A 144179-nucleotide genomic window follows, 5' to 3' on the forward strand; every position below is an offset into this window, starting at 1 on the left:
GTCTTACTAGAAGCAGGCATACAGCCCCTCTTCATGCCACCAGAGAAGTTGAAACTATGCACAAACGCCAAGAGTTCAATAACCGTTGATCCCTTCCCACGAAACACACCCCACGCACAACGAAGTGTGGGGAAAAACGACAGCGAAGGCAATCCTTGACAACATCAAACGTAACGAAACGCAAGTCCTCTTCGTTGACGAGGCCAGATATTCGAATCGAGGCGCCTACGCGGTCTCTGTGGTGGACGCCCATGGCTCACTCGTCAACGCAGCTACGGTAGTTACCAACTTCACTCACGAAGCAGAAGAAATGGCCATCGCTGTGGCCCTTCGAAGCTGCAAAGGAGCGTCAGTCATTTACTCGGACTCAAGAACAGCTATTAGAACCACCTCGTCGGCCCTCGTCTCTAGAAAAGCAGCTACCGTTATCAACAACATCTTCTACCAAGAAACGGGAGCAGACAACCTCAAGTCCGCACACATCACATGGTTCCCGGCCCACATTGGCAACATTTCCGGACATCCTGACTGTAATCAGAACGAGCGGGCACACCAACTGGCGCGAGAGCTCACATTCCGCGTCTGCGGTCCGCCCTCTCGCTTCAACCCAGCCTGGAGGGACCTAGACAACAAAGACCCACTCGTATCATACCACGAAATCACTTCACATGATAGGTTATCACGAAGAATATTTTCCTCCTCCTCACCCAAAGCTCAAAAAAGCACAGGCAGTCACTTACAGACAGTTGCAGACTAGGACATACATCACACCAACAACAGTAAGCAGGATCAATCCTGACCTTCCTACTGAATGCCCACACTGCGGCCGCAAATACAACTTCGAACACATGCTCTGGCTATGCCCTGCCAACGCGATCCCGGACTTTCCCGACCAGTCTTCCTGCGACTTCAGCGCTCAGAAGCACAGAGCTCATCGCTCAGCTCAAGGCTGTCCAGAGGGCCCGGGCCCTCACCGAAGGACTCTGTCTACCGGCCTCGTCCTGGGTGGAGCCGCCGGATTGATTTCCCCTCAGGACCTAAATAAAGTTCTAACTCACTCACTCGAACGTCTGTGTCAACGGGCCGAGGTAGACATAACTTGATCTGTCAAAAAAAAGAACGTTATGAAAAAATTCGGCACGGACACTTAAGACTGCTTGCCTGTGGGAATATGAAAGCATTAGAGTCACATTGGAGACGTGTTGTTTTTTATCTTACACAGTGGCTGCGCTATCACATGCCCAACGACGCACACTCTAGGCCACACGTTAGCCAGAAGGCTGCGACATGACCTGCGCGAAGACTACCAAACCGTGAAGCCGGCGTGAAGTCGGGCAAGCGTGTTCGGCTCTTACCCGGGAGGCCTGGGTTCGTTTGCCACCCGGAAAGAAATTTACCTAATATTCTAGTCACGACATTAATTCTCTATCTTCATAGGAACCTCCCTGAGAAATTTGACGTCATTCGAGTATTTCTAAAGGTGTTTTACGCATTCATGTCGGATGTTTTCGGTACCACCATTCGGTCGCGCCACCGGCTATAAGGCTAGATTTTCGCGTAATAGAGCACATAATGCTTTCGCACGAAAAGTGAGCCACAGACAATGCTTATCATAGGATGGTGGGAAAAAAAGTGATTCACATACCGCACATGCAATTGAGCGGCGCCAGAAGCCGCATTGCAGAATTTCTTGTTTGTCGGGAATTTCTGGAAATGAAATGTGCGTAATAATTTGGTAGATATCATCTTACAACAGAGTACAGTGGCAGTGCTTAATTGAGCTGACGTTGGAGACACTGTCTCCCAATTGGTTCTTTGATTGTATGCTATGATGGGTGCCATATTGTAGGCTTTCTGATTAAGTTTCTCAATAAGCGTAGGTTTTCTCATTAAGGCCGTTTTGTTTGCCTAATGAAAAGAATACGTGCATTCCTGCACTTCTTTCCTATCAGCATGCGGCCGGCGAGACCAGGAGACGAGCCCACCACCTAATGAGCAGCAGGAGGACACCACAGCCAATAAGCTACCGTAGTTGGTGCCGTGCGAGAATAAATGCGAAAGAGAAGGAGCAGGCCACGGCCTTCTGGCATGAGAGCAGAGGGCCTTAGCAAACATAATCAGCATCTTTCCAGAACACACATGCTTGGATTTTGGAAATCTCCACTCGTTTGAGAGTTCCATAATTACTGACAAAGCCGTGCACATGGCATTGCAGCAGGGGCATACGCATCATTCCATTGACGTGGTAAGCTTTGCAAATAACTCGCGAAGGCAGGCACGTACCCACGTTTTGTTTTTAGGGGTACGGGGGGACCAACCCAAAGTAACTTTACCGCGCAAATAAGGAGAGGAGCCACCTTTACTAGTGTAAATATGAAGAATAGCCGCCATTCTCCAAAAAGCGCGTAAACCCACAAAAGAGAAATGAAATAAGCTGTACCTCACAGGTATACGCCTGTGAGATAGTGATATCATTTCCTTGACAAATAACGAACCACATCAAATGGACTGGGTTGTTGCCTACGTGACGATATCGTCTAATTATTGAGTACGTCGCAGCCGTCAGTGATAGAACACTCGCAAGGCAAGAGAGTCGGGAACATTCTTACGAAGCGAACGTTGCACTTAGTTATCGGTGACGCCGGAATTGCGTAATGCATGCGAGTGGCTGAGGGTGCAAGTCCGAAAAAAGTTTAGCAGAAAAACTTCCTCTCGGGTGCCATTTTTCCTTAAGAAACCATAATTCCCAAACTGAGATGTCGATGTGTGAAGCTGTCATTTCTCAACTAACACTTAAATAAAGCAGCCTCCTCTTGATATTTTGGAAGCCGTACGCGGGCCATCAAGTGTGCAGCTCAATTACAATTACCAAGATGGAATTTGTACACCGATGGAAAAACATTCATCATGCGATGACGTAGGATAGAATTTAATTGAATGGAAGAACGAAACACTTCATCAAATTCTGCTGCTTCAATCAAAAGCAGGGATGACAAAAGGCAGCCATAGTAATTAGGTGCACTTGAACTAAGTACACGAGAATACGTACTCAATAACAAATACAACTGCAAACGTGCATGCTCATGCGACAACGTATAGAAAATGTCTTCAGAAACGAGCAGTGCACGCATGACAAATCAATTTAAAAATGCACTGAAGAGCAGAATTCATTCCATTGAAGAACATAATTCTCCTGGTGGATATAGAGGCCCTAAATTAGGCAAGAATTGAGCGGCTTATTTCACGCTTAGTTTTTAGTTTCCGGTTTATGGTTTATAGTATCTTTTTCTAGGTTTTATTTATTGCTTAGAGTGCCTGAAGTTTGAGAATGTAGGGTTAGTGAGCCATATTACATCCTACCCTTATTGACTCTTTATGAAAAGTGTCGAAAGTGTAAACGATATAACCTAAATGTTCTCAGATGTTATCAGATAGACGGGATCCTTATTATTACACGATTTGTCTCACCAGCTGACCTGATGATCTTTCGCGTATGGAAGTTTATTACGGCCGGCTCTTGATGGTATTCTGTTGTGCTGGTCGGGCTTGAAGTATTACTTACCACTATATGTTTTGCATAAACAAGAAATATAAATTTTAGTATGCGTACAAAACTCGAAGGTTCTTGAGGGAGAAGACATAATAATGCTAGCGTACGCGAAGCAGTCCAACAAAAGGAAATACAAACGCCCCATTCACTATGGCCAAACTTGAGCCATATCTTTAAACCACAACCTTACTCTGAGTAAGAAGAAACAGGGGGCCGAACTCGGAGACGTAGAGATAATATTTTTGTTACTGTTCTGATACATCCTTTGAGAGGATTCAAACGTTCATTTCTCCACGCACCTTCACTAGGTGGAACAGCCTTTGTCTTCAATGAATAATGCATAAATATAGCTTCTCTTATTAACCTTAGAACAGCTTTTCCGACGCAAATAGGTCTTTTCTTGCTTGCCTCACTTGATCTGGAAGATTAAGCTACAAACCAGGCTACTTGTAAACAACCTGTGCATAATCCAAAGCGAGTAGTTTCCGTAATAAAATTAAAAGGCGATCAATTGGCAGATGCAGCGGAAATGTTGCTAGCACTAAAGCTTCGCAAGTATTCTCCAAAAAGTCTACATTGAAGCTATTCGTAAGCACAAGACGTTGGGGCTCCGCCTCTGAGGGTTCTTTAAGCTGCATGTTTAGCAGCGTCCTGTTCCCGATTGCGCCACTTCACTTCAGCTTTTGCTCGTATTTATTAGACGTCTGCATGGCGCTTGGCCCCCTTCGCCTTGCTTTCTGCCTGACGCTTTACCGGCTTCGGTTCAGCCCCGCAGGTTAACTACCACTGACCTTTCTCTTCTGTCTCGGCAGCATGCATGTCCAAGAAAAATGCACTACAACCGCTGTTCGCACTAATTGGCTTCGAGGGACTGATAATCATTAGCCACGCTTGTACTTACTTTTTCTCCGTGCCTTCCAAACGCAAACTGCTCCTTTAACACGATTTACCACCACTTGGCGTATCTATCATGAAGATTGCAGACTGGTTTCTCGTATACTGAGAGAGAATAAAATGCTCCCTATGAAGTTCTGTTCAATCCGACTGAGTAACTGCACGACAGCCTGCTGTGAGGCCACGACGGCTCTTATGTACCAACATCCCGAGAGAGAGAGTGAGAGACAGGGAGAGCGAAAGAGCCAATAAAATTCAGTTTGCTCGCGCAGACACGAAAGATTGAGCGCAATTATGAATATATTTTGCAGTACTGCGTCAAATGTGACCGTTGATCGCGAACTTTTTTCTATAGGAATTAATGCTGATATAGCTTCGTTATGATGGTGGAGTTTTAATTCACAAAGGAAAATAACCTTTGCAGGCATGAGGTGCATCACTGGCTTGCCGAGGTCCAGCAACGGGTAGCAAAATGAGCTCTTTGAGTTGAGCGCAGCTGTTATCTCTGAACAGGTTTGACGCACTTGAATTAGGCTGATACACCTCCAAAGATAATAATCCCACAATCAAGCTGCACGAATAACCATTCACTGAAGCCGGTGGTCGTACACCCACTATTAAACGTGCGCTTAGCAGGACCTGTTCCATATGGAGCTCAACAGTGCTCGATTGCGATCGAATGGGCAGTTATTACACTAGCAATAAATACACTGAGTACTGTCACGCAGCGGCCGTGGGTCCTCAGATCGCGTCCGTGCTGTAAACTAAATGTTTCATCTGGCGCATTTATCACGTGCCATACGACCAACGACCCACACGCGTTGCATAGCGACACCCACCAACAAGTCGCCATGCCCATTTTCAGTGCGGCAACGCTGTATAAGCAGCACAAAACATAAATGCACAGTTTGGAGCACGCGACGGGCTCTACAGGCTCCCGAGTCTCTCGCTCAGAATGCCCGCTAAACAGCAGGGTTGCCTGACAGTAGCCCAGGTTTTTCAGCGTTATGTTTAGTGCTTTGATATATTTCGCTGGTTTGAAGCATTTCCGTGGCGCAGAAAAGGCACTTACTTCATGTAAATGCATAACTAGAGCCTTTGTAAGCATGACTCACTCGTGCTAGGGATTCATCAGCCACCAACTTATTATGGCATCCTTATAGCTGATGTGTCACATTAGGCTGTTGAACTTCGTAGGTAAATCTTGCAATGCGTGTCCCTCAATCCAAATTTCTGACTCCTACGCATCTGGACACGAGGTATACGAAACGAAGAGATGACCTCAATTTATTCCAAAGTCATAGGAGCCTATGTGTGTGAAGAGCAAATTGCACCTTATTCAGGCGAAGAGTAGAACAAACGGCTTCCCCATATATAGAAAGTTTGGCCACGAATAAGCTGTCTCCACTTTTCCTAGTCGAATCGTGAATATCAATTTTGCCGTCAATGCGCCTATTTTCCCATGACGCGCAATACGCATTAAGTTCTTTACAGGTGCTTATACAATAGGTTCGCAATGGCAGTAGTCTCTTACGTCGTTTCTTCCTTGGAAAAAGCTCTTGGTAAACACCTGGAGATAATAAATACCTTCAAGACATGATACGCCTGTACATGTGCATAGATATGCTGCTGAGAGACATAATGTATATATCTATTGCTTATGCGATGATGGGGAGGCGGGTGCTGATACCTATGGACTTCGAGAAGTGCACTCGTGTTGCTCACCGTTCGACCAAACCAACCAATCTTTTCGATTTCCTTTCGCTTATGACGAGCCCGCGGAAGACGAAAGTAAGTTTTGACGAGAAAAAAGTTGTGCGCTCCTAGTAACCACCGGAATCATGAAATCTCTTGAAACGATGTTCATGTGCTCCTTCTCATTTTTTTGTTATTCACAAGTTCATAAAAAAAGTCGAGGACACCTAGGCACTTCTTGTGAGTTGGGAGTGGCAAAACAATAATGTCCTATGGAACGACGCTGTGCTGTCCTTCAAGTTATGAACTCCTCACGGTCAAGCTAGCGCGTTCACAGGCCGGGTGCGCTTTGATTTGCCTTACCGAGACCCATTTATAACGCAGGCTATAGCTTAAGGGTACAGCTCACCGCGTTGGCGGGCTAGTTGGCGCAAATTGTAATTACTTTCTTTAGCGCAATACAACGGACACAAGATAGACGAAAGCACAAGCGGCTTGTCCTGTCGTCTCTCTCGAGTCCGTTGTTTTGTGCTACACAAAGTAATTAAGCGCGATGGTAACTTGGCATGCCAGACATTCCCTCTCACCTCGCGTAACAGTTGGCACGATAGAATGGCAGCAGTAGATCCATCTCCCTTGCTCTGTTCCGTGGAGATACACTCGTGATGTGGTGTTGCGGCCGATGGAAATTTACCAGCCCTTTGGCTGCTACAGACGACAGACGCCGGCCTTTAGGCTCAATGGCCCATTTGATGCCTTCGTGTCAACGAACGAATTTCAGAGAATAAGAAATAAAGAGCTCTTCGTTTAAACATCTTTTGGAAGCTTAATTCGTGAAATTGAAATAAGGGAACCCTTCTAAGTGCATGGGGGGGTGGGGGAGGGGACAAAGTTTTTCGCGTATGCTGACGTTGCAGACGACAGCGCGCGCCCAAGTAACACGGATCCACACTCCTCAGGTCAGTTACCTTTATGGTCATATTATGTATGCAGCTTATACACAAGATATGTTGGAGAAGCTTGATAAAGCTCTAAGAAATAACGAAATGCAGCAGTTTCATCAGATACGTGAAGCTCCCATTGAGATAGCTATATCTCCGACAAATCTTAAAAATAGTGTTTTTATCCGCTGTTTCAACTTGCAAACATTCGCTTACTAACAAAATTAACATCTTGTAACGCACGTACAGCCAAATATCAAACCGTCTCACTCAATGACCCCGCGCAGTGACTGCCAGAATGAAGTCATGACGAAGAGTGGCAGCATCTTATCGCTTCATTGTCGCTTCTCGCTTCATTGCGAATATAGCGGCGAGACCACGGCGCACACGAAGCCACCTGCCTTCAGCGTGCCTGGGCTTTGTACCCTTCGCAGATATCTTTCAACTTTTTATTCTATTTCTACTCTGTCGTCAATGAGTAAAGTGGTTGTGAAGATATTTTGTAAGCTCCTAAATAATTACCTAAAATATTTAATTTGATGCAATCCTCTCAATTTGGTTTTCCCACTCGCAGTTCGACTAAGTTAGCTTGAATATCTCTAACCTACTACATTCGTCACTCTATTGATACGGGTAACTTCGTTGGTTCGGTATTCTTGGACTTCACTAAAGCTTTTGACACAATTAATCATAACATACTTTTAACTAAGCTAGAAGCCCTGGGAATTACCGGTCCAGTACTAAAACTCCTAAAAAGTTACCTATATGATAGAGAACAAACAGTTTTTTTGGAGGTGCTTATTCAGGTACCAAAGCAATTAACCAAGGTGTACCACAAGGCTCCATACTAGGTCCCTTATTATTCCCTATTTATATTAATGATTTAGCCACTTGCCTTAAGTCGGCCCATTGCGTACTATACGCAGACAACACAACTATCTCGTTGCGTAACAATTCTTTGACAACCTTAATCCTTAAGCTAAACAATGAGCTTGACCATATTGCTGTTTGGTGTTCCTCCAATCAATTACTTATGAATCCTTTAAAAACTCAATTCATGATTTTTCATTCTAGCCAAAGAATACTAACCGGCTTAATTGAGATAACTCTAGATGGTCATCACGTTCAGGTCTCCGACTGTGTGTTATTTTTGGGCATCAAATTAGATTCTAACCTGAAGTTTTCTCAACACACTGCCTTCATTAAGCAAAAGTGTACCTTCGGTATTAGAGAATTAATCAAATCAAGACCATTCTTCTCTAAAGACGCATTATTAGCATTACACTTTGCCTTCATTCACAGTCACATTAATTATGACATTGTTTCCTGGGGCAGCACATATAACTGTCATATCTCATCTATTAATCACTTACAAACGAAGCAATTCGCATTGTCACTAACAGGGGGTATTTCACAAGTGCTACTCCTCTACTTCGTGAAAATAACATCCTTCTTGTAATGAACTTGTTCAAATATCATCTAATAATTATGTTTTATAAATTATTTACTAAACAGCTTTCATACCAATTCATTTATATTATTTTTCTATATTGTATTTTCGAGATTGTGTTCCTTTGTTTAAGTTAGTTTGCTCTTCTTTATTACATCTCCACATTGTTATTATTAACCGAGGGTCCCGTTGAAGTCTTTGACTTTGGGGCCCTCGTCTGTATGTTGTATCTTGCCAATGCATTGTACTTAAAGAAGAATAAACTGAAACTGAAACTTAAGGCCCGGGTGGCCTCGCTCTGCTGCGCCATACTCAGCTGTGACCGGAGTAGAACTACGGCTATACGAGCTGGTATACTCCCCAGGTAAATGGCAATGAATTCACAAGCGGCTGTTTCTCCCCCGGTGCCTGCTAGGTCATGCCTCTGAGAAAAATAAATCATGGCTGCTGGAATGTAAACTTTTTTTGTGCTCGAGGGGGAGACGGTATCCCGCTTGGCGTCTGCTATGGACGAGCGCGCAATTTCAGGGCAGACGCCAGTGGAAACGAGTAAGATTGTCGTTTGCTTCTGCATTCCGTTTTGTTCTAACAGCTGCCATTTTCTGCCTCTTTCTTATTGTGATGGCCGTTTATTTCCTGTGCATGCTTCTGCATGCATTTTCAAGGGCCAGCAGCGGCATCCCTGCTTCTTAAAATGTTACCTCATCCCGCCCAAGATACGGGAGCATGCAAGCCATATAGCAAGCGTATATTGCTTTTCCGGAGGAGATAAGCAGGCGGAGAAATATGCTCTATTTCGACTTTTATAACTAACATTTGCGCAGCAAGACACACGATACACAAGATAATGTTGCGGGGCTGAGCATCTGGAATCTATATTACAATATATACCTCGTATAGGTGCTAAGTACAAAACAGAGCTTCTTACAAGCTCCTGAACAGCAAAACTTACGTTCTTTTGCTTTGCATGTGATAATCCTGCAAAATCAATTTGTTTGTCGCAACAGTTATTTGTGGTAACTTGCGCAAACGAAACATATTGCGAAACCACTTAAAGCGATGAAGACAGCACAATTTGCACGCCCTGATCCATGCAGATGAGTCACTGATTCAGAAGCAGTACGTGCGGTGGGTGTAGCTGGGATAAGATATGCGAAGACACCTAAGCACTTTTGTCAGTTGGGAATAGGGAAGCATTATTGTCTAATTGAATCTCGCTGAGCGATCATTTTACTTAAGATCGCCTCGCGGGCAAGCGACCGCGTTGGGAAGCTTGCACCAGGTTTTGGCGCGTTTCGATTTGGCCTCACAGACGCGCAGTTGGGACGCATGGTAGAGCTTGCTCTACCATGCGAAAGCGTAGATAACACAGGCATCCGAGGGCGAGCGTAAGGGTGATGTCGCGTCGCGGTCATACCGTCTCCCTCCCGCAGCACCTGGCGCGCTACAATGGCAGCAGGTGTTCCCTTTTGCTGGCTCGACTCCGTCATGGCGCGCTCGTCACGTGGCATCGCAGTCATTGTGAATTTAGGTGCAATTTTTTCGCTTGTCCAGACGACATACGCCGGCGCTGTCGCTCAATAGGACATTTGATGATTTCGCATCAATAGAGACAATATCATATATTCTTGAGCAAAACACATTTTCGGCGACAACATTGATGGCAGTTTCCGCAACACAGGGGGGCTCTTGTGCAAGCGCCCACAAAGTGGACTGTCCATTTTGGCCGCTGCTGATTGGATACAGCTCTACGAGCGAGGTGGAGACGAGTGGTCTCAACCATTCAGCAGCTGCCGAAATGGACAGTCCACAAGGTGGAATCCTACACAATACCTCCCCAGGGCTTTTAATTCGTGTAGATCAACTCTACTTAAGTTTGGTTGCAGCATTTATGATCAAGGTTCGGTGCAAGTATTTAAGAAGCTGCCCCTTAATTGTAACTGCTCCCAAATTCAAGGTAATTGCACGAGTCATGGTGGAGGTCGTCGCCAAATACAGCTCCAGGCTCGCGGATTCCTGGTCTAATGAGAAAGTGTGTTTGCAGAAGCTCAGTGAACCTTTCTTAATTCGATGCACCTGGAGTAGTACATTGTTCCAATGGCTCTCGACATTATTTTCTTTTGGCTGCTTTGATGCGCCCATCCAAGCCTGAAGCCTACGACCTGCGTATTAGCAGTCCGGTTTTCCACATCTGCTCCACGCCATCACTGTACATTGCGTTAAGAAACAGGAAGAGACTGGTGTGGATCAGAGAGCAAGCAGGGACAACGAATATTCTATTTGACATTAAGAGGCAAAACATGCTGCTGGCAAGGCCGTGTAATTCATACGTCACATAAGTGGGGGACAAGCGGAGTGCAGAGTGGGTGCCAAGGAAAGGGAAGCACCGCCGAGGACGGCAGGACATTAGGTGTCGTGAGTAAATTAGGAACTTTGCGGGCGCAAGGCTGTAATCGGCCAGCTTAAGACAGGCGTAGTAGGAGATCGCTGTGAGAGACAACCACTGGGAGAGACCTTCGAGAGACACAAAAATAGTATGATGATGATGATGATATTAAAGTAACAATTTAGTAATGCTCTTTTCTCAACTGATGTCTCAAAATAGGCGTTGTCAACATAGTAGAGATAAATAATTTTCAACCATGAAGTTATCAGTCACTTGCAAATGAGACACCAATGGATCAGACTTTTCAACCTTTCATTCATTGCCTGCCTCCTTGGTTCTGCAGAATGCCTATTAAATGAAGGTTACCTTCATTTAACTTCACGAGCACGAGCTAGTTTCACGAGCATTCCTATTCAAGAAGAATTTGTGCTGCACAATGTAAAACGCTTAGAGACACTTAAGTATCCTTACGTAATTTGAAGGCGAACGCATGTGGACTTGTCTAAGTTACCGGCCATAGTAAACTTGCACCTGAATGCACCTTATTCCATCCTAACACAATCTATCTATAGTCCAATTTATTTACCGTTAACCCACCTTGCGGCCCGTTATACCAACCTCAAGTCCACTTCAATCCACCTTAATCTACCTTGCTCTAATAAGTACCAACCTTAATCCACTTTATACACCCTCATTTACTTTATTCCACCTTCATAGACTTTATTCCACCTAAATGCACTTTAATTCACGTTCATTCACTTTACTTCACCGTAGGATTTCGGAGTGTGAGCCACCGCAACTTCAGCGCCGGGAACGTGACGTCATCACTTGGTCACGTTGGCGTTGGTACCATCGGATCATAACGCCAGACGCCTAATTTTTCGCTGCATGGGACGTAGAGCACTTTCTTCTTAATAAATCTTTGCGGAAATCCCTGGGCGCGTGGCTTGCCAAGCGCCTACGTAAGGGTCTTCGTACGCACTGCGCGACAGCGACTGGCAGTGAAGGTCTACTTGAGTGCTCAGTTTGAGCGTGAAACACCGCGAACATTTCATATCAGAATTAAATATGCCATGAAGAGAAATATAGAAGCTTGTTCTTGACGACACGCAGGAAATTTGGCTTCGAAACATAAGATGCAATCGCCGCCTTAGCAGACGACGCGAAGAAAACAGTGCTTGTAGTTCTTGTTGCGCCTGAGCAGTGCTGCTTCAATCGGTTTCTGCACCTCGCGAGGCTCCAGGCGGTTTGCGCTGTCTAACCAAAACCGACCGACAATTATAGCGCACTCTAGTCGTACAACTTCGTACGCGAAACACGCATTCAAGCGTCTGCATTAAAGAAAGAAAATATTAGCTTTAGTGCGCAGCATTCTTTTCCGTGTACCACAGCAATTTTCGTAGCAAAAATGTGTCTGTAACACAAAAAGTGTTACACCTTTCTCATAGGAATACATAGGGCGCCTTAGAAAAGACATGGGGTTGGGTTGTCGCAACTTTATTTTAAGAGTGCATCAACATACATTTGTGGCTGATATGAGGGTGGGCCAACGCACATTTGCGTGTGACCCGGGGGTAGGCCAACCTAAATTGGCTGTGATATAGGCGTGGGCCAATTTGAATTCGTTTGTGATAGGGGGTGGGTGAACCTGGATTTGTGGGCGGGCCAACATATGTTTGGATGTGGGCCAACTTGATTTTGACAAAGCACCAATCTAAATTTGCAGGTGATATGGGGATGGGCTAATCTAATTTTGGGACAAAGAGTAAATTATAGGGTTTTACGTGCCAAAACAACTTTTTTTATGAGGCACAGAGTAGCGGAGGACTCCGAAAATTTCTGCCACCTGGGCACCTTTAACGAGTGCCTAAATCTAAGTACATAGGTTTTTTCATATTTCGCCTCCATCTAAATGCGGCCACCATGGCCGAGATTTGATCCCGCCACCTCGTGCTCAGCAGCCCACCACCATACCCACTGAACAACCACGGCGGGTAATTTTGGTATAGAAAAGGGGGTGGGCCAACATGAATTTCGGGGTGATATGGGGTGGGTCAGTGTGAATTTGGTGGTGGGCCAACTTGAATATAATGCTGTGCCTACCGAAATTTGGCGATCGGTCAAGTTGAAATTTGGGGTCGTTAAACCTTTCACATATAGGGGTGGGCCAACTTGAAGTTGGGAGTGGTCAACCTGATTTTGGGTGATATAGGGTTGGGCAGCCTAAACTTGGAGGTGGGCAAGCTAGAATTTGGGGGTGGGCCAACTTGAAATTAAGGCTGCGGCTACCTGAATTTAAGGATCGGTCAAGTTGAAATTTGAGGTCGTTAAACCTTTTAAATATAGGGGTGGGCCATCTTGAATCTGGGAGTGGTGAACCTAATTTTGGGGGTGACATGGGGTGGGCCAGCCTAAACTTGGAGGTGGGCAAGCTTGAATTTGCGAGTGGGACAACCTAAATTTGGGGACGATATGGGTTGGGCCAAACTACACTTTGTAGTGGTCAAACTTGAATTTGGTGTGCGTCAACCTAAGTTTGCGGGTGCAATGGGGGTCTAGCATAAGTTTGCGGATTTTATAGTTGTGGGTTAACCTACATTTCGGAGTGATAGAGGTGCGGTCAACCTGCTTATGGGGTGATTGGGAGTAGGCCATTCTGAATTTGGGGATGGGCCAACTTGAAAGTTGGGGTATTTCGGATGATTCAGATCAAATTACGGGGAGGGCCAAGCTTAAATTTCGGGTGGGTCAATCTAAATTTGGGGGTAGGCCAAATTAAATTTTACGGCGTCAACCAGAATTAGGAGGTGCGCCAAACTTAAAATTTATGCTGGGCCAACAGGGAAAGAAAAGCACAAACAAGACTAAACAGAGGGAAGAACAGTGGGAGTCGAGCCAAAGAATACTACGCATTAGCATACAATTGTCTGAATTTCTGTAGCTTTTTATATCTCAAGACAACAACGAGCATTCGCCGAGATAATATAACGGAGTCGAATTTCCGTGAGCGGGTAACCTAGCACTGACGCGTGTCGACTACGGAGGTCGTGTCGATAGGTAGCTGAAGTGCCTTTAGACACCACTGACAAATGTACCGCTTACGCAAGGCACTTCGCTTCGTATTATAGTCACTTCAATTACGTTATCGACTATTCGCCACTTGGCGAATGCCTAAAAACGTTTCTGACCCCGCAGGGGCGTCTGCGTAAGCAGGCGTTTGGTGTGTTGCGACACCACGTACCCGAGCACACGAGGGTTGGACCCTCCCGCGTGTAGCCGTGCGCGGCTTAGCCGTGTCTGGGGAAAAGGGGATCCTGGGGGTTGAGCCGATGCTGGGTGTCTGGACCTTTAAGGCCCCCCGGCGGAGGCAACACACCTCTTCGGCCTCGGCTTCACATAGACGGCACCTCCAGGCTGACCCACCTGGAGGACATCGGCAGTCGCCTTTTCCTGTCTCTCCCTCCTTGAATCTTCGTCTTCATCTCTCACTTTTTGACCTTTCCTGTCTCCTTCTCTCTTCTTTTTACTTCCTTTCTCCTGGCGGCAAGGCTTAACCCTGTGTGGCTATCCAACCTTGGGTACACCATATTCGGTTATAGTGACGGCGTACGACTGGCGTCGTGCAGACTTGTACGCAAGCTCTGCCGCGTCCCCTCGTTGGGCTCCGTGGTGGGTGGTCGGCGCTGTTGCCGAATTTTTAAATATTTTCATGGAAACTTCTTTCCCCAAACTTCCTGATCGCCCTCAGAAACGAGGGCGCACCGAAGATGTCTTCAAGTTTTTTGGACGCGAAACCCAGAACTTTCCCCACTTCCATGTTATTCATTCCGAAAAGCCGAACAAAGCAGTGCGAAACATCTCACCATTCCTTGTTTCAAAATCCCTAACTGATATTTTTGGTCCAGGTTACAAGGCGTCGAGGATGGCAAGCGGCGACCTCCTCTTGGAGCTCCGTGATGTAAAACAATATGAGAAACTACCGCAACTAGTGTCATTTGGAGAAACCCCCATAACAGTAACCCCGCACCGTACAATGAACACCACCCGTGGTGTTGTGTCAGATGATGATTTGCTTGAGCTGACTGAAGAGGAACTACTGGAGGGCTTCAGCGAACAAAATGTGATCAATGTCAGAAGAATTAAGATGAGGCATGATGGAAAAGAGATTCAGACGAAGCACCTAATAATTACTTTTGGATCAAGTATCTTGCCCGATTCAATCGAGGCCGGGTACATCAAGCTCCGTGTCAGGCCGTACGTGCCAAACCCACTCCGATGTTTCAAATGCCAGCGCTTCGGCCACAGCTCGCAGAGCTGCCGAGGCCGCCAGACATGTGCAAAATGCAGTGCCCACGAACACACATCTGAAGCTTGTGAGAATGCTCTCCACTGTGTAAACTGTGATGGGGAGCACGCCGCGTACTCGCGGGCGTGCCCATCCTGGAAAAAAGAAACGGAAATTGTAACAGTTAAAGTAAAGGAAAATATAAGTTTCAAGGAGGCACGCAGGCGGGTATCGTACCTGCCCAAGAAAACCTTTGCCGATGTGGCGCGTCAGGGGGCAGCGTCACAACGGCCTCCGGCGGCTGTCCGACCCACAGGCAGTGAGTCGGCAGTTACGCCATCTGCCCCCGCGGCGGTTGCAGCTAGCACTGCTCCGTCGACCCAGAATGAGGGACCATCGACCCCGAAGGTGGCCACCGCCGAGGCTGTCCCAACCTCCCCGGCCCCTTCCAGCGCTGGCAACAGCCGGCGCAGCCAAATCCCGCAGGGTGCCCCATCGACCTCTGGGCTGGTGGGCGCAGGGGTCTTGCCCTCCAAGGCAGGACTCTCTCTTGTAACTTCTCGCTCGCAAGAGCACGTGTCCGGCGCCTCACAAGAGGCAATGGACACAACACCTATCCTCAAGGCGCACCAAGCGCCTAAGGAGCGGCGAGGCTCCCTCGAACGCTTCAAAAAGGGCAGAACTCCAGTTACAGGGCCTCGAAAGAGCTCTGTAACCTAAGACATCACCACCGTTTCCGTAAACACAGCACCAATTTTTTCTTTAATATGGATACACAAATCATTCAATGGAATGTCAGAGGTCTTCGTAGGAATCTCGATGATCTACAAGAACTCATCTACCAACACAATCCAAAAGTGCTGTGTTTACAGGAAACACACCTAAAACCAAAACACACAAATTTTCTTCGACAACACGTTACTTTTCGCAAAGACCGCGATGATGCTCTCGCATCATCGGGTGGCGTTGCCATTGTAATTCAATAAAGCATAGCGTGTCAACGTTTGCAGCTACGAACGGCCCTCGAAGCCGTGGCGGTTCGAGTTGTCCTGCTAAACAAACTCATCACTATTTGCTCACTTTACATACCCCCACATTACAAACTAAAGAAACCTGAATTTCAGTCCTTCATAGATGAATTGCCAGAACCTTATGCTGTTCTTGGCAATTTCAATGCGCACAGCTCCCTGTGGGGCGAGTCTCGTACAGACGCGCGAGGTCGTCTCGTTGAACAGTTCCTTTTCTCTTCAGGTGCGTGCCTTCTAAATAAGAAAGAACCCACATATTACTCTCTTGCAAACAGAACCTTTTCGTCAATAGATCTTAGTATAGTTTCCGCGTCTATACTGCCCGAACTCGAATGGGAAGTTATGAGCAATCCTTACGGGAGCGATCACTTCCCCGTACTGCTAAGAACATCCAAAGAAAATGAATTTCCTCCAGAAGCTCCTAGGTGGAAGATAGATACAGCCGACTGGGAGAAATTTCGAAATCTATCTAGCATCTCATGGGCTGATATGTCTTCTCTAGAAATTGATGCCGCTGTGGAGTATTTTACAGCGTTCATAATAGATGCCGCATATAAATGCATATCTGAAGGAAGTGGTTTGGCATGCAGACGGCGTGTCCCGTGGTGGAACGACGAATGTAGGATTGCTCGTCAGAAACAGAACAAAGCGTGGGGGTTGCTACGCGATTCCCCCACTGCAGAGAATCTTATTAAATTTAAGAAAGTAAAATCTCAAGGCAGGAGAACCCGCAGGCAGGCCAGAAGAGAAAGCTGGCAGAAGTATTTATCGAGTATTAACTCGTTTAGAGATGAGGCCAAAGCCTGGAACAGGGTGAATAGGATTAGAGGGCGCCAAACATATTCACTCCCCCTGGTAAATACACAGGGCGATACACTGAAAGACCAGGCAGACTCACTTGGGGAGTATTTTGAGAGCGTGTCAAGTCTAACAAATTATTCGCAATCCTTTCTAAAATACAAACAAATAGAAGAATGTAAGCCACTCATAGGAAAATGTCGAAAGAATGAACCATACAACTGTCCATTTAGTATTGCCGAGTTCAGAGCTGCCTTGAGATCATGCAAGAGCTCCGCACCGGGTTCTGACAGAATTATGTATGAAATGATCAAAAACCTACACAATGACACCGAAGTTACACTACTCACAATTTTCAACACTATTTGGGCTGCGGAATACTTTCCAACTGCATGGAAAGAAGCAATTGTGGTCCCTGTTTTGAAGCAGGGGAAAGACCCATCCATGGCAGCAAGCTATCGCCCAATAGCTCTTACAAGCTGCCTGTGTAAGGTTTTTGAAAAAATGATTAATCGCAGACTCATACACTTCCTTGAACTCAATAATATACTTGATCCCTATCAGTGTGGCTTCAGAGAAGGCCGGTCGACAACAGATCACCTTGTACGCATTGAAGGATATATTCGGGACGCATTTGTACATAAGCAGTTTTTCATGTCAATATTCCTTGACATGGAGAAGGCATATGACACAACATGGCGCTACGGCATCTTGCGAGACTTGTCGGAAATGGGCATCTGTGGCAATATGCTGAAAATAATTGACAGCTATTTGTTGAATCGAATCTTCCGAGTGAAAATCGGCACCATATTGTCGCGACCTTTCACACAAGAAACAGGTGTACCACAGGGAGGCGTGCTGAGTTGTACGCTCTTCATCGTGAAGATGAACTCGCTTCGTGCTTCGCTACCACCTGCCATTCTTTATTCTGTCTACGTTGACGACATTCAAATCGGCTTCAAATCCTGTAACCTCTCAGTATGCGAGAGACAGGTGCAACAGGGCTTGAACAAGATTTCCAAGTGGGCAGACAAAAACGGATTTAAAATCAACCCCCACAAAAGCTCTTGCGTTCTTTTTACAAGAAAGAGAGGCCTGTTTCCGGATCCTTCCTTAGAACTGTGTGGACACCAAATACCTGTCAACAAAGAGCACAAATTTCTGGGTATTATACTTGATTACAGACTCACTTTCATTCCACACATTAAATATCTGAAAGAAAAATGTCTAAAAACAATGAACTTAATAAAACTTCTATCCCAGACTACATGGGGTAGTGACAGGAAGTGTTTGATGAACCTATACAAGAGCCTAATTCGGTCTCGATTGGATTATGGTGCTGTAGTATATAACTCTGCCGCCCCGAGCGCGCTAAAGATGCTAGACCCTGTTCACCATCTAGGTATCCGCTTAGCCACGGACGCTTTCAGAACAAGCCCGATTCAAAGCTTATATGCCGAATCGAATGAATGGTCTCTCCACCTACAGAGATCATACATTAGCTTTACATATTTCCTTAAAGTACGCTCCAATCCTGAACATCCATGTTTTCATACCGTTACCGATATGACGTGCGCTACACTTTTCAGCAATCGCCCCTCCATAAGACAGCCTTTCTCGCTGCGTGTGAAGGAGATTAGCGATGAAATGCGTGTCCCACTCCTCGAGCATCGCTTAAAGCACCTAACCAAGCTCTTACCTCCTTGGGAGTGGCAGGTGATACAATGTGACATATCCTTTATAAATATTACAAAGCACGCTCCTGAGGCCGAAATTAGAATGCATTTCCTAGAACTCCAGCACAAGCATTCCTGTGCAGAGTTCTACACAGACGCTTCGAAGTCAAATGCCGGGGTATCCTATGCAGCCGTCGGCCCATCCTTCTCGGAATCCGATGTACTGCATCCGGAAACAAGCATCTTTACGGCCGAGGCCTACGCATTACTCTCTGCTGTGAAGCATACAAGAAGATCAAAACTTCCAAAAGCAGCGATCTATACAGACTCTCTAAGCGTCGTGAAGGCCCTAATGTCACTCTACAAACATAAAAATCCCGTATTCAATGAACTGTATTCGGTATTGTGTAAAGCGTACTCATCTAACCAGAACATCATATTATGCTGGGTCCCTGGCCATAGGGGAATCGAAGGTAACGTTCTCGCGGACGAGATGGCCACGTCAATCACATCGCAAGCTGTTAACCCTACCGCTGATGTGCCTGTCACAGATCTGAGGCCTTTCTTACGAAATAAACTGCGACATCACTGGCAGTGCACGTGGGACGCGCAAACAAATAACAAACTGCACGTTATAAAGCCCCAGTTAGGTTTTTGGCCCTCCCCAACAAAATCTCGGCGAACAGATGTCCTATTCTGTCGCCTCAGAATAGGACACACATTTGGCACCCATAGTTACCTGCTTACTGAAAGTGAACCTCCAACCTGTGGCAGATGCGGTGAGAGGCTTACCGTCCTCCACGTGCTCCTGGAGTGTCGGGAAGCCGAAACGGAGAGAAAGAAGCATTTTCCGCTTGCTTACCATTATAACATCCCTCTACACCCGGCTATGTTTCTCGGCAAGGAACCGCTTTTTGACACCAAGGCAATCCTCAACTATTTAAATGATGTCGTACTACACGTTATATGCCCATTAAATTCGTAGAGCATCCTCGCTCCAGAGGATGCCACTGCGATAACAGTTTTGCATAGCACATGCCTCCAGGCCCTTGTTCTTCAAGAGCTCTAAGGAGGCAATAGTGCTCTCGCATATCTTATAACCATATATATTTTTACACACTGTATCATTCTTTTTAAATGCACCCTAAATGTTCATAGTACACGTCATAAGACATCGCCATAATCTTAATGTACAGATTTTGCGCACTTTAGCGCGAACATTTTTAAGGCCCCTCTACAGCCGCGTCACACCAACTTCATCGAACTCATGATTTCATTGCAAACTCATTACCATGGACATGGCGCTCTTTGGCCATAACTGGCCCTTGCGCCATTAATAGAATAGAATAGCTTTATTTCCATCTACTTGATGGAGGAGGCTGCAAGTAAAAGCTGCTACAGTAAGCAGCTTGACGAGGCCCGCAGCCCCCTCTACAGAATATTCAGCAACAGCATACATGCAAGCACATATGCATCATACATACATATATACACATACACATATACATATGTATACATACATATACACATACTCATATATACTCTCATGAACCCACATACTCGCATTTACACATGCACACCCATATCCATACAGAGCCACTGGTGACAAAACCAAAAATACTTAGAGTAGCTTGTGTGGTTCTCGTGGCGAATACAAATGAGACAAGAATACGCCGCTGAACATTATATACACACATATATATACACATACACATGCATTCATATACCCGTATATGCATACACACTCGTATGCACACCTACACACACACACATATACAGAAGCATATATACACACTTTATATACATACTAGCCGAGAGGATGTACACTGAACCAGTAATTTAAAAATCATGCATATACAAGTCTCTCAGTTGTTGGGCCGTTATTTGGGTGATATCAACGCCTAGATTATTATATTTATTTAGAAGCTTTGGCATTGTGTGTGACAGCTTTTCCCTTAAGTAATTTGTTCTGGGTGTGACCACCCGCCATATCTCTTTATGACGGGTAACATAAAATTTGTCATTAAGTTCAAGGTTAGAAAGTTCTCGTAGAAAGGAGCAGTTCAGTTTTGCTTCCCGCCTAAATGCAGTTGTTAACTTGTACTGGTATAACTTTAACACAGAAATTATGTTGGCTTCCTGAAATAAGTTTATAGTATGGGAGTTGTAGGGGACATTGAAGAGTAGCCGAACAAACTTCTTTTGCAAGACAAGTAGTTTATGCAAATTAACAAAGGTAGTTGTACCCCATACCAATAAGCAATAATAGAGGTACGAATAAAAAAGTGAGTTATAAATGAGAAGTTTAACTTTAAACGGCAATAGTGATTTACATTTCCACGTCATGCCAATGACCCTAGATAACTGGATTGTGACTGCGTCAATGTGTTCGTCCCAGAGCATATTACTCGAAAACGTTACGCCGAGAGTTCTCATACTAGTAACCATTTCTATCGTTTTTTCTCCGTACATAATGTTAATATTTGAATTCACTGGCTTATTTTTAGGCCTAAAGAGCACAGCTTTGGTTTTGTTTGTATTTATTTCTAATTGGTTCATTATTGACCAGTCCCTCAGCTTAGAGAGCATGAGGTTCGTTTCATATTCTATATCTGTGCAGTTTGTTCCTGAAACAAATATACTGGCGTCATCAGCATACAGGACATATTTCGCGTTTAGGTAAATATTAGTTACATCATTGATATAGGCGTTAAAAAGAAGGGGCCCCAAGACACTTCCCTGCGGAACTCCTTTTGAAATAGGCTTCATACTTGAACAATGCATATCTATCTGAACAAATTGCTGTCTGCTTGCTAGGTAAGATTTAATTAGTGCTAAAGAATGACCTCGAATGCCATAGCTATGAAGTTTTTCAATCAATGTTAAATGGTGAATATTATCAAATGCTTTGCTAAAATCCACATAGACGCCAAGCACGAGCCTTCTTTCTTCGAACTGGGATAAGATGAATTCCTTTTGTTCCAACAGTGCATATTCGGTGGACTTAAGCTTTCTGAAGCCGAATTGGGCAGGTGATATTATATTGTTCTTCTCGAAAAAATTATTAAATTGGCGATGTAAGATTTTTTCCAGGCCCTTAGAAAAGATGGGCAATATGGATATAGGCCTATAGTTTTGGATATCATTTCTGTCTCCCTTTTTAAATAAAACACTCACTTTAGCGATTTGCATTCTTTTCGGAAAAGTTGCACTGGATAGACATAAATTAATAATATATGTAAGGTACGGTGTGACAATATCTAACACGTACTTTATCGGTCTAATTTGCATGCCTTCATAATCACACGAGGAACTATTTCGCAGTGACGTGAAAGCAGAGAAAACTTCATGTTCAGAGACAGGCTCAAGAAATAATGAGAAGGGGCTAGCTACAGGCTTCAACTTAAGCAATGTCCTAGATGAACTGTTTTGATTATTGCTAACAAAGTGATCATTAAACATAGTGGCGAGAGGGATGCCAGATATCTCATTGCCATTTATGCTCAGTTTTTCTATACGAGAATGCGATTTATTACGATTAAGGACAGTATTTAACCTTTTCCATAAGAAGTCAGGTTTTGGTGCAGAGCACTCAAATTCAGACTGAATGTGTCGCACTCTACTTAGTTTTATTTCTTTGTTCAGTTTATTTCGATAAATTTTGAATTGTTTCAGTGTATCTGGGTCCTTATTTTGAATAAATTTATGATACAATTCGTTTTTGCGATGTATTTTTGCAAGCAGTTCAGGCGTTATCCAAGGTTTACGAATTTTTTTGCCTGAGGTAATTCTTTTTTCAGGAAAGTGGTACTTCTATATACCAGAAATTATATCTATGAACTTTGTATATGCCTCTTCAGCGTTCTCGATTTGACCGATAACTTCCAAGTCACAGGTTAACATCTGAGTTCTAAAAGCTTCAAGGTTGGCTGCTGTGATTGGCTGATAAGTGAAGCATCTCACATCCCTCCTGTCTCGAAAACTATGTTTAGGTATCATAATAAATATTGGAAGGTGGTCGCTTATGTCGTATGATAGCACACCGGCGGTTATGCTGTCGTTTTGCATATTTGTTATGAATAAGTCGAGTAGAGTTTCACTGCTGTCTGTAATTCGGGTTGGCGAAGCAATCAGATTTTCAAAACCATATGACGTTATTATAGTGATCATTTCTTTCTGGTACGTGGAATTTACAGACAGATCTATGTTAAAATCACCACCAGATATCAAGAACAAGTTATTCTCGGAAACAAAACGGAGAAACTGCTCATAGAAACAGAAAAAGCTAGGAAGGCTGCCATTTGGGGGCCTATAACAAACAGAGAACACGTATTTGCCAGCACGTGCCGTAAGTATTTCGAAGTCGTCACATACACTACAGAACGATGGAAGCAATTCGCAATTCATTGCATCTTTCAATAGCAACATAACACCGCCCCCTCGACGATTTGGACGATTTAAAAAATAACAGTGATAAGGAGCCAAGGTAAGTTCGTCGCGGTCATCTTTGAACCACGTCTCCGTGACCATGACGGCGTCGAACAAAAAGGAAAAACTGGAGATGAAATCCACGATATCTGTTAGTTTAGTGCAGAGCGAGCGCGCATTCAAGTGCAGGCATTTCAAGGAATTGTTATGTTCAGTTATACCAGCTGCATCTAATTCTTGCGGAAGAAAATATCTGTGTTGTGTCATACTGGACATTTAACAAAGCAATGTGCAATCATCAAAGCACAAACTAAGCGGGAAGGTCCTGTGCATTTCGTATCACAAGTGCTCGGTCGCCATCTGCCCGCCTCAGAAATACCTTGCCATTTCGGTGCCACGCGTAACGGTACCCTTTTTCTTTGGCCCATTCTTTCACCATACCAAGTAAGCGCCTGTTGTGACTGGTCAAGTTTTCTAGTACAAAGATACTGGAGTTACTTTCCTTCAATTTATGTCTGTGCACAAACCACTGATCTCGTGCCATTTGCCTTGTGAACCTAACGATCACTCCGGGGATCTTGCCAGGCCTTGCTGGAAGGCGATGTATGGCACTAACGTCTAGTTCCGTAAGTTCGGGAACCTCCGTCATGTTAGCAACACTGTTCACTTTGTTTAGAAGATTTTCTTGCTCAGAGACAGGAATTCCATGAAATTCTAAATTTTGCCTTCGATTCCTCCATTCCAGTTCATGTAGCTCCAGTTGTACTTGAACAGTCTCACCAGCTGTGTCTTTGGATTCTTGTTCTAGCATGTCAACTCTTTTCCGAAGTTCCTTTGTTTCCCGCTCTTGTGTGGCCACCCGTTCAAGAACTTCGTCGTATTTCTCAGACATCATTTGAACTGATTCTTCAATTTTGGATACTGTTTCTTTAAGGGGCATAAGTTCGTCAAGCTTTCGGTTAATGCTAAGCAACAGGGATCTGATGTCCGTAATCTCATCGTCACTGGTTGCAACTTTTTGGCCCTCTTTCGCGTTCTTCGAGCCCTTACAGGTGAGACACGACCATTTTTGTCTAGCAGACGCTGATTTGCTCTTGTACTGCTTTTCTGTGAGGCCAGAGCAATCTCCCACGTGAAATCGGTGCTCGCAGTCTGCGCATACTATCACTGCCTCAGTAGGTTCAAACTCGGCCCCGCAGGAAAAGCAACAAATTTCTTTCGTTGTCATTGCTACGTATGCAACTTAATACATTTCTACAAAAATACAACAAGAAGGAAGGGCATAGAGGCAGACATGTAACACATAAGCACTGGTAGTAGTCTAATGGCATATAAAATAATGCCATTATTTTGTATAACGTATAAATAATGCCAATAATACCAATATCATCATAAAAACGTTTCTGAAAGCGATAACAGGCGGCCATGATGTATATACCCGTGTCGGCCCACCATAGTGCCGCAAAGGATGCGTTGTGGCTCTCCGTCTTCTGTTCTTCCTATATTGCCGGAACAGTGGTCGATACAGAAACACAATATTGCAGCGCACAGTAGGGGGCAAATGTGTGCACGTGTGTAAAAGACCTCAGGAGCAGACGAACAGAATGACAGCCGAAGCCATAACACCGAAAGCGCTGCTTATCGGAGAAAAGGATGAGGTGACCAAATAAAAAAAAGTACTGCAAAAAGAGAAAACTGGTCGAAACAGATTTTATTGCAATACATAATTCCGCCATTTAATTTATTTTTGTAGGTTTCAAATACATTCCGAAACATAAAAATGTATTTAGTTTTTCATAGGCCATCAGAAACATGGCGACGTTGGTTGTCACAATTGCGGTGGAACGGCACCCTCTTTCCCAACCCGCCCATCCCTCCTGCTTCCTTGCGTGCTGCGCAAGACGCACTGCAAAAAACATTTCCTTGAAAAACAACAAAATTTTCTTGCAGCTGCCTTGCAAGAAAATTTCTGTAATGCTCTGTTTTCTATTTTTCCATTTCCTGTTGTTTTAACAAGTTCTTTCTGTTTTACATTAAGAGAGGCTTGTGTTTAAAGAGAGTTGTCTGTTTTGTATTACACGAAAAGTTCTGTTTTCTCTTCAAAAATGTTCTGTAATATTAACAATGTTTTCTGTTTTATTTTACAGAGAACGTATGCGTACAACAATTATCCATATTGAGGCACAGAAAAAAGATCTATTTTCTGTTTATATATTACTGTTATTTCACACTTTTTTTTCCACTGTAAAGAAGTGCGATGCGTGAAGACAATTTCCTATCGTGGTGAATAATGGGTGAACTAGGACTGACACTCAAGCCAGCGCTTTAAAAGGGAATTTCTCTTCGTGAGGGCAGCTGCCATCCTCACGAAGAGAATTTCTTTGTAGAATCGTTGACTGCAGCCGATATTCCTTGTTCGAGCACAGTTTATCAATTCTAGCCTACATATTCATGTGAACTTTTCTCATGTTTCAATTTTCTGTCGTGCATCACATAATAATTATACAATAAAAATATCTAAATATGCAGCTGGTCTCAAAATGTTTAACTTCAAAATTTTTAACTCAAACCTCAAAATGTTTAACTTCAGCGCAAGAAGACAAAGATCACACGTGGAACTCGAGTGCGTCTCAGTTTTCACTTTAGCCAGCTTTCTAGCGCTGCTGTTAATTATGATCAGCACTTTTTCTCTCAGTGAGTCTACGAAATGATTTGTAATTCAGGGCATTGTAGAAGAAAATGATTTTTTGTTTTATTTTACATCAAAGCATTACTCGATACATGAATATGACAACAGGTATATAAATAGACCTGCTTATGCGCACTAGGCTTAGAAAACAAGCAGCATCAATTTTCCTCCAGGAGTTATAACAGCTTAAAAGTCAATTTCCCAGGCTATAGATAAACATCAGCTTTCCATGGATCGCACGCGTTCGTATAGAAAGAAGAGCAGGAAAATATACATGCCCTTTCAAAAAAATGTCAAGCGAAGTAAATAAATAAGCACATCTTTGTGTATAATAGGCATTGGTGGCCGAGCTACGAAATCGCCCAGCCATATCGGTAAATTTTTTTGAATTTGTCACGGTTTGTATTCATGCACAAGTTTGCGACACAAAAGAGCATAAAGATGGCTGTGCGTTATGTTAAAGCGTCCAGATATTAAGAAGTGCACGTTTAAGAGGTGTGCATATTTTCAAAATGCACGTACAATCGAATGCTTTTTTTATGTAGAAAGGAACTGTTGTGTAAAGTAAGATATTGGTTTAAGCATCTTTGCTGAGTCGCAAAGTAGAAAAAAACGTTCTTACCTGAAAATTGTAAGAATTAAATAATGAATTCTGTGGTGTTACCTGCCAAAACTACGATTTTATTATGAGGCACGTCGTGGTTGGGGACACCGGTATAATTTTGATCACCAGGGGATCTTTAACGTCTCCCGAATGGGTGGGCCAGAGGCGTCTTTTCATTTTGGTCGCATCAAAATGTGGCCACCGCGGCCGAGATTCTATCCAGTGAACTCGTGCTTGGCAGCGCGAACTATAACCGCTTAGCCACCACGGCGGTGTTTTTTTTTTTCGATAAACCAACGAACAAGAGATTTCGTGGAGCCATGCATCACAAAGAGGAGGTGACAGCAATAACACTGTGATAAATGATGCTACAAAGAAGAGCCAGGCTACAGTATTGTACAACAATAAAAAAATTTTATATTTTAAGGCGAGAGAAACTGATGGTAAATAAGCCACAGTCCCATCCGCACATATGAAATATTTTCAACAAGACAGGCTGAGTGTTTTGATTATTTAACATAAAATGCATTTATTTTGTTGCAATTTTTTCAGAACACATAGAGACGCTGTTCGAAGTCCATGACGTTGTGGGCAGGTTCGAGGTGGCGTCATCACTAATCATTCACATTTCAACCTCTGCGGGCCTACTCGTTCACGGTTTAGAATTATACTCTCGGTGTCATACGCGCATTGTTCGAAAAACTTGCGAAACCTCTATGTCTTCTTTAGCACAGTTTCCACACTTCCGAACAATTCCATTTTATTGGCCTCATAGAACCCGTGCAGTTCACTGATAGGATTATCGCACTCGTGCGCGGTAAAGGACGTGGTGAAAAAATATTTGACCGCTGCATCGCTGCGTTTGCCAACTAACATGTAGACTACATTGTAATGATAAATTAGGCGACTTGAGAGATGAATTCGAGGCATTCCAACTCAAAGCGGCACATTGGGGGTATAAGGCTTGTTTCCAGTATCGAAACGCGGATCTCCATATATATCACTTGGTTTTTTAACGCAGTAAGGTGGCTCAGCTGTTGTCATCAAATAAAAGTTCCCTCTCCCTAGTTGGTGTACGCTGTTGTAGCCCATCTCTTGATAGCACCACCAGTCACTTGCGTCTTGGTAATCAACGAGTCGAAGCCAATCGCTCCCGCATGGGTATGCTGCGAAAGCGCACTGCGAAGTTATTGATGCAAGGAATAATTTTCGCGCTCTTTTATGGCTGCAGCCAACGTCAAGACCTGCATGGAAGAGAAAACACACATCAAATTATAGGATATTGATGAATGCGCTAAATTTACCATCTTTTATGAAACCGTGTACGTGCCAGGCTCCAGCCAATTAGTGCGCGATCTGCTTGACAAAAGGACCAAACTTAGGAGACGTGAAATATTGTGGTTAAAGGTATTATCAATCGCTAGGCCTAGCGATCGCAATCGATCAACGCGTCTTATGCCACGCCATGTAATTCAGTATAAAGCTACAGCTGTCAAGTACGTAGCCCTCAATATCTCGAACCATGGCACGCAAGTATGAGCAACTTGCTACACATATCGAGCGGTGCTATCTCAACTGACCCATCCGCGGTGATGATGTCTGAGTATTGATGTCAACAGCAGCCCTCACCGATATATCTATATGTTCACAGTAGCGCGTTCTTTTTTTTACATTGGCGTAATTAGATCACTTTGGCGAAACACGGGTTTTCCGTGTTCTCGCTCTCCAGCTGCTTATGCTTGCTGTACCGAAGACCTCTTGAAGTTCATGGCAATTGCAGTATATTTCAGTCAGTCTGACACACGTCGAGAGTACGTTGGTAACTTTCCGAGCTATTCCCAGTCTGCTTTACAGTGGGGGATGCTGAACGCAAGATTATTATCGTTTTTGTGGTTGGCAACTAAGCCATCGGGAGAAAAATACTAATTTCGATGTTACCATTACTTCCTTTATACTAGCCACTGTCTCTTATTTTTCGTCAGCCAGCAGACACGATATTTTGGAACACTACTGGTAAAAAGAAAACACAATCTATAGGTTTAGAACAAGCCAGCCACATTTGCTTCCACATATACCTGGCATATTTTATAAAGTGCGTCTGCATTCATGTTCATGTAACGCTATATACATATACGCAATGCAAACTAACACATCTTTGTTTATAGTTTTTCTAGGAACCGCATTTCACCCACTAACAGCTACATGTTATCCCTAAGTGCAAGAGGCTACTTTACGATTTGGAACTAACTAGAATGTTACCACTGATTCTATCTTTGTAATGTGATTGCTTGCGTGACGCGAATAGTGTTCCGCCTTGCTGCTGAAGAAGAACTGCCGTAGCGTCTTCTTAACAATGCCCTTGTTAGCAAAATTGTATACTATGAAAAACGACACCTTTCTTCTTCAATAATTTACGAAGAAAAGTCGTGCTGTAATTTCATAAGTACACTCACCCCTAATTAGTTAAACACCAGACACACTTGGGGAACAAGATTGCATTGGGCATCCCGCAAACAAGCTCATCCGATTCTTGCACTTATATGCTGCTATAGTATTGTGACTCGTATTCTTAGGCTACTAACATTTTCCGACATTTATGGGCTTGTACTTAGCTGGGAGCACCTCATTCTTTTAAAATATACGTTTCCAAAGGCTTGTTTCCTACCTGAATCCAGTCGCACAACAACAAAAAAAAATGTTGTACGCGTTAGACCATGGGCACACATCTCTACATCAACAATAACATATTTGCAATCATCTATCGGGAGAGCCAATACAACGGGCATCACCAGCATCTGTGCCGGCTGTTTGATACTTAGAGCATGACCTATATTCCATGCGCTTGTACCTAACCACTATCGCATTAGTGTCCTGAACAATTCCTTCGACGGTCGGTTTCAAACACGGATTGCTCAGCACAGCGGTCCGATGCTCAAACTATTGGAGCACCTTGCACACCTGCTGTTGTTCCCGCTTGCTCAACCCACTTAACACATTTACCAGGTTCAATCCAGCGCTTTTGACGCTTAGCAAGTGAGGCGCGTTGTAAGGCGCACTTTTCTGAAAAAAGTGAGAATGCGCCTTCTTCTAGCTGAAACTTAAGGCTAAAGTTTTACGCCTTAGGAATAGGGTTACGTGATCGTGCTGTACTTTTTTCGAAGTCAAATATACTTAAGCCTCCTTGCACGCACACGCGGACTATGGTTACGTCATGGTGGGGCAAGTTGCCCTCCAAATAACCATGCCCATGTCTATTTCTAAACATTTCAGTGCCTCTATTTTATTGCTGGCAGGATCCCACTTCAGAAAGCGTGAACGCTAGTCGAGGTCGAAGAGAGGAAACGTCATTATATGCCGATGCTGCACGATTTCGATACGCCGCTAAAGAGAGTTCATGAAGGAGGAGTTTGGTGTAGAGTAAGCGTTCACCCACTATATTCTGCCCGGTGGCTTTCTCGACCACATCCTCATCTGGGACCTCGACAGCTTCAGAGCCCTGAAATACTAGCTGTATTTATTGATTCATGGTTCCTCATTATGCGCCATAGGAAATGCTACCGAAGCAACAGATATGTAATTGGCAAGTAATAAAGGTCTTCAGCCTCGTCACGAAACTTTTTTTTCATCATTATAAGTTGGGCATGGGCAAGAGGTCGCACATCTACAGAGCATTCTGACGATGGGAAACAAGGTTCTTGAGGCTTCTACTTGGAAGAATAATGATGACAGCTGTATGCACCTACATGTGCGATACTTAATTGTACCCCTTCTTTTATAGTTGCGCACACGGATTCTGGAGGGCTCAGTGTCACATACAGAATGATTAAATGAAATATATAGAATAAGTCAAGGGATCTCGTAAATAAAAGTGCAACTTCAATAACACGTTTGAAGTCAAGGGTCTGACAGCCCGTCTAGTCGGGAGTGCACATGACGAAAATTAGAAGGCACTGACCAAGAAAGGAAAGTTGGAATGACACTTCGGTGCCCCCATGGGAGCCTTCTTCACAATGAGGTATACTTTTCTTTCTCATTGGGGTAAACAAGGCTCTCATGGGGGAGCCGAAACGTCATTCCATCTTTCCTTTTTTTGGGAGGTACCTTCTAATTTTCGTCATGCTGTAAGACGTCGGTGTGCTTTCTAGGAAACTTGGTAATCACCTCGCCGATGACGCTGCCCGACGTGCCCAGGCTGGCTCACCGACACTCCTTATACCTTTATCCAGAGTCGACGCTGCAAGAGAGCTTCGCAGTCTCGCTCGTACAATCACGTTAGGTTGCTGGCATACACCACAGAACTCTAAGTGTCGTTTACACAGCCTCGACCCATCACTGAACCTTACATTACCAGGGAACCTTCCACGACGTGACGCAACACTGCTGTGTCGGCTGTGGGTAGGAGTAGCATTCACCAACTCCTACAGCTACCGTATTGGAATGGCGAATTCACCAATGTGCGCTAAGTGCAAGTGTGCAGAGACCATCAGTCACCTTCTGTGCCACAGTTCTCGCTTCGATAATCAACGTGCGACTCTCCAGTGTGCCTTGAATAGACTGGATGACAGGCCATTTACGGAAGCGAAGATCTTGGGAGCCTGGCCTCACAGCTCATTGGCCCAGAAAGCAGTTCGAGCGCTTTGTCGCTACCTGAGGGCAACAGACTTGAGTGCCCGACTATAGACATCCTACACCTAAGTTCTCTCTCTCTCCCTCTTTCCCTCCCCATTCCCCTCCCCACGTGTAGGGTAGCAAACTGGACTCAGTCTGGTTAACCTCCCTGCCTTTCCGTCTTCCCTTCTCTCTCTCTTTGGAGTCAATAATACATTTTGACGTAATATGTAATCATTTCTTTAAGGAAATATGTAGTAGTCGTCCGTCTTTATTGTCCGTTTATATCCTCTAAACGCTTGCGGCGAGCACACTACACGTGTTGACGTAGACGCCAAGTGGGCGCTATCACTCAATAAAAATGTAATTACGTGTCTAATACCTGGTCTCGAACGTACTTCTCCCAGATGCCCGATCCTCTAACTACTAGACCACAAAATTATTCATTGAAAAGCCGGAGAAAACGAGTTTAGGAATTGCTCCGCGCAAGCCAAGGCTTTGAGACCCTTGTAAGTGTTGTCGGACGATCCCACTACTGACATACAGTTGCAGGAGTTGTCGGACGATGTCACCGCTGCGACCATTTGTAAGGGTTGCAGGTCATAGAGAGGAACTTGGGAGGAACTAGGCGTACAGCGCTTATTTACATATTATTGACATTTGAACATGGGATATATTTACACAGTCTAGCGTGACTCCCAAATGGAGCACGCAAGACGAGCATACAGCAAACTAGCACACAGCTCACGAGTGCGATCACAGACGAGCACGAGCACACTCTCGAACACGAACACGACGACGAGCACCCTCTAGCAGCCTACAACCGCTACTCATAAACAGTCCGTTGGTCCCTAGTTCCCTAGGTGAGAGAACGGTTCAACCAGTCATCGATCCCAGCCGCCATTGAGCGGGAGGGCTTGCACAGACGTACGCACTGGTTTCCCCGAACCCGAGTTGAACGCCTCCCCGTAGCCAGGTGGTCACGCCTGACCCAAGCCGGTGCCTCTAAATTCCAGAGCTGCCTTTCTTCTGTAGTCGCAACTAGTGTCAGCAGAATGTGACGAATCCTGGGGTCCACGTACCGCAAAGCACCCTTTTATTTTTTTTGGGGGGGGGAGCTCTTCTTGCTGCCGAGAGAGACCATGAAGACCCGGCAAATCAACCAACATTACGTTGGGCACCAAATGTGGCCCGCCCTGCTGCCTTCACCGATTCTCCGAACGAGGCGCCTGGTGGATTGACGTTGCCGTAGTGCACAGTTCTCTGAAGTAAGTTCATGGTTGGTTAGCGCTGTCCTTACTGGTTCTGTGAAAGGCGCCAGCACCGCGGGTCGATCGAAGCACGTGCAGTGTGGCTGAAATAGCTTTGCAGAGCAGTACCCCTGCAGGCCGATCTTCACAGCTCCTCCATGACCCGGAAAATCTCGCCTGGCCAGTGCTGACAATCGTTGATCAGGAAGAGAATGGCTGGCGAGCAAGAAGATGGCTTTGCTCTCTGCAACCCCTGCGCACTTCGAATGCCTTCATGCATCTCACAACAACTGGCACAGAAGAGTCGATCCCGGCAACACAATACCGCTCAGCGTTCAAACGCTCGGAATCAGCTGTTAACTCACCAGGCGCTTCCTATCAGAATTTCAATGCAAGCCACTCAACTGGGAACCCCACAGTTTGCCCTAAAATGTTGTGCCGCCAAAGCGAGCGTTCACGTTCTCCTTGAGTTCGACCAAACCTGACCGCCGCGCTGCATAAGAGTAAAGGTTTACGCAGCACTAAACCGAAGGCTCTCAACCACCAATATCTGAACATAAGCAGCCTAACTTCACGAACAGCTTGCTCTTATCCTATCGCAGTGGCGTACTTATCGCACTTATTGGGGCCACTGAACAGTCTGGTCAACTCCACAGGAACGTAATCACAATTGCACTAGCTTTGTGGTCTCTATTCAGAACGCGTACTTGTGTCGTACGTGAGCATTTCATCATGCTAACTCACATTTGTTCCTTTAGTCTATGCAGGAGACGTACCTTAAACGGACTAAACTTGCGTAATTTACGCACTCCGCCGAACCCTTAAAGAAATGCATCTGCTAATAACTCGTTCCACGCACGCTCGCTAGAGAAGTCAGAACACGGCCGCCCTACACACACACGAACAAACCATTCATAAACATGCTGCTTCCTTCCGTCCGCACAGGACACGCCCTAATGGAACTACGAACGCTTCTCAGTGCAAATTGTGCACTCTGCAAGCCTACGCGCTTAACTTTAAAAAAGTCAAGTGCACCTATAAAAAAATATGGTTAACTAATACACACGCGCGTACCATAGGCCTCTCACCGATAACTTTGACCTCCAGGTTACTCACACACGCACAAAAAAAGGACAGCCTATCTACTCATTAATGCACACCTGGCGAGTCTAAATGTTTACATAAAACACCTTTTTCAAACCTCGGAGCTTCTCAAACGAAAAGACAAACAGAGCTCATACCTTACTTATTGAAAGAAATACTAGCCTCAAATCGCGAAAAATTTTCCATTGCTCAAAAAACAAAACTAAAAACATGCTTTATTTCTACGGAAGCTCTCCTGGCCTCCAGATCCAAGCATTTTCGACTGACTCACTTTTGAGCCGTACTCGAGGTGGTCGCGGTTTGAAAGCTCTTCTGGCTACCCAGGAACAACAAAAGGGCTGACACACAATCAGCTCCTTCTACACGTAACAGTTTCTGGCCAATTTGCGTCCTGGCGCCCCACTTTCATCTCGAACTCTACTGACCGCCTCGCGACTCCTTACCACCTCGTCTCGTCCTGCCACCTTGCGCTCCTTCGCACTACATCCTGCATTCCGAAAAGAACGACGGAACGAAGAGGAACGAAACTGCCCCATGCCCTTTGTCCGCGTTCACGCAGAACATTTTTCTCAGTCTCTTTTTGACCGGTGGCCTGAACGTGCTTTATGCGCGCACATCGTCAACGACAACCACATCTTTCTCTTCTTCACGCCCTGGCTTTCGGCGTCTTTCGCCATCTTTGGCTGCGCTACATCAGCCACCGCATTCCGATCTTTACGGTGCTTCTTGTTACGGCGCTTTCTTTTTGAAGTCCCTTTCATGCCGCCTTCTCGCGCCTCATGCTGGCCGGTACACATCTCGTCGGCCCGGACAGTCCGCACAGTCTTACCCGCACAGTCTGAGTGACTTTCATTTAAATCTATTCTCTCTCTGCCTCGACTGGCGGACAGCTCAGCCGACTCTTGAACAATGCAGCAGTCTTTACTCGAGCTATTTAACTCGCACTCTTGCGAACTGCTATCTACTGCATTGCCCAACTCATGCTGTGCATCGTCACACAGCTCATCGGTGTCTATCGCTGTCTCACTTGCACATTTCGAATGATTCCTAACTAAATCATCCCTCTCTTAGCAACCTAGACTGGCGGAGAGCTGCGCTGATCCCTGAACAGTGCGGTTGTCTTCCCTTGAGCTATGGAGCTCGGAATCCTGCGAACTGCCCTCAACTGCATCGTCCAGCTGGCACTACACTTCGGTACAAGATCTAACCTGACATGGGTGCTCGCGTCTGTCGGGTGAGCAGTGCTCTCGACTTCGTTAACAGCCTCGCTAACATTACAAGCGACGCACACACGCGGTAACTGTGCCAATTCATTCTCAGCTGGCGTAGCTGTCTCTACAGTGCTCTGTTGGCACAGCACCCCGTCGCTCTCACTCTGGGCTTTAAGGGCCTCTGCTGCCACTAAGGCATCGTTAACTGCTAGCACTTCGAGTTCACTTGTGATCGTACTGCTAATATCGCAGGTGCTACTCCTTCTCCTAGCTTTCGACCAAAATCTGCTGTCTACTTCCTCCCACTTTCGCTGCGTCCAGCCTACAGATTTTTTATGCCGCTGTTGGCTTCCTGCGTTTAACTGTTGCAAATCTTGTATTTCTTTGTTCACTGCTGCCATTTCTTTTTCAAGCAATTGCCGTTTTTGCTCACGCTCTTGGCGTTTTCGTTTGCGCTCTTGGCGTTCTTGTCTAATTGATTCCTGTTCCTGTCTTTTGCTTAGAAATAGTTTACATAGTTTTTCAATGAGTTTGAAATCATTGCCGCTTTGCAAAATGGTTTTACGAATTTCTGCTCCCGTCAAGTCCTCCTCTAAGTCTACCATCAGATCTTCACACTACCACAACAGGTCAGCTCCCGTCAAACGCAACAGGACCATGGTCGCTACTTTAAGCTTTGGCTCTGCTGTCACACAATACTTGCTGCGATACCCACGCAAATCAAAATACAAGTAATATATTCCCAACGAATCAAATCGACACACAGAGAAATTGAAGCCTGGCAAATCTCACAGCCAAAACCAAACGCTTACCCACTGAAGCGCCACCATATCACCAGTCCTTCTCCGCCATGTCGAGTCTGTTGCAAGTGGTGGTCAATCTCAAGTCGCCTCCAACTTGATCAGGATACCGGTCGGTCACCACGTGCCAAAGTCCGTGAGCTGCCGTTGCTGGCTACGAGTCGTAGGCCAATCTACGAGCCGTAAGCCGATCTCACCGCTGCCATTCAGTTGTAAGATTTGGTGGCCGTAACTGTAAGGCGGACCTTGGCTCTTCGTCGGGATATAGACGTGCAGGGTTTATTTAAATATTATTTACATTTGAACATGGGATACATTTACACAGTCTAGCGTGACTGCCAAATGGAGCACGTAAGACGAGCATACAGCAAACAAGCACACAGCTCTCGAGCACGAGCACGACGACGAGCACCCTCAAGCAGCCTACAACCGCTACTTATAAACACTGCATTGGTCCCTAGTTCCTTAGGTGAGAGAACCGTTCTACCACTCATCGATCCAAGCCGCCTTCGAGTTGGAGGGCTTGCACACACACGTACGCACTGGTTTCCCCGAACCCGAGTTGAGCGCATCCCCGTAGTCAGGTGGTCACGCCTGACCGCAGCCAGCGCCTCTAAATTCCAAAGCTGCCTTTCTCCTGTAGTCGCCACTAGTGTCAGCAGACTGTGACGAATCCTGGGGCCCACGCACCGCAAAGCACCCTTTTGGGGGAGGGAAACTCTTGCTGCCGAGAGAGACCATGAAGACCCGGCAACTCACCAACAATACGTTGGGCGCCAAACGTGGCCCGCCCTGCTGCCGTCACCGATTGTCCGAACGTGGCACCTGGTAGATTGACCTGCCATAGTCCGCAGTTCTCCGAAGTAAGTTCATGGTGGTTAGCGTTGTCCTTGCTGGTTCTGAGAAGGGCGCCACCACCGCGGGTCGATCGGAGCAGGTGCAGCGGGCTGAAATGGCTTTGCAGAGCAGTACCCCTGCAGGTCGATCCTAACACCCTTAGTACATTAGCCCCCCCCCCCCCTAGAGCCACAAAGCATTAAATAAGTTCTAAGTGGACATATCTCATTTAGACGTTTATTACAGGTAGCTTCTTCAGAAACATTGGATACCGTTTCCGCGTTGGCTCCGTCGCTATGATGTAGCACTCCTTAGCACAGCAGACAGCGGCCTTAGTTGCCGTACACTTAAGCGCATGAAGGTGTTTGTATCATCACGGAGGCGTTATGCAAATGAAGCTCACGCGCTGTGCTCCAAAAACACAATAAAGCACCTGGGGAGGTCGAAATATTGCCGAACATACCACTGTGGCTTCGTTTATATTTTACTGTGCAGTGCACTGTAATGCCTAATAGGGTCTGGCCGAAGTAACTCCGCGTAGATGCCATGTGAACTTCAGAGTACATAGACATGTATTCCTGCGCCGCTCAGGATAAGGCCAGGAGAAGACAAACGTTTACCTCCAGTGCTCGTTGGTAACTACAGCAGGATGTTGCCAAGGGATTTACATTCATTGGCCAGCCTAAATCGCGCGGTACACGTGCGAAAGAGAAATATGAAATAGCCACGTGAACCGTCGAAAAAGATGCAACGTTCGACAAAATAGTTGATATATTTCTATGCTTATGTGCTTTTGGTGGATAAGCACTCTAGTTATACTCAATATCACAAGACGCCTACGCGCTAGGCCCAAAGCTTGTCAAGTTCGTCATCGCTAATATGGGTACAACTTTCGCCTCAATGTGCGAGAGATAACCTGTAGCTCCTCCTGAATTACTTGGCTCGCCAATAAATTATATGAACTCGATCACTTTTAGGGCAATAATAACAGCATACCATTGCTTCTTACCGTCACAGCCTGGCTGTTTGCTGCCACCATTCGGGTAGAAGTCAACATGCCCTATCGGCCCCATAATTCCAAGCTTCATATCAAATAATTTCCCTGCATTGGTGTGTATGACGTCAACAAAGGCCGCGTCATCCTTCGACAAGGCCGCTTTCGCGATGTCAAACAAGGGCCCAGCTGGGTCAAGACCTAGAAGAAAAATATACCATCTTAGTGGCGTCTACCGTAATGCTGAAGAGGTATATATTATTAAAGTCTGACAGTTTAAATATTATTATAATCGGCTTAAAGTGACATGGTCTCTGCGGGACCCTACAAGTTCTGTGCCTTAATAGCCAGCACATACAAGTATCTCGAGTATGCAATACAGTTATAGAAATTTTATGAAGGAATTTCAAAGTATCAGACACAAAGTAAGCACCCTGCGAAAGTATATCATGCAGAGCCACCCTTTCTTTTGGATAGTTTCTAGTCCAAATTGTCATACTACGATAGTAATGAAAATAACACTCCAGCCGCATTTCTGCCGTCGCCGTCACCATCGCCGCTACCTTCTCCATAATGTGCAAAGATGATAAAATCGCCGCCGCGCACTGTATCATGTATGTACGACTGAAAACGTGCAAGAGTGAGCGGGCGATACAAGCTTAGCCCTCGTATTCTTAAACATGTCTTCACTCAACGCTTCTCCTCGAATCAGCCAAGTCGAGGCGACGGGCCTTCTCTGCTCAAGGTGCGGCAGCGTTTCATAGCACTACTCCAGGTTTCGTCCATGGACAACCACCTTGAAATGGCGCCGACGACTTCAATTAAACTTTTGTTTGGGCCATTTGGTTCATGGCTGAAAACCTTCACGAGTAGCGCAATTAAAATGGACCAACAATGATGCGTCTTTCGTTATCCATGCTTTCTGCGCTACTCGTCAAGGTTTTCAGCCCTCGGCTCGAGTGAAGTGCACCGACCGAGTAAAGTATCTCCATAGCGAGACTATTTTAGAGCGCAGCTCTTTGGCGTCCGTTCCTGGGTTTCGCGTCGTCGTCGGCCTCGTAACCAGCTCCGCCCCCCTTTCATCCCCCCAGCGCTAGCAGCGACCGACTGATACCGCTGGATGCCGCTGACGCCGCTAGAGAGTCAAGATAACGTGACTGCATAGAACACCGTCGCCGCCACGCAGAAAGAGGAGGAAAGGGTCCCCCCCCCCTGTTCTTGTGTGGCGGATAGAGTGCTCTTCAGTTGCCGACGCGCCGGTTATTTCACGTAGGCCCCGCCACGTCGACGAATACGTGACCACCTTCCCACGGCTACACCTGGTTCTTAGCGCTGCGGAAGCGAGGGTATCATATTGTTTGTGTCGGCATCGGCGGCGTTGTCCCTGAAACCAACTCCGCAGCTGGGGTTGACTCACTATCGGCGTCAGCGGCATCAGTCAGTCGCTGCTATCTCTTCCCTCCTCCCTTTATCGTGTTGTCCGCTTGCTGCGCGCGCTTCTGCCCCCATCGTTTGCCGCTGGGTGTACACGCCGCCCCCCTCCCCCCTCTTCCTGCGAGTCTCCGGTTGTCAAAGCGCCGGCTCGAACTTAATTCCTTTCTTCGCTCCTCCTCCAATGCAACCCCTGTGCGGTGGCAATCAGAGAGCCAGATCGGTGTCGGCGGATCTGTATATGTGCACCGCCCGAGCCGAAATTGCCGCTGCCGTTCGCCCTGTGCGGTGGCAATCAGAGAGCCAGATCGGTGGCGGCGGATCTGTATATGTGCACCGCCCGAGCCTAAATTGCCGCTGCCGTTCGCCACTGCGAAATTATCTGCCAGTTCTTTCTGAGCCATGAGCGAGACGACCGATGGAAGTCCTCCGTCTGCTGCTGCTGCTAAACGAGCTGCCAGAGCAGAGGCCCAGCGCCGTCGCCGTCAGAATCCAGAGGTGCGTGCCGCCGAAGCAGAAGCTTACCTAGTGGAGTCTTTGTTAAAGGAATACGTGCGAAAAATAAAAAAAAATTCTGTGATAGCGCATACATGTCTTGCTCGATTTCTTTGCCTCAATCTATCGGAAAGGTGAAACAGCTTATTTGCTGCGCTCAAATTTCGCATTAGCAAGTAACGTAATCGTCGGTAATTTTTTAAATTTGCTTAGCATAAGCCCCATTCTTTAAGACAGGCATGTTTTTCTGGTAATTATTTATGTATAGCGGAGAACAACATGGCGAAACGCACAACTTTAGCTCGGCAATGCTGCCACTGTGAGTGTTAGACTGATAGCTGAAGCGGGAGCTGTGTTTGACGTCTTGCAACAATTGCACCCCATCAGTTGAGAGCATAGCGAATGACTGAGAAACCACAGCAATGCCTGCGCCCACATTTTTCTTCTGCTCTTTGTTCTGCTCTTTGTTCTGCTCTTCGTTTGAATAGCAGTGGAAGTTGTCGGCCAATTTTTCTTAGAAGCAATGCTCTTTTGACCTCAAATCTCGTTTTTGCGAGCATTCATAGGTAAAACGTATCCTGTTCAAATGCGCTGTTTCATTAGTATGTCTGTGTTTCGACATCTGCGTGGTGATTACTGAGAAATAATTTATTCTTCAATTGTGAGAAAAAAAAACCTCACGCGTCCATACTGCCATGTGGTTCCAGAGATGTCATGCCACAAGCCGGTTTTGCAGTGCCTCCATTGCATGGAGTTGGAGAACAGAAAGGCCACCGGGGACAAGCATTACTTTTGTTTGCGCTATTTCAAAGGTAAAAATATTGTGATGATCCGGCCTGATGACACCGTTACGTTTGCGATATAAATAAAAGGTGGTGAGGCGGATGCACATTACGGCGTTGTGAGCGCGTAGCTACTTTCGCGCCGCGATACATTAGCATTATTGTCGCCACCAAGTGCAAGTCTCCTGTCTCAGGACAGGGCGTAATTGAGTATTGTATGCGACAACCGTTGATCAGCAACCTAACACAACTTTCTCGACTAGTAAATAAAACAGGTTTTCGTGAGTCAAGCAGGGACTTAGAGTGATGACGTCAAGGCAGTTGTTGCGGGGGCACAGCAGTCAATATTATAGTGTACGAAAAGCCCGTCTTGTGCTAGTGGTTTTTGTGAAGGTTGCGGTGTGAGTTAAAAAACCTGCTGCTGTTCCAGCAAATGAAATGAAAACGACAGAAATTGGTGATTCTAATAATATTTTTATGCTGATAAATCCCAGACGTCTCTGCTTGAATTAAATAGTGTGCAAATGCTCAGTGATACGCAACGCATCGTTGAGACATAGCGATGATAAATTTGTCTTGGATATGGTCATAATGTTTTTGAATCTCATATCGATTTCTTTACAATAAGTATTACCGTAACGTCTGAATGCATGGTGACTACCAATAGCGGTATCCTCCATGTAACAAATGAAGTATTTTGTATCTCTAGATGAAAAAATACTGATACCCCACGAATACTCTCCGAGTTGGGCGACTATGAAATATTGACAAATAGCGCATAACAGAAGGTTTAATTTATTTTAGAAGTGTGAACAGCTGGGTTGGTTATCCGACAAATAATAAACGAGTTTTGCGCCAAAACACACACAAGAAGAGAGGAAGCGCCCGTGTTTTCTTCTTTCTTGTGTGCGTGGCTTTTGTGCAATACTCGTTTTTTTTGTTGACATTTATTTATTTGCCAGGATTTTCTGCAGCCAAGAAGTGTAAGAAACAATGCGCCAGCACAGTATATCTCGGAAATGCCCACTTTCGCAATTTACTTAATTGTGAGTACGAGTCAACTTGAATTCTTAAGATAAGATCCCATTGTTAAGCAGTTACCGTGGGGTACGCGCATAAAAACAAAATATGAGTAACTAAACAAAGTAGGATCAGAATGAACTCTTCCAAAACTGCGCAACCAATTTTATTACGTACAGAACATAAAACGCGCTGTATCAGATCATATTGAAGTGCACACATTGTTTAGCATTTTGCTGTGACCATTTCTCCGCGGCTTACGACCTTTAGTAAGTTCATATTGGAGATTGCAGCGCACCTAAGACGCGGACACAAAACAAGTCGACAGGACAATGCTTGACTCTCCGCTGATATATTGTTTGGCATTAAAACATGTATAAAGATGTTACAGTATTTAAGCGCATGTGCAGCAAGGCCAAATGAAGTATTCATGATAGGAGCGCCAAGAATTTAGACCTGTCACAATCCTATCGCAATTGCTGCCCATCTAGATACGCATACTCTCGATCATTCACCGTAATGGTTGTCTGAGTGACGCAAACCCGAAAGATGAAGCGTATGGAGCACCCACTACAATCGCCCGCTCTGCTATCACTGCAGGCAAGTGGGCCAGCATTATCAACGGTGCCCATATCTCTAGGTATGAAGACGAGGCTTTGCAGTCGACACGCCATATCTACAGGAAGGCGAACTACCATATGACATCTCCTAATTCCACGCAGAATCTCAGTGCATGCCTCGACTACACAGAGGAAGGAAACTCAGGAGAGGCCCTGATGTCACTCTTTGTGACGCGAAGTGAAGCCCTAAGTTGGCGTTGCTCATGGCGTTGCTCCGCCTATCGGGCCAGCTCTCTTCTGTTGTCTACATTTCTCGCGCAACCTCGCCGCGCTGCGCGCAACCGGGCTGCTCGGACGCGCGCGCTCCGCAGTAATACTAAACAATCGCGATGTCTCACTGCATTACCGTTGCCGAAGTCATGTTGAAAGAAGTTCATAATGAACTTCGCATATTCGGCCATGAGGTCGAATCGGCTGCTTTAACTGGCTTTTATAAAAATAAACATGCGTTATAAGGCCAGACAACTGTACTGTTCTCATCAACTGAAGGTACCGGGCGCTGCCCAGTTCTTGCGTTTTTCTAAAAAGCTCGCCTTCAACGCTCCCTTCTATTTGATTTTCATTGCTTGGATCTCCTGGGGCTCTCGGACGGTCTTGCGACCTAGACGTCTGGTGATACGAAATAAAATGGGCGTGTTCTCACTGCACAACAAGAACGCACTGGAGACGCGTACGAAACACCGTCCCATTTGCGATCCATTTGGAGTTGATGAGCACAAACACATATCCTTGCTGTGGCTTGAGGAATCGTCGTGCTTTATTGAACAAAATTCGGGTTGACGCGCATTAGTACGACAGCGGGCCGGCGAGGAGGCAGACAGTTATTTCTGAGTCCGCGTTTAGATTCACTGACCGCGGCCAGAGGTGCCTTCTTCCCGCTGTAAGTGGGGCATCACGGAACCGAAATTTTGTGATAGCCGGCGCAAGGTGCAGAACAGTACGCGCGTAGAGCGGATCTTCGTGCGACCATGGAACAGCCGTTGGATGTGTTCGCAGGCGTACGTTCTGGGGAGCCTTACCGACTGTTGCAGCGCATCCGCTAACCTTCACTACCCTGCGGTTCTCGCGCGCACAGATAAGGTACGCCTGCAGTCGGCAGGATTAGTTCCTTAAGTCAAAGCAGCCGCTTCTTTCTCATCTTCCAGGATGAAGCGTCGGCTGGCAGGCACACGGTGCCGAGGGCAGCAAAATGCACATATTCTGTGTAACGCTCTATCAGCACGTGTATTGAGGCACACCTGTGCAGGTGTGCCATGAACCTCGAACGCGCTCTGCTTAAAAGATGTCGTGCTTTCACGAGTACTGCGAGGAACAAGCAACAGTTATGCAACATGTGTTTTAGAATGCACAAAAGCAAGTTATTACTGAACACTAAGAATGCATTCACAACGCACGTTCTACGTGCCCCAAATGCATCATGTGCGCTGTAGAATGCAGGAATCACTGACCTGCAAGGCGTTCATTGTACAGATTCTGAAACGCATCAGTTTCGGCCTGCGCTGGCACGTTAGCATGATTAGCATAGCACGTTAGCAAGAGGGCAAAATTCCACGCGGATATTCCTTCGTCCATTGCCATTGCCGTGGCGCGGTACATTGTGTACAGCGTTGCATGCGCGTTCATTTCACGAACTTTAGTTCTTCCTGTCCCATCTGGCCACAGCAACGTCCGGGAAAGCACGGTCCAGATAACGCAGCGCAATAATTTAAACACGGAGACTAACGCAAACCTTCCAGCACGGCGCCTTTGCCACGGCACGAAACCTACGGAGCAACACGTGAGAGTGCACAGAACCATACCAAAGCCGCTATAGTGGCCCGAAAGGAGTGGTCGCTACAGCGAAGAAATAAAAAAAAAACACGCCAAGAAAAAGGACAACCTACTAGGTCATTTCCTCCACACTTTTCACCTAGCGCGCGAAGGAGCTGGGGCCTCACCTTAGTTTCCTTCCTCCATGATTGAGTACGTTCCCGCCTACGTAAATACGCCACTTCTGGCCGAAGCATTGAATGTCCACTGACCCTGCCCATTGCCGATTCATTAGCCTTAGGCGGCAATCTGAAAACTGCAACCGATGGAGGCTCGGCTTGGTTCCTGTTCGTTGAAGAGCCGTAGAACATCCACTGCCGCAAAACGAGTGACAAAAATCATGATGGCGCAACTACAAATCGACATCTACAGGAACGCTCAAAGCCAGGCAAATGCCGTCTAAAGAAGACATAACTACGCAACGTACGAGCAGCACGCAGCACGACGTGGTCGTTGCCCGACATAAAGACTAATTGCTATGTAAGACCAAAAATCCCCCACAGTGACGTGCTCTTCCACGACCCCATAGTCAATGCTCTAATAGGCAGAGTGGCCGAAAAATCCGTCCTCAGCGGATTCTTCAATCCCAATACCATTCTGAAGTATCTAACGGTATACGGGACCCATTTTCATCATCGCCATCATCATCGTCATCATCACCTTCATCATCAATAACCTGGTTGCCCCCACTGCAGGGCAAAGGCCTTTGCCATGTTTCTCCAACTACCCCAGTCATGTACTAATTGTGGCCATGTTGTCCCTGCAAACTTCTTAATCTCATCCGCCCACCTAACTTTCTGCCGCAACCCTGCTTCACTTCCCTTCTCTTGCAATCTAGTCTGTAACCCTTAATGACCATTGGTTATCTTCTCTCCTCATTACATGTCCTCCCCATGCGCATTTAGTTTTCTTGAATTCAACTAAGATGACATTAACTCACGTTTGTTCCCTCACCCAATCTGCTTTTTTCTTATCCCTTAACGTTACACACATGATTCTTCTTTCCATAGCTTGCTGCGTCGTCCTCAATTTTTGAGTAGAACCCTTTTCATAAGCCTGCAGGTTTCTGCCCCGTACGTGAGTACTGGTAAGACGCAGCCGATACACACATTTCTCTTGAGAAATAATGACATCATGCTGTTCATTACCTGAGAATTCCTGCCAAATGCACCCCAGGCCATCCTCATTCTTCTGATTATTTCAGTGTCATGATCCGGATGTGCGGTCACTACCTGCCCTAAGTAGATGTATTCCCTTACCACTTCCCGTGCCTCACTACCTAACGTAAATGGCTCAGTGAGCATGTAGATCAGTGAGGATGTATTGCAGTTGGTCCCCTGAGTTACTAAGCAAGGCAATATCATCAGCAAGTCGCAAGTTACTAAGGTATTCTCCTTTAACTCTTATCCCCAATTCTTCCCAATCCAGGTCTCTGAATACCTCCTGTAAACACGCTGTGAATAGCACTGGAGAGATCTTATCTCCCTGCCTGACTCCTTTCTTTATTGGGATTTTGTTGCTTTCTTTATGCAGGACTACGGTGGCTGTGGATCCACTATATATATCTTTCAGTATCTTTACATACAGCTCGTCTACACCCCGATTCGGTAATTCCTCCATGTCTGCTGAGGTTTCGACTGAATCAAACGCTTTCTCGTAATCAATGAAAGCTATATATAACGGTTGGTTATATTCCGCACATTTCTCTATCACCTGATTGATAGTGTGAATATGGTCTACTGTTGAGAAGTCTTTACGGAATCCTGCCTGGTCCTTTGGTTGATAGACGTCTAAGGTATTCCTTATTCTATTCCCGATTACCTTAGTAAATACTTTGTAGGTAACGGACAGTAAGCTGATTTCAAGTCTTTGGCGTCCCCTTTCTTATGGGTCAGCATTATGTTAGCTTTCTTCCAAGATTCCGGTACGCTCAAGGTCATGAGGCATTGCGTATACAGGGCGGCCAGTTTTTCTAGAAGAATCTGCCCACCATCCTTCAACAAATCTGCTGTTACCTGACCCTCCCCAACTGCCTTCCTCCTTTGCATATCTCCCAAGGCTTTCTTTACTTCTTCCGGCGTAACTTGCTTAATTTCAAATTCCTCTAGACTATTCGCTCTTATATTATCGTCATGGGTGCCACTGGTAGTGTATAAATCTCTATAGAACTCCTCAGCCACTTGAACTATCTCATCCATATCATTAATGATATTGCCGGCTTTGTCTCTTAACGCTTACATCTGATTCTTGTGTATTCCTAATAATTTCTTCACTGCTCTTAAGCTTCCTCCGTTCCTGAGAGCATGTTCAAATCTATCCATACTATACTTCCTTATGAGAGCTGTCTAATGCTTGGTGATTCACTTAGAACGTTCTGCCAGTTTTATCCTAGCTGTAGGGTTAGAATCTCTCATACATTTTCCTTTCTTCATCAGATCATTCGTCTCCTACGATAACTTACTGGTATCCTGTGCAACTGTGTTACCACCGTCTTCTATTGAACATTTCTTAATGATGCCCATAAGGTTGTCGTTCATTGCTTCAACAGTAAGGCCCTATTCCTGAGTTAAGCCAAATGCCTATTCTGTAGCTTGATCCGGAATTCCTCTATCTTCCCTCGTACCACTAACCCATTCATCGCCTTCTTATGTGCTAGTTTCTTCCGTTCCCTCCTCAAGTCTAGGCTAATTTCAGTTCTTACCATCCTATGTCCACTGCAGCGCACCTTGAAGAGCACGTCCACATCTACGATGCCAGGGTTAGCGCAGAGTATAAAGTCTATTTCATTTCTCGTCTCGTCATTCGGGCTCCTCCACGTCCACTTTCGGCTATCCCGCTTGCGGTAGAAGGTATTCATTATCCGCATATTATTCTGTTCTGCAAACTCTACTAATAACTCTCGCCTGCTAGACCTAGAGCCTTTGCCATATTCACCCACTGACTTGTCCCCAGCCTTCTTCTTGCCTACCTTGGCATTGAAGTCGCCCGTCAGTATAGTGTATTTTGTTTTGACTTTACCCATCGCCGATTCCACGTCTTCATAAAAGCTTTCGACTTCCTGGTCATCATGACTGGATGTAGGGGCGTACACCTGTACGACCTTCAATTTGTACCTCTTATTAAGTTTCACAACAAGACCTGCCACCCTCTCGTTAACGATATAGAATTCCTGTATGTTATCAAATATATCATTATTAATCAGGAATCCGACTCCTTGTTCTCGTCTCTCCGCTAAGCCCCGGTAGCACAGGACGTGCCCGCTTTTTAGCCCCTTGTATGCTTCTTTTGTTCTTTTAACTTCACTGAGCCCTATTATATCCCATTTACTGCCCTCTAATTCATCCAATAGCACTGCTAGACTCGCCTCGCTAGATAACGTTCTCGCGTTAAACGCTGCCAGTTTCAGATTCCAGTGGCGGCCTGTTCTGACCCACGTATTTTTAACACCCTCTGCTGCGTAACAGGTCTAACCACCGCGGTGGTCAATTGCTTCGCAGCGGCGCAGCGTTGGCGTAGAGGTAGAGTATCCGTCTCGAGTACACGAGGACCGCAGTTCGAATCCCGGTGCCTCGCAATTTTTCACCGGATTAAAAAAAATCCGCGTGTTGATAAAATTGCGTAAACAGGCCTGGTGTGCGGCTTGATTTCGGTGACCATAACCGGTAACGCACTGCCTCACCAGAGCAGGATTGGCCACCCTGTTGCAGTACTTGGCCACAACCTGCTATATAATTACAACAATCAAACCCCGGTCGTCAGTCCCCAGCAGATCCATATTTTCTCACTGTAAAACATTTCTTTTCGGCAGCTGCATATGACTTTAGCAAAGGTCTGTGCTTAGAGTATAGCAGGTTAGAATAGATTAGACAGGAAACGCCGTAATTACGGGATAATTCTATCCAGCAGTAAACAGAGGTAGACGGCGCTGACTACTGAGGAGAGTCAGCACAAGTACACAACCACGGTCCAGTTATTTGGTTACAAAATTTGCACGCATATCATTCCAGTTAAAGGAGTCAACAATGGTGCACGGATGGTAGAGCAAATGTGTTTTGTTCAGGCCAACTACTACACCATTCTACCTTGACGGCACGTGTCTTCATATCTTTCGTGCCTCAATACATAATCTTTCTGTGATAACCCTGCCGAACGCTCAAGACTCACGGTGTTCTTCTAGGTGTACCATACTATACGTGGTATTTATTTAAAGCGATTATTGTTATATATAAATATTTACCTGTTATGCGTCCAAGTTTCTCTTGTTTGGCGTTGTAAAAATGGCGACCGCAAAACCCTGCTGCTTGTGCGCCCAAGCTGAATCCTATAACATGTATATTCTTTGCTTTCAATTTGCCATTAGATGTCGCAACCATGTCTTGAAGTACCTTTGAAAGCAAGACACCGGGCATGGCGCTGTTTGCGGCCGCGGCGGGATAATCAGGCACACGTGCTCCATTTACCCATGTAACAATTATGACGTTGCAGTCAACCTAAGAAAAGAGAAAATAAGTAATTGCGTAAAGAAAAGATGTAAACACTAAAACTTACGCTACGTGTTTATAATAACAATGATTAGAAAAATATAGAAGGGCCTGTAATTTGAGTGACACTGCATAGCGCATGCTGAAGCATAGCGAATATATCAACAGAAGCATTGGCAGCTGTTTAATTCTCTTCATTCACCTTATCCTTCTATCACGACAAATTTCTTACCTACATCGAATTTGATACAGGTATTTAAAAAGTCGCAGTTTCGCCCGCAACGTGAAGCATCGATTGCGATCGAAAATTAATGGACTGCTATACGAAGCAAGAATGACAGTTTTATTGGCTGTGTAACCTTGTAAACGTAAGCATACTAACCAATTTAAAAAGGATGGTGTCACGCACGCACAAGCAAACATGAAAATATCTCAATCGTTCTCCACGGAAACTCACTGTCACAACGCTGAAGGGGGAAAGCACTGCAGCAGTAGCGAACGAATGGAGCTCCGTGCTGCGTCTCGCATCAACGCGAACTAAGCCGCGGAAGCAGGGCGCGGTGGACTGCGTCCCCGCTATATATGGCTTTGAAGAGAGAGTAGTCCGGGCGAGCGCGCGCAGCCGCCCAGGTCACCTTGAGTTGAACGCCCCCCCCCCCCCTGTCTCCATCGCCCGCTCACGCTACCAAGCTTTCTCTTGCACAGAGAGCATACGTTGTTCGGCGATAATTTTATCGCCCTTGGACTCTATAAGGGATGTCACGGTTACGGCGACGCCGACGGCAGAAATGCACCGGAGTGTTCATATAATCGATAACGAAACAAAAGCGAAGGTTATGCTTTTTCGGGAACAATGGGGTCATGTATTCAAGGGGAATGAGGAGGAGGAGGAATGCACGTTTATTTTTTAATGTAACATCCCGGTGCGAACCACTGTTCTACTCCAGAAGGGAAGCTTTCTTATTCCAGGAAGGCTCTGGCATTCACTGCCACCTTGGCCATAACGACGAGGCGTCGGTGTTGTTTCAGGTCCTCGGGCACGAGCTGAGCTTGGCCTGCCATGTTTTGATACGGTCTTCGCTTTCTCATGTGACATTAGAATCTTTTGATGAGCGAGAAACGTTTTTGTCTAGATGCCATGGGCACTCGGGGATGAGGTGCGCCAAGGTGCCCGGTATGCCGCACATTGGGCACATTAATCCTTGTAGAATCCTACAATCCTTGTTGGTTCATGCATGAGAACTTTTTCGTTATTTCCAAAATTTACAGGTAGAAATATTTCAATGTTCCTGTTCAAAAGTGGGTGTACTAGCTAAACAGAAGTGTCTGGGATTGGAGGGCATCGTTTATGAAAAGAGCACTGATTCCAGCAAACTATAGAGACAGAGAGATAGTGCACATAGATAGGGCGCATTTACAATTTAAGAAACAGAAGACAATACAACAGAACTTTCAATGGCCTAATAGCGGAGGCAAGGAATACACGTTTTGACAACTTGAGAATGGAACGTCGAATGGCTTTATTCTAAAGTAAAAACAGGTTTGCCTAGGAATCTGCGCACGGCCTTCTTGTCGATGAGCTTTGGAACTTTGCCATAGCAGCTGTCTGCTAAGGTTCGGGGTGGGCTCCATATTTCCTGATGACGTGGCCCAGAGACAAATGCTATCGTAACTGAAGCGGCGCTTTTCCGGCGTCAGAATGAGCCCTGATGACTTGATGCCTTCTAGTACTGTCGCAAGCCGCCTATGGTGATCGTTGAAATTTCCGGCAAAGACGATGACCTCATCGAAATAGACAAGACAGGTCTGCACCTTCAATCCTGCTAACACCATGTCCATCACGCAGTGGAACGTTGCAGGCGTCAATCACAGTCTAAATCGCATGACCTTGAACTTACAGAGGCCGTCTGGCGTGATGAAAGCGATCATTTCGCGGTCTCTCTCGTCGACATCTATTTTCCAGTAGCCAGACCAGGGATCCATTGACGAGAAGTATTTAGCATTGCAAACCCGATCCAATGCCTCGTCTATCCCTGGGAGGGGGCACACCTCCTTCTTCGTGATCTTGTTTAGTCGGCGATAATGCACGCAGAAAGGCACGGTTCCGTACTTTTTCTTCACAGAGACAACAGGAGGTGCCCACGGGCTTTTCGACGGCTGGAATGATGTCGTCGCGCAGCTTCTCCTCGACTTGCCTTGCAGCTTCACGTTCTCGCGTCATACCTGGTGGAGTGGTCCAGCGCCCTCTTCGATTATTATGCGATGATTAGCAACGGGTGCGTCGTGTTGAGGTGTGGCTGGAGCATCGCGCCGTGAGCTCTCCCTTTCTCTGCGTATTCTTTCCTTATAGGCTTTGTCCGAATGGGAGTGTCTTGTGGATATGTCGTCAAGATAGTCGTGCCGGCTTCTTCATCGGCGGCGGAGGATCTTTGTCAATTCGACGTACAGTAACCGCACCTCCATAGGTTGCTGCGTTTAGTTTTCTGGATATGGGCTGACGGACCGGCCCCGCGTTGGACCAGTGCATGGTCGGCGCTGTAGTGACAGGTAGCGTCGTAGTGATGGCGAACGGGATTGTCGTTGCGGGCTCCACTGAGTAGCGGTGAGGTAGCCGGCGATATCACGTGGCCGTTTCACTTGGGGCTTCCGGCTGGGGTGGCGGCGATCCCCGGAGTTCTGGTTCTTTTAGTGACTGCTGAAGCTGTTAACTATGTCAGTGATCGAGGCAACCTGGCTCTGCTACCTTTATTACATCTTCTGCAGATCTTCCTGTACGACCGCTCTGATGGTCCCTCGCAGGTCATCGGTGCGTACCGCTTGAGCTTCGGCGGAGTTTGTTTTCAGCGCGGTCCTGTTATATTGCCTGGTACACTATTCGAGCGTCTTCTAGATAGTTGTGGCCTGCGAAACAAAATCAGTGACAGTCTTGGGCGGGTGGCATCTCAATCCGGCCAAGAGTTGTTCTTTCACTTCCTGCATCAAGAACAGAACTTTCTTTTCTTCAGACATGTCGGGGTCGACGTGGCGGAAGAGGCAGACGAACCGAGTCACTTCTTCTTCAAAGATCGCTATTTCTTCGTTATGCAGCTGTATGCGGGCTTCCAGTGGAGATTTGGCTCGCTCTTTGCGCACGACGCTCCTAAATGTACGCAGGAAGCCGCTACGGAACAAGTCCAATGTTGTAAGGGTAAGCTCCCGGATCTCAAACCAAGTTCTGGCGGCGTTTTATAAGGTGAAGTATACATGCCGCAACTTGTCGTCGGAGTCGCAGTTTTGAACTTGCGATTTATTCAAAGGTCTCCAGCCATATTTCTGTGTCTTCAGCAGCTGATCCACAAAACGTCAGAGCCTGCTGAGCTTCCGCGGCACCATGGGGGCGCTCGTGTTGCCACTGCGGTTGTAGACTTGACCACGACCTTCGTTGTCTCAGGCAGCAGTCCGCGTTCTGGGGACCGGTGTTTTAGCCTGCGACTTGCGCGATGGCCAGGAACAACGTTGGTGTTTTCTTCGCGGTCAGGGTTTTGATCACGGCTAGTCGAGGGAATCCGGTGCGCGAACGTAAAACAAATCCACCAGATGTCACGAAGTATTGACGGTGAAGAAAGCAGCAAAACTGTGAGTTTCGAAACTGGCGTCTTACTGGGCCAATTTGTGCCCTCAAAAGCAGCCTACACTCCCGGAACAACGACAGCGACGAACACACTCGGCGATCGTCCGAAATCTGATCGATCGGTCAAGAGCGTCGGCTTTTATACAAGAATAATCGAAGGCTCCAGAGTAATCGCTGGTATCCGGGTATCTCCCAGAAAGATCTATGCAATTCCCGTCGCACATCCAATCAGATTACACAAGCTTTGGTGGCAACAGACAGCATATAGAACTATCGATACCATTCGAGAAAATTCCGATACATACAGGCGCGTCCCGCGGGGAATGATAAGAATTGTTAGAAGGTGAAAACTGGTCACCCGAAAAGGTAATATACACGTGTCAAGATTACATTGAATCTTTCCTCCACATATTCGCCAGTGAACTGGTAAATATAGTTTAAAAGAACTTTCAAATACAGCATTTTTTGTGTCAGTGGCAAACCCACGTGCTCTCTTCGTGTAACGCAATTGAAGGTTTAGCATGTGGAATGTTAGTCTGGATGCCTGAGAAGACAGTACGTTTTATACATGAAGAATCCGTGTACTCAGTATGCGCAGGGAATCAGTACCATGTAGCGTTATAGAGGGTAATGTGATAATGAATAAAGGTACAGTGAATCCAGACTTCCGAATGACATGGTAGTAAGAGTCCACGAGAATCAGATTTAGTAAGTAAAATCCCAGCTATTTCGTACTAAAAACGAAGTAAGCAGCAGAAAAAAAGGCGGCGGGACTTCGTAACTACACAACGTAGACCACCGAATTAAAGAGATTACCACCGGCTATGGAGTCAGTTTTGCATTTTCGTCAGCAGAGAAGGTGTCTTGTGTATGCCTAGTAGTCCATCAAGGCGAGCCCGTAGATTGCAGAGGTCACAATAGCACTTTGAAGCTCAGTACTTGCTGTTTCATCTCTTCAATAACGTGTGTGTGCACCTGGTGCTGCTACTTTCGGCGATGCCTACATTGGGCATACGGGTAAGTGATTGAAAACCAGATTATGGCAGCACCCGAAATATCTTATAAGGGTCATGACACGCTCGTGTACAAGTTCTCGGTTTATACTAGTTAGTGCGAGCACAGGCTCCGATATACTTATACACACAAAGAAACGGGGCTCTCAGCGCGCATTTTAATCCGACATTTAATTCGAATCGCAGCTTCTTAACTTCTTCCACCGAAAGGAATCGCCATTTTGGCAAGGCTGTGTGACGTCATTAACTGAGGCACAACATCTGTGTCGTCTGTTTCGAAAGAGTTCGAGATCACATCGGATGTCTTTCTCCGCGCGTTACAGCACTCAATGCGTACCATTGGCGTCGCCACTGAATTGTGCGCGCAATTCTTTCACTTGTGTGATAAAATGCAGTAGAAAACCACAGAGATGCGACTGGAAGCACAAGCAAAAACAACTCCAATCACTTCCGGGTTCTGCAGGGCGCAAAAAGTACCCGACGCAGCCGTTTCGAGGTCTTTCAATAAATTTCTTCAGCACTCAGTGGGGTCACACTGCTTTGCAGTTGAACTGCGACATTGACAAATACGAATGTTTTACTACACCGAATGCACTCCAATTTAGCCAGCTTGCGGTGGGGCGCGTATAGTTTACCATGCAATGCATCATTTAGGCTCGGAAACTTGACGTCATGGCCCCTTTAAGCAAAACGCTGGTGCACATATGGCGGTGCACTATCGGCAGTTGGGATGTGTGCCTTTATTGGATAAGGCTGGGATGGCGTATCAACGACGGAAAAGCAAGGCGTGAAACTCTGGAAGCCTATGCCATGAAAACAGAAAATTGCTTGTGCTTCAACCAGCTATCCCAAACGCTCGATGAAAAAAAAGGCATTTTAGTAGAAATGTATGTGCATATTGATACAGTGAATAATATGTCTTAATATTTTGTGAATTTCCTTTCTTCTCATACAGGAAAGTGCATCTCTATGGAAGATATAAAATGAAACTTTACTGACCTTTTTCATCAATGCCATCCTCATTTCGTCCATCCACTCTAGTTTACCATTGAAGGTAAATCCATGTATTAAACAGAAAAGTGGCTTTTGCAAATCAATTTGCCAATTTGCCACATACTTTTGTTTCCATATATTGTGGTCCACCCTTATTGTGTAATTAAAATCCGAGCCATACAGAGTCATAACCGCACCAACTTTACTCGGTTCGTCAGGACCACCAATATAGAGGCCCATTCTGTCTTCAATATTGAAGCAGCCAATGCCTTCGTGGCATCTTGGAGTCGATCGTTTCCTCATCATAAATATCAAGACCTGTGAAAAAGATAGACACTTCGCATGACTGACATGTTTTCATTTCGATAGAATATTCTTAAGTGATAAGCGACTTGCAATTATGTAATGTGGGAAATAGTTGTATAATAAGTATGTGACATCCTTTGCGAAACCATTTCATGAAAACAAACGTTTTTCTTTTTGTTGCATTTCATGCATTCCTGCGAAAAAGAGGTACCTTACGAAAAGCTATTTCTTTTGTCTTAACCCATCTTAAAGGCAACGGGCATTTGCCCTACTTTTCTCGATGCATCCGAATATCAAAGCAATACCATGAGATTCGAGAACGCGCGTACTTTCACCGAGGTCATTGCTATATATATACCTACTCTATTCATAAATTTGCATATAGTATTTATGAACCAACTATAAGTGTCCTCAAGGCCATTAATATATTACTGTTGAAAACAAAAAGAAAATAGTAAACGCGCGTCATATCAAGAAGCTAGGAGCTTCAAGAATTAGGAGAACAACAAACGCGCGTTCTACGTCGAAAAATAGTTGGCTTCTTTACGTAGTAACTCCTGCATATGACTTAATTTTGCACTGTGCCTTAAGGGATCATGTATCAATTGCTTTTGAAGCCGTTTTGTCGTTCGCGATAAATTTTCGAGAGGGAGAGGGAATCGAGTCAATCGGCACACACTGTGATATCGATGCTATGCTGAAGAAAATGAAGGCTTGTCAGGACGAGGTTCTCAAACAGGTTGAAGAGCTCAAAAATGGACTAAATAGGGAGTGTGCTGCGCGGAAGGCAGTGGAAGAGACTTGCTTTCTCGTGTCCTTGATTTATTCGCCTTGTTTAACCTCAGTTCTAAAGACTTGAACCAGCCGAGGAAAAACTGAACAGGGCCGCCGTTGTGAACGAGAATGGTCATGACAATGTAACGCACTCCCCTGACGTGACAGGAGAGGGAGTGTCAGTAAAGCACGTGGAATCCATGCAACGTTGGGTGTAGGTAGCTAGGAGGAGCTGCAGCTACCTTGAGGCTACCTTGGAATCAGTGACCCTTGTCGAGTCCGATTCATGTGCAAAATGACAGAGGGAAGCAGGGACAGGTAGCAGAGAGTAAAATGGTGATTATCGCCGGCATCTCAAACCTGCCTAGGTGCTCAGAAGCAATTTTGGAGAGGGTGAAAGGCGATAAAAGAGTGGTGGCAGGGACATTTCCAGGGCAGTCACTGGGTTTGGTCATAGAGCGAGAAAAACAAAGCTCGCGGAAAATGCCTACGCGCGCAACCTTATCATAGTAGCAGGTGGGCTAAATGACGTCCTAAGCACGAAAAAGACAGCGCTTGGCGAAGGCGGCAATCGACTTGCGCGAACCATTCCCTCAGGTCCACGGCGTAGTGTGAACGGTGCCGGAGGTGCGTCTACGTGACAGTCAGTCACGTGCAAGGAGTGGTAGGGGCTGCTAACGAGGCGATATGGAAAATGAGCCAAGGGAAAGGTTACGAGGTTGTTGAAGTAAGCATGGTGGTGAGAAAGTGTGGTGGTTTTTAACGAGACGGGATGCACTTCAATGACAAGCTTGCACGCGAAGTGGGCTGGCAACTTGCTGGTCGCGCTGTTGCTTTTTAGAGCACCCACGGGTGCTCAGGAAACCAGAGTATATAGTAAAGAACAAGGTCCCCTAAGGGAATGTCAGAAAAGCATCGCCGTCAACAAGAGAAAAAGCAGGATAGCAAGAAAGAGAGATAGCCATTAAATAGGCTACATTAACATGCAGGGCGACAGAAGAAAGGAAAAGTGGGCAGAGATTGAGGCGCAGTTAAATAGAGAACAAATAGGGGGGAGGGGGGTATGCGGTTACAGAAATGCACTTTAGAGACTCGGAAGACGCGCCAGTGATTGAGAGTTATGTTTCTGAAGCGTGCAACAGAAATAAGTCGGAAAGAAAGGGAGGGGTAGCCGGAATGCTCGTCCATCAGGGGTCCAAATGGAAAAGAGTAAATTCAAAATGTCAAGAGCATCTTTGGTTATCAGGTACAAGGAGTGGGAAAAAAACTTCGCTGGGCGTTACGTATTTGTGGAGCAGTAATATTTTCACAGAGAAGCATAAGGAGTTAGTGGACTGCATAATTGCTGATATTGAGGGTTTCGAAAATTATACCGAAATTATGCTATTAGGTGACATGAGAGCCAACGTACAGGATTTAGATGGCTATACCGACAACAACGGGAAGTCAATGCTTTGTGAGCAACATAACCTCGTTGTCGTAGTTACAGGGCCTGATTGTGAAAGGCAGATCAAGTGGGAAGCGGGAAACTGGCAATCGACTATTGATTACTGTTTGATTACAGGAGGAATTCACGATAAGTTGAGAGAAATGGTCCTTGGTGAGGAAGAGTATAGCAACATAGGGCGTGACCATAAACGCATCATTTTGAAAATGGAATTTGTAGTTGGGAAATAAAGTAAGGAGTGCACAATGGACAGTCCAAATTTGAACGCTGAACAAATAACAAATATAGTAACTAGAGTCACAGAAGAACACGGCAAATGGCCAAGAGTAGGAATTTAGTCAACTTCTAAGTGAAATAATGACAGAAATACGAAAAGAGAAACAACTTCGTTCGGAAGAGAAGAAAAACCGAAAAGCTGGTGGAACAGGGAGATACGAGAAGCGATTGCCGAACGAAAGCAAGCATTCCCAGAGCAAAGAAGGCGCAGTTGCCGCAAGATGAGGTAGCCAGTAAATCGAAATGCACTGGGGAAAACGTCTATGGTTCAAATACTGGCGCAAGAAGAGATAAGAGGTGAAAGTGAATGCTGGTTGTTAGAAATACGTGAAAAAAAGGAGGCTGCACCTAGAATATTTTGCAACCACATAAAATTATTAGGCAGGAAGTCAACAACAATTCAACAACATATTCAAGGCGAAGATAGAAATAAGCTGTAAGGGGAAGCGACATTAAATTATATCCGAAAAATACCAGCCGAATCTCTCCAAGGCAATGACGAGGTTGTATTTAAAAAAAGAATAGCTCGAAAGACAACCAGATGGAAAAAGAGTTAGGGCTCACAAACTTCAATTGGCAGAATGCCGAAGAGAAAATACCTAATCGCACAGTCGCAGGGCTAGACGAGGTTCCCGTTAGACTGATTATTGTACTAGGACCAAAAAGTAAGGAAGCTCTGGTGAAAGCAGTGGAAAAAAACCTTTAAAGATAGACAAATACCAGACACTTGGTAACCAAGTAAAATGAATATGATTTATAAAGGTAAGGGGGAGAAAGATAGAATTCACTCGTATAGACCGTTGACCATTACATCGGTAATATACAAGCTAGCAATGCAGGCAATCAAATGAAGCTGCAAGCATGGGCAGAGAATAATGGCATTTTGGGAGAACTTCAGAATGGTTTCAGAATAGATAGGCGTTTGGTTGATGACTGATTTGTTCTTACTCAGTGTATTAAAATGTCAAGGGTAGGAGGCAGACCATTATATGTGGCCTCTTTATATATTACAGTAGCATATGACAACGTAGACCGCAACAGTTTGTGGGATATTCTGGAAGGGAAGGCTTAGGTGACGTTTGACCACAGCTTTTGAGAAAGATCTACGTAGAAAATACCGCTTGCTCTGAATGCGAAGGGATGAGGAGCGCGGAGAAAGTTGATATCAACAAGGGACTGAGGCAGTGGCGTCCTTTATCCCCTGTTCGGATCGGCCTGCAGCTATTTCAGCCCGCTGCACGTGTGTTCCGATCCAATCGGGACGGTGGCGCACTTCAGAGAACTGCGGATAACCGGCAGCCACGTGGTGAGGGGTCAGTTCAGGGGAGTTCTCGAGGAGAGGTAATTGGCGGAACCTCCCCATGCACTTTTCGAGACACCAGACAATGTGCTACCCTGACGCGCCACCCGGGACGGCTCCGAGTTCGACGAAGCAGGCTGTGTGCGCAACACGGCAACGCCGCCCTGTTCTGCTATGAGTGGGGGAGTTGCCGCGGGAACGCCGATGAGGGCTCCTTCCCACGCGCCGACCAAGACGCAAGACAATGTGCTACCCGGCCGCGCTACCAAGGTCGGTTCAGAGTTCTACGAAGCCCCTCTGACGTCGGCTCCGGACCATTGCACCTATGTGTGTGTGTGTGTGTGTGTGTGTGTGTGTGTGTGCGTGTGTGTGAGTCCTCCTCCTCCTCCAAGCGGAGAGCCCGCCTCCTCCAAAAGGGCGGGTCATCTACAATGACCTCGAACTATGACGTCGAGCGGAGTGCTTATAAGCAGCGATTGTCGGCTGCTAGAGTGTGCTCGTTGTCGTGCTAGAAATGTATTCGTGAGCTGTGTGCTCGTAAGCTGTTTGCCGCATGCTCGTCTTGCGGGCTTCATTTGTGAGTCACGCTAGACTGTCGATGTATCTCATATTCAACTGTAAATAACATGTAAATAAATCCTGCTCTCCTAAGTCCCGACGAAGAGGCAAGGTGCTCCCTATAACTAAGACCGCTCCAATCCCTACATCTGGTTGGCAGCGGTGAGATCAGCCTACGGTTCCTAGATCGGCCTACGGCTCGTAAATCGGCCTACGACTCGGAGACAGCAACGGCAGCAGGCGGACGTTGGCACATGGTGACCGACCGGTATCCTGATCGAGTTGGGGGCGACTTTGGACTGACCACCTCTTGCAACTGACTGGGTACGGCGGAGAAGGACTGGTGATATGGTGCTGCTTCAGATCGTCCGGCGAATCTTACACCCCATTGCTGTTTATGATGTACATGGTGACGATGGAGACGGCGTTAGAAGGGAGTAACATCGGGTTTAAGCTCTCATACAAGTAGGTGGACACAGTAGTCAAGCAGCAGCTTCCACGTTTATTTTATGTCAACGACATTGTGTCGCTAGCTAACAAGCAAAGTGATTTGCAACATCTGGCTTATATCTCTTTACAGGAAGGCGAAAATTTCGGTTTGAAATTTAGTGTTAGAAAATGAGGTGTTATAGCATCTAATGAAAACAGTGTATAGACACTGGCAATACAGGGCCAGAAAATACCTCGGATAAGATAATATAGAGTCCTTGGTACATGGATAAACGAAGGCAATAGATATATGGAAACAAAGGAAAAAAAACAATAATAAAGACGAAGAGAAATGCATCCATAATAAAACACAGAAGGCTATAGGGATAATAAGTACGAGGTACTTCAAGGCGTGTGGAAAGGCGTAAGGGTTCCACGACTTACTTTTGTGAATGCGGTTGTTTGCTTGAAATCAGGGGTACAAGCAGGATTCGATGGGAACCAAAGGTCAGTGGGACACCTCGCACTGGGCGTTCACGGGAAGACTACAAATTAAGCTGTGCAGGGTGATATGGACTCGACTAGTTTTTAATTCAGAGAAGCTCACAGTAAAATTGATTATGAAGAACGACTGAGGAGTATGGAAGAACGTAAATGGGCTGGAAGAGTGCTGAGGTATCTGTACAGGAAAAACATTCATTCACAAAGGAGGAAGATAACAAGGAAGTTTACGAGCAGGTATGCGGCCTGTAGGGTGAGCAACACAGCAACAAAAAACGTCAAGCGGAAAGACAAAGAGGCAGAAATAATCTAATGGGCGGCGGCAATGTAAAAGAAACCTGCCATGAGTAACCACTTAAGAGGAAAAAATGAAATCAGGAAAGTAAAAAAATTACCGACGATTACGTTACTTCCTAATGCGAAATTTGAGCGCAGCAAATAAGCTGTTTCACCTTTTCGATAGATTGAGGCAAAGAAATCGAGCAACACATGTATGCGCTATCACATAATTTTTTTTATTTTTCACACGTATTCCTTTAACAAAGACTCCACTAGGTAAGCTTCTGCTTCGGCGGCACGCACCTCTGGATTCTGACGGCGACGGCGCTGGGCCTCTGCTCTGGCAGCTCGTTTAGCAGCAGCAGCAGCAGCAGACGGAGGACTTCCATCGGTCGTCTCGCTCATGGCTCAGAAAGAACTGGCAGATAATTTCGCAGTGGCGAACGGCAGCGGCAATTTCGGCTCGGGCGGTGCACATATACAGATCCGCCGCCACCGATCTGGCTCTCTGATTGCCACCGCACAGGGCGAACGGCAGCGGCAATTTCGGCTCGGGCGGTGCACATATACAGATCCGCCGACACCGATCTGGCTCTCTGATTGCCACCGCACAGGGGTTGCATTGGAGGAGGAGCGAAGAAAGGAATTAAGTTCGAGCCGGCGCTTTGACAACCGGAGACTCGCAGGAAGAGGGGGGAGGGGGGCGGCGTGTACACCCAGCGGCAAACGATGGGGGCAGAAGCGCGCGCAGCAAGCGGACAACACGATAAAGGGAGGAGGGAAGAGATAGCAGCGACTGACTGATGCCGCTGACGCCGATAGTGAGTCAACCCCAGCTGCGGAGTTGGTTTCAGGGACAACGCCGCCGATGCCGACACAAACAATATGATACCCTCGCTTCCGCAGCGCTAAGAACCAGGTGTAGCCGTGGGAAGGTGGTCACGTATTCGTCGACGTGGCGGGGCCTACGTGAAATAACCGGCGCGTCGGCAACTGAAGAGCACCCTATCCGCCACACAAGAACAGGGGGGGGGGACCCTTTCCTCCTCTTTCTGCATGGCGGCGACGGTGTTCTATGCAGTCACGTTATCTTGACTCTCTAGCGGCGTCAGCGGCATCCAGCGGTATCAGTCGGTCGCTGCTAGCGCTGGGGGGATGAAAGGGGGGCGGAGCTGGTTACGAGGCCGACGACAACGCCGACGACGACGCGAAACCCAGGAACGGACGCCAAAGAGCTGCGCTCTAAAATTTATGATAATTTAAAGGTAATCTCATTACTTTTCGAAGCGAGATCAAGATGCCTTAGAAAACGCACCTATAAATCGAGATATAAGAAGGAAGAAGAAGCATGTGCTTTAAGCGGTAAAGCTATAGAAACGATGGAGCATGTTTTATTAGAATGTGAAGACATCTGCCCAGCGGTCGATTTAGGCACCACTGGCCGCCTTGAAACTCTTGGGTTCAGCGAGAGCAGGGGAAATGTAAACATACCCGCAAGGGAGGTGAGTAAGAAACGATTGGAAGATTGGTGGAAGAAAAGTAGGCAAACCGCAAAAAACGGCGACGTACATAAAGCAAAGCTCACAATAGGGGATAAGAAAATTTGGTTGTCGGAGTTCATTGTGTTTTTTTTTCTTTTTCTTTTTTTAACTAAGGTAGGACATTAGGCAGTACAATAGCTTGGTGGCGCAACCCCCTACCCTGTTTCAAAAGGGAAGCTCATAACATCCATTCATCCATCTATTATTGTTTACGCGTCACCGTCGGTGCCACGTCTAGTGCTAGTCAGGGTGGGCACTGGTCTCACGTGTCATCTCTGGGCGGTCGAAAAGCCGACGATACCGAACATAATTGCTTGTCCATCATTCTCTGGTGGCACGGATTTAGTCGCTTTGACCAAGCGACGAAGCGTGAACAACACCCAATACAGCTGCATGTCTGCCAGTGAAGCACCCTTTGTTCCGAGAGATCACCGCACACAGCAATGCGATACGTCGTTTTTGCGTATGGTACAGTGTTGAAAATATGTATAATATACAAAACGCACTCCACGGTTTTAATGGTAATTCCTGCCACTTTGAAAGAATGTTTACAAATATTGCCGGACTTATTTTTTTTTACATTTTTATCGAGCGGACACGCTTGAGAAAAAGTTGGCAAGACGGTGCTCAAGGCGACTACACCGGAATGCGACCTACAATGTCTATGGAGTATGTCTACCAAAAGGGGAAGTCAGTCACTGGGGTCCCGGCATGGGTATGACACAGGCAAACAAAGTCCGACTGGCCACTGCAGGTACGCAAGTGTGGTTGCTTGGCATACTGGCTCTAAGGTCCCGTTTATATCATATGCAGCAATGCCGTTCGTCCTGTGCATGTCCTCCGTCACACACGAAGCTGCGGAATGAGCGAAAACCATTGGTACAAAGTACGTCTCTTCAACTTATTGCTGAAACTATTAACAGTATAATGTAAGTTTTGATAGTTAAAATTTGTAAGGCGTTTTCTTTTTGTTGTTCCACTTCGCATAGGGAACTAAAGCCTCGGCAATGTCTAGAAAGTAGTCATCCACATGTTTATCCGCGAGAGAAATCTCGAACGAGAAAATCATAATAGAAGGGATCAAAAGAAATTCTAAACTTAATGGTTATTAGGAGTTGTCGCCACTCCAACTTCCGGCATGACGGGCATGAAATGTAAGGCTATTGTGCGCAAGGAAAAGGTCATCCCATCAGACAGTAGACCTAATTTAGCCCCACAGCATTAATGTTACTGCTTTTGCAGCAGGACACGCCCAATGTAATTATACACCAAAACTGTTCAATGCACTCGGACTGACATATCAAAGTGCGCCACAAAGATGAAAACAATCGCCACCCTCAGCAATCACTTGTGGCCACTGGCCAATCAGCGGCAACAGCATGTTTGGAAGCTCACCTGTGTAAGCTCCAGTGGTGTAAATATACCTAATTATGTTCTTAAGAGCGCTGCCCCTCTATCGTAGAAATTGCTTCTTACGTCGGTAGCTGCGAAGGCTGTTTAGGTTTGGAGAATCTACTTACGCTTGCTATTTGCGCAAGTACATAAGTTCGCACGGGGGTCACCATTGCATACACGAGTTTTGACCGATAGAACGTTCCTCTTTGCAGTGGCGGGCATGGCAAGCTTACTGATCTTGCGAACTGTTTTAGCTTTGTTATTATGACAAAGCTTGCGCGTAAATTCGCTTAGTCAATTCGGCCTTTTATGTTTCGCCTTAGTAAAAGAGAGAACAAGGACAAGAAATGTAGGGACGTCAACCAGACAACTACCCGGTTTGTTACCCTACACTGGGACTGGGGGAAACGGGAATAAAAGGAGGAAAAGAGAGAGTGAGCACGGAGTGCAAGTGTGAGGATGCACAGGTACTCTATAAACGGTCTCTTAAGCCGATGCACTTGAAGTATTGTACAAGTGCCCGAATCGCTTTTCGGTGCCAGTGACGGGTGTGGCCACTGTACGAGTATCTAAATACGTGCGCCCTAAACACGTGCGTAGGGCTTGACCTTGTACGCTCTCCGAATCGCGAATGTTCATTTTGCATGTATTTGACACAACTGGTACACAGTAACGTAGGCGGCCGAGAAATAGTACCCCGTACAACTGCAACATACAATAGACTGGTGTGCCGCATTTTTTTCCGCACAGAAATTTGAAGACCTGAGCACTGTCGACTAACTTCTTATTCAGATAGTCGCAGTGAAGGCTCCACATGATCTTGCGGTCAATGATGGCATCCAGAAAGCGATGCGCCTTAACATAGGACACAGCTTGACCATTGTTGATACGAGATACGATGGCATTTGTTTGAGCGTAAAGCCAACCAGTGCGCACTTTTCGGTAGACACACAGAAGCCGTTTTCTTGGAGACACCGTCATGGTTGCCGCCCGCTGAAGCCTGGCCTGTCCCTGAAGGGGATTCACCGCAGAGACCCAGAAACAAATGTCGTCGGCGTATATTGAAACAAGAACAGTCCGTCGTAAGCACTGCCCTAGCCCTATCAGGATGAGGTTGAACAATATGGGCCTCAACATTCGACACGTGGCACACCATGGCAGATGTAAGCTTCCGAAGTTCGGCCTGTCTTCGGTCTGTAAGAAAAAGCACCTCTCAGTCAAATAGTCCAGAATGCATTGGTACATCCGGCCACCAACTCCCACAGCTTGAAGTTAGTTCAGTATGGCCTCATGGGTGACGTTGTCGTATGCTCCTTTGACATCTAGAAAAAGTGCCACTAATACGCGCTTGAGGCTTTTTTGATTTTGGACTCAGGCTACGACGTCAGTGGCGTTGTCCATGGACGAGCGACCTCGATGAAAGCCCGTCATGGCGTCCGGATAGGTCTTGAAGCGGTCTAGGTGCCATTCCAAGGCAGAAAGAATCATTCTTTCCATCACTTTGCCGATGCTGCTCGAAAGGGAACTCGGACGATATGATGATAGATGAGGCAGAGAATTTCCAGGATTCAGAATGGAGATCAAGCGACTCGATTTCCATTGTTTGGGAACGACGCCGTTGTGCCAACTTATTGTAGTAGCTGAGCAGCTCACCACGTGCGTCATGTCCAAAGGGGCATAGGGTAGAGTACGCGGTACCATCTGGTTTTGGCGACGAAGAACACCGGCAGGTCGCCAATGCAGCGTCAAACTTCGAGTGAAAATATCGCGTTCTTTTCTGGTACACGTGCCTCAGGGATGTCATGCAGTTCTGTGTCAGTAATGATGACCACGGACCCAGCAACCCGTGCACAGAACTCTTCAGCCACTTCAAGCTGCAAGCGGCGTTGGTAGAGGGCCAGAGCAGCAAAGGCCTTCCTTTGATGTGGACATAAGACCCCTAACTGCTCTCCACATGTGCGAGAGTGATTTTCGGGGATAGAGCGAATGACAGAGTTTTCCATCGCTTGCGTTTTAATTTATCCATAAGACGCCGGACTTTCTTTTGTATGCGTCGTGAAGCCCTCAGTTTCAAAACGGACTTCGTGCGCCGATACCTTCTCCCCGCCTGTCTGCGTTCCGCACGCAGCCTCTCCAGTTCTATATACGAGTCTGTTCGCCTTGCTGACCTTGTAAACGAGCAGATGAATGCTTTAATTGCTTCTGCGTCAGCATTTTCGATATTGTGTGAAAGGCCTTCCCGACATGCATCATCCATATGTTTCTTAAACCTTGACCAATCAACTGTATGCAAGAAAGTAGAGAAGCATTCCTTAACTCCACTAATCTTGTGTATGTCGAAATATGGTCGCGTCAATGTGTGGCAAAGCGCCCGGACACCAAAGATAAGTCCAAGCCGCTAGTATAGGTCGTGCCTCACAGAAATGTAGGACAGCCGTCTTTCACACACTACATATCATAGTCGGCAGCAAACGAGGCAATACCTGTGCCTCTGGAGTCAATTTTAGTGGGATGCCATAGCTGGTGATAGGCGTTAAAGTCACCTGTGCTAACACAGGGACCATTGGTCATTATTAATATTTTCCTAACTTTTTTGCCATCAAAGTGACCCGCCGGGGATATGTAGACTCCAATTAACGTAAATGACACAGCCTTCTTTTTGACATGCAGGCAGACATATTCGTTGTCGTCATGAGGCTTTACCACGTTAGATCCATATTGAAAGTCCGTGCGGATGTAAATGATTACTTTGGTGCGAGCATCGGATGGGGTCGAGACGAAGTAGCCAAACAGTCTGATTGGAGTTGATGTATTTGGTTCGCAAATGGCTAATACGGGCAAGCGATTTGTAAAAACGAATTGGCGACAGTCTGCTATACGGGTCGTGAGACCTCGCGTATTCCATTCAAAGAATTAGGTACCTTTAACTCCAGTGAAGAAGGGGACTGTTGATTGAGCCATGGTGCTGAAACGATGCTAGCAAGCACTGGATATTGTGCATCCAGTATTTGCAGAGCACTTTGAGCTGCTGGTGTTGGCAGCTTGTTCAGTATCATGCGGATTGTATCAATTAGCGATTGCAGCAATACAGCAACTGTATGTCTTGGTCGCACTAATCACCGACAGCACACGTCGGGGGTTTTCCATCAAAAGTTTGCTGTGATTTTATTGGTGATTGCTATCGTTTTGGTAGGGCTAGCCAATGTTTGGCAAATGTCTCCTCAGTGGCCTTGTTCTTCTTGGTCCTTTCCACAGGCCTGGCTGGTGCGACAGAGGAGGAGGTGTTGTTGTAGGAAGTGGCATGTGGTCGCACCGGCAACAGCCTTCCTTGAGGATTGTCGGCGACGGGAAGCTCATTCCCTGGTTTTATCTGCGGCTTCACGATGAGAAGAATGATCTCTCGCCATCTTTTTCAAGATGGTCATTTCCTTCTAAATATGTGGAAAAAGCCCTTCGTTGAAGCTTCATGTGACCCGCCCCAGTTCATACACTTCATCACAGTCGCGCCACATTTATCTGCAGCGTGAGGCTCAGCGTAGCGGGGGCTTGCTGCCTGATTTTCGCAGACACTGCTCACATGTCCCAGGTTCATGCATTTGCCGCATTGAAGAGGTTTCGGAATGAAAGGCCGCACACCACGTCTGAAGTGTCGCACCTTAACATGCGAGCGTATATATTTACCCTTGAATGCAATCTTAAGGCAGCATGAACTGCATAGCCGAGTAACATCAACAATAACCTCATCATTTGCTGGATTGATAAGAATCGGCAAGTCGTTGTTAAGGATGGCGACTTCTACGTCGTAGATAACGCCGGCGACTACATCAGATCCCAGAGGGATGTAAGAGCGCACCTGAATGCGATCGATATCCGTTACGCTGCGTAGAATTGTCATAGCACCCACGTGCTGCACATCAACCGCCAGTAGATTCTTTCTGCTGTTAACTAGAATGTCCAATATTTTTTTACCACCAGTGCTTCCAGTGAAAACAACACAGATTGCCCGTTAAGTATTTTCATGATGACTGTAGGAAGCACGGGCACAGATATGGTGGTACTGACGTCCGGCGTCTGCGTGTGTCTTACTATTTGCATGCTTGACGATGAAGACGTCCTGGTGTTCCTGCTCTTCACTCTGCGGCTTTGCACAAGCTGGAAATGGTCATGGCAAGGGTCCTCACTGCTCAGGGAGTAAACATGGGTGTCCTCGTTGTCGCTCTGGTGACCGGTCCGCTTCCTGGAGTCGGCCGCCGTCGCCGGCAGACGTGCGGGATGGTCCACTTCCATCACGACCGTGCAGGGAGCGAGGACCAGCGGATGCACTTAGGGTTTCACCGAACTGAACTGGAGCTAAAAAGAACAGCACTGTATCAAAAAACACTTCGTCGTCTTCTAAGCCTTAGTAAAACATATTGTCAAACCATGCAGCTCTTACATGGGCAATGACGGTTGTCGACGCAGCGTTGATGGCCCTCTGTGTTAGAAGTAGTAAAGCCTTAGCAAGGCCTGTCGCTGCTTCTGGAGCTCGTTTCTTCCTTACATGGGGATCCATGAACATATTGTACAATGTATTTATGTCTTCAGGCGGCAGTTTGTCGATTATCTGAAATGAAATGGTTATGCTTCGTTGAAAATTAATCCTTCCGTAGGGTATTTCACTGGTCGCCGTTTAAAGTTTGGCTTGTATAACGGTGGTAGAAATCACGCAACAGCCCAGCGTTTCTTATGTCTTACACTCCCGATTCATGTTGGGAAAGACAACTTGGGTATAAATTAAAATGCGGAAACTATAGTTGCAAGTGCCAGACTCCATTGTTAAAAAACACTGAGTTAATAGAAACCATGGAGTTGGTCTGCTATAAGTGGTCAAACAAGATGTCTAGTTATATTTAAGTAAAATAGACATTAACACTTCCATTTCTCCAGGGAGATGATAGATGGTCGTTATGTGTAACATACTATTTAGAGTAATAAAACACGGACTATGAACAAAGTGTAAGTCACATTGAAGGAGCTTCTGCAACTAGTTTCACCTAGTTTGGCAAAAAAGAAAATTTCGACTGCCACTAGTCACACAGAAAAATACTGAAGAACAAATGATGAAACCAGCAAACACTAGTCTTGCAGGAACTGAAATTGAGAGATTTGTAGCTCGTTTTCATCCAATTTAGAAGCACGTTTTTACAAATCACAGCATTAATGTTTCACTGTTTAAAAATTAACAATAGGAAGGGTTGGGAGACAAAGAAAGCGAGAGTAGAGGCCAAAAAGGCAAGCGTTGTAAACAGGGCACCGTAACCGTCTCACTTGCAGGCGAGTACTTATAATATTTAGCCACCGCAGAATAGTAAACAATATTAGTAAGGGGCGGGGAAGGTCATTAGGTATGGAAAAAAACACGGTAGGCGGTACCAGAGACGCAGCCGCGGTTGTTTATGTGATACGCCTTGTGCGTGCTGAAGAGGGTGTACGAGAACTAGGCTACAGAAACGACGTAAGGAATTACACAGGTGGCACTTATTCACGAGCTAGGAAATTCGCAGTTCCGCTCAAATGACGAAGCACCGATTGCGAGAGCAAATTAGTAGGTGGCTGTACGAAGTAGCGATATTAGATTTGTCGGCCGTGTAAACTTGTAAGCATTCGCTTACTAACCAAATTAACAATGATAGACCATGTAAGCGCGACTCAACGAGGACGTAGAAATCGCACCGTATTTTTGTGTGTGCTTCTGTCTACGTCCTTGTTCAGTCGCGATTACACATTGTATCATGGAATCAAACGAACTAGCCCGCCAACTTGTTTTGCCTTCATTAACCAACACGGTGTCAAGCGCGCAAAGGTAAACATGAAGCCATCTCGCTCGATGAGCGCGGGAACTCACTGTCGAAATTCTGAATTGAGCAATCGCGGCAGCAGCAAGCGAATCCACCTTTATGAATCTTTCGCTTCAACGCAAACGAAACGTCGAAACGCCAGCGCATACGAAGCTACCGGCAAAACACGCACTCTGCAAACATCACAGATCGCTTTTAAGATGAGGACCGCGAGGCGCGCATTCCGGCCACGAGCGACGGCAACGCGTCCCTATGGCGTCCGCTATTCGCGTGCCAACGCCATAGAAGACTCCGCGGTTGTTTCCACTTTGTACGGAGCGACGGGCGAGGAGGACAACGAGGCATTCTAGCAGCCCCCTGAGAAGAACGCTCCTCCTCCCACTCATGAACCCTCCCTCGCCTCGTGCGCGAGAGGAGAGGGCGCAAATCTGGGTCGCGCGAGGAGGAAAGTGGAGGAGGAGGGTAGGGCGAGAACGTGAGAAGAAATGCGTAGTGCCGTGCAAGACGGGATCTGCGTCGACGTTGCCGACGAGATGGCGCCAGAGTAGCGCGCGTCGTCTGTACACCGATGCCCCCACCCATCATATATATGGAAACTTGTGTACTAGAATACGTTAGTGTACTAGAAAAAGTGTACTAGAATACGGTAGAGTGGGACGAGCGGCTCGGGCTGCGCATGCTTTTGCGGTGAGACGCGTGACGACGAAAAATGCTATGGCGGCACTGCGATTGATCTGGATAGAGCTGCATCAAGGTCGCGCTGTTGGCAATTGCTGGCGATTCTGCCCGGCGTGGTCGTTCGTACTGCTTCGCGCGCTGCTGTTTGTGATCAGACCTCCCAAATGATGTTTATAATTGGAAATGACATGTAGTTATGCCTTAGAAATAGATGCCTTTCTTTCTCTTCTTTATTTTATTTTATTTATATTTAATGCTGCTTCATGACTACGCGTGCATTGCGGCTGCAGTGTTGGCTTTCATTCTGCTATGTTATAGTACCGTTCTTTTCGGAGAACAAATATTTTACTTGTTCTTCAAGCAGTACGTATCCTTCGTGTGTATTTTTGCGCATTTACTTTTTCGTCAGTAGGTCTTGCAAAGCGCAACCAGAAAAAATATATGTAATGTCCTGCTTGCCGCTTCAAACAAATAAAACATATCTGGCCCCTCCGGCGCCCTGTAGTCAGATTTACGGTAAGTATTCTGATAGAATAAAAAGCTGCAGTGCAACATACCATTTATGTTTCTGTCTTCCTCGCGTAACAGAACACGGAGTAATAGGCACTTTTATTATTAAGAACGGCACTCGGGTGCCGAGAACTGTTTTCGGTAGCGACTATATATGGTAATCTTTGGCCCGAAATCCGTGTGAAACTTTATGCCCAGTACATGCTTAACAACAAGAACAACAACAGAACTCTGTGTCCTTCCACTCTATGAAGGATGACCTGCAAAGCTATGTATGTGGGCCCCTTAATGGCGAAGTGTGCCACCACCGCGGGTCAACCGCTATTGTACTATCTTGGGGATCGACCTACGTATGGGGAGTGCTTAATGCCTAGGTCACCTCCGCCGGGGGCGGCCTGGCATTGTAATATCTTCGTGATTTTTCCTGCACTCGGACGCGATAGTGGGGAAAGTAGCCCTTAGCGCCTTGGCTGTTAAGTGGATATGGCGTTGCGCTGCTATACTAGAGCTTAAGGGTCCAAACCAGGTCGCGGAATTCGATTCTTAATTTGGTTTATGTGCATGTTAAAGAACCCCAGGTGGTGTGAACTGAGCAGGCTGCATCACAACCATATCACAAGACGGTAAAATGCTAAAATTTGTTCAAATAAAGAAGAATAAGAAGAAAAGAAGGTAGCTGCGTCCTTCCGCTTTTTTCTAGGGTGTAAACGAATGAAATTATTCTCGAGTCACATTACAGCGAAAAACGGCCTTCCCCACCACATCGCTACCATCGCCACATCAACTGCCTTCGTGGAAGTAGTAACGAGTGTTCTGTCTATAAAATTCGGGCAACATCCCGAATTTTTATTTGTACCACCCATCCCTTATGTAATACCCCGCAAGGGGTCTTTAAGGTAATAAAATGAAATGAAATGAAACATGTTGCGCTTATCTTATATTTCATACCTTCAATGTAATGCCGTTACCGAATGTACGTACGCTCAACTAAGCAGCTTCTGTAATATAAGCGGCTGCATTCAGTTATCCGGTGCACTCTCATAAGAACAATACTGAAGCATTTAAAGGAACAGTAGGCCTCACATACAGTCTGCTGTGTTCGTTGAAGAAGATAGGTGTAGTACTACATCGGGCACCCAGTTGTAATGCGACTGTCAAAAAATGTTTTCCTTGCCTGAATCAAGTTCGCAGATTTACAGGTTTTCCCAAAACAGATAGTTTCTATTGAATGATAGCAAGGAACTTGTTCACCAGAAACGATTAGCACACGTGCGTTAATTCTGTCAGGAAATGGTGCGCCCTTACCGCAACAGCTACGACTCAGCACAATCATTCGCAATAAGAGTCCCCGCTTGCATCGGCCCCCTCACCTTCGAGGCTTCAAAAGTGCTGTTATTCGTTACATTCGAACACAAACGGTTATTCAATAATTTTTGATGATGATGATGATGATGTGTGGAGTTTTATGGCGCAAGGGCCAGGTGTGGCCAAAGAGCGCCATGTCTGTGGTAATGAGTTTGCGGTGTAATTATGATTGCTATGAAGTTGGTGTGAGGTGGCTGTAAAGAGGCCTTAAAATATACGCTCTAAAGTGCGTAAAATCTGTATGATAAAATTATGGCGATGACGTATGACTTGTACTATGAATATTTAGATGTATTTAAAAAGAATGATACGATAGGTAAAATATATCACGATTATAAGAAATGCCAGAGCACTACTGCCTCCTTAGAGCCCTTGAAGCACAAGGGCCTGGAGGCATGTGCTACGCAAAACAATTATCGTAGTGGCATCCTCTCGAGAGAGGAGGCGCTACGAATTCATGGGACTAATAACATGTAAGACGACATCTCTGAGGAAACCTAGGACACTGTTTGTATTAAAAAGCGGTTCTGGACCGAGAAACATTAGAGGATGAAGAGGAATGTGTTGGCGGTTATGCTAAGGAAAAATGTCTCCTTCTCTCAGATTCGGCTTCGCGACACTCCAGGAGGGACGTGGAGTACGGTCAGCCTCTCCCCGCATCTACCACAGTTTGGAGGCTCACTTCCGGTCAGTAGAAAGTTATGGGTTGCCATATGTGTGTCCTATTCTTAAACGACAGAATAGGACATCTGTTCGGCGCGATTTTGTTGTAGAGGGCCAGAGTCCTAACTGTGGCTTTATTAGGTGGAGCTTATTATCTTTTTCCGCGTCCCACATGCGTTGCCAGTGGGCTCGCAGCCGCCTTCGCAAGAAAGGCCTCAGATCTGTGACAGGCACCTCGGCGGTAGGGTTAACGGCTTGCGATGCTATAGACGTGGCCATCTCGTCCGCCAGAACGTTGCCCTCGATGTTTCTATGGCCCAGGCACCCAGCATATAATGATATGCTGGTTAGATATGTACGCTTTGCACAAGACGGAATATAGTTCATTAAGTACTGGATTTTTGTGTCTATAGGGTGACATCAAGGCCTTAACGACGCTTAGGGAGTCTGTATATATCGCTGACTTTTGGAGTTTTGATTTTCTTATATGCTTCACAGCAGTCAGTAATGCGTAGGCCTCGGCCGTAAATATACTTGTTTCCGGATGTAGTACATCGGATTCTGAGAAGGATGGCCGACGGCAGCATACGACACCCCGGCATTAGACTTCGAAGCGTCTGTGTAGAACTCGGCGCAGGAGTGCTTGTGCTGGAGTTCTAGGAAATGAATTCGTATTTCGATCTCTGGTGCGTGTTTTGTTACCTCTAAAAGGATATGTCGCATTCTATGACCTGCCACTCCCAAGGCGGTAACAATTGTGTTGGATGCATTAGGCGAGGCTCGAGTAGTGGGACATGTATCTCTTCACTAAGCTCCCTCACTCGAAGCGAGAAAGGCTTTCTTACAGAGGGGCGATTATGGAAAAGTGTAGTGCAGGTCATATCGTTAACAGTGTTGAAACATGGATGTTGATTATTGGAGTGCACCTTAAGGAAGTATGTGAAGCTGATATAAGATCTTTGCAGATTGAGTGGCCACTGATTCGATTCTACATATAAACTTTGTATGGGGCTCGTTCTGAAAGCGCCAGTGGCCAGTCGGATTCCTTGATGGTGGACCGGATCTAGCATCTTTAGCGCGCTCGGGGCTGCAGAATGATAGATCACGGCACCATAGTCTAGTCGTGATCGAATGAGGCTGTTATAGATATTCATTAAACACTTTCTGTCACTACCCCATGTAGTCTGGGATAGAAGTTTGATTATGTTCATTGTTTTCAGACATTTTTCTTTAAGATATTTAATGTGGGGGACGAAAGTGAGTCTGTAGTCAAGTATGACACCTAGGAATTTGTGCTCTTTGCTGATAGGTATTCGTTGTCCACACAGTTCTAAGGAAGGATCCGGTACCAGGCCTCTCTTTCTTGTAAAAAGAACGCAAGAGCTTTTGTTAGGATTGATCTTAAATCCATTCTTGTCTGACCACACTGAGACTTTGTTCAGGCAATGCTGTACCTGTCTCTCGCAGACTGCGAGGTTACACGATTTGAAAGCTATTTGAATGTCGTCCACGTAGACAGAGTAAAAGATGGCGGGTGGTAATGAAACGCGAAGCGTGTTCATCTTCACGATAAAGAGCGTGCAGCTCAACACGCCTCCTTGGGGTACACCCGTTTCTTGCGTGAAAGGGCGTGAGAATGCATTGCCGACTTTTACCCGGAAGGTACGATTTGACAGATAGCTTTCTATTATATTATGCATATTACCGTGGATGCCCATTTCTGACAAGTCTCTTAAGATTCCGTAACGCCACGTCGTATCGTACGCCTTCTCCATATCGAGGAATATGGATAAGAAGAATTGTTTGTGTACAAATGCGTCCCGGATATTTGCTTCGACACGTACAAGATGGTCAGTTGTGGAGCGCCCTTCTCGGAAGCCGCACTGATAGGGATCAAGGATTTTACTCAGTTCAAGGAAATGAATGAGTCGCCGATTAATCATTTTTTCAAACACCTTACAGATGCAACTTGTGAGCGCTATCGGGCGGTAACTTGCCACTGAGGAAGGGTCCTTGCCTTGTTTCAAAACAGGGACCACAATGGCTTCCTTCCATGCAGTTGGAAGGTACCCTGCATCCCAAATGGTGTTGAAAAGTGTGAGTAGTGTATCCTGCGTGTCATTGTGTAAGTGTTTGAGCATTTCATACATGATTCTATCAGATCCTGGTGCGGAGCTGTTGCATGCGCTCAAGGCAGCTCTCAATTCCGCAATACAAAAAGGACAGTTGTACGGCTCATTCTCTCGACCTTTTCTTGTTAATGGCTTACGTTCTTCTGTTTGTTTGTATTTGAGAAAGGATTGTGTATAATTTGTTTGACTTGACACGCTCTCAAAATATTCTCCAAGTGAGTCTGCCTGGTCTTGCAGTGTATCGCCCTGTGTGTTTACCAGGGGGAGCGAATGTGTTTCCCGCCCTCTAATCCTGTTAACTCTGTTCCAGGCTTTGGCCTCATCCCTAAACGAGTTAATACTCGATAAAAACTTGTGCCAGCTTTCTCTTCTGGCCTGTCGGCGGGTTCGCCTGCCTTGGGATTTTACTTGCTTAAAGTTGACTAGATTCTCTGCAGTGGGAGAAGCGCGTAGCAACCCCCACGCTTTGTTTTGTTTCTTACGAGCGATCCTGCAGTCTTCGTTCCACCACGGGACCCGCCGTTTACATGCCAAGCCATTTACTTCTGATACGCATTTAGATGCAATATCTATAATGAAGGCTGTAAGATACTGCACCGCAGCATCAATTCCTAAACAAGACATGTCATTCCATGAGATATTAGTTAAGTTTCGGAACTTCTCCCAGTCGGCTGTATCGATCTTCCACCTAGGAGCCTGTGGTAGACATTCTTTTTCTTTATGTGTTTTTAGCAGTATGGGGAAGTGGTCGCTTCCGTAAGGATTCTTGGTGACTTCCCATTCGAGTTCAGACAGTATACAAGGGGAAACTAGGCTGAGGTCAATTGATGAAAATGTTCTGTTTGCGAGAGAATAATATGTGGGTGTCTTCTTATTCAGCAGACACGCACCGGACGAAAAAAGAAATTGTTCAACGAGGCGACCTCGCGCATCGATACGAGAGTCTCCCCACAGGCTGCTGTGTGCATTGAGATCGCCAAGAACAACATAGGGTTCTGGCAATTGATCGATCAAGGACTGAAATTCATGTTTGTTTAGTTGGTAATGCGGGGGTATGTAAAGCGAGCAAATGGTGATGAGTTTGTTTAGTAGGACAGCTCGAACCGCCACTGCTTCAAGGGGCGTTTGTAGCTGTAAAGGTTGGCACGCTATATTTCTATGAGTTACTATGGCAACACCGCCCGATGATGCGACGGCATCATCGCGATCTTTGCGAAAAGTTAGATACTGTCGAAGAAAGTTTGTGTGTTTGTTTTTTAAATGTGTTTCCTGTAAACACAGCACTTTTGGATTGTGTTTTTGTATAAGTTCCTGCACATCATCAAGGTTTCTGAGAAGACCTCTGACGTTCCATTGAATTATTTGTGTATCCATATTGGGAGTTAATATGTGCTGTGTGTACAGAAACAGAAGTAGTGATTATGGAAATTACAGTGATTAAATTACAGAGCCCTTTCGAGGCCCTGTAACGGGAGTTTTGCTCTTTCTGGAGCGTTCGAGGGAGCCTCGCCGCTCCTTAGGCGCTTGGCGCGCCGTGGGGATAGGTGTTGTGTCCATTGCCTCTTGTGAGGCGCCGGACACGTGCTCTTGCGAGCGAGAAGTTATCAGGGAGAGTCCCGCCTTGGAGGGCAAGACCGCTGCGCCCACCAGCCCGGAGGTCGTTGGGGCTCCCTGGGGGATTTGGCTGCGCCGGCCGTTGCCAGCGCTGGAAGGGACCTGGGAGGTTGAGGCAGCCTCGGCTGCGCCCACCTTCGGGATCGATGGTCCCTTCTCCACGGTTGACGGAGCAGCGCTAGCTGCAACCGCCGCAGGGGCGGACGGCGTAACTGCCGACTCACTGTTTGTGGGTCGGACAGCCGCCGGAGGCCGTTGTGACGCTGCCCCCTGACGCGCCACTTCGGCAAAGCTTTTCTTGGGCAGGTATGAAACCCGCCTGCGTGCCTCTTTGAAAGTGATATTTTCCTTGACTTTAATTGTAACAATTTCCTTTTCTTTCTTCCAGGATGGGCACGACCGCGAGTACGCGGCGTGCTCCCCATCGCAGTTTACACAGCGGAGAGGGTTCTCACAGGTTTCAGTGGTGTGTTCTTTGGCACTGCATTTAGCACAAGTTTGGCGGCCTCGGCAGCTCTGCGAGCTGTGGCCGAAGCGCTGGCATTTGAAACATCGGAGTGGATTAGGCACGTAAGGCCTGACACGGAGCTTTATGTACCCGGCCTCGATTGATTCGGGCAGGACACTTGAATTGAAAGTGAGAATTAGGTGTTTGGTCGCAATTTCTTTACCATCGCGCCTTATCTTTATTCTTTTCACATTAACAACATTTTGCTCATTGAAGCCCTCTAGGAGCTCTGCCTCTGTCAGCTGAAGCAGGTCATCATCTGAGACAACGCCGCGTGTAGTGTTCATAGTGCGGTGTGGAGTCACTGTTACTTGAACGTCCCCAAATGACACGAGACTGGGTAGCTTTTCAAATTGTTTCAGATTCTGGAGCTCCAAGAGGAGATCTCCACTTGCCATCCTTGTTGCCTTGTAACCTTGACCAAGAGCCTCAGTTAAAGACTTTGAAACTAGAAATGGGGAGATTGTGCGTACTTGTGTGTCTGACTTTTCCGAGTGAATCACATGAAATCGTGGGAAGTTGGGTCTTTCACGACCAAAGAACTTGAATACATCTTCGGTGCGCCCTCTTTTCTGAGGGCGATCAAGGAGGGGTGGGAAGGAATTTGCCATAGGAGAACTTAATTTTCGGCAATAACGCCAGCCACCCACCCTGGAGCCCAACAAGGGGACGTTACAGGGACTGTAAAAACAGGTCCTGCAAACGCCAGCTGTACGTTATCACTATAACCAAATATGAGATAACCTAGGTTGGTTATTCACACAAGGTTAACCCTTGCTGCCTGGAAATATTGGAAGTAAATGGAAGCTAGGAGAAGACAGGAAAGATGAAAAAGTAAGAGAAAGACGAAGGCTGGATGGAGAGAGAGACAGGAAAAGGCAACTACCGATTTCCCCCGGGTGGGTCAGTCCGGGGGTGCCGTCTACGTGAAGCAGAGGCCAAAGGGGTGTGTTGCCGCCGCCGAGGGGCCGTAAAGGTCCAAACACCCGGCATTGGCTCAACCCCCAGGATCCCCTTTTCCCCGGACACGGCTAAGCCGCGCACGGCTACACGCGGGAAGGTCCAACCCTCGTGTGCTCGGGTCCGTGGTGTCGCAACACACCAAACGCCTGCTTGCGCAGACGCCCCTGCGGGGATTCAATAATTTTTAATAGTGAACTCTGAAGTCTGAATACGATCTGAAAAGCAAATACGATTCGATTGAATTATATGTTTCTACTTCATTTCGCCTGCTGGCACATTAAAGGATATCGCCAGGGAAGCCACGGAGATTAATTTGGTCTTTCCTAGAAGGTTTCTCCTAGAAGGTTTCTCCTAGAAGTTCAGAAAAAACTCCATACTCTTGTTATGCTAAATAAATTTTCGTACCACAGATCACAAATTCTTCCAGGTAGCACATGCAAACTTCATACTTGTGTCCATGACCATTACGAACGTTGAAAACGCGTTACACAGCCCTAAAGGCATGACGGTAAATTCAAATGATCCTTCGGACGGTACAAATCCCCTTCAAATGCGAAATCTCTAAGTGGCTCATACCCCCAATAGCCTTTAAAAAAACGTGTATCATCCAATGGTACAAAAACTATCATCATCAGCAATCGCTCATGCCCCCCCCCCTCCTCTAAGCAAACAAAAAGTGCAATGGTTCATACCTTTCCTAATGCAGAGGTTACAAACAGTCATCAAAGGAAAGCGTACAGTGCATGCCTTCACTGGAATCACGCATGCAACGTTCAAAAATGAGGCGTCTAGAGAAGTGCTACAAGAAAAACAACGTTGCCATCTTAACGGCTCACACCCCCGTAAGGTTCATGCTGCAACGCTCAGCAAGGTGAACCAAATACTGCACACCTTCATTCAAATCACCCATACAACACAAAGGACACCACATGTTTCAATCCCCTGCTTAGACGATGGAACGCAAAGTAGAAAGGAGATGTCGTGGGCGCGAGTCTGACCCCACTTTACGAGCGCGAAGCCGAAGCTAAGCGTCGAAAACGAGCCATAAAAGCCGAACTGCGAAAGCAGCAACGTGACGACGCACGACGGTGCATTACCAAGTGTGCAGCAGGCTTTCCCTTTCACGTGTTACAGGAGTGTAACATGCTACCGAATTCTTTTCGTTATCGTCAACTTGCATAGGAATTCCCAGTAACCTGACCGCAGATCAGCAGAGGAGAACTAAGAGGTCATTAAAAGCCAATCCATCGCGTCGTCAATTCGCGTAAGCGGGTACATGCCTTTACTAATGGCGTTCAGGCTGTGGTAATAAGCACAGAATCGCCAGGTAACACCTTTCTTTTTTACTAATATTATTGGTGCTGCTCAATGGCTAGATGATGCCTAGACACTCCTTTGCTTAGCATTTATTCGTCTTTATCACTGATTATTTTGCGCCCTGCAGGCGACACATGATAAGGTTTTATGGAGTCGGTTGGACAGATCATGCATTAATGCGATGGCGAGTCCTAGACGCAGATATCAATGCAGGCCGTCGTTCTGCGGAAAGTCCAATACCGAGGAGTGTTTGACAGGAAGGGTAACCAATGGTATGGGCGAGTCAGGGTATGGGTATGGGCAGGCGTATGTTATGGTATGGGTAGGTACGGGCATGACCGAGCCTTCTTGGTGGCAAGCTTTAAGCCATGAGGAAGCACCACCGCTTCAGTAGAATAGTTTTTCGCTCACAACAAGGCGCATCCGTTCACCACCGATACTATGCCATGAGGAACCAACACATTTTTTAGGCCTTACACATTACAGGGTCCGCTACAACATCAGCAAACAGTGGGTACTACTCTATCTTCCGAAACAAAAAATGCATTCTCTTGACAGGGTGAGTCTGCCAAGTTCAAAGACGCAATGCATTCCGCCCAGATTGAGTTCTCCCATCAGGCAGTCAACTTTGGCACCACACAATCCAAATAGTCGATCCCTAGAACCGCATTGCGATTGGAACGAGGAGCAACAGTAAATTCAGTGTTAAAAACTTCACTGCCCAGTGAAACATCTGCATTACGTTAGACCAAACGAGTATACAATCACCACTCAAAAGAAATTGTGATCGGGTCCTGACCAAACATGATCTTGCGTCCCAGAAGTCATGCAAACGTTGTGACTTGGTGGAAGCAGTTGCACCTGTGCCGACTAAAGACATGATAGAGATATCGTCATTAAACGCTTGAACCCTAATCTTTAGTTGGAGGTATCTTCAATAGCTGGACGTACCTCTGTTGGCCGTAAAAATTTTCCTGCGTTTTCGCCTCCATACGCCGTGCTGGCTAATATACCAGCGCGGGTGACGTGATGCGGCGCGGGGTGGCGGTGATTGATCCACTCGGAAAGCTGGTGGTGGTGTCAGAGTGCGATCGGAAGCCGACGAACCGAAACGTGTTCTCTCTGCTCAAAAGTAGCGTCCTTGGGTGGAGTTACGTGGCTTTTCTTCCCCAAGCGGCCTCCTCAATCGAAGCTCCTTGGCCGCTGAGTGTCCAAGATACGACGACTAGGCCACGTAAACAGCATTGATTGCCCAGAGCCCCCTGGTCGACGCTGGGGACAGAACCTAGCGTACTCACCTCGTAGGCCACAGGTTAACACACTGGCCTAGGGTGAACTTCCGAATGCTGATGACAATGTTTTGCTGCAGCATTGTGGTGAGAATATTGAATATTATATTTTGTAAGCCATAGGCAGAGGCCGGTATTCGTCAACTAACATTGAGTCGGTGCTGATCAAAGTGTTGGTCAAAAAGACCGTTATAGGATGGTAGGGACAGGTCATAATGCGGGGCTTCTCAATAGCTTCCGAAGCCCGCACCATTTTCTGAGTGCTGCCAAGGAGTCAAGGGAGGTGTACGAAACATGGAAGCTATAAAACGTGGGAACTCTGATGTGGTGCCACGTAACGCGCTCCTTTGCGTAGAAGGAGGTCCTGACGGACAATCTACCGAGCGGTGCTCAATAAAGCTGTTGGGCAACTCGTGTTGTCCGTTAGGGTCACGTTAGACAGCTGACGAAATTTCGATGTTATTGGACGAGTCTTCAGTGTTTCAAAGTTACGGCAGTGCCGTATCACCCCTCATACGGTGTACAGATTTTCTTTTCTAATGAGGAACTCATTCACCTCTTCCGCGATTCCATGTAAAATGTGCCCCACCTAATCATTTTCTGACATTCGAGGATGTACGGTCTTGCCCACTTTTAGAATATCTTCAATCTAAGCGGTGCAAGTTTCTTCGAGTACCTGAGCCCTCTGAGCTAACTTTATTTCCACTCGTTTCCTCTTAGCATCCGAACTGTCAAAACACTTCATCTCCTCAACGAAGCATGCTTAAGTAGTCATCACGTCGGCATGGTTGTCATACCAAGCTGTCGCCGTGTCGGTCAAAAAGAAAACGTTGCTCCTCAGTTGGTTGCCAGCGTTCATGTGGTTGTACCACCTTACCCTTTGTACCTTTGTACCACCTTACCCGATGAGGGCCGGCCGCTCATCGACACTTCTTCCGTATTTGGAATCAACGTGCACGGCTCTTGGTAGTGCTGCATCAGGGCTGGTACTGCCAACGCAATTCTGGGAGCACCTTCCTCTCTAGGGATGATGCTTGCCAATTATCGGAGTCCGGCAAGGCAGCAACTGCTATGGAGGTCTGACGGCTTCCTCATAGGTCCTCAGAGTTACCAAATGTTACGCAGGAAATGCTTACTGAAAAATACAAGGCAGATCAATCGGGACGGTTGGCGCTTTCCGGGACCGGTACAGAGGCAGCCACCCAAGTGTCGCCTTTCTTAAGTACTCTTTGCCTGCACTGTCGATCGGGTTTTTCTGCACTCTGTTGCGAGAGCTCGTCCCAATATACAGAAAAAGTGCGCGCAGAAACGCGATAAGTTGACTTCGCGTCGCACAAAGAAACAAATGTTACAAAGCTCACGTGTTGAGTTCAGCGCACACTATTCACTATGCGTTCACCCCATAGTACTTATAGGTTCCAAACAAAGAACATAGGATGTACAAATCACAACACTTATAAGGTCAAATCACACGTGCTCAAGCATGTACAAATTCCAAATTAAATACGCTATTCACAACAAAGAGTTTATTCTGTCCAACGTTAAATTCCTGAGATGGCAACCAGCTGTTCTTCTGCTTCTTAGGTTATTCCATACCAGATTAGACGTCTGAGACGTTTGACCTGCTAATGGGAAAGCCTTACTGCAGCTGTCCGGCACAGACTCCACAGAGATGCACGTCTGTACCTCCACATGACAGAGCTGGAAAACTCAAACCGTTCATTCATTTTTGCCGTGCTGCAACAGGTTAGAGTTTGCACGTTCCTAGCCTCTCGATTCGTTTCTTCTGGAGGCAGGCGGTATTTATGTCTTCCGTGAGCTGAGCCATCGTGCCGCCTGATTGAATCGGCACACTCTGCAACTTCTGACTTGCTATAACTGGCGTCTGTCATACGTGACGCATAAGGAGTCATAAGTTTCTCCAAACTAGGCAAACATGAACGCAAGGTTACTCCGCCAACATGGATGAGATCAACCTGTGAGGTGCCACCACTCTGTTCTTCAGTGGAACGTCACTTCGACGTCTCCATCTCCGCAAGGGAACAATCCCCTTCAACTTGCATACCCATGGCATCGCTAGGTAGTGACATGAGCGTTGACATCTTTCACAAGTCAAGAGTCTCGTACTTTCTTTCTTTACTAGAATTTTTGCCCAAGAACTGTGCATTGGTCTACATGCCGAGTACGTCTGTACTGATCTTTGTTCCATATTGACCTAGCCGGTCGTCATGGTTTCAGGCATGCTAACTCAACCTCTCTTGAGCTATACCTTACAAGGCCACATGTTGCCATGGAACATCGGGTGAGCGTCTCATTGCCCATTGCAGTGGTCACGCAACACATGTTTGGAATTATCACTTTTTCATTCACCCGAAGATGTGCTACGCGTCCGAGCTTACAGTTTTTGGGATGCAAGACGTAAATTATGCATACAGCGCGCCCCAACTATCATGCACCAAGATTTTAATATGTGCAGATGCCGCGTAGCTGGAGAGAACCGAGGTAATGTTTGCGGCGCCTGAAGATAATCAGATTCCTTTTGCATTACGTCCAATTGCATTAGTCTTCCTTACCTAATAAACTTATCAAATATTATAATTAAGTTAAATGAATCAATGAGAAAATCGTTGAGCAATATGAAAAACTCTCAATACAATTTTCTGTTGGTCAATACTGGCCATATAAAGGTGTTTTTCCGAGCGCGAAAGAAGCACAGAAATGCACGCAAAATTGCCGAGCGACTGGCCGCCCGAGGCACTTTGCGTGTATGCGCGTGCTTATATCACGCTGGGAAGAAACCGCTGGCCGGCGGCGAGCTATGGACCCTCCATATGTTTTTTTTTTGGACGAGAAGGAATTCGACGCTTTTGCGCCAACGCTCTCCTCACCTTGTTTCAAATAACGTTGGTCGGTCAAGCCTGCGTCGGTAAGGGTGCTTAAGTCAGAAGGCCAGACCTACCCATTGTTGACGAGTGTCGCCAGTAGCTGCTCAGTTAGCCTGGTGTTTATGACAGCTATTTGGAAGATATACATGTGCAATTTCGCTGCTATTTTCCTCCTGTCGTTGTAAATATTCAATTTTTTTTCTTAGCCTTCTATTTGTGCCTCCTTATAACCTCCCCAATTCTCAGCACCTCGCATCGTACTAGGCAGACTTGCTAATATTGAACCTTCCACCAAGATCAAGGGCACTGACACCACACTTCTCCTGGAGGTTCCTCACCACTTACGGCCTAATTCATAAGAAAATTTTGCTGATGAAAAAAATCACCTCTATCACATCCAAAGCGAGTTCATTATCAAGCATGAGTTGTCTACTCCAATCTTCACCGGAATATAGTTTCTCTGTCCAATCACCCGGTTGGTCATGCAGCTTATCGAACTTTTCAGCTTTCTTGTTTGCTGAAATTGCAACATCCGCATAGCATCCAAGAACGAAGAGTACTGGAAAAGAAAGAAAACGACTATTTAAGAACTGCACTGGAGCCAACTTTCTTTTTGTGCAGTTCGGCCTAAAAAATGTTCGAATGCCAATAAAAAGGTGCTACGCCGTCCCTAGTATTGTTGGGCGAAAAACCTATATGCTCTTGAACCTTAAAACTGAGGACTCTAATGTCATCTAATTTACTGTAACGTCAATAAAAAATTCAAAAGAAAACATTCGCCTCAATTTTGCCTTAAATAATTTTGTTTTTGCAACAGGAATGACGGTGTGCTTTGATAAATATAATCTAGACCCAAAAATTGTTTACTGCTTTACCAGGGGTGTTCTTGTTATATATTTTCCCCTTACCTCAGAACAAGACCTTGGAAAATTCGTAAATAAAATGCTTTCAACACTTTATTCGCCAAGCAAGCTATGGATGAAAATATGATGCGATGCCTGCTTCCTACCGTCCAACAAAAGCACATTTCACTAAATAGCAGTTTATTCAAATCCATAACGCACAAATATACAATGCATCTGGAGGTTTCGCACCAGTAAAAGACACATAAAGCACAACACATGTGCCATTGTCTAGCTCGTGTGGCAGTGTCGAGACACTAATTCACACACAGCGGCCCATCAGAGCCCCAGCAGGTGGTGCTGCAGAAAAGTATTTCTTGTCACAGTAGCGAAACTTTTCCTTGTCACACTTTTTATTCCTTGAGTTCATGTGGATTTATTATTTACCCTGAATATGTTTTCACCTAATATAGAAATAATTATTAGACAAAGCCACGACTTGTTCGGATTTAAACACCTAGTTTAGCACCTTTGTTTATTGAAGGTATGGCACCTAGTTCTGGTAAAAAAATTCACACATTGTACTCTCTTCATTGCTTCAAGTTCAAAATTTTTCATGACGATAGATCATTGATAGCGACAGGCGGCAGTGAGAAAGAACAAACTACGGGCGATTTATCACAAACATACTGGACAGTTACAATAAATTTAGTTTCTTTTTTTCATATTTCTTCTACCTAGGGAGCGATCTAGCTAGTCGAATTATACTGGAATCTCAAGTTGATTACAGCAACCCAACGTGGCTGCTCAGTGGCCATGGTGTTGGGCTGCTGAGTACGATGTCGCGAGATCGAATCCCGGCAGCGGCGGCCGCATTTCGATCGTCGCGAAATGCGAAAACACCCGTGTTCTTAGATTTAGGTGCACAGTAAAGAACCACATCGTCGCAATTTTCAGAGTCCACTACGGCTTGCCTCACAATCAGAAAGTGGATTTGGAACGTTATTCTCCAAAATTTAGGTTATTACAGCATAATATAGTTTGCTGTTTCTAATTATTCAACGCTCATTCCCATCAATGATCCCAATCACTGGGCGGTTTTCATTTGTATGCGAAGAGAGCCAAGAACGCCCTTTCCAAACTCTGTAAGCTCAGCTTGGACACACCTGCAGCACGGCAAGAATATGCCACGCCTGAAGTGAGAGAGCGAATGAACGCTTTATGTCACCAGACTTTTTAAATTTTCATAAGGTGAAATTATCACGAAGCTGGGAGGGTCGACCACAATAAATGTTGTACCTAAGCTGTAAACGTCAGTATCTGTAGACTGGCTGTTTGATAACTGGACAAACTTGCCTTTAGAATTGCAGAATAGTAAACGAGTCTGGTGGTTGAATGCCGCCAAGCTCCCAAAAGGTAAGAGTCACTACACGCGTGGGGAGAGAGAGAGAGAAAGCAGCGGGAAGAATGGCAGGGAGGTAAACCAGACGAGCGTCCGATTTGCTACTTTACACTGAGGCGAGACAAAGGTTGAATAGAAAGAGTAAAGCGCTAGAGAATGAACACTGTTTGTGCGCGCAGCTAAGCGCCTTGAAATCAGTCAAGTCCAAGAAAGTGTCCCGCTGATACGCTGGGCTGCCGTCATTGTGCTGCCTGAAGCTAATCTCGCTGCTTCCCAATAGCTGGTGATGCGTGCTGAAGTAACCTCGGAAGGCGAAGCAGCCAGTGGTCGTTAGCAGTGCATTGGAGAACGTTGCAGCGTATCGTTAAAGTAAACCATGGCTATTTTGACTGCGGCACGAATATAATGCTGCGGATGAGTCATAATGCTTACTGAATATTTGCAAGCACCGAACTGAGAGCATCCAGCACTTGCACTGCACGTGGCCAGGGGTGCACTTGCGCATATTTTGTTGGTACGCCCCCTGTGGCAGCACTCCCTTGCCTCGCACAATATTGGAAGATGCTCGACTATATCACTAAAGCTGTGGTGGGACAAGGGACGGCTAGGGATATTTGCGAATCTCTATAGGGCCTCATTTCTGGATGTGAACCGATATAATCAAACAGGTGAGAGTTCATGGTCCACTTCCACCCTTTAAAAAAGATTACCGCTGAACTCGTGGCATGGTGACTGCCGACGGTAATGCGCTCGGTACTCGAGCAATGTAGCGCCGCATTCTTGAAGTCAGGTTTATTTAGCACGCAAAGTGGTCAATCTGAAACTGTCATTGCTTCAGCTATATGCGACGTAGTACTGTAACGTCCCACTTCGCAATGACACTAGCGTGCCAAGGCCACCCGTTGTGCATTACGGCATTGAAACGACTGGCTGATGCCGACGCAATGTCGGTGAAATGGCAAAGAAAGAATTTGATATCATCGGATCCGTGAAGAAGAGAAGATTCAGCGGATACCTGATTTTGAGGTGGGCCACCCCTTTTTTGGACTTCATTGGAACTTTTGTGCTCACGCCACGCTGGCCGAGAGCTAGCGTCTGGTAGACCTAGCGCGGCATGGCAGCAATGCACGTTGAAAGGGAAGTGCTCCCGGCGGAGGACTTTACTGAAGACCTGGGATGGCGGACAGTGTCCAACCGAAAATCTAGAACTACGACGAGGCATGGATTAGGTGATGGCGGTTCGCCAAGTGAGATGCCTGAACGACGGGGCGCAGGTGAACGGCGCGGAGGCTCGGCAATCAAGAATCGCATTGTGAAGGCGTCGCGCATGCCACCGATGCCACAAGAACACATCAAAATAGTCATTCGCCCACGGGGTGGACTGAATTTGGAGAAAGTTAGCTCTACAGCGGCGGGCAAGGCAATCGTAGAGGCGGCAGGCCTCGGTATTGAACAGATTCGGGAAGATGTTATTTGCCCGAACTTTATGCAAAATATCTTGGTGGCTAGTACGCCAGAAAGGAGCAACGCTGAACGATATGTGAGACTCAGGTCAATCAGAGTGGCAGACAAGGATTTTGAAGTCAGTGCGTACGAGACGGCCCCACACACTACGTGTAAGGGGGTCATTCGCAATGTAGACATTATGGATGGCCCCGCGACACTTGAGCGGAACATTGTTAACGATCGCAATCCGCTGGCTATGGCGGCCAAACGCATCAAAAACACAGGATCAGTCACCATTGTTTTCGATGGGTTAAAGGTGCCCAATTTCGTCAGATATGGGCCAACTCTGGTACGGTGCTTCCTGTATCGAAAGCAATTGGATGTATGTTATGTGTGTGGCAAGCTTGGACATCGGGCGGACGTCTGCCCAGCCCCCGATTGTTTTGAATGCCGAGGATGCGGGGCTCGGAACCCTGAAGAGGATCACAACTGTGTGCCTTGTTGCAAGCTTTGTGGCGGACGACACCTGACCGCGGATAAACAATGCAGACACCGATACCAGCTTCCCTACGTCGTGCGTGTTCGACGACAGGAGAGAGCCAGGGCGGAGCTAACGGCGGAACAAGAGGCAGCCGAGATGGTGCAGCTGGTGAGCGCCCGCCAACGCTCTAAGGGCCGCTCGCGCTCTAGGAGCCGCTCCAGGTCGAGGCAGCGGCCATCTTCTGGGACTCGTACGACCAGGAGCCGATCCGTTTCTATGGAGGCGCGGGTGCGCTTTCCTGCAGCTGGTGGCGGCGGCGGCGCAGCTGGGAGCCAGACCACCTGGGCTGACAAGGTCAAGGGTGGCATCAGCGCCGGCCGAGCGTCCGAGCAGCGCCAGGAGCATGTGGATGGTAATAAGGATAGGGATAGGATTGCGCAATTGGAGAGAGAGAATCGTAGTTTAAAAGCAGCCATTGACGGGCTTATAAAAGAGATAGCTGAACTTAGGAACGGCTTACCTTCCGGTAACAACGATAGCTTAAGACAGACTGGGAAACATGATGACTCGGTTGAGGTACCAAGGTCTGTGGAGTTCGCAGAACAGAACATGGCGGGCGAAGAGACGCCTGCTCCGAAAAAGAGGGCCTTATCCTCGACCGTACGGATTCAGGGTAAAGTCGGTTCCGAGCTTAAAGCAATGATGGCGACATTGCAAGAAAGTGTAAATCAGATCATTAGTAGACTGGAGCGGATAGAAGAACGGGAAAATATCACGGATCAGAGATTAGGCAAAATTGAAATATATCTAAACGAGACAGTGGTCCCTGTTATGGAGCGGGAGTGCACTCGGCCGCTAGCCCAGCAGGGTAAGTCGCCGAATGGACTTGAGCTCAAAACTACTTCACCAAATTTCCGTGGTCAAGATGGCTCTGTTAAATAGTTCATTTAGTATTTGGCCGTGGAATTGTAGGGGGTTCAATCATAAGAAGGCGTCTCTGCAGCAGTTTGTTAGAACGCATGGTGTCAAGCCTCAAGTTATCATGTTACAGGAAACACTGACGTCTAACGTGACCTTAACGAATTTCAAAGCGGAAGTTAAGGATAATGAACAGGGCAGAGGACTCGCTACTCTCATTAATAGGAGGTTGGCGTATATTAGACATGATCTTCACATGGCAGATTGCAAGATTGAATATATTATGGTGGAAGTAATCTTAGGTCGGCAAAGGTCATGTCAGAGGAGCGTTTACCTGCTTAACCTGTACAGTAGCCCCCGGGACACGAAGCAGAGTTTCAAATCTCTCTTGACCAAGGCAACCAATCTGGCTAAGGATGCACCGTTGCTTATTGGAGGGGACTTCAATGCACCATATTATGTGTGGAAGTATGTTTATAGCACTATTAAGGGGGAGAGACTATGGCAGCAGGCACTAGACTTGAATTTAACTCTGATTACAGACCCCTCGTATCCCACCAGATGTGGCACGTCGACATGTAGAGATTCGACACCTGATCTCACTTTTGTTCGGGGGGTGGTGGATTCGTCCTGGTCCAATTCTAATAAAGATTTAGGTAGCGATCATTACATACTTATGATTACTTTGGCAGTGGCTAATAAAAAGGAGCGCACATTCAGGATGGTTGACTGGGATGCATTTAGGAAAAGAAGAGCGCAGAGAATCGATGATGAAGGAAATGAGTTGACCTTGGAACAGTGGACTACTCAGATTAAAAGTGATGTTGAGGCGTCCACTAAAGAGGTTCAGACCAATATTGACACGGAACACATGGATAGTCGCCTGGCACATTTGTTGGAAGCAAAGCAGTCGATGTTAGCGAGATGGAAGGGTCAGAGATTAAATACAAGGCTTAGAAAGCGTATAGCAGTGGTTAATCAGGAAATTGAAGACCATTGTCGGGTACTGTGCAAGCAGCAATGGGATGAAGTGTGCAATTCTATTGATGGTCGCATTAAGAGGGGAGGCGCATGGAGTTTGCTCAGACATTTACTAGATGAGACAAACACTAAGTCTAATCAGAGGACTGTGATAGGTAAGCTGGTCCATCAGGCGTGTCGGGACTCCACGGAGCAGGAGTTGCTAAAGGATTTGGCTCAGAGATACCTTCCTTTGGAGACCTGGCACGATACACCTGATGTGGTTTTGGAATATAGTGGAGACGAAAATGCAGCTATGGACGCGGAATTTACTGAAAGTGATATCAGGATGGCGCTGCAGAATCTTAATGGTCGATCGGCATCAGGGCCGGATGGCATTACGAATAAAATGCTACGGAATTTAGACGATGGGTCAATTGAGTTCCTTACGCGGCAGATCAATTGCCTATGGAGGGAAGGCTCTTTCCCGGAAGAGTGGAAACTGGCAACTACTGTTCTGATACCGAAACCGGGCAAGGCCATAGGGCTTGAAAATCTCAGACCCATTTCCCTGACGTCGTGTTTGGGAAAAGTCGCTGAGCATGCCATTTTAAGTAGGCTAACGCGTTATGTTGAGGGCAATGGGGTCTTTCCGCATTCGATGATAGGATTTCGGCCCGGCCTCTCGACTCAGGATGCTATGATCAGGATTAAGCATCAGATCCTTGACCGGCGAACAAGGGATACTAAGGCACTAATTGGACTTGATGTGGAAAAAGCTTTCGATAAAATCCGACATTCTTTCATTCTACGGGTGCTATCGGACTTGAATATGGGGCAGCGGCTTTTCAATTTTGTCAAGGCTTTCCTTACGGATAGAAAGACATGTCTCAGGTTTGGGGAGATAAAATCGGAAGTCGTTAAATTGGGTTGCTGTGGTACTCCGCAGGGATCCGTACTCTCGCCTATGTTATTCAATCTGGCGATGTCGAAGTTGGCTAATAGACTGGACACTGTCCAGGATATTGGCTATTCTATCTACGCGGATGACATTACTATTTGGAGTGTCGGTTGTAGTGATGGGGAGCTTGAGGCTAGGCTGCAGCAGGTGGTAACGCTTACGGAGGAGTACCTGGGTCTCATGGGGCTCAAGTGCTCCACTAAAAAGTCGGAGTTGTTGATCTTCAAATCTAAGAAGCTAGGTCGTAGGCCGAGGGGTTGGGTACCGGAAGTTGAGCCTTGCATTAGAATTCATACTAGGGAAGGGTCGGCGATACCCAAAGTTGAAGCAATCAGGGTCCTGGGTTTTGTACTTGAAGCGAACGGATCGAACATTAGAACCATTCAGCGTATTACCAAGAAAACGGAGGAGGCCATAAGACTTATAAGAAGGATCTCTAATAGGCATAGGGGTTTAGGAGAAGAAGGTGCGATGCGCTTAGTTCACGCATTTATTATGTGTCATTTATCGTATGTGGCAGCTACGCTAAATTGGAATAGGGGGGAGAAAAATAAATTGGAAGCATTAATCAGAAAAGCCATCAAGGCTGCGCTTGGTCTGCCTATGACTACGTCAAACGATATGTTGTTACGACTGGGTTTGCATAATACTTTAGATGAAATTGCTGAGGCTCAACGTACCGCACAGAGGGAGCAGTTGCTAGGTACACCAGCGGGTAGGTATATATAATACAGTCAATTGAAGAATCGGTGGCTGTGTCGCACGATAGGGCGCCCCTACACGAGTTGAACGTGAACCTTAGGGCGAATATCATGGTTCGTCCATTTCCGCGGAATGTGCACCCCGTGCACAATGTAGGGAGGCGGGTCGCGAGAGCTAGGGCTTTGTTGCGAGAGGCAAAGGATCAGGAGGAGGAGTCTGCGTTTGTTGACGCCGCATGGGTTACTGGTAAAAATGCTTATTCGGTGGTGGTAGTAGATGGCAAAGGGAGCGTTAGAAATGCTGCTTCCATTTATACCAAAGACCCGGGGGTTGCTGAACAGGTGGCTATTGCTCTAGCACTAATTGATTCTACAAGAGTTTTGGTGTTTAGCGACTCGCGATCTGCGATTACAGCCTTCTCGAGAGGACTTGTTGCGGAACCGGCTAACAGACTGCTGCAGGGTAGGGATATCACTTCGCATACCGTTACTTGGTTCCCGGCGCACATGGGGACAGTGGAGGGAGCCCCGCGTAACCTCAACGAGGTGGCGCACAGGGAGGCACGAGGATTAGTGTGCCGTGTACTCCCTGAAGGGGCTGGATCTCCCGCTCCTGAGTACAGGGACCAACTGTTAACCTACAACGAAATCACCAAGCACTATTACTTAGGGCGCAGGGCATTCCCGTTGCCACATCCTAAATTAAGTAGGCCGCAGGCGGTTACATTAAGGCTTCTGCAGACACGGACGTACCCTAACCCGGTCATCATGAATAAAATTAATCCGGACTGCGGGGTTTCAGTCTATTGTAGTAAGTGTGGAGGTTTGCTCGATTTACAACACATGCTGTGGCGCCGCTTGGCGTTGGCCGGTGATGGTTCTCGAGGTGAACAGTGGTGGCAGCGAATGCTGCACAGTGAAGTGCTGGCGGACCAACTCAGGGCTGTCCAGAGGGCCCGTGTGATAGCAGAGGGGCTCGGCCTCTCTGTACCGACGTGGGAGCGGCCCGCATCAGTCCCAGACTGATCCCTCAGGACCTAAATAAAGTTCTTCATACCATACCATTGCAGAACAGGACGTGCCGACAATAGACGATAACGAAGTGTTGTTGCTGGGGTGCTTCGGTCGCCATGTTTTAGTATCAACTGGTGCCTTTAGCATTCCCCTTGCATAAACAATATTAGTGCTTGTCTCCGCCTCGCAACATTTTGGGGGACGTGCGGGTTACCAAAACAGAGCTCCGCAGTGGTCGCCGTGTGAGCTCTGACACGATGACCGACAGCGAAAGCGCTGCAATGAGCAGCCGCCCACCTCCGCTGCCACAAACTGTGCCCTCTGTCGGGTTGTGCCAACCACGGGACCCAGGGACCTTTAATGGCATCGATGGCACGGACATTGAAAACTTAATATCATGGTATGAGCGTATAAGAAAAAATAATCGGTGGGACCCAAGTCTAATGCTAGCGAATGTGATATTCTATCTCCAAGACACTGCGCTAGCATCGTACGAGACCCACGAAAACGACATAACGAGATGGGACGTCTGGAAACAGAAGCTTCTATACGTTTCTGGAAAGCCATTTGGCTGTCAGCTGGTAGCGAAGAAGAAGCTATCGAATCGCACTAAAACGTCAACCGAATCTTACGTGGCATATATTCAAGATGTTCTCGCGCTGTGTCCTAAAGCTGACAACGACATGAAAGAGACCGACAGTAATGGCTACATCCTGAAGGGCATGGCAGATGACGCATTCAACTTGCTTATCGGCAATAATTATGACTAGGTGGAACAGACTATCAAAGACTGCCGCAATTTCGAACTGATTAAGTGTCGCCGTATTACGCAGCAGTTCAACGGGCTACCAAATACAGCTTCGACATCTTTATCTGAAGAACAGCCACGTGGATCTTTTTGCCTAGACAAGAAAATTTGACGCGTAGATTATTCGTCACGAGCCCAAAGCCATGTCTCGCGCTGTTCCTCAAGCATCGCCCAGACAACGCATGTTCTGTACGAGTTAAAGAGTTCGTCGTCAGACAAGAGATAACAAATTTAAGCCTCCCGTCTTTCTGCCCTATTCGTGATGCCGCTGTTAGTCAGGACCGGCCCCGCCGAATCAGTGCTTCCCCGTTTTTAGCAGTTCCATCTCGCCGTCCTAACCCAACTGACTGGAGAACACCGGACGATAGCCCGATTTGTTTCAATCGCCGGCGTGTTGGACATATCGATCGATATTGCCGCAGTCGCTGTTCATCGCCTTCTAGGTGTAGCTTCCCGTCCGACCGTCCAGATCAAGGTGCTCCCCATTTCTGCGTGCGTCCTCCATCTACGAAAACCTACAACTTATCTACGGCGTTCCGAACCAGCCGGCCACCATCGTCCCTAAGTCACTGGTCTCGTTCGCCGCAGGCCCACCGCTCTTCTTCCTCCGCGTTGGTGCCCCAGGAAAACTAGTCGCTGCAGCTCCCTGAGTTGACGCTGCATCAACGACCTGGCCAGCAAATGCTCTCATCACACTGCCTACCCTTGGAAGCCTCTTAGACGTTAAGGTGGATGGAGTCCCAGTGAAGTCCCTCGTCGACACTGGTGCGCAGATGTCTGTAATGAGTGCCGCCCTTCGCAAAAGACTCAGGAAAGCCCTCACGCCTGCCGTACCATGCACCGTAAGTGTTGGCGACGGCAGTACGCCATCGGTTGTGGGGATGTGTGCAGCACGAGTAACGATTGCCGGACTTCAAGCCACCGTCTTGTTTATTGCATTAGAGTGCTGTCCGCATGACCTGATTTTATGGCTGAATTGTCTTTCGACCCATTCTGCCCTAATAGACTGCGCTACAGGTGTCGCGCAGTTCGACCTTCGTTCTGGTAGCTACTTCGTCTCCGATGCACATCATCCGTCCCTGTGTTCTGCCCAATTCACCCGGTTGCCGCCTCAAGCCGCTACTGCTGCACCCTTTAATTCCCGACCACATGTTCCTGATGGCGACTACATCCCCTCTCTGCTTGTCGACGTTATTCTACAGCATGGCGTCGCACTCCCAAGTACCGTTGTCACCATTGTCGATAATTCTACTTGGCTTCCCGTTCCCATCTTTGGGTCTGTTGCAAATGTTCTTCCCGGTAACATGACAGTGGCCCGTCTGACACCTGCGCACGAGTACGAGATATCTCCGCTTACACCCACTATTTCTGCCTCTGCCAGCCCTATCGTCCCGTGTGCCTGTTCGGCTTCGTCACCCTACCACGACATCGATAAAATGAACGCTACCGGCCTCTCTCCCAAACTTAAGACCTTAGGCGCACTCTGTTTAGATACCACGAAATTTCTTATGTCGATGAACGACCGCTAGGTCAGATAGCCGTAGGGACGCATGGGATTCATACTCGCAGTCCATCGCCGCCCCTACCGCGTATCTGCAGTATAGCGCAGCATCATTGCACGCGAAGTCATGGAAGATGCTAAAGAGTAACATCATCGAGCCTTCCGCTAGCCAGTGAACCTAACTAGTAGTTCAGGTCAAGAAAAAAGACTACACCTCGAGATCTTTTGTTGATTATCTCCGTCTGAACAAGATCACCAAGAAGGAAGTGTATCCATTGCCTCGTATTGATGATGCACTTGACTGTCCTCGAGGGGCGCAGCATTTTTCATTGATTGACCTTCACTCAGGCTACTGGCAGATCGCTGTTGATAAGAAGGATCACGAGAAGATGGCCTTTATTACGCATTATGGACCTTTTCAATTCAGAGTAAAGCGTTTCGGGCTTTGCAATGCCGCAGCAGTGTTTGAGAGTGGGATGGACACCCTTCTCAGAGGCTTGAAGTGGACCATCTGTCTGTGTTATCTCGACGACGTAATTGTTGTTGCTCCAACCTTTGACCCCCACATTAAGCGCCTCGCGACTGTGCTTGCTGTGTTTCGCAATGCAAAACTTCAACTCAACTCGTCGCAATGTCACTTCGGTGGTAGTGAAATAACCCTTCTGTGGCACCTTGTAAACTCCTGTCGAATTCAACCTTACCCGGCCAAAGTTCGAGCCATGCAAAACTTTCCTGTTCAATAAAGAATTTTCGCAGCTTCAGAGCCCTATGTTCATACTTTCGTAGCTTCGTTCAAAATTTTGCTGACATAGCGCTCCCTCTCACCGATATTTTAAAGATTGAGGTCGCTTTCGCATGGGGCAGTGGCACGTCGAAGCCTTCACAGCCCTCATAAGGCTGTTGACGAGCTCTCAAATTTTTGCCCATTTTCACCCTTCAGCACCCACTCAAATCCGTAGAGCTAGTGGCCGCGGCATTGGCGCTGCTCTTGTCCAGATTCAGCGTGGTCAAGAGTGCGTTATTGCTTAAGCAAGCCGTCTTCTGTCCACGGCCGTGCGGAACTATTCTGTGATGGAGCGAGAGTGCCTAGCGCTGCTTTAGCCGATAGCGGTGTGTCGCCCATACCTATTCGATGGCCATTTCCGCGTAATTACCGACCACCACGCGCTCTGCTGGCTCTTCTTGTTGAAGGACCATACAGGGCGTCTTGGGTGTTGGTAATTGCGCTTCCAAGGGTACACTTTCTCTATTGTGTACATAACCGGCTGTTTACATCAGCACGCCGACAGCTTGTCCCGCTACGCTGTTGACCAACCGGAAGCCACAGACCTTGAATCCGACAACAGTGTTACGTCCATCTCTGGCTTCCTCAATATTGACGATGAAAAGCACTGTCATTCCTTTCTGTGAACCATCATAGATCGGTTAAGCTCGCCAACTCCTTATCCTTCCCTGTGTGCCTTCTGTATGTCCGACGGAGTACTGTACAAACGCAAGAGGCGCCTTGACGGTGTTGACCAACTACTGACCGTACTGGGGCCCCTTCCTTGGACCGTGCTTCAACAACTCCACCACGTACCCACCACTGTGCATCTCAGTGTTACTCGCATCTTTGACCGAATCTGGCACCGTTTTTTCTGGCCCGACCTCTACCGCTCTGCAGGCCGGTATGTAACTGCTTGCGACCTGTGCCAACGTCGGAAGCCGACTTCCATGAATTCAGCTGGCGTTCTTATAACCCACCGATATTCTCACAGAGCCATTCTTTCGTTTGGGACTCGACCTACTTGGCCCTTTCCCTTTCTCAGCTAAGGGCAACAAATTGGTTGCGGTTGCAACCGATTACGCCATGCGCTTCGCCATTACGGGAGCTCTGGCTACAAGTCGTGCCACTGACGTCGCGGATTTCCTTCTACAACACGTCATCCTGCACCACGGTACTCCACGTCTGCTCCTCACGGATCGCGGACGTTACTTCTTGTCAAAGGTCATTGATGATGTCCTCCGCCTATGCTCTATTGGGCATTAAATAGCGACTGCTTACTATCCACAGATTAATTATCTCAGAGAGCGACTGAACAGAACTCTTATCGACATGCTAGCTATCTAGGTTTCTCCAGACCACCAGGGCTGCAACGACACTCTTCCATATGTCACCTTCGCGTACAATTCATCCCGCCATGGCACTGCAGGTTACTCACTGTTTTATGTACTGTTTGGACATGATTCCGTTTTGCCCATGGACACTGTACTTCCACAAGTCACACAGTCGTTCACTGCTTATGCCCACGATGCGATTTCTATGGCAGCACAGGCCGGTTTGATCACCTGCGCTCGCCTAACTGATTCCCAAGCTTCCCAGAAGTCCCATTAGAATACACACCATAGGGACGTGTAGTATTTACCTGGCTCCCTCGTGCTCCTGTGATCACCATCTCGTCGTGTGGGCCTATTGCAAAAACTTCTGTCGCGGTATTCAGGCCCCTACCGAATTCAGCGGCAGCTTTGCGATGTGACGTACGCGATTGTTCCCGAAGTGCCGGCCCGTCGTCTATACAGCGAACAACTGATGGCGTTCATGTCTGTCCTGTCTAAAGCTCTCCGTGCGTGCTTTTGCCGGGCCAGTCGCTTCCGCGGGGTCAGCGCTCCAACTCCGGCGGCGCAGTGTCGTGATACAGAAAAGAATGTGCAAACAAGAGACGATAACGAAGAAGTGTTGTTGCTCGGGCGCTTCGGCCGCCATGTTCTAGTGTAAGCTGGTGTCTTCAGTATTCGCCTTGCACAAACAACACTCGTGCTTGTCTTCGCCACGCAACAATATGTTGGAATGACAAAGGCGATAGAACGATGACGACTAGACGACAATGAGATGACGATTATCGAAATAAAGCAATGGTGTGACGACAGCAGGGTAACCACAGTCACATTAGGACCATGAGATAACGACGAGCGTATGACTACGATTGCGTGTCGACAATAGTATGACGACAACCGGATGAAGAAGCTGAATTAACGACGATGAAACGACCACGGTGGCGTGACCACGGCGGTATGACGGCGGCTGCATGATAGCGTCTGTGTAACGACGAGGCAATAACGACGACTGCATGACAACGGCAGAATAATCACGATTCAATAAAGAAAGCATGAATAAGTCATCATCATCATCAGCAGCAGTAAGCTTATGTTCACATGAATGTTTGCAGAGAAGCCGAGACAATAAGACCGCTACCTGGCCCCTTTGCTATTAGCCTACAGGCAGGTACCTCAAGCAAGCCTTGGATTTTCTCCCGTTGAGCTCCTGTATGGTCGCCACATCATAGGGCCCCTAACCATTCTAAAGGAGGTTTGGACGAACCACGCCCTTGATGAAGAAGCAAAGACCAGATGCCAACACATGATCGACCTTCGCAACCGTTTAGATGAAACGTGTCGATTGGCACACGAAGAGCTTGAGAGGGCCGGCGCTCGATGCGCGAAGCTGTACAACCGCCAAGCAAAGCAGAGATGGTTTCAGGCGGGAGACAAAGTCCTAGTCCTGCTATCGACCAAAAAAAAAACAAGCTGCTTCTGCGGTGGAAGGGTCCTTTCGAAGTAAAAGAAAGGAAAGGTGATGTCGACTGTACATCGATACAGCGGAAGGACCGAAAGTTTTTCATGCCAACCGGTCAAAAAAAATGCGAGGACAGAGACGGTACCCAACCGTCTAAACAGAGTAACGCAATATTTAGCGTGACAGAAGAAGAATTGAAAAGCATCCCAGTGCCAGAATTTATGGAAAATGAGACCTTCAATGACGTGAAGCTCCCGCCCCGCCTGACTGAGACACTGCGACAAGAACTTCTAGCTGAAATGAAAAGGAGAGCACCCATTTTCTCCAATGTCCCAGGGAAGACAGACTGGACCGTATGCCACCTAGAAACCACGACCGAGGCCCCAGTAAATGTCAAGCAATATCCGATGCCGTTTGCTACTCGAGAAGATATAGAAAAATACGTAAAGGAAATGGAAATGCTCGGAATAAACGAAAAATCATAATCGCCTTACAATTCGCCAGTGTTGTTGGTGAGGAAGCCGGACCACACAAACCTTCTATGCATAGAGTTCCGCCACTTGAATGACGTATTAGTAGCAGATGCAGAACCCATGCCTAGGGCTGACGCTGTTTTCACCACAGTCGGAGACAAGAAATTTTTCTCGAAGGTGGCATTTACGAAACGATAGTGGCAAATTTCTCTGTCGGAGGACACGAAGCCCAACACAGCATTTTCCACAACAGCGGGACTGTAGCAATTTAGTCTCATGCCCTTCGGTATAAAGACCACACCTACCGTTTTCGCCAAATTGATGCGTCGAGCCATGGAAGGAGTACCAGACGTGGAGCACTACTACGGCAACGTGCTCGTAACCAGCGCAACGTGGCAAGACCAAAAATGGCGAAAGAAACGTAGTAAATTGGACACAGATACATGAGAAGGCATTCCAAGAACTGAAGAACAAGATCTGCAGTGCTCCCATTTTGCGGCATCCAGTTTCAGTAGGCCATTCGTGCTACGCACAGACGTCTCCGAGACACGAGTCTTGGAGCAGTATTAATGCAAGACCACGGCGGAACACTTCACCCTATAGCCTATGCCAGCAGAAAGCTGCTGCCTAGAGAGAAAGCCTATAGCACAATTGAAAGGAATGTCTAGCGCTCGTGTGGGGTATACGAATATTGTCGGAGTATCTCTATGGGGCCCCATTTGTCGTCCAGACAGACCATCAAGCTCTAAGCTACTCGAAACAGGCACGGAAACTGAACAATAGAGTCATTCGATGGCGTTTCTTACTCCAAGAGTACCAGTGCACCATAAAACACATAAAGGGAAAATGAAATGTGGGAGCGGATTATCTGAGTAGATTGTAAAACAGATATTGGGCAACCATAGACTTGAATGCGTAACCATCAATAGATGTGAGTTCTGTGTTGACTCCAAGCAACCTTTGTCGTGTGACGACAATTATAATATAATATTCTAGAAGTGGCGGGCAGTGTCACAAAAGTCCTGATATTTCATCAATTCTACGCCACTGCATCCTATGTATGCAAGCCTATTAAGCATCGCTTCCTTAAGAGTGGGCCGCAAGCCTACGTGCCGCACCGTTTCGCAAACAGTGGGGAACGTGATCTTGGGTACACCCGGAGCACGTTGAGCTATGTGCGTTTGTGACTGCTGTATTGTGTGTGATTAATTTGTTCGCCGGAGGAGGTTACCGCTGGTAGAGCCAAAACCATGGTGGGTACACATCTGGACTACCTGAGGCTGGGACGTCCATGGCTGTTGTTTTGTGTGCTATTAAATTGCTTGCCAGTGAAGGTGACCGCTAGCAGTGTCTGAAGCAAGGTGGAAGCACGCCCGGCCTAGGTGAAGCCGTCTTCGTCCGGAGCTAGTGTTTTGTGCGTGATTAAGTTGACTGCCGGTGAAGGTAACCACCAGTGGGGCCCGAACTACGGCGAGAACCAGTGTGCGCGTGTGTGATCCATGTCTAGACGGTAAGAGGTGAACGCTGGTGCCTCGAGAGGTTTATAAAAGTGCGCCGATGCGACACTTCAACAGTCTTCTGCGGGGATGATAAACGAACGCCAAGCCACTCCTGGGCAAATAAGCAGCCGACATCACGCCCCGACACCGAACACCGCCAGCCGCCGTGGAAGCCAGCCGCCGACATCGAGGCACCGACTTCTATGGTCACTTACCGGCCGCATCAGTTAGGACGGACGGTCGGCGCGCCCGGTTGACTCTATGTCGCTTTTGATTCTGTAGACTGCGACTCTTATTATTTGCTTTCTCAATTACTGTTTAGAAATATAGTTTGAACTGATGTTCATTGTTCATGTTGCGATCGCACATAATAATTCTTTAACGTTCTTGCACCTGTTGTTTGGAATTGTCACTTTACTGTATCAGTCTAACATATTCATATCCACTATTTAATAACGCCAGTTTCTTTTGTTGCTGAGCAATCACATTAAATTACTGCCTTTGCTTGATTTCATCAGGCCTTTGACTCGTTCACGACGGCAATAGGCGAAAGCCAGGCACCAGACTCCACCCCCTTATGCCCCTACTCAGGAGGAGCTAACGCATCGACGCTGAGTCGTGACACAAGGTCATGACCTTTAAGCTCAAAATTTTCTTTCCAAAGTATACGGATCGGCATCAGTTATAATGGGCAAAAATCAAATGAGTAGAAGTGATATTTCATCATCTATGTATATTGTTACTATCAGCAAATAGGCACATTTGTCTTGTTACATCAACCCCAGGATACCAAGTAAGAGGTCATTGGGAAGACTGCTGTAAAGATCTGACTGTGCATTCTTCGGTTAATATTCGATGATTTGCCCCTGCTTTTTAGATGCGATGGGGCATACCAAAAGACATCGAACGGCAGAACCAACATGGACCGTCGAGCTCTTGGCCACAATTATGGTAAAAAATCATGCACAAAGTAGCCCAGCGACGTGACTTGTTTAGCAACTGGACTTAGTCTAATCTTTGATTACAACGCGAAGTATTTGTATTGTTGGAAGGGAATTTTAAACTTCATGTAGAAATTGAAGCGTCCTGGTAGGTAGGGCAGAATCTTTGAAGACAAATGCGTCAACGATCACCGTAATTTCTTCCGTGTAGGGTATGTGTATGTATTTGTTGATGTGTTTATATTTTTTGCATGAAGCTGACTCCAATTTCTTCGCTTCCTTTCCATGCAACTGAGCGATTCCCTTTAAGATAAATTCACGGTCGAACAGGAAATGTTACGCACCTTTCACGAGGCGCCGACTTCTAGGGTCACTTACCGGCGGCATCGGTTAGGACGGACGGTCGGCGTGCACGGTTGACTGTATGTCGCTCTTGATTCTGTGGACTGGGAGTCTTATTATTTGCTTTCTCAATTACTGTTTAGGAATATAGTTCGAACTGATGTTCATTGTTCCTCCACAACAAGGAGGAGACAGATCCAATGATGATGGAGTTGTCGTTTCTTATGTCCACAGGGTTGTACATCGTGTCTGTTGAAAACCATGTAATGTTCTGTAGTTCCTGGAGCTGCACTGATGCTAGGTCGTGACATCGATTTGTGGCTGCGTCGCACAATGCCCCTGTTTTTGCGCCGCTTAGTCAGGCCTTCTGTAAATTGCACGTTTTTTCTTTCGAGACACCGTTTGGATGGCGGAGTGCCATCGCTACGTCGTAGAGATGCGCCTTCCAGCTGTTGACTGTCATCATCATCATCATCATCATCATCATCATCATCATCATCATCATCAGCCTGGTTACGCCCACTGCAGGGCAAAGGCCTCTCCCATACTTCTCCAACAACCTCGGTCATGTGCTAATTGTGGCCATGTAGTCCCTGCAAACTTCTTAATCTCATCCGCCCACCTAACTTTCTGCCACCCCCTGCTACGCTTCCCTTTCCTTGGAATGCACTCCGTAGCTCTTAATGACCATCGGTTATCTTCCCTCCTCATTACATGTCCTGCCCATGCCCATTTCCTTTTCTTGATTTCACCTAAGATGTCATTAACTCGCATTTATTCCCTCACCCAAACTGCTCTTTTCTTATCCCTTAATGTTACACCCATCATTCTTCTTTCCATAGCTCGTTGCGTCGTCCTCAATTTAAGTAGAACCCTTTTCGTAAGCCTCCAGGTTTCTGCCCCCTACGTGAGTACTGGTAGGGACACAGCTATTATACACTTTTCTCTTGAGGGATAATGGCAACCTGCTGTTCATGATCTGAGAATACCTGCCAAACGCACCCCAGCCCATTCTTCGTCTTCCTTTTATTTCCGTCTGATGATCCGGATCCGCCGTGACTACCTGCCCTAAGTAGATGTATTCCCTTACCACTTCCAGTGCCTCACTACCTATTGTAAATTGCTGTTCTTTTCCGACACTGTTAAACATAATTTTAGACCCACTCTTCTGCTTTGCCTCTCCAGGTCAGTGAGCATGCATTGCAATTGGTCCACTGAGCTACTAAGCAAGGCAATATCATGGGCGAATCGCAAGTTACTAAGGTATTCTCCATTAACTTTTATCCCCAATTCTTCCCAACCCAGGTCTCTGACTACCTCCTGTAAACGCACTGTGAGTATCATTGGAGAGATCGTATCTCCCTGCCTGACCACTTTCTTTATTGGGATTTTGTTGCTTTCTTTATGAAGGACTATGGTGGCTGTGGAGCCGCTATAGATATCTTTCAGTATTTTTACATACGGCTCGTGTACACCCCGATTCCGTAATGCCCCCATGACTCCTGAGGTTTCGACTGAATCAAACGCTTTCTCGTAATCAATGAAAGCTATATATAACGGTTGGTTATATTCCGCACATTTCTCTATCACCTGATTGATACTGTGAATATGGTGTATTGTTGAGTAGCCTTTACGGAATCCTGCCTGGTCCTTTGGTTGACAGAAGTCTAAGGTATTCCTTATTCTATTCGCGATTACCTTAGTAAATAGATTGTAGGTAACGGACAGTAAGCTGATCGGTCTATAATTTTTCATGTCTTTGGCGTCCCCTTCCTTATGGATCAGCAATATGTTAGCGTTCTTCCAAGTTTCCGGTACGCTCGAGGTCATGAGGCATTGCGTATACGGGGTGGCTAGTTTCTCTAGAACAATCTGGCCACCATCCTTTAACAAATCTGCTGTTACCTGATCCTCCCCAGCAGCTATTCCCCTTTGAATAGCTCCCAAGGCTTTCTTTACTTCTTCCGGCGTTACCTGTGGGATTTCGAATTCCTCTAGACAATTCTATCTTCCATTATCGTGGTGGGTGTCACTGGTACTGTATAAATCTCTATAGAACTCCTCAACCACTTGAACTATCTCATCCATATTAGTAATGATATTGCCAGCTTTGTCTCTTAACGCATACATCTGATTCTTGCCAATTCCTAGTTTCTTCTTCACTGCTTTTAGGCTTCCTCCGTTCCTGAGAGCATGCTCAATTCTATCCGTATTATACTTCCTTATGTCAGGTGTCTTGTGTTTGTTGATCAACTTCGAAAGTTCTGCCAGTTCTATTCTTGCTGTAGGGTTAGCGGCTTGGAGCTACGGAGACAAGTAGTGGCCTGGCGATGACCAATATTAAGGCCGTCAATGTCATCACTCAGTTGAAGCATGGTCGGAAAAGATGTCACGTACTCACTCGCCTTGCTGTGGGGACGGCGTCTTGATGGCAGTATCTCGTAGTGCCACCTCGTGGGATGGGCGTCGGCGGTCGCCATGGCCCGCTCTTTCAAGATGATAGTGGTGAAGATGGTAGTCGGGAGCGCTGTGCGTCTGTGTTTCTGGAGATGTCACGATAGCCAATGGGCATACGCCTAGCGTAGCAACTCGCGACGTAAGTGTAGTGTCACGAAGCTGTTCCTGGGGGCGTGGAGGGAGTGGTATTTGACCGCTGCTTACGGCAGCGTAGGTCATCGCTTCTAGCTGGGGCAGCTGTGAATCGATCTGCGCTTCGGGACACCCATTGAACTCTACGAACAGAGGCTACAGAGACTGCAGCTGCAAATTACTGCTGACACTCTTCGCAGGGAAGCTGAACAGCGTTTGCTGCCTTCTGTTCGCTGGTGGTGTGACAGCTCGTCCAGTGTACTGCTAGATCTTGCCGTTTATTGCGGAAGTCGGCCGACGTTGAGGAGGATTTGGAGATCTGAAGGTTTAGTTGCGTTATTTACAGTAACAAGACAAAGTGATGAACAGTCACAAAGTCATCGACGGCCGACAGCAAATCGGACGCTGCGGCCCATGGCGAGAAGAACGAAAAAACTCTCCTCCCTGTCTCTCGCTTTTAACGTCATCGGTCTCCCGGGATGACGTCAATTTCAGCCTATCGTCGAGCCAGCTCAGTTGTCATTATTTTCCTCCACTAGTAGGCGCTCGTGCAAGTTTTGTCACATTCGGCCTATGGGGACGCTCCAAGGGCTCCATTTCCCGAGGGTTGACTTTCCAGAGCCGCAAAATGACTTTGCTCGACATCAAGATCAGCTACCTGGAACCATCTCAGCCTCCCGTTGCACTTTCGGGAAGAGTCAAGGATTGGGGGAGACAATAGCGCGACGTTCCGCGCATGAGGTGGGCTCGCCAACCTGTCTGACGGGTCCAGTAACTTGGTAGACGCGCCCCGGCGCACGATAATCGGAATGCGACCGTGATCGGATGTGGTCGGGGAATTTTAGTGATACCAGCAAAAGGGACGGTATCCAACAGTACGCTTTCCAAGTGGCCACGAATGCTTGTGGCACTGCCTTATATTTTGCACATATCTGCATTTTCGACTGCGAAAATCCAAAGCTCTTGTATGCCTCTGAAAAAAACTGTTCTCCATTGCCTTGAGGCTTATAATGACCTTTTTACGCTATAGCAAATATAGGGAAAGCTAAAGCAAATTTCACCGTCGCGACGGTATGGCGGTGTACCTTAAAAAGTAATGTCGAATGAAACCGTGCCCCGAGTGCCGCATGCTGTCACTGCGAACGAAATGTAACGAGGGTGAGCCGAAAAGGAAGGTGGCGGCATGCATGCTGTCCTCCCGCACCCCCGATATTTGAAGTCACGTGATCAAGTGCATGCAATGGGGCGACATGTAATCGCGCGATAACGTGATTTTACATGCGCCAAGGGGACACGTGAGTGCCCATCTCTTCCTCTAGTTACGCTGCGGCTGTGCAGAGCTGTCTGCAAAGCTGAGGACATACACATCCCGCTGCCATACCAGTTGAAGTTGACTTGCGCTGGGGCAAAAGTAGGCCAAGTCGGCATGGCTGGTCGCTTTAAGTGCACTGCCTTCCCGCGCGCGTATTGTTGGATGTCGTGCAATCTCAAGTTTTGGAGAAGATCGAAATGACAGTAAGCACAAGGCGTTCGCTTCCACAAGGCGCTGTTCTTTATCTCTCCAGCGCTGTGATAGCGAATGGTCGCGGGAACGAGTGAGATCTGTTCGGTGTTGCCTGTGAGTGCGTTACACCATGCATGTTAATCTAGCAAGTAAGCAAATATTTACTGCAATTTGGACCACCAATAAAATTACGAACCGCATTTTATCTTGTACCCAACAAAATTTCTACCCCTACAAATGATTGGCCTTTCTTATGAAACTGCAACATATTTTTTTTCGTTTGATGCATGAAACGTACGAACACGAGTTTACTTGACCACACTCGCAGTTTACACCGTGGGGCTTGCCATTGTTGTTTGCAGGGTTATTTTGCATACCGAGTGTCAAGCAGGTTAGGGAGTCTTAGCAGGCCTGAGGATTGATTGATATTCTGATATTTAAAACAGTACAGCGAGGTAAGTAGGAAGTGGCAATGGTACATTTTTGCACGGTCTGTTTCATGTACGTTGATAGTGTGCTTCTAAGCAGGTAATGACGAGGTGCTGAATTTTTTGCTTATATTGTCCGAAAAATCCCATCGTCATCTCAATATCATCATAATCGCCTCTCCTCTGAGCATATCTATTGTCAACATATATTCGCCGTCTCGTCTGAATATTGTCTCGCCTCATCTAAAGCCTTGAAAACCTTCTTTTGGTATTTTCACTTATGTATGTTCATAAAGCGTTATGGGCTCAGTAAGGTTGGTGTAGTTAATGGCCCTTTGTATTGCTGTTGTTTCCAACAAATTTTGAGAAATATATCCCCCTCGCTGTTTTTCTTTTTTCAAATTTGTACCGAGCTTCTATTTTGTACGTAAGATATGTTGCAATACTTATTGGTGATTTAGTTCTGACAGTTTTCTTTTATGATTTTCGCAGCAGCTGCGTGAATGCGTAGAAGTTTATTTGTGTTGAAAAAGCATACATCTAAACTTTGGTACGCCCTCTCTCAAACCAGGTAGTTTTCGAAAGATCACTGGTGTCTTAAAGGTGCATTTCGTTTTTGCAGCTGTGCTAGCCGGCCATGACCAAGAACTTGAAAGGGGTGTTGCAAGACCTGTAGGAATTACTGTTGTCAGCAGCACATGGCTGATATATTATATGAAATACATATTATTTGATACGCCTCACCAGTCCAACCCATGGTTCCTGAGGAAGCTAGAAATTCAGAAAGAAGATAGGATTGAAAGTAGTGTTCGTAGGAAACCAAGAGATCAAGAAGGCGAATCAGGAATCGAAGATTGAGAATAGTGGGAGAAAACCTTCATCAATTGATCGTGCGTACGTGCGTGCATGTGTGAGCGTGTGTGTGTGTGTAAATAAACACACTGTAAATACACACAAACACAATTGTAAATACAAAATCAAGGTCTCACTTCAGAAGAAATGAAGGATGTCAAGCAGTTCCCTGCTGCAGGTTAACACGTTGGGCTTCTCCGCTGCCTTGCATCCTTTGGTTTCTCCTGTTGATCAGTAATTTATCTAAACGTCGTAATTAGAATTGTGAGTTTTTTACTGTGTTTTCCAGTGCACACTGTCATATGGTATGTTGAAATGGCATAACTTTCCTTGGAATATAATTTACCAAAGTTTTACCGTAGCAATACAGTCGGGTGATGGTTACGCATTAGTCATCATGTCCCAAAAGTTGTAATTTCAAATTAGTTAAAGTGACAGAAAAGTTTTTAATGTTTCTATTTTACTGTTTAGGTAACAGTTGAGAATCATACTCAAATAAGATACAAACCGTCATGTGTAACATCACTGACATATATATACCTTGAAATGCGCATACAACTAAGTTGCACGCGTCCATATCCTTGGTCACGCTCGACTCTGAAACGTATATGGCGGTGTTTCACACATGGTGGTAAGCCTTCGGCTCCGAGACCTCGACTTCCTATATATATATATATCTTCAAGCAGAAGATATGTTTGAACACGGCATAATTCTAGTGCTTCCAAGTCTTTTCTTGTTAGGGTAGGCACAGCCACTCAAAAGCCATTGATAATAAGGCAGCACTTCCTCCAATGTTATTGGTTATTTTTAATCTTGTTCTATTAACAATGTTAGTTAATTATTTATGTTAGTTAATTATTTAAATGTGTTAATGTTAGTTAATTATTTAAATGCGATGAACAGCTTCATCGCATTTCACGAGGACGTATACACTTACCTGACTACAGGAAATACTGTACTGTTTCTTATCCCCAAGTGACACCGACGAAGTTTACCAAATGCCAGATATATAATTAGAGTTGTAGAAATCTGTCTTGATGTCATTCGTTTATCTTTTACTGTCAGCCAGTGTATTTTCTCGTGCTTGATATACGGTACATCATAAACACGGTGTCCCAGTTCGATGCAGGAAACTTTAAAGGAACTCGACATGTTCCATTCGAATAAGAACTACTTATGGTTGAAAGTGCTGTCGAGGATCCAGGCAGTAATCCTTTGCCGCGGATATCGAATAAGTTCATTAAAAGTAATTAACAAGCTTTCAATTTGTTGTAATTTCCAATATGTAAACAATGAAAAAAGGGTATTGGAGACGGTATCAAATGGGTGGTTTTCAAGAACATGCAAAACACGTGATAGCTTGGCTTAACAAAAAGAGAAAGCCTCAAGGTATAAAATATGCGTATCTATTCGACCGCGTTCATGTGGTAGCGGCGTGAGAATGTAAGTTATTCTTTAGCGGGAACGCAAGTTCGTCTTTTACAGCACGTTAGAGGTGGTGACAACAGCAAGCTTGTTTTCTTCTGTGACTTGCTTACATATCGCGTCGATTTCCGCGCACATAAAAAAAAACTAAAGTTTGCTTCAAGTGACCCTGGGAGAGCACAAATTACTGAATAAGTTCAAAAGCTTCTGTAAGCATCCGTGCTTAGTTACACATTGTAAAAGTCCATGCGCAGGGCAGCCTAGTGTATGAGCGACAAAGGAGAAACAGAAGGTCAGAGTAACAAGGATGCGCTCGAAAGCACGACCTTTCTCTCTTCATTTCTGACAAGGCAGCGTCGTTTACGAAATGTCAAACAATTAGTTCTTACCACTCATTAGTATGTCCTCCTGCTAAACTTGAGGCTGACGTACATCCGAGGAAGAATTCACGCGTTGGAGTGAGCCTTCAGATTGAAATTAGTTCGGAGTGGTATGATTTATTATCACGCTAAACAGGTGACTCAGCGTTCGGGCTTTGAAGCAGAGGTTGTGCTTTGCGCGGTATTTCCGCCATGGTTTTATGCACTCCCAAGCCTACAAGCGTGGCAGAGCAATTGTACATCTACTGCAAGTGGTGTATGTCGAACGCTTACGAGAATTTGTTCACTGAGAATTAACTTTGGGCACGAATCCATCGGTATTTCAGCAGAAATTAGCGTTTTCGTCATTTGCCCTATACGCCCATCAGGCATCACATGGGGGGCGACGCAGGCAAGACTTCCTCATTTAATATGGTAGAAATATAGAAGACAGCGCTTGCACTGGAAGATGCAATAGAGGAGTATAAAACAATGCCTTGAAGAAAGGAATAGAAATCAAGCTAACGAAAATGTGATGCCAACTAAAAAATTACATTCTAATTCACAGGCGTGAGAACAATGAGGAATAATGTTGTGTTTATGTTAGCTGCTTTTTTTTTAGTCAGTGAAAGAAATTGGCTCAATGCATCCGAAATTTTATTTGCTACGTGAGCCACTAATCTCGGCAACTGAGTTCACTCCTGATTGGCCACGTCATGTTACGAAAAACGGAGTACATCCGTCGCGGCGAAAGGTTGGTGTACTGGGTAAAAGTGGTTGATGCACGGAAAAGTGCAGGCACTGCTTTTATTATTATTCCCTTATAAGGAGTTCCGTTCGGGTATATATTGTGAAATAATGCTATTCTGAAACCCTTCACCCTTCTTCTGTCTAGTGACGCAAGGTGAAGCTGGTTTTTATATAAGATATACCTAAATAATAAAAATTCAATCCGATCAACCTAATGTTGTTGTTTTGAAGTGCTTTGATTCTCTTCGTGAGGCAAGAGGCATGAAAGCTCCAAATACCAGACGAATAGCATATATGCCACATTTGAATTGCAGGCAAGAAGTTTTGTGTCCTTGCTAGCTTGGTGAAGTGTGCATCAGACAAAAGCAGTAGTACTACTGACTACCTATAAAAGACAGTTATAAGTTTGTTGCACGCCAGACCAGTACCTAAATTGAAACTGAATGTTGAACTGACTCAACTGGTTCACTTTCCCCATTATTTACAGCATAAATGTGCGAAACGAATTTATTTCGGGTAGTAAACCGCATTAACTTTTGTTTCTTTACATTGTTGCTCGTCTGCCAATCAAAACACCATTAGCGCATCTTCTGCAACATTTTTTAGCTCACTGCAGCCCTTATGCTCTTTAACCGTCCTTTAAGAACCGAGTAGTTGACAAGTGACGTATGACGGAATTTACACCAATGAGAATAGCGTTTGTGTAGATTACAATCCGCGCTTGCCCAAATACTGAGCTCTGGAGCACGCCCGACTTCATGAACTTGAAGTCAGGCACAACGTCACAATCAGGTTTTTATCAACAATAAGTGTTAGCCATGTTTTGCTTTGAACCAATGCTACGAAGGTAACGTTATAACACTTGTTGTGAACTTCCTCTGTTATTATCTATAGCACTGCTGGTAGAACTGAAAAAGCATGACGCATTCAAGAAAATGGCTTGTTCACTTTGTTGCACATTTATTTGTCTTTGTTTTATTTTTTGCTAATTCCTCTTTCACTATACACGCTTTTATCTTACCTAAAGCTACCGTGAGATCAACGCGCATGTTCGAACGTCTGTTTCAACGGGCTGACGTAAACATAACTTGACCTTTCAGAAAAAAGAACATTAAGAAAAAATTCGACAAGGACACTAAAGACTGCTTGCGTGTGGGAATACGAAAGCATTATAGTCACTTTGGGGAAATGTTTTTTTCTATCGCCCGCTCCTTGCCCGCGCCAGCTCTGGCCTGCGTTTTAACTACTGCTCGATAAGGCCAAGTAAAAACGTGTAAAGTGTATCAACGCGCTCGCTTGCCCGCGAGGAGTTCGTGCTCTGAAGACGGCTCAGCGGCATTCAAGAAGATAATTATGCTTTTTGTTTCATACACTCATTTTTGTTTATACACTCATGAACTGGCGCGACCTCTTACGCTTGGCTGCGAAGTCTCGTGCCCAACGACGCACGCTCTATAGGCCGCACGTTTTGGCTTCGGCGTGACACGCGCAACTTCTCCGCCGTGGCATTGGGGAAGCGTGTTCGGCTCGGATCGCAGAGGCCCTTGTTCGGTTCCGACCCCCACCGAAATTTACGAAATATTCTTCTCAAGGCATTAATGTTATATCTTTATAGGAACCTCTCTGAGAAATTTGACGTCAATTCGAGTATTTTTCATAGGGTTTTACGCACTCACGCCGGCCATTTTCGGTACCATCATTCGGTCACGCCGCGGACAATAACGGTATATTTTCGCGTAACAAAGGATATAACGCTTTCGCATGGAAACTGATTGAGAGATTATGCTTATCATAGTATGGTGTGGAAAAAAAGTGATTCACATACCGCACATGTAATTAAGCGGCGAGGGAAGCAGCATCGTGGAATTTCGTGTGTCTTAGGTATTTCTGGAAATAAAAGGAAGGGGATAATTTGGTACATATCATCTTATCTCAGAGTTCTTTGGCATTTCTTAATTGAGCTGGTGTTGAAGACACTGCCTCCCAATTGGTTCTTTGATTGCCTACTATGATAGGTGCCGTATCGTATGTTTTTTGATTAAGTTTCTGGTTAAGTGTAGCTCATCTCATTAAGGCCGTTTTATTTGCTTAATGCCAAGGACACGTGCATTTTTGTGCTTCTTTCCTATCAGTATGTGGCCGGCGAGGCCAGGAGACGAAGCCGCCACCTGAAGAGCAGCAGGAGGACACAACCGCCAATAAGCTACCATAGTCGGTGACATGCGAGAATAAATGTGAAAGAGAAGGAGCCGGCCACAGCCTTCTGGCATGACAGTAGAGCGCCTTAGCAAACATAATGAGCATGTTTCCAGAACACATACCCTTGGATTTTGTAAATCTCCCCTCGTTTCAGAGTTCCTTAACTACTGACAAAGCAATGCACATGGCGCTTTGCGGCAAGGGCATAGACGTCATTACAGTGACGGGGTAAGCTTTGTAAATATCCTGCGAAGACAGGCACGTACCCAGGATTTTTTTTCGGGTGGACCCAATTCAATGTAACTTTTCCGTGTAAATGAGAGGGTGGGGGCACCTTTACTAGTGTATATGTGAATAATGCCCATCGTTCGCAATAAAAACGCGTAAACCCGCAAGAGAGAAATGAAATAAGGTGTATCGCACAGGTAGACGCTGTAAGATAGACATATCCTTTGCTTGAAAAACAAACAACCACATAAAATGGACTCACGCAAAAAAGAAGCGCCGGAAGAACACTGCCAAGAACAAGTAAACAAGCGAAAGTGTATAATAAAAATTTCTAGTAGCATTTTTTCCTTAATTAGCTCTGGAAGAAATACAGAAGAGTATATATTTGGAGAAAGATCACAATTCTTTTGTATGCCTCGTTTACTGCTCTACCAAGTTAAGTACCAAAACCCTCTCTTATTGTTATTTGGGAAGTTTGGTAACAATGCGTGGCTGCCAGTACCCCACAACCGCGAAGAGCTCAGCACGTTGCGGTTCTAGCCGCCCCACGCCCGTCGCGGAAGGTTAAAAATACCCACATAAGCACAGTAGAGAAGTGGCTATGCCGGAAGGTTAAATTGATAACGGTAAATGCGTCATTCAAAACACACCGAATCCTTCTCCACATCCTGCGGCTTGTTGTCTGCGTCCTTGTTAAATAAAAAGATGTTGATCCATAAATAGTATCAAAAGCAACGGTTAACTTTATTATTTTTCTTTTTTTTCTGCTTCGCTGTTGCTGTAGATCACTTAACTTAATGATCACTTAATGTTGCCCTTAGTAGATCACTTAATTTCTTAACTCCTTGCGACTCTTGTTTCCAGTTGCCCACTTTCCAAGAAAAGTGCTGCACAACTGGGGAAAAATGAGACAAGGCAACGGCTGACATCCATATTGCTTATCGGTTTGCAGGTTATAGCAGGGTTGGATCATGGACGCTGTTTCGCGAAATCCTATTTTCCACTTTATCTAACCTATACCGCGGTTATATGGTTCCGAGAATCTGCCAGTGTCGCGGCGAGCCGTCACTCGAGGAAATAATGAAGTAAAAGGAAAAGTTAAACGCAACTAGCACTGTCTCCGGCTGTAACTCGTTCCACGAGCACACAGATCAGCTTACCATGAACTGAATTCATTTCCTGGTCCCTGCATCATTCTAAACAAAAAGGTTGAACTAACAAAGCAACAGCGATGCGCGTGACCGTTGCAATAGATGAAGACAACTGAACGCATCGCGAGTTAACTGCGCGCTCACACAATCGATGAGAAAACTCGCCTTCACACTGCAGGAGAGGCGATAACTGCCGGCATCCAAACGGAGTGAAAAAGGCAGCAAAGTGTTGACCGCCGAATAGCTGTCAAGTCTCAAGATTGATTTGGTGGTGTTTCAGGCATGTGTGCGAGCAGTGGTGGCGCAGAGAGGGGGGGGGGGGTGTAATGCCGCTTTGTTTTTTTTTGGGGGGGGGGGTGCCTTCCCCCCCCTGGTTACGTGCCTGCGCGAAGGTATCGTCCAATCATTGAGTACATTGCAGCCGCCAATGATAGAGCATTTGCAAGGGAAGAGAATCGGGAACATTCTTATTAAGCGAACATATCACTCAGTTAATTACCAGTGATACCGGAATTACGTAATAGATGCGAACGGCTGAGCCTGCAAGTCTGAAAAATTTTTTGCACACGAACTTCTTCTCTGGTGCCATTATTCTTTAAGAAACCATAATTCCCAAACTTAGATGTCGATGTGTCAAGCTGGCATTTCTTTATTAACAATTCAAATAAAGCAGTCTCCTCTTGATATTTTGGAAGCCGTACGCGGGCCATCAATGGTGCAGCTCAATTACCATGAGGGAATCTCTCCACCAGTCGAAAAACATTCATCATGCGGTGACGTAGGGTAGAATTGAATTGATTGTAAGAACAGAACGCTTCAACAAATTCTGCGTCTTCAATCTAAAGCACACGTGATACAAGGCAGCAGATAGTAAGTAAGTACGTTTGAACTAAATACACAAAGATACGTGCTCAATAACAAATAAAACTGCAAGCGTGTATGCTCATGCGACAACGCATAGAAAATTTCTAGAGCAGTGTGGACGTGTGCAACACAATTTCAAAAATGCACTAAAGAGCACAATTTACTCCACTGAAGAACATAATTCTCCGGGCGAACATAAACGCCAAGAATAGATCGGCTTATTTCAGCCTTAGCTTTTAGTTTGAGGTTTGTGACTTTTAATACCTCTTTTTATGTTTTATTTATTGCATAAAGCACCTTCAATTCGAGGATGTAGAGTTTGGGCGACATATTACGTCCTACTCTTGTTGTTCCTGTAAGCAAAGTGTCGAAAATGTATACGGTATGCATTAAATGTTCTGAGATGTTATCACATCGACAGAACCATTAGTATTGTACGGTGTGTCTGACCAGCTGACGCGATGATGTTTCATGTGTCTAAGTAGCTTATTATGACCTGTTCTTTATGGTAATCTTCTGTGCTGGTCGGGCTTGAAGTATTACTCAAGACTATACAGTTTGTCATAAAGAAGAAACATAAATTCTAGGGCCGTATAACGTAAAACTAATCCAATATGTTTTATTCCAATCTCCTCACGTCAAATTTGTGTATGCGCCGACGCAAGCACCCGGCGGCTACCCGCAGTGTTGTCTGAAAAGACCAATCAAATGCTCTCCTCGTTTATAGGAGGCCACTTTTTTCGCTTTATAAAAAAATAACATTACTGGCACTGAGCGGCTTGTCTTATCTAATTGGCTGACAAAAAGCGAAGAGCACGCTCAAGTGGAGAGGGATTCGATGGGGCCGAGCCAGTGCACTGAAAATTGATAACCCGCTGAAGAGAGTGGTACGGGCGTCTGCGATTGGTCCACTTTTCCTTACTAGCTTGCAGTGGCTGGTCGAAAATCGCGGTGGCATGCAACGGAAGATTAAGGTTGCAGCTAAGATGGATCCTCGTCAAAGAAGAGTTGGCAGAGCGAGGTCGTAAACGTGCCGAAAATGCTCGAAAACGTTACAGGGCCACGCAAATTGTTTTATTGTTCGCAAAAAACTCATCCTCTCCGGCAATCGCGAGATAGCCAGTGCCTGAAGGATCGGTGGCAGCCACCTTTATTCCTTTCGGAACGGGGCAGCCTGCGGCTATTCAGAAGGAAGTTCAGTTTTTTTCGGCATATTAACGCATCTTTCACGCGTACATGTCACTTTGACGTGGTGTGTTTTTGCGGTTTTGTGACGTCGCGCAACAGGCAGGTGAAGTGGGTGCAGCCCGAAAACTTGTGACGAATTGCACTGGGCTAACGGCGAAAAGGCGTCGAATCAGACATAACTATTTTGCTTGTCTTCGGTAAAATCATGCATAATCAGTGTGAACACTTCATATGATATGGGGAGCTATCGTGGTTTTCGTGGCGTCGCGTGACAGACAGGTGAAGTGGGGGTGGTCTAAAAAAAGTTCTTGACCAATAGGGAAGGGCTGATTGCACAAATCGAATAGAAAAGTTTGGAATAGTTTTACGTTATAGCGCCCCTAGTATGCTTACAAGACTCGAATGTTTTTGCGAGAGAACACATAATAATGCTAGAGCACGTCAAGCAGTCCAACAGGAGCAAATACAAACGCTCCATTTACTATGGCCAAACCTTAGCCATATCTTTCAGCCACAGCCTTACTGAGTAAGAAGAAGAAGGAGGCTGAACTCGGAGACCTAGAGATGATAATACTTTGTTACTGCTCTCACACATCTTATACATCTTACAAAAGGCTTTCAAACGTTCATTACTCCACGCTTCTTCACTAGCTGGAACAGTCTTTGTCTTAATTGAATCAGGCATAAATATAGCTTCTCTTGCAACAGCTTTTCAATCGCAAATAGGCCCTTTCTTGCTTGCTTCACTTGATCTGGAAGTCGAAGCTGCGAACTAGGCTATTTGTAAACAACCTGCGCATAATCTAAAGAAATATGTGATAAGCAAGTAGTTTCCATGATAAAATTAAAAGGTGATGAATAGGTAGATGCAACAGAAGGGCTTCTAGCAGTAAAGCTTCGCAAGTATTCTCCAAAACGTCTACGTTGAGACTATTCGTTGCTCCAAAATGAGCACAAGACGTTGGCGCTCCGCCTCTGATGCCTTTTAAACTGGACATTTTGGCAGCGTACTGTTGACGATCGCGCCACTTCACCTCAGGTTTTTCTCGTCTTTATTAGGCATCTGCATGGCACTCGGCCCGGTTCACCCGCGTTTCTGCCTCACGTTTTGCCGGCTTCCCATCAGCGTCGCAGGTTAACCACCATTGGCCTTCCTCCTCTGACTTGGCAACATGTTTTCGGCGCTTCTCTTCAGCTGCCGCAGCCATATGAGGCTTGCAGACTTCTTCTGATTCGGCCTATCGCAGCAGTGACATTATCTAGGCCTTGTTTCAAGGACGTTCAGTAGCACTTCTTTCCATACCGCTCGTTGTTGCCGCTGTATCCACCACGGCCATGAAAAGCCCATTGCATACTGTGTTATTGTCGAGAAGAATAGTTGGTAATTGTATTGATATTTCTTATTTACTCAGGTCTTCTTTTCCTACGTTTTAACCTTCAGTGGTTGTCACAGAATTGCTTTCCTGCCCACCACGAGGAGAGCAAAGAGCAGCCACAAAGCCGTGTTCTCAACTACAGCCTAATGTATCTGCTAAGTGTAGACCACATATCGATTTCGCCAATAAAAGGCATGTGGCGGTGCTCCCCTAGTAGGATGCGCAGCTGTACTACATTCTCTTCTGCGACCATTTCACAGATCGCCACTGCTCGCAAACGCTTTGAGTGCTGTAATTTCTGTGCGTCAACCACAAAAGGGGATTGCTCAGGAAATCCAGTATCCATTTTCTGCGCAAGCACCTCTGGTCTCTTAGGTTACTCAGAAATACTCTGCTTAAGTTCCACATCGAGCTTTCCATAACCTTGTCCAAGAAGCTGCATAAAGCTGCGCTTCGCAAAGAAACAGCTCTGTGTGAATAAGCGTCTTGGGAAACACGAAAGCAACGTTTAGGGCACATGTCTACGGCGCTAGTAGTCCTACGCAATGAACCCGAGTTCCAGCGGAATAGTTGCAACTGCTAATGTCGTATCATTTCCCAAAGCAGTATAATCTCCTGATTGCAGACACCGTCTTAATACATAGCTGCGACAAGGGGGCTTTCGCATTTGAGAATATATGCACCTGGTTGTCAATTTTAGATAAGCGCCAGCTTTAAGAATAAGTATGCGCTAAAGCTCGTAGAAGAAAAACGTCAGTGTCACATGCTACACTTCTTGCCAGCCAGCGTGCACCATTCCAAGCTTAAAAAGAAATCAACTGTGCGAGCAGCAAGCCTTGCGTACTTATAAAGCGGGCTGAATTCGTGCGTATCCATCTGGACATTTTTTATGCTCCCGGAACAATGCACCATGGGAAATAATTCTTAGGCTTAGCGCATTTAAAAAGTTCCCGCACCAACTAAGAAGAAAAAGAACATTTCATCAGACTGGAGCATCGAAAGCCGCATTCGAGGCATTTTCCATACTCGACTGAAGCCGACACAGCAGAAGCGTGAAAAGAAGTAATCTAGTCGGGTTCTTGGCAGGTAGAATCTTGTGCAGCATCTCATAAAGAATTGGATTGGAAAATGAAAACATGTGCAAGAAAAGCGCACTACAAGTGCTGTTCGCGCTAATTGGCTTCGAGGGATTGATAATCAATAGCTTTGTTTGTACTTACTATTTCTTCGTGCCTTCCGAACGCAACTTGCTACTTTAAACACAATATTTCACCACTTCGTGTACTTATCATGAAGATGCCAGAATCGTCTCTCGTATACTGAGAAAGAATAAACTACTCCCTATAAAAAGTTCTGTTCAGTCCAACTGACTAATAGCACCGCAACCTACTGTGAGGCCACGACGGCTCTTATGCACCAACATCCAGAGATAGAGTGAGAGACAGCAAGAGAGAAAGGGCTAATAAAAATTCAGTTTGCACGCGCAGACACGAAAGATTCAGCGCGCATACGAATATCTTTTGCAGTTTTGCGTCAAATGTGACCTTTGTTCACGAACTTTATTCGATAGAAATTGTTGCTCTTAATGTAGCTTTGTTAAGATGGTAGCGTTTTAATTAACAAAGTAAAACAACCTTTACAGATACGAGGTGCATTTCTGGCCTGACGAGGTCTAACAATGGGACGCAAATTGAGCGACTTGAATTGAGCGCACCTGTTATCGCTAAGCGGGTCCGAAGCACTTGGATTGAGCTGATAGGCCTCCAGAGATGAAAATCCTAAAATCAGGCTGCACGAGTAACCATTGACTGAAGCCGGTTCGCGTACACTCGCGATAAAAAGTGACCTTAGCAGGACCTGTTCCATATGGAGCTCAACAGTGCTCGATTGCGATCGAACGTGCCCTTGTTAGACAAGAAATAAATACACTGAGTACTGTCACGCAGCGGCCATGGGTCCACAAATCACGTCAGTGTGGTAAACGACATGTTGAATCTGGCGCATTTATCACGCGTCTTACAAGCAACGACCCACGTGTGTTGCATAGCGACATGCAGCGTTAACTAACCAGGCTCATTTTCAGAGCTGTAACGATGTATAGCGCGCGACGGACTTTACAGGCTCCCGTTTCTGTCACTCAGAATGTCCACTAAATACCAGAGTTGCCTGACTATAGCACAAGTTCTTCGGCGTTATGTAAGTCCCTTGAAATATTTCGCTGGTTTGAAGCATTTCCGTGGCTCAGAAAACGCGCTTACTTCGTGTAAATGCATAACTAGAGCCTTCGTAAGCATAACTCACTCGTGCAAGGAATTCATCAGCCACCAACTTATTATGGCATCCTTATTGCTGATGTGTCACATTAGGCTGTTGAACTTCGTAGGTAAATCTTGCAGTGCGTGTCCGTCAATCCAAATTTCGGACTCCTACGCATCTGGACACGAGGTATACGAAACGAAGAGATGACCTCAATTTATTCCAAAGTCATAGGAGCCTATGTGTGTGAAGAGCAAATTGCACCTTATTCAGGCGAAGAGTAGAACAAACGGCTTCCCCATATATAGAAAGTTTGGCCGCGAATAAGCTGTCTCCACTTTTCCTAGTCGAATCGTGAATATCAATTTTCCCGTCAATGCGCCTATTTTCCCATGACTCGCAATACGCATTACGTTCTTTACATGTGCTTATACAATACATTCACAATGCCAGTAGTCTTTTACGTCGTTTCTTCCTTGCAAGAAAACTCGAGGGAAACACCGGAAGATGATAACTAACTTCAAGAGATAATATGCCTGCACATATCCTTACATATGCATATAATGTATATATCTATTGCTTATATGATGAGGTGGAGGGGGTGGGTGCTGTGACGTATGGACATCAGTAGGTGGACTACCGTGTCTCACCGTTCGACGAAAGAAACCGATGTTTTCGATTTCCTCCGACTTATGATCAGCCCGCGGATGACGAAAGTAATTTATAACGAGAAAATAGTTATGCGCTCGTGGCAAGAACCGAAATCATGAAATCTCTTGAAACGATGTTCATGTGCTCGTTCTCTTTTTTTTTGTTATTCTCAAGTTCATAAAAAATGTCTAGGACCGCTAGGCAATTCTTGTGACTTGGGAATGCGAAAACATTAATGTCCGATGGAACGATGCCTGAGCGGTCCTTCGATTTGCGAACTCCTCACGGGTAAGCGAGCGCGCTGACAGGGTTGGTGCGCTTTGATTTGCCATACCTAGGCCCATTTATAACGCAGGCGACAGCATGAGGGCACAGCGCAATGCGTTGGCGCACTAGTTGTTGTGAATCGAAAATTACTTCGTTTAGCGCAAAACAACGAACCCAAGAGAGACGACAGGACAAGCGCCTTGTGCTGTCGTCTCTATCGAGTCCGTTGTTTTGTGCTAAACAAAGTATTTAAGCTTGAGAGTAACGTGCGGTCGCAGTCATTCCCTCTCACCTCGCGCTACACCTGACACGCTAAAGTGGCAGCAGCTGATCTATTTCGCCTGCTCTGCTCCATGGAGATACGCTCGTGACGTGGTATTGCAGCCGTTGGGAATTTACCTGCCGTTTCGCTGCTGGAGACGACAGACGCCGGCTTTTTGGCTCAATTGCCCATTTGACGCTCTCGTGTCAATGAACGAATTTCAGACAATAAGAACGGAAGAGCTCAGCGTTTAGACATCTTTTGGAAGCTTAATTAGTGAAATTGAAATAGAGGAATCCTGCAAAGTGCATAGGGGCCGGGGACAAAGTTCTTCGGGTTTGCTGACGTTCTAGCTGACCGCACGCTCCCCAGTAACACGGATTCCCTCTCCTCCGGTCCTATACCGGTCATATTCCGGTCATATGCCGCTGATATTCGTATTCCTATCCGGTCATAATATGTGCGCAGGTCGGACACACGATGTGTTGGCGAAGCTGGATCTTGTGCTAAGAAATATTAACTCAATGCAGAAGTTTCGCCAGAAAGGCGAATTTTTCGGTGAGATAGCCATGTCTCTGACAGCTATTCAATATAGCGGTTTCATCCGCTCTTTCAACTTACAAACATTCGCTTACTAACAAAATTAACATCTTGTAACGCACGCAAAGTCAAACATCAAACCATCTCACTCGATCACCCCGGGCAGTGGCTGCCAGAATGCTGTTTTGTTGAGTTTTAGCATCAAAGAGCAACATCGCTTTTTCTGCTCCACCTGGCTTCATTGCTAATTAAGCGGCGAGACCACAGCGCACACGAAGCCACCAGCCCTCAGCGTGCCTGGGCTTTGTACCCATCGCAGATAACGTTCAACTTAAGGCCCAGGTGGCCGCGCTCTGCTGCGCCATACGGACCTGCGACCGGAATAGAACTACGGCTATGCCAGCTAGTATACTCCCCAGGTAAACGACAATGAGTTCACGAGCAATTGTTTCTTCCCCGGGGCCTGTTTGGTCATGCCTCTGAGAAAAATAAGTCATGGCTGCTGGAATGTAAACCTTTTTTATGCTCGAGGGGGAGACGCTATCACGTTTGGCGTCTGCTATTTGTTTGACGAGCGCGCAATATCACCGTTGACGCCAGTGGAAACGAGCAAGATTGTCGTTTGCTGCTGAATTCCGTTTTATTCTAACAGCTGTCATTTTCTGCCTCTTTCTTATTGTAATGGCATTTTATTTTCTGTGCATGCTTGTGCACGCATTTTCAAGGGCCAGCAGCGGTATCCCTGTTTCTTAAAATGTTACCCCATCCCGTCCAAGAGACGCGAGCAAGCAAGCAATATTGCGGAGGCTTATTGCTATTCCGGAGGACATAAATAGGCAGAGAAATATGCTCTATTTCGAACTTTCATAGCTAACATTTGCGCAGCAACACGCACGATACACAAAATAATGTTGCGGGCCTGAGCATCTCGTATCTATATTACAAGATGTACCTCGTATATATACTAAGTAAAAAACAGAGCTTCTTACAAGTTCCTGAACAGCAAAACTTACGTTATTTTGCTTTGCATGTGATAATCCTGCAAAATCAATTTGTTTGTGGCAACGGTTCTTCGTGATTAGTTAGGCAAACGAAACTTATCACGAGACGGGTTAAAACGATGAAGACAGCACACTTTGCACGCCCTGACCCTAGCAGATGAGTCACTTATTCAGAAGTGGTACGCGCTGAGGCTGTAGCCTGGAAAATAAATTCGAGGACACCTAAGCACTTTTTATCAGCTGTGAATAGGGAAGCGTTATTGTCCAACTGAATCCCGCTGAGCGGTCATTTTACTTAGGAACTCGCGGGCAAGCCAGCGCGTTGAGAAACTTGACCAAGGTTGTGGCGCGTTTTGATTTGGCCTCACCGAAGCGCAGTTGGAACACACGCGATAGCTTGCGCGGACAAAGAAACCACGGATAACACAAGCAACCTAGGGCGAGAGCGAGAGCGAGGTTGACGTCCCGTCACAGTCATGCCCTCTCCCCTCACGCGGTATCTGCTGCTTTATGGCAGCCGCAGGTGTTTCCTTTTGCTGGCTCGACTCCGCCAAGGCGCGCTCGTCACGTGTTATCGCAGCCATTGTGAATTTAGGTGCCATTTTTCGCTTCTCAGAAGACACACGCCGGCCTTTTCGCTCATTAGGCCATTTGACGTTTTCCCTTGAATAGAGGCAATAAGATCTATGCTTGAGCGAAACACATTTTCGGTAGACACTTTTATGAGTTTCCGCAAAACAGGGCTTTTAATTCTTGCAGATCAACTCTACTTAAGATTTGCTGCAGCATTTATGATCAAGGTTCGGGACAAGTATTTAACAAGCCGTCTCATAACCTTAACTGCTCCTTTATTCAAGGTAATTGCACGAGTCTTGACGGAGGTCGTGGCTAGATACAGCTCAAGGCTCGCCAATTCCTGATCTGATGAACAAGTGTGTTTGCAGAAGCTTAGTCGGCCATCCTTATTTAGTTGCACCTGGAGTAGTGCATTGTCGCAATGGCTGTCGACATTATTTGTTTTTGGCTGCTGTGATGCGCCCTTCCAAGCCTGAAACCTGCGACCTTTGCATTAGTTGCTCGGTGTTCTACGTCTGCTCAACGTCACCACTGTACAATGCGTTAAGAGACAGGAAGAGAATGGTGTGGATCAGGGAGCAAGCAGGGAGAGCCAATATTCCAGTTGACATTAGTAGATGAAAAGTGCAGCTGGCCAGGCAGCGCATTCCACAGGGCCGATAAGTGGGGCACTATCAGAGTGAAGAATGGGTGCCAAGGGAAGGGAAGCACAGTCGATGACGGCAGGACAATAGATGTGGTAAGGAAATTAGGAAATTTGCACTCCCAAACTGTAATGAGCCAGCTCAAGACCATCACTGGAAGAGACCATCGAGAGACATAAAAATAGTCAGATGATGATGGTAATATTAAAGTAGCAAATTTATGTCTCAAGATAGGTGTTATCAGTATATTGCACGTAAATAAATTTCGACAATGAAGTTACCACTCACTTGCTAATCAGGTACTGATGGATTAGAATTTTTAACGTTTTATTCATTATCTGTCTTCTTAGTTCTGCAGAATGCCTATTGAATAAAAAAATTCGGGGGTTTTACGTGCCAAAACCACTTTCTGATTATGAGGCACGCCGTAGTGGAGGACTCTGCAATTTTTGACCACTTGGGGTTATTTAACGTGCACCTAAATCTAAGTACACGGGCGTTTTCGCATTTCGCCCCCATCGAAATGCGGCTGCCGTAGCCGCGATTCGATCCAGCGACCTCGTGCTCAGCAGCCCAACACCATAGCCACTGAGCAAGCACGGCGGGTGTATATTGAATAAAGGCTAGCTTGCCGCCGGTCAGCGGTACACGAGCATTTCCTATTATAGAACAATTTGTGCTGCACAGGGTAAATGTTTAGAGTCACTTAAGTATCCCTACGTTATTTGAAGGAGAAAGCATGCGGACTTGTCTGAGTTACCACACGAAATTAAAGCTCTACTTGAATCTTCCATATTCCACTATTAACACAATCTACCTATAGTCCACTTTATTCCACGTTAATCTTACTTGCCACAATTTAAAGCAACCTTAAGTCCACTTTTACCAACCTTAATCGACCTTGCCCTAACATGTACCAACCTTAATACACTTTAATACACCTTGATTTACTTTAATCCACTTTCATACACTTCATTCCACCTAAATAAACTTTATTCCACCTAAGTGCACTTTAATTCGCTTTCGTTCACTTTACTTCACCGTAGGATTTCGCAGTGCGAGCAGCAGGAGCTCCAGTGCCGGGAATGTGACATCATCACTTGGTCACGCGGGTGTTAGTACCATCAGATGGTAACGCCAGACGCCTCACTTTTCGCTTCATGGGCTGTAAAACACTTTCTTCTCTACAAAACTTTCTGAGCACGTGGCTTGCTAAGCGCCATTTACTTAACTACTCGGTTCGAGCATGAAACACCGCGAACATTGCACATCCGAAATGAATATGCCATGGAGAGAAATGGAGAAGCGGCTTGTTCTTGGCGACACGCATGAGATTTGGCTTCGAAACGTAAGAGGCACTCGGCGCCGTAGCATACCACGCGAAGAAAACAGCGCTTGTAGTTCTTGTTGCGCCTTAGCAGTGCTGCGTCAATCGGTTTCTGCACCTCGCGAAGCTCCAGGCGGTTTGCGCTGTCTAAGCAATAACGACCGGTAATCACAGCGCACTCTAGTCTAACGACTTCGTTCGCGAAACACGCTTTCAACCATCTGCATCAAAGAAATAAAAAGATTAGCTGTAATGTGCAACATTCTTCGGCAAGTACCACAGCAATTTTGGTAGCAAAAGTGTGTCTGTGACACAAAAAGTGGGACACCTTTCTCATAGAAATACATAGCGCTCCTTAGAAAAGACGTGTGGTTGGGTTGGACCAAGATAATATTGTGAGTACATCAATATACAGTTGTGGGTAATATGGGGGTAGGCCAATGTAAACTTTGCCATGATAAGGGGGTGGGCCAACCTTAAATTGGCTTTGATATAGGCGTGGACCAATTTTAATTAAGTTGTGAAAATTGAGAACGCGCCAATGTAAATTTGCAGGTGATATGGGGTGAGTCAAGAGAGCATTGGGAGTCATTCGGAGATGGCCAACCTAATTTTTCGGTGATACAGGTGAGGGCAACCTAATTTTTGAATGGAAAAGGGGGTGGCCCAACATGAATTTCGGGGGTGATATGGGTGAACCAACTTTAAAATATGGCTGCGCCTACCTAAATTTGGGGATGGATAAACTTCAAATTTGGGGACGTTAAACCTTAGAGTAATCAAGAGTTCAACGAAAGTTCGTCTGGTCAGGTGACATGATGATGAAGAAATTGCGGTCACTGACCAAGCCTACGTAAAAATAAAACAGAGACGTTTCGGGACCCGTACGGGTTCCTTCATCACACTAAAATCGGGCAAGAGCCGCAAGTCGTTTTTATGCCAAAATGTGACGTTGTGAACGGCTGTAGTATTTGTCAAACTACTGACAACAGTATTAACAGGACTGATGGAAATCTTCCTGCCAACTAAACCTGTTCCCTACGTCCCATTTCTGCATAAAAACGGCTTGCGGAATTTGCCTGCTTTTAGCGTGATCAAGCAACACGTACGGGTCCCGAAACGTGTCTGGGTGATTTTCACCTTGACTTGGTCAGTGGCCGCAATTTCTTCATAATCGTTAAACCTTGTAAATAAGGGGGTGGGCCAACTTGAATTTGGGAGTGCTCCACGTAATTATGGGGGTGATATGGGGTGTGCCAACCCAAACATAGGGGTGGGCAAGCTTGAATTTGGGAGTGGGTGAACCTAAATTTGGGGGCGATATGGGGTGGGCCAACCTGAACTTTGATGTGGTCAAACTTGAATTTGGGAGTGGGTCAACCTGAATTTCGGGGTGATATGCGGGCTATCATAAGTTTGCGGATGATAGGGGGTGAGTCGATATAATTTGGGGGTGATAGAGTTGTGAGAGTAACTGAATATGGGGTGTTTGGGAGTAGGCCATTCTGAATTTGGGTATGGGCCAACTTGAAAGTTCGGGCATTTGGGATGGGTCAGATAAAATTGCATGGAGGGCCAACCTGAAATTTGTGGTGCGACAATCTAAATTTGGGTGTAGGCCAACTTAAAATTTGTGGAGTCAACCTCATTTAGGTGGTGCGCCAAATTTGAAATTCGTGTTGGGCCAACAGGGAAGAAAAGCACAAGGCGAAACAGGGGAGAAGTACGAGCCGAGCCAAAGAATGCTACGCATTACCAGAAAATTGTCTGAAGTTCTGTAGCTTTTTTTTTAATACCTGAAGACAGCAACGAGCATTCGCCGAGATAATATATTGAAGTACAGTTTCCATGTGCGTGTACGCTAGCACTCACACGTGCCACTCGACGGCGGAGCTGCTGTAGATAGGTAGCTTCAATGCCATCAGACACCACTTTTTCTGCGGTTTACCAAGTTCTTCCTTTTTACAATCAAGAGAAATTTCGTGTTTAAAGATAGGTATCTATTTTGTATCACGCGAAAAGTAGTTTCCTGTGTAAAATTTTTCAGCTGCTTTAATAATGTTTTCTGTTTTTGTTTCAGAAAATGTATGCGTAAAAATTATGCGTTTCGTGGCGCAGAAGAAAGGTCAATGTTTTGTTTGTATTTGTCTGTTGTTTCACTTTTCTTCTATTCAATGTAGAGAAGTGTGATGTGCAAATAAAATTTTCTATAGTTATGAATAATGGGCGAACCAGGAGTGTCGCTGAAGCCAAAGCTTTGAAAGCGTCTTTCTATTCATGAGGGCAGTTGCCGTCCTCGCGAAGAGAACTTCCTTTGTACAAACGTCGACTGCAGCCGATATTCCTTGTTCGACCAATGTTTATCACATCTAGCCTCCATTTTCATGTGAACTGATCTCATGTTTGAATTTTCTGTCACGCGTCACATATTCATTACAATGTAAACATTCAATATGTAAACATGCAGCTGGTCTCAAAACAAAAACTAGGCTCAGCGCTTAAAGCTGAAAATGTTGAACTGCGGCACAAAAGGACAAATGGCGAGCTCCTGTGTGTTTCCGTTTTTACTCAGTTTTCTTGCGCTGCTGTTAAACATGGTTAACATGTTGTCTCTCAGTAGGTGCAAGCAATAGTTTGTAATTTAGAACATTGTAGAAGAAAATGAATTTTTTGTTTTATTTAACATCAGAACATCACTGGATAGAGGAATATGACAATAGCTATATAAATAGAACTGATTATGTGCACTAGGTTCAGAAAACAAGCAGCACCCAGTTTCCTCTAGGTTTTATAACAGCTTAAAAGTGAATTACCCAGGCTACAGATGAGCTTCCGCTTGCCATGGATCGCACGCCTACGTAGGGAAGGAAGAACAGGAAAATGTACAATCCGCTTCAAAGAAAGACAAGCGAAGTAAATAAATACGCCCATCGTTGTATATAATAGTCACTGATGGTCAAGTTACGGAACTCCCCCGATCCTGTCGGTAAAATTTTTTTTGAATTAATCACGGCATGTAATCATGCACGAATTTGCGACATAATATAGCATAAAGATGGGTGTGTGGTTTGTCACTGTGTCCAGATATTGTGAAGTGCACATTGAAGACGTGTGCGTATCTGCCAAATGCACATACAATCGAATGCACTTTTGTCGTAAAAGGAACTGTTGTGTAAAGTCAGATAGTGGTTTAACCATTGTAGCTGAGTCGCAGAGTAGCAAAACTGTTCTCACCTGAAAATTGTTGAATCATATTTCGCTCTAACGCTTTTGTTTTTCAAATAATGAATTCTGGGGTGTTGCGTGCCAAAACCACGATATTATTATGGGGGCACGTCGTGGTGGGCGACTCCGGTATAATTTCGATCACCAGGGGATCTTTAACGTGCCCCGACTGGACGGGACATAGGCGTTCTTGCATTTCTGCCCCTTCAAAATGTGGCCGCAGCGGCCGGGATTCGATGCCGCGAACTCGTGCTTAGCAGCACAACACTACAGCCTCTTAGCAAAAACCGCGGGAGTTTTTTTTTTTTTTGATAAATCAAGAAACCAGACATTTCATGGAGCCATGCGTCACACAGAGGAGGTGGCAGAGCTAACAATGTGATAAATTATGCTACAAAGAAGAGCCAGGCTACAGTTTCGTTCAAAAATGGAAAAATGTTTTATTTTAAGGCGAGAAAAACTGGTGATAAATAAGCCACAGACCCTTCTGCCGATATGAAATCTTTTCAACAAGACAGGCTGAGTGTTTCAATTATATAAAATAAATTGTATTTATTTTCTTGCAATTTTCTGAACAGCAATGGAGATGCTGTTAGAAGTGCATGACCTTATGGGTATGTTCGAGGTGCCACCGACAGTCATGATTCATATTTGATCCTGAGCAAGCCTACTCGTTCAGGGTTGTTAGAAATATGCTTTCGGTATCATACGCGCATACTTAAAACAATTTTCGTAACCTGTATGTCTTGTTTAGTACAGTTTCAACACTTCAGAACAATCCCATTTTATTGGCCTCTATATCTTGTACAGTTTACCGATACGATTATCGCACGCGCGCGCGGTAAAGGACGCAGCGAAATAATATTTGACCGCTGCCTCGACGCATTGGCCAACATGTAGACTACAGTGTAATTATAAATTAGGCGGCTTGAGAGACGAATTCGGGGCATCCCAACTCAATGCGGCACATTAGGTGTATAGGGCTTGTTTCCGGTATCGAAATACGGATCTTTCTGAACGCAGTAAGGTGGCACATCTCTTGTCATCAAATGAAAGTTCCCTCTCCCTTTTTTGTAGACGCTGTTGTAGCCCATCTCTTGATAGCACCACCGGTCACTTGCGTCTTCGTAGCTAACGAGTCTTACCCAGTCGCTCCCGCATAGGTATGCTACGAAAGGGCCCTGTGAAGATATTGATGCCTGGAATTGTTCTCGCGCTCTCGAATGGCTACAGGCAAGGTCAAGACCTGCATGGAAGCGAAAAAATCTACCAGATTACAGGATGTTGATGGATGCACTAAATGTACAATCTTTTATGAAACCATGTACGTGTGCACGATCCATGGACAACGGCACCAAACATAGGAGACGTGAAATATTGTGGTTCAAACTATAATCAGTCGCTAGGCCTGGCGATCGCAATGAATCACCGCAAGTCATAGGCCGTGGCATCCAATACAGTATAAAGCTACAACTGTAAAGAAATTAGCCCTCGATCTCTCTAACCACGGCGCGCAAGTGTGCTATACATACCTTGCTACATATGCCGAGCGGTGCTATCTCAACTGACCCATCCACGATGATGATGAGTGCGTATTGATATCAACAACAGCCCTCACCGATATCTCTGTATGTTCCCCGTAGTCCGTTTTTACATTTATCTAATTAGATCACTTTGGCGAAACACACAACGTTTTCCACGTTTTCGCTCTCGAGCTGCCTATACTCGCTTTATCGAATAACTCTTGAGTTCTGTGGCAATCGCAGTATATTTTAATCAGTCTGACACGAGTCAAAAATCGTTTCGTAAATCTTCGAGCCATTCCCAGTCTGCTTTACAGGGAGTGGGGGGATAGGCGTCCTGAACACAAGATTATTATCGTTTTTGCTCGTGGTAACAAAGCCATCGGAAGAAAAATACCAATTTTCATGTTACCATTACTTCATTTATACTAGCAACCGCCTGTCAATTCTTCGTCGGCCAGCAGACACAATATTTTGGAAAAATGCTGGTAAAAAGAACACGACATATAGACCGAGAACAAGCCTGCATATGACTATGTATGTGCCTTGCATATTTTGTAAACTACGTATGCGTTCACGTTCATGTGATGCTATGTACTTAAACGCAATGTATACTAACACATATAATTTTTTATACTTTTTCTTAGGACCGCATTTCATCCAATAACTGCATTATTCTATCGCTAAGTGCAAGACCTTAATTTAGAATTTGGACCTTACTCGAATGTTACCAGTGATTCCATCTTTGTAATCTGATTGTCTGCGCGACGCGAATAGGCTTGCACATTCTAGGGTGTATGTGGGCACCAGTGATTACGCTAGAACCTTCGTTGAGCTTGACTGTTACTTGTTTTCTGGGCAAAGGTTCGTGTAATAAAAGGTTACTGTTTTGAAGTCACGCTTTTGGCAGTTTTTCTTCTATGCCGTCAGGATAACATGATAATAGGCAATGTCATGAATTCATTGCGTAAAGCATTTTTTAACTGACAAATAAATTAGAATCGTGAAGCAAATATTAAGCTGAGCACAAGCAGTACTTGCTATGTAGAGCAATTCTCATATTTAGACGGTGAATAGACCAAAGACATCATGCAGCTGAAGAAAAACTGCTGTGGCTTCTAATTAACAAGGCCCTTGTTAGCAAAATTGCATACTATGAAAAACGGCACATTTCTTCTTCAATAGTTTACGAATAAAAATTGTGCTGTACTTTCAGAAATACACTCAGCTCTAATAGGTTAAATACCAGACGCAGTTGGGGAGCACAAATGCACACGGCATCCTGCAGACAAGCTCATCCAATCCTTGCGCTTACATCCTGCTATAAGATTACGATTCGTATTCCTAGGCTACTAACCCGACATTCCTGGTCTTGTATTTAGCTGGCACCACTACAGTCTTTATAAAGATAACTGTCCAAAGGCTTGTTTCCTTCCTGAATCCGGCAGCACAACAAACCGATGTGGTACACGTTAGACCATGGGCACACAACTCTATCTCCTCAATAACACACTTGCAATCTTATATAGGGCGAGCTAGCAAAACGGGCATCGCTCTTATATACGGACTTATAGCATGACCTATAATTCCATGCGCTTCTACCTAACCACTATCGCATTATTGTCCTAAATATTTCGATCAACGGTTGGTTTCAAGCACGGAATACACAGCATGGCGGACCGGTGCTCAAACTATTGGAGCACCCTGCACACCTTTTGTTCTAGCCGCTTGCACAACCCACTTAACCCATTTACCAGGTTCAATCCAGCACCTTTGACGCTTGGCAAGTGAGTCGCGTTGCAAGGCACTCTTTTCTCAAAAAAGTGAGAATGCGCGTTGTTCTAGCTGAAATTGAAGATTAAAGTTTTACGCCTTAGAAATAGGGTCATGTGATCGCGCTGAACTTTTTTCGAAGTGAAGTATGCTTAAGCCCCGTTGCACTCGAGCACGCGCAGTACTGTCAAATCACTTTGCTCCAAGTTTGCCCTCCAAAGGACCATCGCCATGATTATTTTTAAAAATAATTCAGTGCCTCTATTTTATTTTCGACAGGATCCCACATCAGAAAGCCGGAAGGCTAGTCGAGGTCCAAGAAAGGAAACATCATTATGCGCCGATGTCGCACCACTTCAATACGCCACTAAGTAGAGTTCATGAAGGGGCAGTTTGGCGTAAAATAAGCGTTCACCCACTACATTCTCACACTGACGACGTGTGACTTTCTCGACCACATCTTCTTCGGAGACCTCGACGGCTTCAGAGCCCTCAAATACTTGCTGTATTTATTGACTCATCGTTCTTCATTACGCGCCATAGGAAATGCTACCGAAGCAATGCATATATAAACGGCAAGTTATAAAGGTTTCCAGCCTCGTCACAAAACTTTGTCTTCATCATTATAAGTTGGGTGTGCGCACGAGGTCACACATCTACTGAGCATTCTGACAATACAGGGAAGACGAAGATTTGTATCCCCACAGTATGTTCGGCTTTCGCAACAAATTATCAACCCAAGACGTCCTACTACAAATTAAAGAGGTAGTTATAAGCTACATCCCCTACAACGGAGAAAACATACTAATGGTACTCGATGTCAAAGGAGCCTTCGACAGCGTCAGCCACGCGGCCATCCTCAAGGAACTGGACAGTCTCAACAGCGGACGAAGAACCCACGGCTATGTGACAACGTTCCTATCAAATAGAACAGCCACAGTGGGGTTAGGCGACCTTCGGACAGACAAGTTGCACACTCCAATCAAAGGAACCCCGCACGGGTCCGTGATCTCACCGATACTTTTCAACATTGCAATGATTGGGATAGTCTTGAAGCTGGAAGAGATCGACAGCATACAACACGCCGTTTATGCCGACGATATCACCATCTGGACTAAACAAGGCTCGCTCAGCGAAAAAGTAGAACGACTGCAAGCCGCAGCAACATGCGTGGAAGAATGCGTTAGGGAAAGAGGCCTCGCTTGCTCGATGCAGAAATCCGCGCTCCTGAGAGTCAGAAGAGGAAAATGCTCGGAAGAACAAATCTGCGTCACCCTAGAAGGACAGAAGATACCAGAAAAAGAAGCCGTCAGGATTCTGGGAATGTCGGTGCAGAGCAATCAACGCTGCACACACACTATAAACCTACTGAAGCAAGCGACAGCCCAGGTGGCACGTATGATTACCCGCGTCTCGCAAAAAAGAGGCGGCGTGAAGGAGGAAGATATGGTCAAGCTGGTTCAGAGCCTCATATTCAGTCGGATCACGTACGCCCTCCCATATTACAGTACAAAAAAAGGTGAACGGGACCAGGCCGACGCCATCTTAAGGAAAACATACAACACAGTCGTTCACCTGCTGACCAACACCTCCACAGAGAAGCTGCTGGCCCTCGGACTGCACAACACGTTCGAGGAGCTCAAAGAAGCACAATTAGGGTCGCAGCTACTCAGACTCCAGCAGGCAACCACGGGCAGAAAGCTCCTAAAAAACTGGGGCACATAGCAATTGAAAGGAAGTACAAAGAACGGCAAGCCTACCCATGAGTATCGTAGTACCATCAAGGTAGGGTCCCTGCCAAGAAACATTGACCCGAATTTACACACAGCCAGGCGTAACGCTAGGGCGAAATAAGCAGAAAAATACCTAGCAACCAAGGCGAACACGGTATACACGGACGCTGCGGTATATCCTCGAGAACGAAATGGTAGCAGCGTGAGGACATAAGGTATTCTTTAGTGGCAACGCATGTGCGTTTCTTACAGCAGCTTAGCGGTGGCGACAATAGCAGGCCTGCTTTCTTTTCTGTGCCTTGCTAAAAGATCGCGTCGATCATTGCGCACACAAAAAAACGAAACATTACCTCGCTGTTTTTGCCTGGGACCAGAAAAATTATTGAATAAGTTAAGAACTTAAGGTAAGCATCCGTGGTTTATTTATAAATTGTACAGGTCCATGCGCAGGGCGGCACAGTGTATAAACGACAAAGGATAAAGACAAGGTCAGAGTAACAAGGATGCGCTCGAAAGAATGACCTTTTCCCTCTTCATTTCTGACTAGGAAGTGCCGCTAACGAGATGTCAAGCAATTAGTTCGTACCACTCTCGAGTAGGTGCTCCTGCTAATTTTGAGGCTGACGTACATCCCAGGAAGAATTCATGCGTTGGAGGGAGCCTTCTGATTGCAATTAGTTCAGACTGGCATGATTCATCATCACCCTGAACAGGTGACTCAAGCGAGGGTAACGAACTTTGGGCTTTGATGAGGAGTGAATCTATGCTGTCAGCGCTATATTTGCGCCATCGTTTTATGCACTCTCAAGCCTACAAGCGTGGAAGACCTGTAGTGCACCTACGGCGAGTTGTGTATGTCGAACACTTACGAAAATTTGTTCCCAAAATAATAAACATTGGGCACGAATCCATCGCTATTTCAGCAGAAATTATCGTTTTCGTCATTTGCCCTATACGCCCATCAGGCACCACACGGGGGGAGACACAGGCAGGACTTCCTCATTTAAAATGGTAGAAATCTATTTCTACCATTTATTAGAAATCTATTTCTACCAAGACAACACTTGCATTGAAGATGCAATACAGGAGTATAGAACAATGCTATGAAGAAAGAAATAGAAATAAAGCTAACGAAAACGTGATGACAATTAAAAAGTTACATTCGAACGCACAGGCATCAGAACAATGAGGAATAATTGTGTGTTTATGGTAACGGCTTGTTTATTGATCACTGAAAGAAATTGACTCAATTCACCTGAAAATTTATTTGCATTGACTACGTGAGCCACCGATCTCGGCAACTTAGTCAACTCCTGATTGGCCACGTCAAGTTACGAAAAATGGAGTACATCCGTCACGGCGAAAGCTTGGTGTACTGGGTAAAAGTTACATTCGAACGCACAGGCGTCAGAACAATGAGGAATAATTGTGTGTTTATGGTAACGGCTTGTTTTTTGATCACTGAAAGAAATTGGCTCAATTTACCTGAAAATTTATTTGCATTGACTACGTGAGCCACCGATCTCGGCAACTTAGTCAACTCCTGATTGGCCACGTCAAGTTACGAAAAATGGAGTACATCCGTCACGGCGAAAGCTTGGTGTACTGGGTAAAAGTGGTCGATGCGCGCAAAAACTGCAGCTACTGGTTTTATTATTACATTAAAGGGAGTTCCGTTGTGGCATATCTTGCGAAATAACTTATTCGGGAAGCTTTGAGCCTTCTGTCTAGTGACGCAAGGGGAAGGCTGTTTTTAATTTTAGATATACCTAACAAGTAAAAATTCACTGCAATCAGCCCAATGTTATTTTGAAGTGATTTTATTGTCTTCGTGAGGCAAGAGGCTTGAGAGCTCTAAATACCTGACGAATGGTTCATATCGCATTATTGAATTGCAGGCAAGAACTTTTGTCTCCTTGCTAGCTTGGCGAAGTGTGCATCAGGCAAAACCAGTAGTACTACTAACTATGTATAAAAGACAGTCATAAGTTTGTTGCACGCGCCATTAGTCCTTAAATTGACATTGAATATTGAAATGACTCGGCTGCTTTGCTTTCCTCGTTATTTACTGCATAAGTGTGCGAAAAAAAAATTTATTTTGGGTAGTACCCCGCATTAGCTTTTGTTTCTTTATATAATTATTCATCTGCCACTCAAAACGCCTTTGGCGCATCATCTGCAACACTTTTTTTTATCTCACTGTAGCCGTTATGCGCTTTAACAGTCCTTTGACAACCAAATCGTTGACATATTGACGTATTATTGCATTGATACCAATGAGAATATCGTTTACGTTTATTACAATCCGCGCTGGCCCAAATACTGAGCTCGGGAGCACGCCCGACTTCACGCACTTGAAGTTAGACACAACACCATAATTTATTTCAAATTAAATTCATCAACTATATGTGTAAGCCATGTCTTGCTTTGAACCAATGCTGCGACTACAGCATTTTAGAGCTTGATGTGAACTTGCTCAGTTTATTATCTATTACATTGCGGGTAGAACCGAAAAAAGGATTACGCATTCAAGACTATAGCTTCTGCAGTTTGTTGCACATTTATTTGCGTTTCTTTTATTTTCTGCTAATGCCTCTTTCTCTATACACGCATTTATCTTACCTTAAGCTATTGTGAAATGAACGCGCATGTTCGAACGTCTGTTTCAATGGGCCGACGTAGACATAACATGATCCGTGAAAAAAAAGAACGTTATGAAAAAATAAGGCAGGGACACTTAAGACTGCTTACGCACGGTAATACAAAGCAATATAGTCACATTGGAGAAATGCTTTTTCTGTCGCGCACTCCTTGTCCACGCCAGCTCTCTCCTGCGTTTTATAACTGCGCCTTGGTAAGGTCAAATGAAAACGCGTCAAGCGTCTCAGTGCGCTCGCCTGCCCGCGAAGTTCGTGCTCTGAGGACCGCTTAGTAGCATTCATTTGGATAATTATGCTTTTTGTTTCATACACTCATTTCTTACACTCGCAACGTGGCGCCACCTCTTACCCATTGGCTGCGCTGTCACGTGCCCAACGACGCACACTCTACGCCTCACGTTTAGTCAGCCAGATGGCTCTCACGTGACGTGACCAATGACAACCAGAATCGCGGAGCCACCGCGAAGTCGCGCAAGCGTGTACGGCTACAATGCCAGCACAAGGCGAGAATGCTTCGGGCCCGTCGGCACCTTCACCCACCGTCATTCCAGCACAACCCCGCAACCCAGGAACGTCTTCTGGCACCGACGACACTGATGTTGAAGACTGGCTTCAACTATATGAGCGGGTGAGCTCCAGCAACCACTGGGATCAGACCATCATGCCCGCTATTTTGATATTTTACCTCGCGGGCACGGCCCGCGTCTGGTTTGAGACCCACGAGGACGAACTTACCAGCTGGGAAATTTGTAAACAGAAGCTGAAAGATTTGTTTGGCAAGCCTGTTGGACGTCAGCGCGCCGCCCAAAAAGACCTCGCTTCGCGTGTCCAGGCGTGCACTGAATCCTACCTCGCGTACATCCAGGACGTGCTCGCTCTGTGCCGCAAAGTGGATCCAAAGATGTCCGAACGTGATACAGTTGCACACGTCATTAAGGGGTTAGCAGATGATGCCTTCCACCTCCTTGTTTTCAAGAGTTCTTCCACTGTGCAAGCCATTATTACCGAATGCCGGCAGTTTGAAGAAGCCAAGAGTCGCCGCAGTGCCCAGCCATTTCCCCGCCTTCCCAACACGGCTGCTGCGTCCACCTGCGAAGTCCTCCGTAGTCCGCCCACGCCCGATCGCTCTGATGACGTCCTACGTATCTGACGAGAATTAGAAGGCGCATCTCCTGTCACAACCGCAACCCGTGGCCCCGACAATTGCCAGGCGACCATCTTAATGATACAGTCCGTCGTGCGCCAGCAATTGGCCAACATTGGCTTGACCAACGTCTGCTCAGTTAATCGACCCGACTACACTCCGCCCAGCACTATCATACGCACCCGCAGCCTGAATGCCCCAACGCGGTACCGCAATCCAGCCGAATGGCACACCCCAGACGACAAGCCTAAAGCTTCATTTGTGGCCATATCGGCCATATTTCACGTCACTGACGGTCTTTGTGGATTTCGACATCCTGGCCCTGCCTCCCATCCCACGGCCCTCATGCTGCTCCTCGGTTCCCCCCGCAAATGCAGCCAGTACATTCTGGCTACGCTTCTCTGCCTACCCGCTCTAGCCGCTCTCCTTCGCCACGTCGCCGCTTCTCCCGATTGCCCCCATCTCGCCGATCACCGTCCCTTAGCTCCTTCCGGCGCACCGTACCGGACAAATGACGGGTGCAGCACCTGGAGGTGATGCTGCCAAACCGACCCGACGCAAAAATCCTCTTCTGACCTTGCCCGCACACTTCAACCTCATTAAAGTGAACGTGGATGGTGTACCTGTTACGGCTCTGATTGACACTGGCGCGCACATGTCTGTGACGAATGCTCAGCTTCGGAATCGTCTCAAGAAAGTCCTTACTCCTGCCCCGTCGCCTGTGGTCCATGTCGCCGACGTTGGAACACCAGCCGTTATTGGCATGTATCCGGCTCATGCAAACATCATACTTCTGTTTTATTTTATGTTCTAGAGCACTGCCCTCCCGACCTCATTCTGGGCCTTGACTTTCTGTGTACACGTTCCGCTTTGACAGACTGTTCTGCTGGTGTTGTGCAACTCGCTCTACCTGCTGCTATTGACTCTCCCGATAGTGCTCCGATACGGCTATGTTCCACAGAGCATATTCGCCTCCCGCACTGTGCCGTTATCTACATAGGTGTCTCCCCCGTTCCACCAAATACCAGACGGTGACTACATCGTATCCCCTAATTCGGAGGTCCTGTTCTCGCATAATGTCGCTTTTCCCCACACCGTCTTTACCATTTCGGACAACACGTCCTGCCTTCCACTTGTGAACTTTGGACTTTGTACACAAGTACTCACACGCACAATATCCCTGGCGCAAATAACGCCAGCCAGAGACTACAACTTGTAACAGCTCCTCGTGTTCAACTCTTGCTTCGCACCCTGTCCCTTCAGACTTGAATGCCCTAACAAAATTTATTGCTCCGGACCTTCCGCCCCAGCGTGCTAATGAACTACGTTGCCTCCTTGCCTCATACTGGGACATATTCGACCTTGGAGAATGCCCTCTAGGACACACAACTGTCGTAAAACATCGAATAAACACCGGTGATGGGAGCCCGATCCATGGCGACCCTACCTCGTCTCACCTACTGAGTGACAAATCATCCAACATGAAGTTGACAAGATGCTTTCTCGAGACATCGTCGAACCTTCTTTCAGCCCATTGGCATCCGCTGTCGTATTAGTTCAAAAGAAGGACAACAGTTGGCGATTTTGCGTGGATTATGGACACCTCAACAAGTGAACCAAGAGGGACGTCTATCCGTTACCACGCATTGACGATGCCCTGGATTGCCTGCATGGAGCAGAATATTTTTGTCCATACACCTTCGCTCCGGCTACTGGCAAGTTGCTGTCGACGACATGGACCGCGAGAAGACAGCATTTATTACTCCCGATGGCCTGTATAAGTTCAAAGTGATGCCTTTCGGTTTATCTAATGCTCCGGCCACATTTGAACGACTGATGGACGCCCTCCTACATGGTTTCAAGTGGTCCATCTGCCTCTGTTACCTGGATGACGTGATCGTTTTTTCTCCGACTTTTGCGACACACCTCGAACCCCTATCGACGGTCCTATCTGTTTTCCGTAAGGCGGGGCTACAACTAATTTCGTCCAAGTGCCACTTCAGTCGTCGTGAAATTTCTGTGCTTAGACATCTCGTTGATTCTTCTGGTGTACGCCCTGACCCCGATAAAATGTAGGCAGTGAAAAATTTTCCCGTGCCAACATGTGCCAAGGATGTTCGCAGCGTCTTGGGCCTGTGCTCCTACTTCCGTCGGTTTGTCCGAAATTTTGCGAACGTTGCACGTCCTCTCACTCAACTCCTCAAGAAAGACGCAGCATTCACTTGGGGCCGAGAGCAAGCTGGTGCTTTCACCGAGCTGATTGGGCTGCTTACGTCCCCGCCCGTTCTCGCTTACTTTGATGCGTCAGCTCCAACAGAAGTCCGTACCGATGCCAGTGGCCACGGTATTGGCGCTATCTTGGCACAGAAACAACAAGGGCGAGAACGTACTATTGCCTACGCCAGCCGCCTTCTTTCCTCTGCTGAGCGCAATTATTCCATCACCGAACGCGATTGTCTGGCTCTCGTTTGGGCAGTGGGTAAATTCCGCCCCTATTTGTACGGCCGCCAATTCTCAGTCATCACTGATCACCACGCTCTGTGTTGGCTTTCATCCCTCAAAGATCCTTCAGGGCGCCTTGGGCGCTGGGCTCTGTTCTTTCAAGCATACAACTATTCAGTTGTATACAAGACCGGCGGGTTACATCAAGATGCGGACTGCTTGTCGCGCCATTCTGTCGACCCTCCTGACGTTTCTGTGGCCAGCATACCTGTCACCGTTCTCTCTCTGCCTGCTTTTCGCGATATTGGAGCCGAACAACGTCGGGACGCCTCCTTACAAGACCTTATTCAACGGCTCACTTCAACGACACCCGATCCTTCCCTTCGCATGTTTGAACTCCAAGATGGTATATTGTACCGCTCTAACATGCGCCCGGACGGCCCTGCCCGACTCTTTGTTGTGGCTGAGCATCTGCGTCAGACTGTTCTCGTCCAGCTTCATGATGTCCCGCCTGCCGGTCACCTTGGCGTGTCACGGACCTATGACCGCGTTCGTCGGCGCTTCTATTGGCGTGGCCTATACGGTGATGTCTGCCGTTACGTCGCTGCGTGTAACCTTTGTCAACGACGTAAAAAGCCGACCACACTCTCTGCTGGTCGCCTTCAACCACTTGAAGTACCAGCATAACCATTCTTCCGTGTAGGTGTTGATCTTGTAGGCCCTTTTCCTACGTCTGATTCGGGAAACAAGTGGATTGCTGTAGCAACAGACTACGCCACCCGATATGCAATCACACGAGCTCTTCCTACAAGCTGTGCAACCGATGTCGCTGACTTTCTCCTAGAGAACGTCATCCTTCACCACGGCGTCCCTCGACAGCTCCTCCCCGACCACGGCCGCTACCTTCTTTCTAAAGTTGTCAATGACCTTCTGCATTCGTGCGCGGCTAAACACAAACTTGCTACTGCTTACCATCCACAAACGAACGGTCTAACCGAGCGCCTTAACCGCACCCTTACTGACATGCTGTCCATGTATGTCTCCGCTGACCATCGAGACTGGGACGTTGCGCTGCCGTTCGTTACTTTTACCTATAATTCGTCTCGCCATGATACTACCGGCGTCTTTCCATTCTTCCTCTTCTTTGACCGCGACTCTGCGCTACCTTTCGACACCATTCTGCCTGCTAGCCTGAATTCCACGTCCGAGTACGCCCGTGTAGCCATACTCAAAGCTCAAGAAGCACGCCATATTGCCCGACGTCGACTTGTGAAGTCGCAGGACAATCAGCGGCGCTTAGATGACGCCTGCCATCATGATGTCCATTATACACCGGGCATCCTAGTTCTCCTTTGGTCGCCGTCACAAGGCGTTGGCCTCTCGGAGAAGTTACTTTCACGCTACTCTGGCCTTAACCGTGTCTTGTGTAAGGTTACTGACGTCACGTACGAAATCGCCCTTCTTGAGCCAACCGTGGCTCAGCATCGCTCCGACGTGGTCCATGTCGCTCGTCTTAAGTAGTATCACTCGCCCGCCAACTAACCAGCACCGAGCCGGTGCTTCCGCCGCCGGGGGTCATGTGACACGCTGACGAAGAAGATATTGTCAGCTTGTTCGGAAGAAGACGGCGCTCTGGACTTCGCGCGCTGTCTACCATCTTGTCAGCCGCTACGAGTATTGTAAATATCCTGTAAATATACGCCTGACTGTTTTTGAGCCCGTAACAATATCATCTCACATGAGAGTACAGTGGAAGTTCCTTATTGAGCTGATGTTGCAGACACTGTCTCCCAATTGGTTCTTTGATTGTACGCTATGATAGGCGCCATATTGCAGGCTTTCTCATTAAGTTTATCGATAAGCGTAGGCTTTCTCATTAAGGCCGTTTACTGTGCCTAATGCCAAGGATACGTGCATTTTTGCAATTCTTCCCTATCAGTATGTGGGCGGCGGGACCAGGAGACGAACCCGCCGCCTGAAGAGCAGCAGGAGGACACAACAGCCAATAAGCTACCGAAGTCGGCGCCATGCGAGAATAAATGTGAAAGAGAAGGAGCGGGCCACAGCCTTCTGCATGACAGTAGAGCGCCTTAGCAAATATAATCAGCATCTTTCCAGAACACATGCGCTTGGATTTTGTATATCTCCCCTCGTTTCAGAGTTCCATAATTACTGACAAAGCAATGCATATTGCTTTACGGCAAAGGCAGACGCATCATTAGAGTGACCTGGTAAGCTTTGAAAATAACCCGCGAAGGCAGGCACGATACCCTACGTTCTTTTTTGGGGGGGGAGGGTAGGGGGGGCCAACCCAAAGTAACTTTTCCGTGCAAATAAGGAGAGGAGGCACCTTTTTAGTGTAAATATGAACAATGGCCACCATTCGACAGAAAGTTCGTAAGGCCACAAAAGAGAAATGAAATAAGGTGCACCTCACAGGTATACGCTTTTGAGATTGAGGTATCATTTGCTTGACAAACAACAAACCACATGAAATGGACTCGGTTCGTGCCTGCGCGACAGTATCGTCCAGTTATTGAGTACGTCGCAGCCGTCAATGATAGAACACTCGCAAGGGAAGAGAATCGGGAAATTCTTATGAATCGAACAATGCACTTAGTTAACAGTGACTCCAGAATTACGTAATACATGCAACTGGCTGAGCGTGCAAGTCCGAAAAAAGTTTAGCACAAAAACTTCCTCTCGGGTGCCATTATTCCTTAAGAAACGGTCATTCCGAAACTAAGATGTCGATGTGTCAAGCTGTCATTTCTCAACTAACAATTCAAATAAAGCAGCCTCTTCTTGATATTTCGGAAGCCATACGCGGGCCATCAATTTTGCAGCTCAATTACCATTATTGAATCTGTACACCGTTGGAAAAAAATTCATCATGCGATGACGTAGGGTAGAATTTAATTGAATGGAAGAACAGAACACTTCAACAAATTGTGCTTCTTCAATCGAAAGCAGGGACGACAGAAGGCAGCAGATAGTAAATAAGTACATTTTTAGTAAGTACATGAAAATCCGTACTCAATAACAAATAAAACTGCAAACGTGCATATTCATGCGACAACGTATAGAAAATGTCTTAAGAAAAGAGCAGTGCACGCATGACAAATCAATTTAAGAATGCACTGAAGAGCAGAATTTACTCCACTGAAGAACACAATTTTCCTGGCGAGTATAGAGGCCCTAAATTAGGCAAGAATTCATAGGCTTATTTCACGCTTAGTTTTTAGTTTCCGATTTATGGTTTCTAGTATCTTTTCCTATGTTTTATTTATTGCTTAGAGTGCCGGATCTTTGAGAATGTAGGGTTAGTGAGCCATATTACGTCCCGCCTTTGTTGCTCCTGTAAGAAAAGTGTCGAACGTGTATGCGATATACGCTGAATATTCTCAGATGTTACCAGATGGACGGGATACTTATTATTACGCGATGTGTCTGACCAGCTGACCTGATGATCTTTCGCGTATGGAAGTCTATTACGACCTGTTCTTGATGGAATTTTTTTGTGCCGGTCGGGCTCGAAGTATTACTTACCTCTATATAGTTTGTCATAAACAAGAAATATAAATTCTAGTATGCGTACAAAACTCGAAGGTTCTTGAGGGAGAAGACATAATAATGCTAGAGCACGCGAAGCAGTCCAACAAAAGGAAATACAAACGCCCAATTCACTGTGGCCAAACTTGAGCGATATCTTTAAACCACAACCTTACTGTGAGTAAGAAGAAGCAGGTGGCGGAAGTCGGAGACCTAGACATATTTTGTTACTGTTCTGATACATCCTTCGAGAAGCTTCAAACGTTTACTACTCCATGCTTCTTCACTAGGGGAAACAGCCTTTATCTTCAATCAATTAGGCATAAATATAGCTTCTCTTGTTAACCTTGGAATAGTTTTTCCGGCGCAAAAAGGTGTTTTCTTGCTTGCTTCACTTGATCTGGAAGTCTAAGCTACAAACCAGGCTATTTGTACACAACCTGCACATAATCCAAATCGAGTAGTTCCCGTGACAAAACTAAACGGCGATCAGTTGGAAGATGCAACGAAAATGCTGCTGCCAGTAAAGCTACGCAAGTGTTCTCCAAAAAGTCTACATTCAAGCTATTCGTGAACACAAGACGTTGGGGCTCCGCCTCTGAGGCTCTTTAAGCCGGAGGTTTAGCAGAATGCTGTTGCCCATTGTGCCACTTCGCTTCAGCTTTTGCACGTATTTATTAGACATCTGCATGGTGCTTGGCCAATTTTGCCTTGGTTTCTGCCTGAGGCTTTACCGGCTTCACTTCAGCCTCGCAGGTTAACCACCACTGACCTTTCTCCTCTGACTCGGCAGCGTGAATGTGCAAGAAAAACTGACTACAACCGCTGTTCGCACTAATTGGCTTCGAGGGATTGATAATCATTAGCCTTGCTTGTACTTACTTTTTCTTCGTGCCTTCCAGACGCAAATTGCTCTTTTAACACGATTTATCAGCACTTGGTGTTTTTGTCATGAAGATGACAGAATGGTTTCTCGTATACTGAGAAAAAATACAATGCTACCTATGAAGGTCTGTTCAATCCGACTGAGTAACTGCATGGCAACCTACTGTGAGGCCACGACGGCTCTTATGTACCAAGATCCCGAGAGAGAGAGTGAGAGACAGGGAGAGAGAAAGAGCCAATAAAAATTCAGTTTGCTCGCGCAGACACGAAAGGTGTAGAGCAAATATGAATATATTTAGCAGTAGTGCGTCAAATGTGACCGTTGATTGCGAACTTCTTTCTATAGGAATTAATGCTGTTGATATAGCTTTGTTATGATGGTGGAGTTTTAATTCACAAAGGGAAATAACCTTTACAGGCATGAGGTGCATCGCTGGCTTGCCGAGGTCCAGCAACGGGTAGCAAAATGAGCTCTTTGAGTTGAGCGCAGCTGTTATCTCTGAACAGGTTTGACGCACTTGAATTATGCTGATACACCTCCAAAGATACTATTCCCAAAATCAGGCTGCACGAATAACCATTCACTGAAGACGGTTGTCGTACACCCACTATTAAAAGTGTGCTTTGCAGGACCTGTTCCATGTGGAGCTCAACAATGCTCGATTGCGATCGAACGTGCAGTTGTTACACAAGCAATAAATACACTGAGTACTGTCACGCAGCGGCCGTGGGTCCTCAGATCGCGTTCGTGCCGTGAGCGAAATGTTTCATCTGGCGCATTTATCACGTGCCATACGACCAACGACCCACACGCGGTGCATAGCGACACCCACCAACAAGTCGCCATGCCCATTTTCAGTGCGGCAACGCTGTATAAGCAGCACAAAACATAAATGCACATTTTGGAGCACGCGACGGGCTTTACAGGCTCCCGAGTCTCTCGCTGAGAATGTCCGCTAAACAGCAGGGTTGCCTGACCGTAGCCCAAGTTTTTCGGCGTTATGTTTAGTGCCTTGATATATTTCGCTGGTTTGAAGCATTTCCGTGGTGCAGAAAAGGCACTTACTTCATGTAAATGCATAACTAGAGCCTTCGTAAGCATGACTCACTCGTGCTAGGGATTCATCAGCCACCAACTTATTATGGCATCCTTATAGCTGATGTGTCACATTAGGCTGTTGAACTTCGTAGGTAAATCCTGCAATGCGTGTCCCTCAATCCAAATTTCTGACTCCTACGCATTTGGACACGAGGTACACGAAACGACGAGATGAGCTCACTTTATTCTCAAGTCATAGCAGCCTATATGTGTAAAGAGCAAATTGCACCTCTACCAGGCGAACAGTGGACCAACCGGCTTCCCAATTTATGGAAAATGTGGCCGGGAATAAGTTGTCCCTATATTTCCTAGCCAAACCGTCAATATCAATCTTGCTGTCAGTGCGCTTATTTTTCCATGACGTGCAATACCCATGACGTTCTTTACAGGCGTTTATTCAATGCATTCGTGACGCCAGTAGTTTCTTACCTCGTTTCTTCCTAAAAGAAAACTCTAGTAAAGCACCGGCAGATGATAACTTCAAGAGATAATATGTCCGCACATATCCTTAGATGTGATGCTGAGCGACATAATGTATATATCAATTGCTTATGCGATGAGGGGGAGGGGGGTGGGTTCTGTGACGTATGGACATCAGGAAGTGCACTAGCGTGTCTCACCGGTCGACGAAACGACGCGATCTTTTCGATTTCCTTTCACTTAGGATGAGCCCGCGGAAGGCGAACGTAATTTTTGACGACAAAAATGTGCGCTTTAGCGAGCACCGGAATCCTGAAATCTCTTGAAACGATGTTCATGTGATCGTTCTCATTTCTTTGTATTCCTAATTTCATAAAAAAAGTCGAGGACACCCAGGCACTTCTTGTGACTTGGGAATGCGAAAACATTAATGTTCGATGGAATGACGCGGTGTGGTCCTTCGAGTTATGAACTCCTAACGGGCAAGCGAGGCTGTTCACAGGCTTGGTGCTCTTTGATTTGCCATACCGAGGCCCATTTATAACGCATGCGACACCTTGAGGGTACATCGCAATGCGTTTGCGGGCTAGTTGGAGCGAATCTATAATTACATTGTTTAGCGCAAAGCAATGGACACAAGAGAGACGACAGGACAAGTGCCTTGTGCTGTCGTCTCTATTGTGTCCTTTGTTTTGCGCTAAACAAATTAGTTAAGCTTGACAGTAACGTGGCGTCGCAGTCATGCCCTCTCCCCTTGCGCAACACCTGGCACGCTAGAGTGGCAGCAGCGGTTCCATTTCACCTGCTCTGCTCGGCGGAGATATGCTCGTGATGTGGTATTGCAGCCGATAGGAATTTACCTGTCGTTTCGCTGCTTTAGACGACAGACGCTGGCTTTTTGGCTCAATAGCCCATTTGACCCTTTCGTGTCAATCAACGAATTTCAAACAATACGAAAAGAAGAGCTCAGCGTTTAAACATCTTTTAGAAGCCTAATCAGTGAAATTCAAATAGGGGAACCCTGTGAAGTGTATCGGGAAGGGGAGACGGAGTTCTTGGCGTTTGCAGTGCTCTAGCTGACCGCAAGCTTCCCAGTAACACGTATCCGCTCTCCTCAGGTTAGCTAATTTAATGGTCATCTCATGTATGCACGTTAGATACAAGACATGTTGGAGAAGCTTGATAAAGCGCTAAGAAATGTAAACGAAATGCAGCAGTTTCGCTAGAAAGGGGATGTTTACATTGAGATAGCAGTATCTCCGACAGCTATTAAAAGCGTTTTTGTTCGCTGTTCCAACTTCCAAACATTCGCTTACTAACGAAATAACATGTTGTAACGCACGAAACTCAAAGATCAACCCATCTCACTTGATGACCGCGGGCTGTCCCTTCCA

At 46.2% G+C, this 144179-nt stretch overlaps 1 protein-coding gene across 1 annotated transcript; it reads right to left on the reverse strand.

Moving 5' to 3' along the window:
• Positions 1-27019: 27019 nt before the first annotated feature.
• On the reverse strand, positions 27020-109686 carry LOC142587061 (lipase member I-like). Its single transcript, XM_075697946.1, has 7 exons — positions 109625-109686; positions 82436-82608; positions 66724-66891; positions 53489-53800; positions 47623-47875; positions 37244-37429; positions 27020-27668 (listed from the first exon to the last, which is right to left on the reverse strand). The coding sequence occupies exons 1-7, from the start codon at positions 109656-109658 to the stop codon at positions 27361-27363; spliced, it is 1434 nt and encodes a 477-aa protein (XP_075554061.1). The 5' UTR covers positions 109659-109686; the 3' UTR covers positions 27020-27360.
• Positions 109687-144179: the final 34493 nt, after the last annotated feature.

The sequence above is a fragment of the Dermacentor variabilis genome, chromosome 7 (genome assembly GCF_050947875.1).
Source record: "Dermacentor variabilis isolate Ectoservices chromosome 7, ASM5094787v1, whole genome shotgun sequence".
NCBI classification, from domain to species: domain Eukaryota; kingdom Metazoa; phylum Arthropoda; class Arachnida; order Ixodida; family Ixodidae; genus Dermacentor; species Dermacentor variabilis.

What these genes read in the sequence shown, in the direction of transcription:
- LOC142587061 (XM_075697946.1), bottom strand. Translation starts at nt 109,658, where the DNA reads ATGCTGCTTCCCTCGCCGCTTAATTACATGTGCG. An exon ending in GCCGCTTAATTACATGTGCG is followed by an intron (nt 82,609 to 109,624) that starts GTATGTGAATCA and finishes TTTCTTTTCCAG; the next exon opens with TACTCTTCGTTCTTGGATGC. An exon ending in TCGCTTTGGATGTGATAGAG is followed by an intron (nt 66,892 to 82,435) that starts GTGATTTTTTTC and finishes ATTTCATTTCAG; the next exon opens with ATAATCGACAAACTGCCGCC.